This window comes from Canis lupus, chromosome 16 (genome assembly GCF_003254725.2).
Source record: "Canis lupus dingo isolate Sandy chromosome 16, ASM325472v2, whole genome shotgun sequence".
NCBI lineage: Eukaryota > Metazoa > Chordata > Mammalia > Carnivora > Canidae > Canis > Canis lupus.
Window position 1 is genome coordinate 39,237,692 of NC_064258.1, and position 129,889 is coordinate 39,367,580.

Sequence of the window (129,889 nt, forward strand, 5' to 3'; positions counted from 1 at the left end):
CTTAAAAAAATAAACTAATATTCATGATACCTATAACCAGGGGTAAATAATAGCAACACTGGGATAAGGACAATTTATTAATGATAAAGTATCATTAATTAATGCTTCTTCGAAAGGATAATTTAGGAAAAATTATACATTAGTTTGAACTTTGTAAAATTGGTGTGCTTTTTAAATTATTTATTTATTTTTAGATAAAACCAGACAAATAGGAACTATTATAAAGGAAAATATCTGGTTTGTTTCTTGCTGCTCTACCCTGTTTCTGAGGTTAGGCCTAAAAAAATGGGTTATTCAATTTTTAACTTCTCTTTGATGAGCTGGCAGGAATAACTCACAACTAGACAATATATTTATTTACTATGGCAACTTAAATTATTTTTACCTAAGTTTCTGCAGTTGGTACTCAAGATTTTCATGTTTAGAAAGATAGATAAGGGCCTTATTTTAAAAATAAGGAGAAAAAATGTTTATTTATTCAACAAATATTTACCTATTGGCCATTGTATAATAGGCACTGACTGAGGTCATGGCAAAGTCTCCATGAGGCCACATTCTATGAAGGAACATGTTAAACCAAAAAGCATATGAATGGGCAAGTCATACATTTTTATCAAGGTTCACAGAGCCTAATTCAAACTGTTAGCAAATGTATACACAAATCAAGAACACAAAGTTTCTGATATTCTGTAGAATTTTATAATTACACTTACAGGAGACCAATAAGTAGTTATTTAATTTCAGACTACATTGTTTCATGGCCACCAAATTTTTTTCTTCCTGGTTAATCTTCTCTTCCTAATTATTTTGTAAGATCCTGATGACATGGGTCACAAATGTCATTATTTCTGTCAGCACCTGTGACAACGCTTAGCATAAAACAGGGACTGTAGGGACATGATCAATTTTTCCAAAATTATTAAGGAGAGGTTTGAAAATCACTTGTACTAAGTTGATTAAGTTTCTCATCTTGTTTATAGTATTAATACATTCAGTTCATTATTTTACCTTACTTCCAGCCTACTCCTTCTGTCAATTACTATAATTTTCAATTAGCAGAGCCCAAATTAAAGGTGGCTTGTTATATATATCTACCTGTCCCAAAATCATTATTTGCTACTTTCTGAAGCTAAGAATTGACTGAATATACTCATATGCTCCCCCAAATAAATCGCTTTTAAAAATATTTAAACTGAGTATTCCATGTTTTCATGTTGTAATTTCTTTTTTCTATTGAGTAGAAACTTGTCTTTATTCAAATTTTGCTTCCTCTTTCAAAATCTGAAGGAGTTACCTTAACTTCTTCACATCTGGCTTCTCCATGCTAAACATTCACAAATCTTAGATTTATGTAATATTATTTTTCAATAAACTTTGTAAATCGTTAGGCTTTTAAAATTTGTCACATAAATATTTAAATTTGAGTAATTTTCTGTTGTATAACAGGACAAATTTTGAATTGAGAGAATATGATTCTAATTAAAAGGCATGGTTTTAACTATTGAGCACCTGATCATCGTCTTCTAAGTACTTTGTCCATCTAGTGCTCACAAACATCACTAAATTCTGCCATTTAAAATCAACAATTCTCTTTAAAAACTATTTTATTTATCTACTCATGAGAGACATACACACACACACACACAGAGAGAGAGAGAGGGGGGCAGAGGGAGAAGCAGGCTCCACGCAAGGAGCCCAATGTGGGACTCGATCCCAGGACCCCAGGATCAGGCCCTGGGCTGAAGGCAGGCGCTAAACCGCTGAGCCACCCAGGCTGCCCTAGTATCAACAATTCTCCAAGCATTCTTTGCATATATAGTCTTCTTTGTATAGATATGTAACTTTAAGCAGTAACTTTAAAATAGACGTAGTAACAAATATATTCAGTAATCTACACCAGAACAATTATCCCAAAAGTTCCAACAAACAGATCACTAAATTGTTCATAAGTAATAAAATAATCTTAATTTCATTATGATGCCTCATATTAGATGATGCTTCTGCGTGTGTGTTTTGTTTTGAGGAGTGATGGGATAGAGATCATTTTTCCTGTGTTCATCAAACTAGAAGCATTCTGAATTCTCTTGACACATTTCAGGTTTATTTCCACTTTCTGAAAGGTGACACACTGAGCAGAAAATAGCTGTGGGCAATGGGAATAATTCAAATTGCCAATGGTCACCCTAGTGTACAGATCTGGTTACTTAGATCCTAATGGCTCACATTTCTAATCAACCACAATCTACTACATTCGAACAAAATCAGCAGATCCTAACTGATTTACTGCCTCCCATATCCCACTGGAATAAGTGTCACCATTGCCCCTATTCCTCCGAAAAGACAGAATCAAATCAAATCCTGGACACGAAGTTATCTATGGAATAAAGTGTAGCTCTAGAATAAAGAGAACATTTGGTAAACAAGAAAAAAACAGCATGTTTTCAGTCATATAATTTCTGGCAGTTAAACCTGAACTGTCAATCCTTTGTTGATTTAAGAATCAGATATAATATGGGATCCCTGGGTGGCGCAGCGGTTTAGCGCCTGCCTTTGGCCCAGCGCGTGATCCTGGAGACCCAGGATCGAATCCCACATCGGGCTCCCAGGGCATGGAGCCTGCTTCTCCCTCTGCCTATGTCTCTGCCATTCTCTCTCTCTCTCTCTCTGTGACTATCATAAATAAATTAAAAAATTCAGAAAAAAAAAGAATCAGATATAATAATTTTGATATAAATAAAATTTCTGAAATAATGAATACTTCTGTGGAGAAATTTAACTTCAGCTCTCCTAACAAAACCTTATTGCAGAAGTGCTTTACTGGTTTCAGAAGTAGTCTGTTACAGTGAAAATACATTTTGAAATATATACACAGGACCATAAAATACTAATGTTTGATGTATTTTATGCGTGTATAAATATTACTTTTACCTTCATCTTTCAACCTCTTTTATTTATTTCCTTAGAATTAATTAGGTTTAGAAACTGAGCATACCTTATATACTACATGGAAACTTGAATAAAACTTCAAAAGATAATAATATAATATGCAGTAGCATTTTATCTATATATTGAAATGATAAAAGGATTCTTGAGAGGTCAAAGGATTTTATAATAATGATGTTATTCTAATAAACTACCACTTAAGATTTTTGTGTTTCTTCATTCCCATAAAAAGGGTAAAAAGTAGCTGCATTAATGTTACATATGCATCTATTTTATGTACATCTATTTCTTTCCGGCTTATAGATATTTAGGTAAAATAAATAATAAAAAGGATAAAATGCTGGTTTAAATAATAACAAAGTTAAATAGCAAACAAGAGATAAAATAGGAGACATTTCTTTACAAAGTCCTTCTCTGAAGATTATACATATTAGACCCACTTTGCTACTGCTCCACTTAATGACTTAAAAGCAAAGTTACAGTTTGTAGATTTTTTAATGCATAGAAGATACCAAAAATGGCATAAGGCCCCAAAGAGCAAAGATGTCTTCTAGATGGACAAAATCCATAAAATGTCCTTTGGAAGAAAATAAAATCCATCTTACTTCAGCATAGGAATATTTATTACTATATATTTTAGGTTTAGCATAGGAATATTTATTACTATATATTTTAGGTTTAGAACTATATATTTAGGATATACATTCTTTTTAATGTTTCATTTTGATAAAATATTTTAAGTAACTGAACACCTTAAATGAGGACAAAATAATGTAGAATATAGTAATGATGTTTCCAAGTTGTCATGGTTACTTGCTTGTCAAATGTTTCAAACTCATACACCATGTCTAACAGCAATAGAACAGCACAGCAAAACTCTCAAAGTCACCACTCACCTGAGAAGGCCAAAATAAAAATGTCAAAAATGATGGCATATATACAGATCTTGGCTGCAATTTGAAATACTGCTCTTTTGCCAAAACCCAGAAGCTTCCAGAATTAATGAAAAATGAAATTTTGAGTTGAATGTGATCTCAACAGGAATGAAATACATCTTTCTATCTCTTTGGAGGACTACCAACAGTGTCTCCTTGCATCAGATCTGCTTCCAATTCTTAATTGGGTTCCAAAAAGGAAAAAGACTAACACTGCATAGTGAGAGAATAAATTGTATAGCTACCCACTTAATCATTCTTGTTTGGTTTAGACTGATGATTTATTTGTTCTACTTAATAAAATATTATGATAAATTTTAATAATCCACAGTATCACAAATATGTCTCATGTGATAGAGTGAATAAATAACATAAGAATGTATATATATTGGCCAAAATCTTTATAACTCATTTGCATTTAATTAAAAAGAGAAATCACATCCTAATTGCTCAATATATTTTAAAAAAATGGGATCTTGGTATTAACAAATGTATTTGTATGACTTTAAAAAACAAAATGTAATTATTTAATACATGCAGGTAATGTGTAGAAAAATAAGTATTAATGCATCTTATTATAATTCTAAATATCCAGACCAATATTACCTAAAATATGGAAAATATGGTCTTTGAAAACAGGGCCCTGAAATATATAAATCTGGGAAAACTACATTCATGAAGATTCACAATTTATCTTTGCAAGTTAAAGGTCTTGGAATGTTTGAGCAAAATATAACAATACTAGTTTACCTTTATTTTTTATTATCTTTTTTCAAAATAAATGTTCATCATATAGGCTTAAAAAGTTTAATGTTTCCCTAAAAGACTATACTAAGAAGTCTCTGCAACAAAAGGTTTAAGTAAGTCTGTCCTTCAGATAGACTTTCCCCCACCTTAGTGCTACACATTTATTTACTTAATTTTGTCAAGAAACTTAAGTTAAATCTGTTTATGAATCAATTATGGTAAATTTTATATGTAACATATTTAATAAATAACAGCACAACACTAATTTTAAAATATTTGCATATAATAACAGGTCTTAGAAAAATATCAGTCAGAAATCACTGTGGGAAAATGGCAGCAGGCTGGAAAGGCAACAAAGTTTCTTTAGTAATAGGTTTTCCAAATTAAGTTGCTTAAAAGAAAAATCAATGCAACTCTCTGGTCATTAGAATGATAAAATTAAAGCTATCTTATTTCACAGCAGTCCTAAGAACAGCTGATTTTCATAAATTGGAGAAGAAAAAAGAATCAGGTTTGCAGAAGAATAAACAAAAATGTTCTAGCTTAAAGCATAATCATAAAATTCACATTTTCCTCAGATTTATAGAGGTATAATAGACAATTTAAAAATTGTCTACATTTAAGGCATATCACTTAGTGATTTGGGATGTGTTTACATTGTGAAATAATATCCACAATCAAGCTAATTAACATACCCATCACCTTACATAGTAACTATTTTCTTTTTCTCATTTTTAATAAAGAATATATAAAACAGAAAAATATGTGGATGCTTGCTAGTGCGTTTACAACAACGTATTTTTTAAAGGGTATGAGAGAATATTCAGAAATAAACATTTCTTTTTTTTAAGATTTTATTTATTTATTCATGAGAGACACAGATTGAGAGAGAGAGGCAGAGACACAGGCAGAGGGAGAAGCAGGTGCCATGCAGGGAGTCCGATGTGGGATTCGATCTCGGGTCCCCAGGATCACGCCTGGGGCCAAAGGAGGCACCAAACCACTAAGCCACCATGGCTGCCCAGAAATAAACATTTTTAAAGGGCAAAATGCATTTCGAGAAATTGTGTAATCTACAATCATACATACATATATCCAAACATATATATGTAATGTGTACACACATATACACGCTGTGAGTACCTATATCTGAAATGTAAATGTACTGGTGTCACAGACAAGCAAAATAAGGGAATATGATAGGCATGAATATATTTCCTTTTTTAATATTTTATTGTATTTATTCATGAGAGACAGAGACAGAGAGACAGAGAGAAAGAGAGAGAGAGGCAGAGATACAGACAAAGGAAGAAGTAGGCTCCCTGCAAGGAGCCCGGTGTGGGACTTGATCCTGGATTCTGGGATCACGCCCTGAGTCCAAGGCAGATGCTCAATCGGCAAGACACCCAGGCCTCCCTAGGCATGAATATCTTAAGTCCCACCTCTGTATCCATGCTAGCCTCTGGATCCCTCAGTTTTACTCCTAATTCTTTTTTAGACTGGCAATTGTAGTTCTTCTACACATCATTTATCCATGCTCCTGGTTATATCTGAAAGTTCTTTAGGTCAGGTAAGTTTTCTCTTTTTACCAGCATTTCTTGGCCAGCAAAGTAACCTACTTGGCAAAAGGCTGTTTGGAAACAGGTAAGGTACAATGAAAAATGCCTACAGTAGAGGTATACCAAGAGAGTTCCTTTAGTTACAGTACATAAATTACAAATATTAGTAATTCCTTTGCATACTTTAGAAAAACACATTATTCCTTTCAGCACACTAGCTATTTTGGGAAATGCTGTTGTTCTATTCACAATTCAGAAGGTCTTACACTATGGAAGTTGCTACTTAGCTGGGGGCCAGCCCAAAAACTACCACATCATTGCTATTAGACTGCTAACGCTGCAAAACTTTGCAAGCAAAAGGAGAACTGGCAGGTGGCTTCATTTGGAATTGAGCATGACATATACTTGCTACATCTTACTTGTGGGTCTTACTGCAGTAAAAACTGCAGTTTTTTTTTCAACCACCAAAAGCTCTTTCATATCTTTTTGTTGTTGTTGTTAAATATTTTATTTATTTATTCATGAGAGACACAGAGAAAGAGAGAGAGAGAGAGACAGGCAGAGGGAGGAGCAGGCTCCATGCAGGGAGCCCGATGTGGGACTCAATCCCAGGTCTCCAGGATCATGCCCTGGGCCCAAGGCAGGTGCTAAACCGCTGAGCCACCCAGGGATCCCCTCTTTCATATCTTATTGTTTTTTCCACCCTCTTTCCTAAAGATAGCTCAAAGATTTAAAAAATGGTTTTAAAAAATGGCTATCTTCCATAGTGTTATAGGCGTACAAAGTTTACCTGCATGTAGGTAAATGGCACCCTACAAAAATATCTGCAAATTCAATTACAAACCTTTGAGGGAAAAATCTGTTTGTGTATGTATATCAGTGTTTATGCAATTTAACTTGAGAGACTGGGTACTCAAGAAATAAAAGTTATCTATCCTTATATTTCTAATAAATGTTTGCCATTCTAACATGTTTTCCAGTAGATTTATAAAGAAACTGTTGGGATTCAAAAAGTAATTAGATTTTGTATTTAAAGTACAAACTAAACATACTATATATTAACATATTATACACATAGGTTGGTAAAATAATAGTGGTACTACCTATATTCTGTATAGAAAACATTTTTTTAAAAATGAGTTTTTAATTTTTTAAAAAGATTTTATTTATTTATTTATTTGTTTATTTATTTATTTATTTATTTATTTATTTATTTATGAGAGACACACAGAGAGAGAGAGAGAGAGAGAGAGAGAGGCAGAGACATAGGCAGAGGGAGAAGCATGCTCCATGCAGGGAGCCTGAACTGGGACTCGATCCCAGGTCTCCAGGATCACACCCTGGGCTGAAGGCAGCACTAAACCGCTGAGCACCGGGGTTGTCCCAAAAATGAGTTTTTTAAAAAGTACATTCCTTGAGCAAATAATAAAGTTATGGATCAGATTTCTACTAAAGGTCTTTGATTTCTTATCTACTGCTTTAAAGTTATAAAATACTTATGGCAATAATCATGCTGTTTAGATAATATAGGTATAACAAAGAAATCAAACAAGATTCAAAATTCAAGAAGGCCAAAATTTTTTTACACTTCAAATAGAAAATGAAAACTTATAGTAAAAGATGTAAGAAACAAAGGCAAAAGAAAAATTATTAAATTTACGATTAAATTTTAAAAACAATTTAATTTAAAATTATTTAGCAATTTAATTATTAAAGTACTACTTACAGCCCATTGGCAAGTCCATGTCATTCAAACAGGCAGAGTGACATTCCTCTAGGGCCTCATCTGCCTGGACTTTAATACTTTACTAAAGACAAGAGGCAATCTTAGCCTGACTCCCAGGACTCTCTAAGTCTACTTTAACATTTAAAAATGCCTTTGGAAAAAAAAAAAAAAAAAAAAAATGCCTTTGGAAAATTCATCTCTACTCTGCAAAATACATGTGTTAGCAATCATCCCCCAAGCATATGACTCACTGAAATCATATGAAGGGTCTTATGACTAAGGTTTTATTAGACAGTAATAAATGACCATTTTCCCAACAATAGTTAACCCCCTCAAGGTCCTGGAAACTTTGCTTGAAAATTCCTTAGAGACTAGGCTAATCCCAACTTCTTCCCAACTTGAAATATATAATGGGCCACTCCTCGTGAGCCCAGTGCAGCTCTTCCTGTCCATGGGCCCTCACTCCGTGCTTTAATAAAATCACCCTTTTGCACCAAAAACATCTTCTTAGGCTTTCCTGGCCATCAGCTTTGAACCCTAACATCTTCCCTATGTCAGTCAATCTTTGATATGGGATAGTTTGGTTCTTGCCTCACAGTGTCTAAGAATGGATCTAGCAGGCAACAGGGAGTGAGCAAAGCGATAGAAGTTAATTAAGCAGAGATACGGAGAAAGCTCTCAGAAATCAAAGGGATCCTGATAAGGTTGCCTCGGAGGGCTTCTGTGGTCTGTCTCTTATAGGAAACTGACCAGGGAGCTTGGTAAATTTCTTGTCAATATCAGGGTGGATTTGTAAATATCATGTCTATATTTAGAGCAAGCATGGTGGACTTGTAACTATTAAACTGACAAACAAGATATGTTTGTAAATATCACGAGCCCAAACAACGTGTTCCCTTCTCTCTGGTTATATCTCCTCCATATTTCTCTACATCTGGGATTTCAGGTAGCCCATGGCCTTGAGATTCTTGTGCCATCTTGGTTTGAGCAGGGACTATGGATAACATATTTCCGTGATGACTTAGTAGCCATTAAAGGGGGATACTCCCTAACATTTTATAGCTAGCGAGCCAAGTTTTTCTGTTTTTACTGTCTTATCTCTGTTTTCTTGGGATGGGTAGGAGCCTGACTGGGGTCTTTCCCTTATCTTTCCCTACCTAGGCCCGTCAGTCCATAACTTGTTCCTACATCATTACCAGGATATAGATACCATGGAAGAAAAGAGGGAAGTAGCTCAAGAATAAAGTGAAAAAGTAAAGTAATAATGATACTTTTCTCAACCCAGTGTTTGCAGAAATGTGTAATGTTACTGTGCCAGTCTATTTTTTTGAAGTATGCCCCAAACTTACAAGTGACCTTACCACACTGTGAACCATATTTAGTATAAGACAGTACTTGCTTATGGAAGATCATATTCTGTAATCTGTATATAATATTTAACTAATCTTCCTTTAAAGGGAAAAAAAAGGGGGTGGGAGTGAATGGGTGATGGGCACTGGGTGTTATTCTGTATGTTAGTAAATTGAACACCAATAAAAAATAAAAAATAAAAAAAAAAAAAAAAAAAAAAAAAAGGGAAAAAAAAATTTGACTTCATATATTGTGGTTTTATAACTAAGATCCCATTCGTGAGATGGCACTTTTTCTTGATTTTACTTTGCCCACCTACACATGAGCAGAGTTTCTCTTTTTGTACAAAAAGAAGAAAAAGAAAGAAAGAAGAAAGAAAGGAAAGAAAGAAAGAAAGAAAGAAAGAAAGAAAGAAAGAAAGAAAAGATCATTATGCATAACTAGTCCTGTATAAGTAAGTGGCATTAATCTGTACTTATAACCATGTAGGCACACCAGAGAGTCTAATCTAGTAGTGCATGTAAGAGTGGAAGCATAACTATTTTCAAAAGAACAACATCTAGTCTTTTGGTTACTTATGAACTTTTTGTTTTCTTAACTATACCTACTGCAGATCTATGCATGATACCCTTATTTGTTATCAGAAAAAACAGTCATACTCAAGGCATAATAGGAGTACAACTTTCCATTAAGCAATATAATTTTGGAGGTATTCACATCTTTTCAAATGGACAGTTTGACTACACATCAGATTCTTCATATAAAATATGTCCTGGTGTACTTAGCAGGTACAGCTATTAGCTAATCAAAATATACATTGCCAAATAAATTTCTCTCTGCCTGAATTATCTGTCATAATTTATAGCTTCACTGCAATCTTATCATTATAATTAATCTTATTTAATGCTTTATTGACAAAAATAATTTAAAAGAAGTAAAATGTTGAAAATTCCAATAACAAGGTAGCCAATTTAAGTATGAGATTTTCTTTTTAGCTGAATTATGATTATTATTCTTCTTCCATTATAACTTTAACCAAGCAGAAGGAAAATTTATTGAAGGGATCCTGAATACCAAGTTCATTCCTAACTCAAAGGTCCTTACAAAGTTTAATCAATAAAACTACTGAGCAAGAAAGACTGTCCAAATCATTTCTAGTAATATAACACTAAGATTAGATTCTTTATTTGAATCTTCAATTCTTCCATTGGTTTAGACATATCATGGTAATCTATTGACCCATTGCAAATAATTCTTATTATAAATTGGCCAACCAAATGCATACTCTGTCAGTTCTAAACTGTGTGTTAATAGATGACTAACTTTGCATCCTATTCCACATAATAAGGTTCTAGAACACTTAACAATGGTGCTGAACTGAAAGAAAAGTCAAGGAGAGATTACATATTTGTAATTGTGTATTCCTCTTTATGTGCATTCATTCTGACTGCATTTGAAAAGAGCTAAATGATTTTTTTGCCTTTTCTAATTTTGTGCCATCTGTACTTTCCTCGCATCATTAGAGTAAATAAGAGGTGAGTGTGTAAAATATGGAACCATAATGCAACATATTTGTTTGGCTTTTAACATTTCAGGATGCTTTCAGTTCCATTATCTCATGTATCTCTTACTATGTTTCTACAGGATATTAGGGCAGTTATTATTATACCTGTTATCATTTCATTTAAATAGGAAATAATATATCTATAAAAGGAAACCAAAATGTTTTGTCCTCTTTGAAAGTGATAATGGATAGTAGCAAAGACAAGGATTCTATTAGAAGTAATTATCTAATTTTGAATTTGACATTCAAGAAGATAGTATGCAGTCTTCATAAGGGAGAGAATAGGTGAACATCCTTTCCTCGGCTTCTTCCCAATTTTCTTTACGTTTCCTTATAAGGGAGAATTTAAGTGAGTGAAAGGTTGCATCTGAAGTAAGTGTAGCAGCACAGTATCTATCACCATAGTTATGCCTATCAGCTTCATCCCACTAGTCCTCAGAACTAAGTTCACAGTTTCTGGTTAGTGTAAATTAAGGACACTTTTCATTCATGAAGGATTAAACACACTTCTCTGGATCATACTCTTGGAGTTTCTTACACCACCATTTTTAAGTAAAGCTTATCATTGCTCTTTAAAACAAATTTATGTATCTTTTCTCTAAACTCAAGAATCCTCTAATAATGAGGATATTCCTACACCATAGAGATTTGTAATACTCATTTGAAGTCTAGAGATATTTGCATGTAAACAAATGATAATAAAGCAACCCATCAATTAAATGGAATTTCATTAAATTCGTTAAAATGGAAGCAACACTATTTTATAGTCTCACAGAACTTTCTATAACAGATTTTTATCTGATTACACCACCAATAATTTTGGTTTTTAATATATTGAGGAAAACTTTATTACTGTTCTGGGGAGAGCATGCAGTCAGAACACATTAGATGGAGTTTCTGAACCATTCATTGTTTTGTGTGGAGGCATAAGGATGTCCAGTTATCTCAGAGTCTTCTTCACTGTAACAACTGTAACACTGACCAGCATACATTACAGAATTCCTGCCAAGAGTCAGCTAATGAATTTTTTAGAAACTATTTTGAAAGCTACTAAATTGGTACAAAAATATGATTAATCCACCTGGAGGCAGCATATGTTTTGGTTAGTGGCATGGACTTTGAATGTCTCAAAAGCTCTCCTGTAGTATCTAGCTCCATGACCTTGCATAAGATTTTCATTTTTCTATATGTCAGTAAATAATCAGCTTTTATACTTTTTGATTCAATGAATTAATATTTAAAATTTATTTAGAATAGAAGTTTTGTTGATAGTATTTGTTAACATAGGCAATATGCCATATAAAATATAAAAATATGCCAGATGTCAATTTTATACATATTGCTCTTCATACTCATTTCAGAGAACACATAAATAGAACTAGAAAGATGATAAAAATTAAAATATAGACCCTGTTTGAACAATTAAAACCAATTAGCATTAATATTATCCCATGATAATTTTTAATAGTAGCAATGTTTACAATTTATTGCACTTCTACTAAATAATAGTTTGGAGTGTATGCTAGCTTATGAGTTTTTGTGTAGGGTTGTGATTGCTGCCTATGCAACCACCAGACAGCCAGACTCTCAGGAGTAGAGCTTCATGAGGTTAATAATAACCCAAACTGAAATGGTGCTATAATAAGACTTGAAAGTGGTGCTTAATGATTCCTGGATCATATGTCAGCAAATCTGTCACTCTAGATATCACTGTCTGCATTACAAGAAAAGCTGGACAACCTTGTTCACATGTAAATTTTTATCAAGAAGTTCTGAACCATTTATGAATATTGTATTTAAAGAAGGAAATATTCAGTGGAGGTAGGACAACGAATAAATCAGAGTCAACTAAACATACCTCCAATTCTAAAAAAAAAAATAATAATTCCAAGAGGAATAGCAAACATTCTACTTTGGATAATGGGCCAAAGACTCTTGGGGAGGAACAATGATAATGAATTAAGAAGATATCTCCTAAATAAGCAACTCCAACTAGTCACTGGTATGCTTAAAGTTGAACTCCAATGGCCAGAATTTGCTTCCAGAGGAATTTCACAAGTCTCTGACATCATTTTATAGATCAAAGATTTGCAACAATCAACAAATTGAACAACTGCTATAATGATGACTTTGTGTTCCCCTTTCCATACATTTGTTATAATTTAAGAAAAGATTCCTTTTTGGAGGAGTCCAAATATTTTTAACCAATGAGAGGCCTTTAGAACTATAAAGAACAGGCTGATAAACAGAAACCCCAGATTAGAAAATAAAACTGAAAATGGAATGAAGCAATTTGCATCATTTTTTACCTACCAAGCAATAGTAATCCATGAAAACACATGTTATGCAATACTATGGTATAATGAAATGGTTCTGGTGGTTTCAGAGAGTTTAAATCACCTGTCATTTATCTGAATACACTTGATTTTATTTTCTTTACCACTAAGATATTGATAGAACTTGAAGTCATGCCAAATCATGCTCATTCCAGCTTTGGCTACTTTATTTCAAATATCCCTTGGTCAGCTTCAGACTGTGAGAAACCATATGAGTAACAAAAGAAACAGGATCAGCTAGAGAAATACCACAAAAGACATGAAAAGACTGCTTACAATTAACTATCCTTTGTAATGACATTATTACTTGATAGGCAATTAGTTTTGTGCCCAACATGCCTTAAAAAAATATATTTGATATAGAAAGATTGAATATAGTCTTTAAGGAATAAAGCTTTCATTTAACTTATTCCATCATTTGTTTTCAGAACAAAAATTATTTTTTGCTAAAGTAGTATTATTTGAAAAAGTGATTCAAGTGGATATAGGTTATGTAATTCTGACTGATATTCTCCAATTTCCAAAATAAGATGCTTGCAACTTCATCTTCAGAATCATGAATACAAAAATATTTATACATGGAATAGTTTTAAATACTCCATTGACACTAGGAACATAAAATATAAGATATGATTCTCATCTTCTGAGGCATAAAGTATTTTGCATATATTTAAGACAAAATAACAATTCAAGGCAACATGTATGTATTAAATGTGTGGAAAAAGAAACAAAGATACTCCAAGAGGAAACAAACTAAAAACCTAATTGCCAAAATCTGAATGGGGGATGATGTCAAGAAAGATTCTTCCAAGTTGTTTTACATAGACTTACATATTCTAAACTCAACCACAGAGGAAGAACTGAAATTTCCACCACCAATTTCAAACACTGAATTTTACCATTGCAGTGTTAACTTCTACACATTGTTATATTTTTGTCTTTCACATGGATTTGAAGTATTTTTACAAATGAAATAATATAGCTTTTTTTCTGAACTAGAATTTAAAAATCTGTTTGTGTTTGAAAGGTCATTTACTGTCAGGAAACTATAACCGCAAGCCAAACTGTGCTGTAAACTTCAGAGCAGTGGTTTAGGTAAAGTCAGCTTTCACAGGCAACTCAGTGTTGGTTTCCAGAAGAATCTGACTACTCTAGCTATTTTTAAATTCTATATTGACTTGATGGAAGGGTTGCTATTATCTACTGTGATATTTCTAATAAAAAACTTAAAATATTTCAATACAGTATATTTTTACTAAAAATGTGTAAATGTAGCTTCCTTAATTTTCAGAGAAAAAGAGATGAACCTCTCTGGATGTGTGCCCAGAAGTACAGAGATAACAGAATTGGATATGCAGAGACAGAAAATAAATATGGTAGCAGTTAAAAAGATTAAAATCATTCCCATAGTATTTGCTCTTCCTATGGAGTTTTTCTAAAGCTACAAGTTAGCAAGTTATAAGCTGGGTAAAAGAAATTAACTCTTTTAGGATACTGTGCAAAATTCCCAGGAGGCCATTTATTACTTGTGCCCTATCTGTTCCATTTATTTAAAAATCATTTCAAGATCCCCTTTCTTTTCTTTTTTTTTAAGATTTTATCTATTTCACTATATGTGGGATGGAATTCAAAGGCAATGCACAATTCTGTATCCATTGGAAATAGAACTTTGCATGGTAAATTATGTCACCAGAACAACTGCTGCTGATTAAGCAAAAACTCAATCTCTACCATAAGCTTCTAGGCTATTGTAAGAGGGTTTTTTTTTGTCTTTAAATTCATGTTTTCATATTTTATAATAATAAAAGACATTAGGGCATCTGCCACTATAAAGAAACCCTTGTGAAATAATAAAAGTATTATTCATGAGCATCTTAGAGGCCAATGTGACAAAATGGGTGGGCACAGGTGGACAAGGTGATGTAGGAACAAGTTAGGGGCAGATGGGGCTAAGCAGGGAAAGATAAGGGAAAGACCCAGAGTCAGGCTCCCATAAATCTGTGGGTTCCCACAGATCCCAAGGACACTGAGAGGCCCCAAGTCAGGTTCCTACCCATCCCAAGGAAACAGAGATAAGACAGCAAAAACAGAGAAAAAAATAAATAAATCTGGCTCCCTAGCTCCAAAATATTAGGGAGTATCTCCCTTTAATGGCTACCAAGTAATCACAGAAACTCACCAGACTACAAAGAAGTCAGTCATTAAAAATATTATCAAAAGTCCTTGCTCAGACTACACAAGAATCTGAAGGCCATGGGCTCCCTGGCTAGGTTCTCAATAAAAGGCTAACCAAGAAGCCTTCAGTGGCAATCCTGTCAGGACTCCTCTCACTTCTGAGAGCTTTTTCTATATGTTTGCTTAATAAACTTTTATCGCTTTACCTACTCTCCATTGTCCACAAGATTCATTCTTTGACTCCATGAGACAAGAACCTAGCTCTCCCGTGTCTAAGGGAAAACTGATTGCTAGGGAACTCACCACTTTGTTACTTGATATAGATAAAATGTGTTGGGAAATATTAGCTTAATGAAAAGCTGAGGAAATTTTCAATGTTGCATGTTTGTGGGTCTGCTTCTGGGATCCCAAGGTAGCTCTACTTTAGCAATTACCAAGGTCAAAAATGTCTGGACAAAACCTCAAACCATGCATGGGCTCTATTTCTACCCCTAGCACACATCCTACCTCTGGTTTGTTTTTAAAATAAATAAATAAATAATAAAAATAAAAATTCCAAAGATAAGAAAAAAAAACCCTCATTTATACCCATAAGATTAAAGTCATACAGTCTTGCATATACTAAAAATGTAAGATAAAGTCTGTAACTACTTTCTGGAATGTCCTTCATCATGATGATTTGTAACTCTTTATGTAAAAAAACATATATAGCCCTGCACCAAATGTTCCTTCCCTAGAGCACTCTCTTTCTTGTGAAGATTGTGTATCCTGGGCAACAGTCCTAACTTGGGCTCAAATAAAACTCTTTTCTGTTCCCTTTAAATTTCTTTTTAAATAAGGTTTGCTCATCTTTGACAAAGCAAAAAATCTATCAAAAATATATGAGTTCCATACATTTTGGTATTCTTTATCTAAGGAAGATAGTTCAAATAATCAAGACAAGGTACACACACACATCCATACACAAAAGCACACCTTCCAATTTACATTAAATGGGTACCCATATAATTCTAAATTCATTTTTTTCTAAGTTCTTTAAAGAAGAAAAAATAGTGGTCTGAGAGGGGTTATATTAGTGATAATATTTAGTATTTTGTAAAAGATTTACTTATTGATGGGGGCAGGGACAGAAAGAGAGAATCTCCAAGAAGACTCCCCACTGAGCGCTGAGCCTGACTCTGGGCTCCATCCTAAAATCCATGAAATTACGACCTGAGCTAAAACCAAGAGTCAGATGCTCAACCTCAACTGACTGAGCCACCCAAGTGTCCCTATTTAGTATTTTTTAATATAAATAAACTTCAGAAAGAACAATCAAATGAATACATTTCTCAAGTCTTTTTCCATATAGTAAATTGAATTTGAAGCTAAAATTACTAATATGCTAAAACTTTAATTTGTTAAAGTTTTAAAAATTATTATTATTGTATTATTTTTATTTCAAGTATATTCTCATATCTTTACCGAGGAATTTAAGACATTTTTCTTTACTCAGCAGTTAAATTTATAATTTGATTTTCTTATTTAGCATTTACATATACTCACACAATATTAACATGGTCTTTACTTTATTATCAAAGACAAAATTTTCTCTTGACAGAACATCAATCTAATTCACATGGCATTTCTTTTTCTTTTAATTTCTTAACATCAGTAATTTACTACACTCATAGTATGAAAATTCCAGCTTAAAAAAAAAAGAGAGAGAACATTGCATATTAAGAGTTTTGTCCTTTACTTTCATGTACCAGGAACCAAAATGTTTTAAGAATTGACACAGCAGGAAGGGGCGGTGGGCAGGGGGTGGGGGTGACTAGGTGATGGGCACTGAGGTGGGCACTTGAGGGGATGAACACTGAGTGTTATTCTATATGTGGGCAAATCGAACACCAATAAAAAATAAATGTATATATATAAAAAAAGAATTGACCCAGCAGGGCAGCCCCGGTGGCTCAGCGGTTTAGCACCACCTTCAGCCCAAGGTGTGATCCTGGAGACCTGGGATGGAGTCCCACGTCAGGCTCCCTGCATGGAGCCTGCTTCTCCCTCTGTCTGTGTCTCTGCCTCTCTCTCTCTCTGTGTCTCTCATGAATAAATAAATAAAATTAAAAAAAAAGAATTGACCCAGCAGATAGGTCAATTTATAAAAAGGTTAACTGAGGTTAACTCTTTCATCTCAAGGAAATGCATGCCTGTAAGTATATGGGCAGGATGGATGAGACTGACCCCCTAGGTTGCTTGAGAAGCAAGCAATTCCCAAGAACGCTGGTAATCCTGGTGTAAGAGGCAGCATTACTGGTGCATGCACAGCAAAGCTGCAGTTTTTCCAGATTTGGTTTGGCTTCATTTTTCCATTGCTGTCCCAGATGGACAGAAAAAGTACAAACCAATGAATACCATGGTAGTTGTTTCCTGGGAGCACCTGAGAAGGGACAGGAAATCCAATTATAGAGATGCCTTATGAAATTAGAAAAAATTACACATAAAGGGAAGTGTACTTATTGTGAACAGGATAATTACAACAGAGCAGAAATGGCTTTTTTTAACTGTCGAATGCAAGGATATGATTTGCAAGTGGATGGCTGAAGTGCAAATGATCTCAGTGGGTCTAAAGTTAATTATATGAAAAAGGAAAATGAATTTACGAAAGAGAAAATATAAATCATGATTAATGTATGGAGCAAACACTAAGAATACTGGTCATTAAATTCAAACTATAATTTCAATGAAAATACTTTATATTTCAGCAACACAGATTTTAAATTTTAATAGCGATTACATGCTCCTTTACTAATTTGTAAGTCAAAGTTCAGTCAATTTTGTAGAAAATTAGTACATTAGATAATAAATGGTTATAAGGAAGCATTTTGTCATCATTTTTCACCTATAAAAATTATAGCTAGTCCAGGTTTTAAAAATAAATTATATTGATAAGGTAAATATATACAGAACAATTAATGTTAAAAATTTTCTTCTTTGACTTTGCTAAATTTTGGAGGACCATCCCTTCCTGGGGCATGCACATTTATCATCTAAGTATCTCAAATGCACTTTTGGAGAACGACATGGGGGAAGTTCCAGTTTTGCTGTGATATAATTGACAACGTTGTATATATTTAAGATGCCTAATATGATATTTTGATATATATTTATATATACACTTTATATACACACATTGTGAAAATTATTATTACAGTGAAACCAACATATTTTTAAATTTGAGTGCAGTAGACACACGACATTACATTAGTTTCTTTTTTTTTTAAGATTTTATTTATTTATTCATGAGAGACACAGAGAGAGGGGGAGGCAGAGACACAGGCAGAGGGAGAAGCAGGATCCATGCAGGGAGCCTGATGTAGGACTTGATCCCAGGAACCCAGGATCATGCCCTGAGCTGAAGGCAGGCACCAAACTACTGGGCCACCCAGGTGTCCCACATTAGTTTCATATGTACAACTTAGTTCTTAATTCTAAACAAATGTTGGAATGCTATTGCATTTTGTTGTCCTAGTTTGGTAAGGACTGCTGGGTGAACACAGTTGATGTTTTGATTTGGAAAGAGAACTGAGGCTCAAAGGGATTTTCTTAAATTTCCAAAATGTCACAGTCCAATGAACACACCATATACATAGTGCCTCAGTATCAATTACATTTTTATAGCAAATTTAAATTTAACATATGCTTTAAGTATTGGATTTTTAAACTAAAAAGGATATAAATAAAATCCACCTTTGGAGTTGTTTAGTAATTAATGTAAAAGAGAAAGCAAGAATAAAGAAAGGAGAGGCATAACAAGAAGAAAGAAGGCAACATAGAAGAAAGACTAAGAAGGGAGAGATGTATAAGGAGGAAGGAGGCAGAGCATTGGAAGAAAAAGACACAAATATTTATTTGAGGAAACTATTGAAACACTTCTACTAGGGTGTTTATATTTTCAATAATTACTATTTAAGAAAAGGAAAAACTCTAAGATTTAAAACGTAAAAATTAAATAACATGGTCTCGCTTCATTAAAGGATTAAATTCCATTCTGACTCCATGTTCCTTGTTAATAATTAATACAAATAATGCCAGGATTTTCCCACACCAAATAGGGAGAAATAACTGCCATAGATTTCAGTCATCCTCATTAGTACACATTTGATGACTTCAGAATATCCCAAGATCCTGGACGTTGCTGACTAATGTCCCATCATAGTCAAGTCCTTCTGGCCTCAGCTGACCTTCAGAGACTTGACTGCTTGTTTGACATCTGCCAGACATTTCTGCCTTCGTATGGTTTCAGGTCCTGGTCTCTAGTGACTAGCTTGTCACACTACTATCCAGGTCATGTGAAAATATTTTAAGAAAGCTAAGAAGTTTCAGATAAATTCATCTCTTGGCCAGATTCTTCCAAGGAATAAAAAAAATCAATATCAGTGACACCATTCAAGGTTGAAGATACATCAAATATTTAAAACTGAATATTGGCATATGACTTGTAGTTATTATGGCATGTCTTGGAATTTCTAATTCTCAAAGTCAAATATTCTGGCCTATTAGTCCTTTAAATATATCTATGCTCAATGAGAAAAATGTGCTAACTCTTCTTATATCCTATATCACTCTAAACTGATTGATGACATGAAGGTGAAAAGTAAAATGAAACAAAGGGGGACAAAAATAAAACAAAACAGAAACTATCTGAAGGGAATAGAAGAAATACATAGTACCAGACATAGAAGATTTGCAAATTATTATAATTTTATCTCTGACTTTGGCTAATCAAGGTCAAAAATGAAAACTAATTGGTTTATACAGTTTTTACTAAATTTTTGTGAAATCATGTTGTTTGGTCCTCACTGGCAGAAAAATATTTCACTGTAGCTTTGTTAAAAACAAAATTGTCATTCATTCAAACTGACACTTTAAAATAAAGAATTACTATAAATGCTAAAGGTATAACAACCCTGAGGATATTTCTAGGCGTAGGACTTGTGATAACATACACTATATATTTTTCTTCCTGTATATATAATTTAATATAGAGACCAAATGTGTAATTTTAATATAGAGGAATGGATGGCTAACACATCCATTTCTCAAATATCAAATTTCTTTTTTTAAAGATTTTATTTATTTATTCCTGAGAGAGAGAGAGGCAGAAAGAGAGGCAGAGACATAGGCAGAGAGAGAAGCAGGTTCCCCTTGGGGAGCCTGATGCGGGACTCAATTCCAGGACCTCAGGATCATGACCTGAGCCAAAGGCAGATAGATGCTCAACCACTAAGCCACTCAGGGGCCCCTCAAATATTAAATTTCTTTAAAATCAATGGTATTTCTTTAATGGCGGCCTCATTATATTTAATTTTTGACTGCATTCTTAAAAATGCCCCTAATGTAGAAACTATGCTACTGTATCAAGTGAGAGCCATATGCTCTAGATACGAAAGGGCAACTGATTTGTTATTATGCTATGAAAGTGGCTCAGCAGTTTAGCACCACCTTCAGCCCAGGGTGTGATCCTGGAGACCTGGGATCAAGTCCCACGTCAGGCTCCCTGCATAGAACCTGCTTCTCCCTCTGCCTGTCTCTCTGCCTGTCTCTGTGTATCTCTCATAAATAAATAAATAAATAAATAAATAAATAAATAAATAAATAAATAAATAAAATCTTAAAAAAAAAAGAAAGCTTAAGTGCCAAGCTAATATTCTGACTCTGACATACTGTTATGGAAATGCCTTACATGATGTTGCAAAATAAATGCTCTATAAATGTTAGTGGAATCTCAGTCTGAGGCAGTCCAACACACTGATCATTGGCCTCTGGGCCTCAGAGGGTCTGAGTTTGATAAATCTAAAGGAAATAATTTTCTTAACCTGTTCTTAGTCTTCCAAAGAGTGAAAACACACGCAGAAGCCCCTCATTAGTCTCTGAATCTACATTTTGGGATCACCTATTATAAGGTTTGTTGGTATATTAGAAATAAACCATGGATGAAATCCAAGGCAGACACTGAAGATTTGAATTCAGGTTTTCATGGTTAATTAATGTCTTCATTGCCCAGTAACAGATAGTGCTTTAACATTATGAGGATATGGAATTTGGCAGAAGAAACTCCTCATTATTTCAACAGAATAACAAGTGCAGGCTAGGACTTAAAGTTGATGACTATCATTCACCAAATAATTATGGCCAGCACCCTAATTACTGAATTTTTCAATAATAGCTTTTACACTATTCTTAAACTTAGGTTTGTAGTACTATTGCACTGCGTTGGGAAAAACCTGGCATTTCTGCACCTGAGATTAGTTTGTTTTTAGACTCCTAGTAGATAGAGAACTTAAAGTTGTTTTTTATTAACTCAAGACTGGTTTATGAATTATATCAGATTTTGAATTAAATATGATTTGTTTGAATGAATCTTTTTCCTTACTTTTTTCAAATATTTTGCATTCTTTTAGGTCCAAACTCTATTATAGGGTTTTTAGATATCTGTGTCAGATGTAATATTGGCTGCATTAGTTTTTTCACCATTTCACATAAATTTCTCATTAATTTCTTTGATGGAGTCTTTATTTTTAAAAGACTTTATTTATAATAGTTTTAGGTTCATCACACAATTGAGAGGACTGTTCAGGGATTCTCCATATATTCCCAGCCCCTACAAATGCATAGCCTTCCTCATTTTCAACATCACTAACCAGAATGATACATTTTTTTAAACAAGGGTGAGTGTACACTGATGAAACATATCACCTAAATCCTATAGTTTACATCAGGGATCACTCTTGGTGTTGTACATTCTATGAATTTGTAAAAAACTATGATAATTTATGTCCATCATTAGATCATACAGACTATTTTCATGGCCCTAAAAATCCTCCGTGCTTTGCTGACAACCCCTGACAACCACAACCACTGACTTTTTTTTTTTAAGTTTTATTTATTGTTTTAAAGATTTTATTTATTTATTTGACAGAAAGAGAGCACACAAGCAGGGAGAGTGGCAGGGAGAGGGAGAAGCAGGTTCCCCATTGAGCAGAGAGCCTGATGTGGGGCTTGATCCCAGGACCCTGGGATCATGACCTGAGCTAAAGGCAGATGAGCCTTCAGCTGACCAACTGAGTCATCCAGTCACCCCATCCCCTTTAATTTATTTGATCTTTTTGTTGTCTAGATAGTTTTGCCTTTTCCATAGGCCATATTGTTGGGATCAAATAGTATGTATCCTTTTCACGTTAATTTCTTTTTCTTAGCAACATACATTTAAGGTAGTTCCATGTCTTCTTATGGCTTGATAGCTCATTTCCTTCCAGTGCTGAATAATATTTAATTTTCTGGATATACCACAATTCATCCATTTATCTACTGAAGAACATCATGGTTGCTTCCAAAGTTGAGAAATTCTAAATAAAGCTGCTATAGATAACCATATGAAAGTTTTTGTGGTGATGTAAGTTTTCATATACTTTGGGTAAATAACAAGCAGTGTGATTGCTAGATCCATAATAAAAACATGTTTAGTCTCATAAGAAATCATCAAACTGTCTTACAAAGTACTGGTACCATTTTACAGTGCCACCAATGATAAATGAGAGTTTTTATTGTTCTACATCCTTACATTTGGTATTGTTAGCATTCCAGATTCTGGCCATTCTAATATGTGTGTAATGGTATCTCATTGTTGCTTTGAGTAGCATTTTCCTACTGACATATAAGGAGGAGTGTCTTTTCATATGCTTATTTGCCATCTGTATATCTTCTCTATGAGGTGTCTATTAAGGTCATTGGCCTACTCTATAATTGGATTGTTATCTTGTTTTAGATGTTTTTTGTATATATTGGATTATAGTCTTTGGTTAGATGTATCTCTTGCAAATACATTCTCCCAATCTGTGTCTTATCTTCTCATTTTTTTTGACATTATCTTTTGTAGAGTAGTAGTTTATAATTTTAATGAGATCGGCTTTTCAATTATTTCTTTTATGGATCACATCTTGGGCGTTGATTCTAAAAAAATGCCTTATTATGCCCAGTGTCATCTAGATTTTCTCTTATGTTATCTTCTAGGAATTTTGTTATTTTGCATTTCATATTTAGAACTTTCATTCATTTTGTTTTTTTTTCTTTTGAAGCATATAAGATCTGTGTTTAAGTTCACTTTTTTTACATGTGGATGTTCAATTGTTCCAGCACTACTTGAAGAGACTATCTGCTCCATTGTATTGTCTTTTACTCTTTGTCAAAGGTCAGTTAACTATATATCTATGTGGGTCAAATTCTAGGTTTTCTATTTTATTCCACTATTATTTCTCTATTCTTTTACCAATACTACCTTGCCTTGATAACTGAAGCTTTATTGTAAGTTTTGAAGTTGAGAAGTGTCAGTCCTCCAATTTTTTGCTTCTCTTTCAGTACTGTATTGGTTACTCTGGATCTTCTGTCTCTCCATGTGAACTTTATAATCAGTTTGTTGATATCTACAAAATAACAGCTTTGGATTTGCTTGAGATTGCATTGAAGCTATCCATCAAGCTGGGAAATTTGACATTTGACACTAGAGTTTTTCTATTCATGATCATGGAATATTTCTTCAATTATTTAGTTCTTTATTGATTTCACTTATCAGACTTGGTTTTCCTCATATAAAGCTCGTACATATTATATTAAATTTATACCTTATTCACTTTGGGGATACCAATGTAAATGGTATTGTGTTTTTCTTTCAAATTCCACTGTCCATTGTTGATTTTTGGACAGCAATCTACTTTTATATATTAACTTTTTATCCTGACACTTGCTGTAATCACTTATTAATGCTAAGAGATTTTTTTGTAAGTTAGTTTAGATTTTCTACATAGTGTATAACTTTTATTTCCTTTTCTTGTGTTATTACATTAGTTAGAACTTCTAGTGTGATGTTGAAAAGGAGTAGTAAGAGGGAAAATCTTTGCCTTGTACTAGATCTTAGTGGAAAATTTCAAGTTCTCACTATTATGTATGATGTTAGCTGCAGAGTTTTTGTATATCTTCTTTATCAAATTGTGGATATTAACTTCTATTTCTAGTTTATTTTTAGTTTTTATCATGAATGGGTATTGGATTTTATTAATTGTCTTTCCTATATATATTGATACAATTCTGTGATTTTTTTTGATCTGTAGATAGATTACATAAATTGATTTCTAAATGTTGAAACCAGGCTTGCTTGTGATAAATCCACTGGAATATGGTTTATAATTCTTTTTAGCCTCTTGGGGTTCAATTTTTAAAATATTTTATTGGAGATTTTCACCTCTACATTCACGAGAGATATTGGTCCATAGTTTTCTTTTCATGTAACGTCTTTGTCTGGTTTTACTATTTGAACAATGCTGGATTTATAGAATGAATTAGGGAGTATTCCTTCTGCAACTATCCTCAGAAGGAGATTAAAGAGAATCAGTATAATAATTTCTTCTTTATCTGTTTGGTAGAATTTCTCCAGGGAATCTATTTAGGTCTGACACTTTCTATTTTGGAGGGTTATTAATTGTTGATTCAATTTCTCTAATACAGTCCTTTATAAAGTGTCTCTTCTTGTGCAAATTCTGGAAGACTACATCTTTCAAGAAATGGTTGTATTTTTTCTAGGTGAACAAATTGGGACCTTAATGGATTCTTGGTCATGTATATGCTATGCCTTTTTAATCTAAATTACACTACACACACAAAAAAGTAATTCTATTTACTTAGTGTTTGTTGCTTTTCTAATGATATAAATTTCTATTTATTCTACAACATATTTTGATCAATTTTCAAATATTTTCATCTAATTTAATGGCTTCTACTTTACTTATATCTGTCTTAATAGTAAATAATTGATGAAATGCAATATTCCAGAAAGATATGTATATTGTATCTTGAGCATATTTACTAATGTTTCTAGAAACTTACCTGCATATTTTTATAATTCCTGATTAGTGTCACTGATAAAGGGCAATAAAACAATAAAATAGATTGCCACATGATCCTAATATTTTTAGCAACCCAGTTTTTGTTTGTAAGAAATCTAATGATGATTTCATCTTTGAAGGTGAGCTGTAAAGCTATTGAGGTAGTTTTCATATTATTACACTGAAAATACTAATTAAGTTTCCATTACAACCGTAAATTATAAAGATTATAAAATTAATACAACAGCTCAGACATTTTCTTCTTTTTTTTTGAAGATTTTATTTATTTATTTGACAGAGAAGGGAGAGGGAGAAAGAGGGAGCACAAGTAGGGGGAGCAGCAGAGTGAGAGGGAGAAGCTGATTTGGGGCTTGCTCCCATGACCCTGAGATCATGACTTGAGCCTAAGGCAGATGCTTAGCTGACTGAGCCACACAGACACCCTTCAGATGTTCTTTGTGATATTAAGGCTTGTCCTTAAAGATAGCTTTGTCCATGAAATGAACCCATAATGGGAATATTGGGGTAAGCGATTCCCAACAACACTGTCACTTTTCTCAGTAAGCTCTTTGTTTTCTTGTTTGGTTTTTATTCACTGTTGTCTTTACCTTGACACTCCTGTGACCCCTATTTGAAACATTATCTTAATAAATCACTGATTAGATGTTTTTAAGTGTGCTTCTTCATGGAGACAGCTTGTACAATATTAAAGGTGGACCCCAATATCATATTGTTCATATTTTAGTATACATGTTATTTATATAAACTACATTAGTTATTTCATGAATATTTGTAGTTGAGATTATATCATCATTATTACCATACTGCTGGAAATAGAATCTGACCTCTTTGAATTCTGTTTTTTGAAATTTGTTTCAGAAGAAAAGGAAGGAAAATTATATAGTACACATTTCCTTTGTGATAATTAAAAATTATGACTGCCCTAATAAAAGTAAACCCATACCAACAAATTATAAAAGTTAAAATGGCTAGATTTTTAAAGTTTCAAAATAACATAAAACCACTAGTTATAAAAATTCTCAATTTGTTCCTAACTGGTTTCTGGCAGACTCTAAGAGCAATTTTGTTTATTCATCTCAAAAGATGGTGGTTATTTGCCCTTCTAAAATAACTGATGAATTGCAAAATGTCTGTTCCATCATGAGGCAAAGATGAAATAAAACTGAATCTTAATTTATGCTCTATAGAGTAAAATTGGTACATTCATTCTGTCTAAAGAATTTGGCTTTCCAAATTTTCACTTACTTAATTTGAAGAGAGAAAGAAGAGAAGGGCAATTACAGATTCAATATTTCACCCTAGCTATTGAAATAATGCCATATTTTACCCAAAGAACAATGATCCTTAGAATAAATACCAGCTAAGTTTGGCAAAACAGAAAGAAATAAGCATAAAGAGCTAATAATGTAGAATTGTGTATTCAAAAGAATATCCACATTACATTCAAACATGCATGTATTTTTTTAAATTAGCAACCTAAACAAACTTCCTACTCCAAAACAACTAAAATTTCTGTATTTTTAGAAAAAAAATTCTAAATACCTTAAGATAAAGCAGGTAAAATGGTAAAGGCTAAAAAGGTTAATTAAAAAGTGTACATCTAATGGTAAGAAAGCATCCAATATTGAATTCACTACAAGGGCATCTAACAAAATCTAATAACTTTGAGCCTTCTTTTGAAGATTGCACTGGACACAAAAAGAGGACTCAGAGCCTAGGGGTCCTTCTAAAAAGGGGTGTCTGAGAGATCTCTGTGAAAAATGGAACACCAGAGGATTTCACCATTATCATTGTTTTTCTAAAATCTAATAACCAGTAGTAATTCATATTAAATGTCCCCAAGTTACTAGTACTTCCAAAAACACTTCCATTTTTGAGGAACATACTTTCAAATTATTCCTGTTTAAGATTTTATTTATTTATTCATGAGAGACACAGAGAGAGAGCAGAAGAGACATAGGCAGAGGAAGATGCAGGCTCCATGCAGGGGCCCGTTTCAGGACTCAATCCTGGGACTCCAGGGTCATGCCCTGAGTCAAAGGCACTCAACTGCTGAACCACCCAGGCATCCCTCAAATTATTCCTAATGATAAAATTCTAATGAACATGTATTCACAATCAAAACACAAAATAAGAAATGGCTAACAAACATATTAAAAGATACTCAACATCACACATCATCAGTGAGATAAAGCAAAACTACAAAGAGATAATCACCTTGCACCTGTCAGAATGGTTAAAATTAACAACATAGGAAACAACAGATGGTTGGCAAGGATGCCAAGAAAGGGAACCCTCTTACACCATTGGGAATGCATACTGGTGCAGCCATACTTTAAAACAGTATGGAGGTTCCTCAAATAATTAAAAATATAACTATCCTACGACCCAGCAACTGTACTACTAGGTATTTATCCAAATAACACAAAAATACTGATTTGAAGGGACACATACACCCGATGTTTATAGTGGCATTAACAACAATAGCCAAATTATGGAAAGAGCCTAAGTATATATCAATTGATGAATGGATAAAGAAGTATATATTTATATAATGTATATAAAATGAAATATCTGCCATCAAAAAGAATGAAATCTTGCCATTTGCAATGACTTGGTGTGGCCAGAGTGTATTAAGGGAAATAAGTAAGTCAGAGAATGACAAATACTATAAGATTTCACTCATATGTGGAATTTAAGAAACAAAATAGATGAATATAGGGGACAATATGTGAGAGAGAAGCAAACCGTAAAACCATCGCTTAACTATAGAGAACAAACTGAAAGTTGTTGGAGGGGAGGTGGGCAGGGGCATGGGTTAAATGAGTGATGGGTATTAGGGAAGACACTTGTGATGAGCACTGAGTGTTATATATAAGTGATAAATCACTAAATTCTAAATTTTACTCCTGTAACTAAAATAAAAATAAATAAATATAAATTAAAAATTTAGAAAGATTAAATTAAATTAAAAAGATAAAGTAAGGAATGCTTTTAAAAAAAGAAGAAAGAAAGAAATGGAACAAGGCACCATTGCATTGAGGCCATAAGAAACAATAGCAGAATCAAGTTTTTATAAATATTAAATATTGGGATTATCATATATGAAACATATATAATTAACTATATATTTTGATTGAAAATAATACATTTAACTATCAATTATTCTATGGATTTACAGATAGATAATATATTTAATTATAGATTAATTAATAATTAAAGATATACACATTATGTATCTTTAAAGATATATGTAATGTGTGAGGCTTGAACATGTGAATAGGAATGAGAGACTATAAAATGACCAAGATTATTTAAAAAAGAACCAAGGGAACTTGTAGTAATTAAAATGTAAAGTAATTGAATGTCATAATTGAATGGACAGTTTGAACATCAGTTTAGCCATAGATGAAAGAATTCATACATTAAAAAAGAAAGCTGATAGAAGTACAGGTATCCCTTTCTTTTTGCAAATTCACATTATACCACTTAGCTTTTACAAAATATTTACTTAAATTAGTAGTTTTTTGCACCAACTGAAAGAAATCCAAAGAGGATTTTCACTTTTACAAAAAAGGTGAAAAGTGAAAATAGCATTTAGCACTTGTCTTGTAGCAAGCCTCTATACTCTATAAAAGGTGGCACATACTCCAAGCAGCAAGAGTGACACCACCAAGCTTCTTCCCCAGTAGCTATACTCAGCATCCCAATATCTAAGCCACCATACTTTTCAACTGTGAACATCTGAGCTTTATCTCAGTTTATTTTTTCCATCCTTTAGCAAGATGTTCCTTAAGTATCCGAAAAACTTAGAAGATGTTACATTTTATGTCTGGGAACACTTCCAGAAAGTTCTTTATAAATTAAGCATAACTGTGTCTTCACTTTACACCATTTGGCTTATAAAAGACTTAATAGGAATGCTCTACTTTACGTTATCAGGGAAGATTATACCCACACTGCATCTCGGAGAGTTAATGAATTAAGAAATATGAAAGAGAGGTTAAAATATATGAGAGTAGACTGAGAATTTCCTACATATTTTGAAACAAAATAAATACAGAATAAAACAGAAACAGTATGTTAAGAAATAATGCTAAAAGTGATTTTTTTGAAGTGATGAAAGATATAAATCTTCAAATTTAAGATGCCTAAAGAAACCCCATATCCAGACATAGCAAAGTGCAACTGAGAACACAAAAGACAAAGAAAATATCCAAATGCATCCAAGAAAAACTGTAAATCAATCTACAAAAAAACAACGGCTAAACTGACAGGTGAATAATAACCTCATTGTGCTAAAGGGACAAAAAAGACTTTTAATCTAGGATTATCAAAAAAAATGGTTTTTAAATTAGACAATAAAAGGAAAAGGACAATTTTATAAAAACAAAATGGTGATCATTTCTAAAGGTCATATTCCAAATCCAGAAAATTACAATGAAAATAATTGAAAAACGTGCAAAGTGTCAGAAGAAGAAATGATCATATAAAATATTCTAATTTTGTTTTTTAAGTAGATATTAATGTCTTATTTAAAAACAGAGTGATAGAATTAGATAACAATCATTAATACCGAATAGTAAATAAAATATTCTAAGATCTTTGAACCATTTGGTATAAGAGCAAAAGCAGTGATTAAATTTAGACATGTTAACTGTACAAGTAAAATTCAAGGGTAATCTATAGCAAATGGAAAAATATATAAAAGTAAAACCAAAATCTAATCAATTTAAAATATGTGACAAAAAAAAAAAAAACAAGAAGAAATTAACAAAAATAGATTAGTAAGCCCAGTAATTGTAAATGAACTAAACTTTCTGGTTTAAAGACAAAGACTGTGAAAGGGTATAAAAGCTAAAACCAGCAAAATGCATATATAGGAAACACTCCTAAACCATGAAAACATGAATTATAGATAAAAAAAGATGGAAACCAAAAAAGAAAAAAAAATCATCTGAAGAAGCTGATTAGCTTTATTATTTTTTAAAAGATTTTATTTATTTATTCATGAGAGACAGAGAGAGACAGAGAGAGGCACAGACACAGGCAGAGGGAGAAGCAGGCTCCATGCAGGGAGCCTGATGCGGGACTCCATCCTGGGTCTCCAGGATCACGCCTGGGCTGAAGGCAGTGCTAAACTGCTGAGCCACCTAGGCTGCACTGATTAGCTTTATTAATATCCAGCCCCAAAACTCTTGAAAGCAAAAACAAATTACTAGAACAAAGAAAATCATGTTCATATAATTGAAGGATTTATTCATTAGGCGTATATAATAATCCCAAATTTTAATAAATCCAGACTTATTAAGACTTATTAAGGAAAAACTGCCATAACTATTAGGAAAAATGGACAAATTCCTCCATCATAGTTCATGATTTTTTACATGTGACTCAGTACATGGTAAATCAGGCAGAAAAATATCCAGTAAATCTATGGAAGTAGTATAAGTATTACATCTGTAAGTTTAACATCGGTATACAATATGAGTGTAAATGATCTAATGGACATGTACAGAATGCTGAACCCACTAACTAGAGAATACCATCCTTTCCTTTTTCTTTCTGTTTAGATTTTATTCATTTATTCATGAGAGACAGAGAGAGAGGCAGAGACACAGGCAGAGGGAGAAGCCGGCTCCTCAGGGAGCCTGATGTGGACTCAATCCTGGAACTTCCAGATCACTCCCTGGGCCTAAGACCAAGGCTCAACCACTGAACCACCCAGGCAATCCTACACATCATTTTCTAATCTACATGGATAGGGATCGATCACAAATAATGATCAAATAAATTTCCAAAATTATATCATGCAGATCATATTGTTTGTCCTTAAAACAAATAAATAAAACTTATTGACAAAACCACTTTTAAAAAATGAATATCTCTAGATTCAAAAGGTAAGCCAAGATGAAAATAAAACATCCAAAATGAACTTTAATGAAAATATATATTAAAACTTGTGGGATACACGTTTAACTCTCTATAAAATTTATTATCCTAAAATCTTATATTAAAGAAATCCTGAAAACAAAAATCTAAACTTCAAATTAGATAGCTAAAAAAAAAAAATTAACCAAAGAATGTTTAAAGACTTTAGCAGCAGAGATTAGTGAAACAGAAAACAACATAAAATAAAAAATTAAATTAGCCAAAAGTTTATTAAGTAATAAAAAATAATAAAAATAAATAAAATAATATTAATAAAAATAAAAAATAATTAATAAATATTCAAGCAAAGAGAAGAAACAGCAAATGTTAGCAATATTAATTTAAAAACAAGTTTAAAAATATGGATATTAGAGATTTAAAAGATAACTTGATATTTTTAAAACAGCCATTCTATTAAATTTGACAAATTAAGATTAAAAATGCCACAGAAAATAAAAATTATTGAGTAATGAAGAAATGAGAAAATGAAATAATCTTGTAAACATTGGCAATATTGAATCTGTAGTTAAATATCTTCCTGCTAAGAAAAACAGGCCCAGATGGTTCTTTAGGTCATCTCTGGTGAACATTTAAAATACAAATAACATTTTCAACTTTAAACCATTTTTCATCCATAAGAAATAGAAATTGTTAAAGTGTTCAAGAACTCTACCACTTATTTATACACTTATAACTTTGATACATAAACCAGAGATGAGTATAAGAGGAAAAGAAAAACTAAATCTACTCATGAGTAAGTGTGTATATATATATTTGCTTTATATCCATATAAAACAAAGGTAGACTTTCATATTTATTCTAGACATCATTTTTACCACAAAATAAATAACACTGAATTGTATAAATATCTTAGAGTAAGAACTTTATTACTTTATTTTACATATCCTATTTCTAAAAAAAAAAATGACATTTCTCCTCAAATGTCATTTGAATTTGTCAGTCTTATTTTTAAATGTCATACAACAAATCTATAAATCATCTCACAAATAAATGCAGAATATAATGAATAAAAACATATACTAAATAATCAGCTATGTTATAGAGCATAAAATCAGAGACTTTTAAAAAGTTCATGATAGGTCAGCGCGGTGGCTCAGCGCTTTAGCATCACCTTCAGCCCAGGGCCTGATCCTGGAGACCCAGGATCGAGTCCACATCAGGCTCCTTGCATGGAGCCTGTTTCTCCCTCTGCCTGTGTCTCTGCCTGCCTCTCTCTCTCTCTCTCTCTGAGTCTCTCATGAATAAATAAATAAAATCTTTTAAAAATTTTTTTAAAAGTTTATGATAATAATATTAGTAAAACAATACATTTGACTAGTATTCTAGGGGAAGGTCAAGATTGAGCTCAGAACTTTTTTTCATTTGCCAAAGTCAACTAAAATATACTTGAAAATATACTTTTTTTTGAAAATATACTTGATAAGACATTGGAAATTCATCTTTGTAACTGACACTTTTAGGAAAAATATATATACTAACACATATATACATAACAATGTGTATTTGCTTACAAAATGTTTCTTTGGTGGTGTTCTCTGTTTTACATTAGCTTATAGAGATTCTGCATGTTAAAAAATAATGTAGAATGATTCAATTCTATAGTAGAGCTATAATCGGAAACAACTTTAGATAGATAAAGCCAGAAATACAAATTAGCAGAGGATATGATGAGTCCAATAGTACACGCATTTGTAAGCCACTATATATTCAATATTCAATACCTATGTATATGGTCAGTATTTTAAAGAACAACTTGTTAGGTGACTTGAATATATTTTAGCATTTATATACAATTTGCCACATATAATTACTATCTTTTCATTGTAAATGTTCTCATTTATCTCATATTTACCATGCTGCTAAATATTTCCTTATACTGGTTACTTTAGAAAATGAACTGAAACAGGAATGACAAATATCTGAATATTTCACCACAATTTCTCCCAGCTGTACCAAGGTAGATATAACTCATCAAGTATTCACTTTAAAGCTTTATCAATAATAAATAGATCTTTGAGTATATATATTTTTAAAACAGTGACACAGCAGAAACTGCTAGTTCTTTTCTGATTTCAAATGGCTAATTAAAATTTGATTTTATTGTTTTTATTACAGAAGTGTGATTAAAAACTAATACAATTATGAAAATTAAACTAATTTTTGAGAACTAAATTAGGATTTAAAACTTTTTGAAGCTTACAATTTATGTTGCTTATTTTTTTTTAAGATTTTTATTTATTTATTCATGAGGGACCCAGAGAGAGAGAAGTAGAGAGATAGAAGGAGAAGCAGGCTCCTTAGAAGGAGCCTGACACAGGACTCCATCTGCAGACCCAAGATCACGATCTGAGCTGGAGGCAGACACTCAACCGCTGAGCCACCCAGGCATCCCCAATTTCTGTTGCTTCTAAACACATACAATCCTACAAATACAATTTCATTAATTCTTAAAAACTGAAATATGTGACTAAATTGTTACTAAACTTTCAGCTAAAAACAGATTTGAATATTTTCTACACTTGTTACTTTTATGTTTCTTTCAATTTGCCACATATAATTACTATCTTTTTATTGTAAATGTTCTCATTTAACTCATATTTACCATGCTGCTAAATATTTCCTTATACTGGTTATTTTAGAAAATGAACTGAAACAGGAATGACAAATATCTGAATATTTCACCACAATTTCTCCCAGCTGTACCAAGGTAGATATAACTAATCGAGTACTGCATTCTTTCCCACTGAGCCTGACACTTCTGCAATGCCTCTGTCTGTGCTTTAGTTCTCACAAACTTGGACCAAAGCAATGGAGACCATCAGGATCAGAGCCAGCATCCCACAAAGAGAGTATGTTAAATAATCCAGGGTCTTTCTTTGTACTTCATTCCAGAATTACTGATTCCTACCTCAAGCTTGGAAGCTCTTTGCCAGTCAGGATCCTATTCCAGTGAATAGAAAGGATTGGAGACTTTAGACCTGTCCCAGAGCTAACACCTTTGGCAGAGTAACTACCAGCTGGAATCTTGCACCTAAAGCTACCCTTGTCTCAATTTATACTCTTAGGATCACCAAAGCAAACCTGAGCCTAATATGTAGGTAAGTAAAAAATTTAAACTAGCTAGAACTGTTAAGTACCTACCTTATAGTCAATATCTTCTTCAAAACATGGTTAGGATTAATATCTTAGAATATAATGCTTTCTGAAACAGTGCTTTCTAAATATTTGAACCTCACACACTAAAACACACACACCCCAAAATAAATTTAATGAGAGAGTAAAATAGAGCAGACAACTTTTTGTCTTGTAAGGATAGTTAAACAAAATGAAATAAAACTATTAAACTAACAAAAAATGATGACCATACCTTCATAAAATAAATACTTCAACACACAAAGAGGAAAAAAGGAATTTACATCATCTCAGAATAGTGGACAGCTGGCAGATTAGTACTGACCTATATAAATGTTCATTTTGCTAAGAGCTGGTGAAAATTAATCACCTGTTTACAGATATAGTTGACATGAAAACAAAAGAACTCTCAAGTAAGATTAATCCAAGTAGTATTTACTCAAGGAAGCAGCTTTTCGGACTTCAAGGTTTCCACACACTACTCTCTGGATGCCCATCCACTCTAGCTCCCATCCCACTTTGTCACAATTCAAAGAACTAAAACCACATTAGTTTCAATCCAACTATTCAATACTTTCAACTCTACCTAGTTGAATAAAATAATTATAAATGGGTAATCCTCTCACTGAATCATCTATCAATGCTTAGGGAATCAGCACAATATACAATAAAAGGAATCAATTCAATTAGTCAACTAACTCTTTGCAAGTTTTATTTATGCTTACAAAAGGATAGAATATGTTCTTAATGTCCATTCTTAAATCATGGGAAATATCTTCCCTTTGAACCTATTAATTCTATTTTTGGATATTAGTGATAATGACAAAGTCAAAATAGCATAGTAACCCAGGATTCTGAGATTAATATTACACAATCCAAAGACTGGTGACAACCTGAGATTTCATAAACCAGAAAGCTGTAGTATCTGCACACCACTATAGGGATAATAGCTGCCTTCTAACAATACTTAGCATCTTAATGTATTATTCATCATACAAAGTCTCTACAAAATGTTCTCAAATTAGAAGATGAATAGTTTAAATAGACCTAAACATGTTTAATTCTTGATTAGATGCTTTATTTATGTTCTCAAAACTATACTAAAAAGAACCAAGGAATGTACATCTTTTTCTTTTTAAAAAAGATTTATTTATCCATTCTAGAGGAGAGGGGAGGAGTGGGGCAGAGGGAGAGGGAAAGAGAGAATCCCAGGGAGACTCCCTGCTGAGTGCAGGCCCAATATAGAACTCTATCCCAGGACCTCTATCCCAGGATCTCTATCCCAAGATCATGACCTGAGTGGAAACCAACAAGTGAATGCCCAATCAGCTGAGCCACCCAGGCCACTGCAAGCATACACATCTTAATATCAGTAGTAATGCTCTGACTTTCCCTAAGTATAATATATGTGCTTGAAAAAAACAAACTTGGAATCCTAAGACAAAGCAGATATAAGTTAAATTATGGATGGGCTGAATATTAAACATGTAAAGAAAAAGGATCAAATAGTACAAGAAATTAATAAAAATATTAATAAGTTGGGAGTCAGGAGGTCTTTTTAATAAGGCAGAAATCCTGGAAGTCAAAAAGAACAGACAAGCTTATTTGATGACGTATGAATACACTGTATGTATTTATAGATAACCAAAGACATTATAAGTGAAATCAGAAGAGAAAACATAGCATGGGGGGAAATTACGCAACACGTATGAACAAAAAAGGAACTACAGTGTTACAATGTCAAAAGCTCCCACAAATTAATAAGAAAAGACATTGTAAGAGAAAAAAAAGCATGTGAACAATCTACAGAAAAGAATGCAAATCTCCAATAAACATATAAATACATGTACAACCTCTAATGTTCAGTGAAATGTTCATTAAGATGACAACAAAATACCATTTTTGCACACTATATAAGTTAACTTCACAAAAGTTAGTATCAAGTGTTGGTGAAGAAGCTTTGAAATGGCATCTTAATACATTACTTGTAGAAGTGTGAAATACTATGGTCATTTAGAAAATCACCCAAAATAACTTTCAAAAAAATTTTAAATGCAAATTTTAACATAGTACCACCATTTTTCAGAAACTATCCTACAAATATAAAATAACAGTGTGAAGTCATCTATATTTAAGGATATTTATTACATCTTTATTTATAGTGGCAAAAATAGAAAACCATCTGAATGTTTATCAAGAGAGAACCAAATGAATACATTAATGGTACAAGCATGCTATGAAATAGTATACAGATATTTTAAAATGCTTTTAAAATTTTTATTTGTATAGAGGGTGGCTCAGTTGGTTAAGCATTTGACTTCAGCTCAGGTCATGATCTCAGGGTCCTAGGATGGAGTTTTAAGTAAGGGCTCAGCATTCAGCAGGGAGTCTGTCCTCCTGCCCCCTCCTGACTCATGTGTGTGTGTGCCCTCTCTCTCAAATAAATAAAATCTTTAAAAAGATAAATAAAAATTTTATTTGCATAATGGGAAAATAGATACAAGTTGCAAAGGTTTATATGTATATGTATATGTTTATACATTTGCAATAACTAATAAAACTAATAAAACTTCAACACAAAATGTAGGTCATTATGGGGCAGAAAATAAAAATTATATATATCAACTATAATAATCATATAAGTTCCAACATTGAAAAGGTTGAAATATAAAATTTAAAATACAGGAGCCCAATGTAATAATTAAATAATTTTCTATATATATTATCATGCTATATGGGAACTTTGCTTTAGAAGAATTGGTTGAAACTTTTGCAATGAATCCAGGGCATCATTAGGGACTCCCAGCATGAGACATGTCTTAGAGGTAGGCTGTTTCCATAGAAGCCTCTTAGACTGGTGAGTATCCACCGGGTGTGGGGTCTGGCCCTCTACTCTGAATGTATGTTACTACTGTCCTTGTGAAAATAAGGACTTTTGTCTCATGGGAGAGCTCATGTTCAACCAAGAGAGACATATAAAATCAGAATGCTAATGCACTCTTTTATTATATTTATTTTATTTTATAGCAAGAGCAAGGGCAGAGGGAAAGGGAAAAGCAGCAGATTCCCCTGCTGAGCAGAGAGCCTGATGTGAGGCTTGACCCAAGACCCTGAGATTATGACCTGAGCCAAAGGCACACGCTTCACTGAGTGAAGCGTTCACTAGTTCACTAAGCCAACTAGGTGCCCCTAATGCACTCATTTGAAACATAATTTTAATCAGAATGAAATCAAAATTCTAATGCATGTATTTATCATGACAAATGACAGTAACACTGGACTAGGGAAACTGAAGTTCATAGGTTTCTTGTAAGAAGACATAAATGATGGGAAGTCAAAGCATAATCAAAAAATTGCTTGATGTTGAAATAACCAGATACTTAAATGTATCAAGGTGAAACTGTTCATTGGTGAAAGTGCCTTCTGTTTCGCAGCATTTGAATGAGGTAGCTTTTCCCTTTGTAATATTCATTTCTGGGTGTTTTCATGGCTGATGAACTCTTGTTCACAACTACACTTTCCCCTTTTGGATATGCTAATGCATTCAATCAAGTAATAGCTCCAGTGTTTCTATGGTAGGAACAATTCTGCCTCTTTTAGGTGATTTCATATCTACACGCTGATTCATTAGGCATTTATCTTGCAGTTTAACTCTTTAAAAAAAAAGCCACATATCCTTCATTTTACCATTCTTAAAGGCATTTTATTGCAGTTCTCCACATACTGACAATAGGCTATATTATCACTCTTCAGAGAGTATTGCTTAACATATGCACCCATAGTTTTAGATTGATTGCTGAATCATGCCAGTCTTACTCAGACACATTCAGCTCTTATATCTTCTAACTGTAAAAAATAAAATATTATTACAATGAAGAAGTGTTATAATGCAGCAATATTTCACTAGTATTCACAGAATATACAAAAGGTGATTCACAACATAGCATTCAAAATACTTGTACTGTTCCCTTGACTCACTAAATCTAGACTATTTAAGTGTCAGCAAAGGATCCATTTTCAAAGATATAAAACAGAGGCTCTGAATGAAGAAGCAAACAACATTTTTAAAATGTGGCTATATGCTTTGAAGAAGTAAAAAAAAAATATTCTTCCACTTTAAATATGTAACAGAATTTTGAGTGAAACATTTTCTGTTCCAAAACTGTCAAACAAGTTCAAAAAACTACTTCACATTCTAAGTCAAGCCACTAACATTTGGAACAAACAAAATATTGGGTCGTTGTATGCATGTTGACTTTCTATGTGGTTTGCTGGGTCCAAGTGGGAGATGACCATTCTGTTCAAAATAGTCAACTCAGGGCATCATTGGTGATCAGATTTTCCAAACAATAACAATATTAATATTAATATTAATTAAATGGTGCCATGAGTAGGGTTATGATTTTGATAACAGTGGATCAAAATATTTGAATTAGAAGTGTATTAGAAAATTTAATGCTGTGTTATGAATTAATTACCTTGAAAATAAACTTAAGGTAATTATGTCACATTAACTTAATAAAAGGAGAATACTATGTAAGAAATGCAGATAAAATACCACAGAACCTAGTTTACAAACAAGACCAATAGGTGATACAAGTTAATAAGGATAGGCAATTGATTAAATTTTGTGTAAATATAAATATATCCTTATATTTACATATATATACACTTCTATATATCCATGTTATAATATTTTTAGATATGAGAATCCAGTTACATGAGCTGTAATACTCCATGTTCCTGGTAGGCAGCATATAATGCATGCCACCATCAATAAAAGGCTTAGCCATTGGTCTTTTGAATCACACGAGCCTGATATTTATTTCTAATTGAATGAAAACTGGTGCTAGAGAGAGGCACCTTCTCAAGTAAGGTAGGAACAAGGAAACATCAAGAGAACAAAGCAGTTATGATGAGACTTGACACTATAATTTGCATTGTAGAGAGAGGCCAGAGAACTTATTATGATACACTTACAACCTAAATTTGTGGAGAAGCACAAAGTATAAATAAAGCAAACAATCTGCATTACAGTTTCCCGATTTCCTTCAGAACTTCTACTACAAAGTAGACTTCCCTAATTACCTCTCTCATATCCTGTGCAAGACTCAGAGTCAGCATTTGATGATGACTTAGATTGTTTACATTCTATTGCTCTAAGGCCTCTGTGTTTGGCAGTCTTTCTAGGTAACATAACAAAGGATTGGTTGGATTTCAGAGACTGGCAAGAAAGACAATTCAGTTTTGGTTGAAGGCTACTTTGATGTTGCTTTGCTCCTGAATCAAGAGCAAATAGAGTGGAAGTTATCACTCTCACTCTCACAGTGGGTATACACAAATTCTTGAAGACTTTCTAATTCCTCACAGTAGTCAGTATCCTCCAGAGGGAGAACAGAACATGAGTTGGAGAAATGAAGAAACTGTAGGCTCACTGTCTCATATGCTGGTAATCTAGGGCTGACCACATCCACTCATCACCCAACACGTCATGAATATTGCTGGGCAGTTATACTTTGCGTTCCATTTCTAGCTGCACCATAGCCAATCTCAGCAGAGTATTTTCTGTGCGCATTTAGGATGTTCTTTCTGAATCTGCCTCAGGTATTTCTGATGGAGTAAGCAGTTAGTGAGACATGAGCTGGAGGCCGGAGCAACAATAAATAGGTTATGCATTAGAAGCTTGGGAGTACAACATCCTGACCATGTGGCTCCAAGACCCCCAGGGCTAACAGAGCAGGAGCCACAGGTGCAGAAATGAGCTCTCCCCTTCCAACTCTGCCCTAGGGTAACCCCTAGACTCATAATGCATTTGCATTGTGGTTTTAGCCTCCACACCCATGGGGGAAGGCTACCATGATGGTTCCAGTAAGAACCTTGCAGGGTCCAAAACTCGCCCTCCAGACTGGTAAGAAGAGTCTTTTAGATGATTGGAAACAATCTCTGTCAGAGACTGTCCTTACTGTGACCCATAAGTATGGGTCTTATCCTAGGAAAAGAAAAGACACCTCTGACTTGGTGTAGCCACCTCTGAGCCTGCCCACTCTCTGCCCTTGAGAGTGTCCTTTTGCTCCTTCAAAGAAGCTTTGTTGCTTCACTACCTCTGTCCTTCACTGAATTCTTTCCTTCAAGAAGACAAGAACCAAGGACCCAGTGGAGCTTGGTGACATTTCCACTTGAGTAGTTGGATTCCCCCTCTGAGTTGTAAAGTGCCATGCAGGGATCAAATCTTTATCTTTTGCGCACTGCTGAGTGTCTAGCACAGTGCAGTGTTCAGTATGTTATTAAAGAGCAGGGTAGACTACATTTCACGGTCAAATCAGAGGATTCGTTAGAAATATGTTTTCGCCTCCTGTATTAAAAGTTTAAAAACATAAAGTGAACATAGAAAATGAAACAAAACAAAAAACCTCACTATGGTCTTAACCCTTCCCCTTCTCCCCTTAAAAAAAAAAAAAAAAGCAATCCAGCTACATCGATAGAGTTGAATCTAGCTTTGAGTAAAAACACTCCCATCTATGAAAAGAAGTGTGAGGTGTGAGTGTTTGGAAAAAGATAAGTTGATCCTACTATGAGAAAAAGTAATGAGAAATGAGAACAGAGACAAAAGCAAAGTATCCTGGAAGCAATCCAAGTTCCTTAATGGACCATTAGCAAGCACTCAGTGAGGAAGCACTCCAGATTTGGGTGGATGGCGTTGTTTTGATCAGTGGCTGAATCAACAATGAGATCAATTCAGGCTTTGCAGTTCCCTGGAGCAAGCTGACCGGGCCTTTTTTACTTATTTGTTCATATGTAAGTAAGTGCCTCTCTGTCCTGATGTGTATAGCTTCTAAAAGATTTGAAAATTTCCAGATCTCTGATTCTTTCTTAAAAATATTTTTTCTATTGGAAAATGGTGTGGGGATGGTGATACTAGGGAGAATGGCATTAACAGTCTACATTGCTCTGTAACTAGACTATACGTAAAATTGTTCTGCTTATATTAGTAAAGGCATAGTGCCTCTTCAATGCAAATAATCAGTTTTGCAAGGTGAGCAAGAGCAAATATCATTAAGTATTTTATTCACTGTGCTTAATCCATTATGGATGACACTTAGAAGAAAAGCATTAAATATGTTGCCACCTCATAAAGATTCTGTAATTTTAATGTATAAGACATTAGGGCATCACATTCAGCAGAGCTTTGACTACAAGCACAACATTTATGTTTTAATAAGCCATTTGATTTGTCTTATATGCAGCTACATAGGAATGAAATTTCTTTATAAAATTTATCAGATCGCATTTTAAAATCTGATGATGTAAGTTGATTCAATTATTTTTTCTACCTTTTGCCACCAAAGCTGTATCTAACAAAATGAAAGGCTTTTTTTTTTTTTTTAAGATTTATTTATTCATGAAAGACACAGAGAGAGGCAGAGACACAGGCAGAGGGAGAAGCAGGCTCCCTACAGGGAGCCCAATGCGGAACTTGATCCCAGGACCCCAGGATCATAACCTGAGCCAGAGGCAGCTGCTCAACCGCTGAGCCACCCAGGCATCCAAATGACAGACTTTTTAAAAGGCATTTCTGCATTGTTTGAAAAAAAAAAAAGAATAGAAAGCATCTGAGATTGCTCCATTGTGGAGAAGGGAAAGAGAGAAGGAGCCACAGAAGGCTGCAGGTTTGTCAAGGGACAGCACTGACATTGTTTTTGTTTTTTTTTTTTTGTTGTTTTGTTTTTTACACAGAATCATTAGACTTTTTTGTTGTTTGCTTATTTGTGTTTTGTTTTCTTTTGTTTTTAATTTTATTTAAATTCAATTAGTCAACATATAGTATAGCATCCATTTCAGATGTAGTGTTCAATAATTTATCAGTGGCCCAGTGTTCATCACATCATGTGCCCTTCTTAATGGCTATCACCTAATTATCCCATCCCCTCAGCCCCTGCCCCTCCAGGAATGGTTAGACTTATCCTCTCTGTAAGAATAATCCTAGGACTGATCAAGATTTAAATTACTGGGCAGCCCCGATGGTCCAGTGGTTTGGTGCTGCCTTTATCCCAGGGTATGATCCTGGAGACTCGGGATGGAGTCCCGCCTCAGGCTCCCTGCATGGAGCCTGCTTCTCCCTCTGCCTGTGTCTCTGTCTCTCTCTCTCTCTTGTCTGTCATGAATAAATAAATAAAATCTTTAAAAAAAAGATTTAAATTACTGAATGAATAAGATGCATGAAAAAAATGTCATATTGATATTTCCTTGTTGGTTGAGATAAAAACTGCAAAAGGACTTTGAATTATAATAAAATGAGGACAACTGATTATTCTTCCCTACTAATACACTGGATCCATAACTAGCACTAAGAAAGAAATAAGAGTATAAACTCTGTTTTTAATGGAAAGATATTTTGGAAAGATTAACCTTAAGTTCATCTATCATGACCATCATCATCATTATCATCATCATCATCAAAAGAGCTATTACCTAGCTCTAGCTATTATGACTCTTCTTCCCTTCATAGTCAAGCTTTTTAAAAGCAGTACTTATACAGGTAGTCTTGACTTTCGCTCATGATGTTTACTCCTAATCTACTCCATATAATTTTAATTTCTTCTTCTTAATGTAACTGCTCCCACCAAAGTCACTCACAATTTCCTGTTTTGCAAACTCTGTGAATGCATTCAATTCTATCATTCCCTTCATCATCTGCAACAATTCCCATAGTTAATCCCTCTTTAATACCTAAACTCCATCTTCCTCATCAAGGTGCACTTACTGGCTTTTTGTTTTTACTTCTCTCTTGCACTTTCATTCTCTGACTCAGTTTTTTAATCTTCCTTTCTCCATCCTACCTCTCAAAGCTGAAATTTCTCAGCTTTTGTCCTCATTTGTGTCTCTTGTTCTTTTTTTCTTCCTCATTTTGCCTGGGTGATCTCCTGTACAGAAATATCTACAAAGATTTTCCACAAATCCTCCAACTCACCACAGCCAATATACATGCAGCTGCTTCTTCTAAACCACGTTCTGGCCCAGAATTTGGTCTCTCAAGTTCTCAACCAGAAACCCAAGAATCAACCTGAAAAGATAGTTTTTAAAGTAGTATATATACTAACACTTTAGCATTGAAACTCTGTTTTCACATAACCGTTTTAAACTCTGAGAGGAATGGTGGTCCACATAATTAATACTTTAGATGAAGATTAATTATAGCAGTGAGATACTTTTTACCTTATAAGGAAGAAAATATTGATCAGATTCTACTAAGAAAAGTAATGACTAGAGTGCCTGGGTGGCTCAGTCAGTTAAAGCATCTGCCTTCAGCTCAGGTCATGATCCCAGCCAGGGTCCTGGGATTGAGCCCCTCATGAGACTCCCCACTGAGCAAAAGTCAGCGTCTCCCTCTGGCTCTCCGCTTGCTCATGCACTCACTTGCTCTCTCTCTCTCACACACACACAAATAAATAAAAATTGTTTAAAAATTAATGACGAGAAGTACTGTTTTGCTTTTGACCTTATACTATTGTATATAAATTAAATAAGGATGAACAGAGGGTTAGGGTTGAAATAGGGCACATATTCCTTTAAAAAAAAAAAAAAAGCCTTCATACATAGACCAAAAAGTTACTGTGTAAAAAGATGATTGATTTTACTACACATGACTGATTTGTCTAGAGTATGAAGATTTATTATCATAAGAAGTTATTATTTCAGGAAACTGAAGATAAAATCAATACTTTGGAGATCATTAAATCCTGGCATGAATTGAGCACTGAAGGCAGGATATTTTATTGGGGCATTGGGGCATTTATGTTTTGGGAACTCTGGAGGTCATTTTGCTAACATTCTTCATTTCATTTCAGTCTAAACAAAGGAAAACAAATTATCTTTTTGGATTATCTCTGCTGAATGTTTTAACAATGTGTGCTACTCAACATTTGATTACAAAGTTTTGTTTTGTTCTATAACTGTGATCAATAAAACCAAGGCAGATGAGAAATGAAGTAATAAAGGTTTATAGTCAATGTAATAATTCTAGAACAAAAACATTTCAGCCACAGAAAGTATAAAAGAGTTTGGCAAAAGATGGCAAGTTAAAGTAATTTGTATTTAAAACTATTGTTTTTAATGTAAATAAAACTAAGCTATTTTATCCTTCAGTGTAACAGTATATGAAAACAGCTTATTTCTTAGATTTTGTCTTTCTCAAAAATCTGGCTGGCTGTACCTGGCTCCCTGTGAAAGGCTTTCAAAATAGATTTCAATAAACCAAGTGCCTCTAAACCACTCCTGAAACACTGAAACTATACTCTCCTCAAGGGTAGTCTATTCTTTTTTGCGAGATGGATTTCATCTTCTAGAATAGTCAGTAAATGAATGGCCACTCTAAGAAGTTTGCAGAGAAGATGAAAAATGGGCCAGAAGATCTTTATGGGAAATAACAAGTTCAAACAGACCAAATGAAAAAGTTCCATATCGCCAAGTATATGTGTGACTTCCTTCCTTCTTCTCTTTTCTCATTCCTCACTTCTTTCCTCTTCCTTTTTCTCTTCTCCCTTCTCTTCTTTCCTTTATCTCCTCTTTTTAGAAGTATCAAGGCTGAGATAAATATCTTTAATTTGTAACAGTAACTATTAATACATCTACAAGCAGTCATCTTTGATGAAAACAACATGCCTAAGTAGCTCTGTGTTTTCAACTTAATAGTAGAAATAGTAGAAACATTTTATAATTTATTTATTTATTTATTAAAAGATCTATTTATGTCAGAAAGGACATTATTTAAACAAATGGTCCTAACATAATCTTAAAGAGTACATCTATCACAGAAGTAGAGTTAAAGAGTTTAATAATTATACCTCAATCCTATGTGTTATGCTAAATTAAAACACAATTACTGGGGATCCCTGGGTGGTGCAGTGGTTTAGCGCCTGCCTTTGGCCCAGGGCGTGATCCTGGAGACCCGGGATCGAATCCCACATCGGGCTCCCGGTGCATGGAGCCTGCTTCTCCCTCTGCCTATGTCTGTGCCTCTCTCTCTCTCCCTCTCTCTGTGACTATCATAAATAAAAAAATAAAATAAAATAAAACACAATTACTAATTTTATGTAAAAACCTCATGCAAAATTAGTTTAAGAAATAAACTATAAAAATTCAGCATTATATTTTAAGGAACGTTTTTAGAAAAACATTGTCTTGTGCTCTTCATATCACATTAACTTAAGACTTTCAGGGAATGAATTTAAATACCTACAGTCTATGTTAGATTTATTGTCTTTCGAAAAAGAAAGAAAGGAGGAGAATATTTTTATATGGTCTTAAATACTGCTAAGACATTATATCGTGAGGTATTAGATATATTTACCACAAAATAATTCTTAAATGTGCCTAAAACATGTTATCTAATTAACAGTGAATTTATAGAAGTTTAAATATTGTTAAGCTGGTACAACATAAAAAAATACAATTAATCAGTGTAAACACTGATTAAGTGATATGATACAATTCGGATTGGTTAAATGATTAAAGTCATAGTCACATGCTCTAAAAAACAGCAACACCTCCAAATTCTCTGGTCATTTCAAGAACATGGGACTTCAATTTCTGTATACCTATGTATAATAAAACTTCTCAGTTAAGTTATCTGCATGTTGTCAAACCCATAAATTGAACAGGTATAGTAAATGAAGAAAATTCACCTTCCTTTTTAAGATGAACATTTTCACATTAGTTCTAAAAAGACAGCTAATTTTATTGTGAATGAGCAACTATTGCTAGCCTAGTGGGCATTTCTTAAACTGATGGACCTGCCTGTCTTAACGGATAAATTCCTGTGATATGATATTTTTCAACTAACATTTTTATATTATTTTTTAGTTTTCAGGTTATATTCACTCTACATCTTGAGTAAAATATTGTTCTGAGTATTAGTATCTTATCTAAAATACTATTCTCAGAAAGAATTCTGAGATAATTATTTTCAAACCTACATAAACAGCCATATTTGAATATATTTTTCCTAAATACAAGTTCTTGTTAGGCATAATCTGAATTATTATTATTTTCTATCATTTTACCAAGATCATAGGAATTATAGGCACAGGTTGACTCATAGGATTAGGCCTCATCACTCTGCTTTTGTTCATTTTGAAAGCACTTTGAAGTTATGTCTATATTTGAATCTCTTAGCACTTTCAATTCTATGCAGGTGATGCTGAGTTAGTGAATTTTTTATGCTAGAGTTAAGCTCTGGATCCATCATCAGAAAGGTGAATATAAAAAAGTTGACCTTTGCTTGATAGTGTTGTTGAATTTGCTTTAATTTTTTTTTTTCATCTTCATCCTCTAGCAACTAGTAGAGTGATTTTGCTGTGATACTTGATGAATAGAACCTTGACAAGGATGAAGGGAATTTTATAGGCACATAGGAAATAATCTCCCTGATTTTGGCTTCATGAAAATGATATTCTAAACAAACACAAAAAAGTAAAAATTACTGATTTGCCTTGAACTCTAAATTTCCAAAATGCTTACTGTTACTCAGTGGATTAAAGACAAAGGTCTTTAGCAGATTGTGATTTTTCTAAGCAACACACTTTAGAGGGAAAATCTTCTCATACAAAATGTTCAGCACATCTTAATGCTCAAAACCTTCCTAAAGAAAAGATAGGTACTTGGATACAGCTATAATTGAAATCAGCATTGGAAAACTCTAGCCCAGGTCTCAGAGATAAATATGTCAATTTTTATATTTCATATATATGTCTTGTAAAAGATAGAGAAAAACTTTTATAACAGAATGCAACACTCTAGTATAAAACCCCATTTTTGATGATAAAGTTACAGGCAACTGGCTAATGTAAAAGCCATTATACAACTAAATTCATATTTCATTGATTTTTTTTTTTATTTTTGCTGTAAAATATTCCGGAATCTATACCCAAGTACTACGCCCAGTTTTATTTTGTTTTGTTTGTAGGTCATTAAGCTGTTAAGAGAATAATAATTTATTTTTACTATTCTCTCACTTTTTAGGAAAGGTAATGAATTTTAGCATTTGTCAGTTTTGGTGAATTGCCAGTCTTTTTTTTTAATTGAGAGCAAAATTTTCATCAGGCAAAAAGAAATTAGTTCTATGTACATACACACACTCACATATGCACATACACACACTCACACACACAGGGATGTATATATGTGCTTTATCATGAAGGAAAAAAACCCAGAATTTTATGTATATAATGTAAGGCAGACTATGCTAATTTTTATTATATTTCATGGTTAAATTAATTTGAAGGACTTGGAGAAAATTACTTCTTAGTCTCCAAAAAAAGCTATCTCCATATAAAATTGGACTTGATTACAATTATTATCATTAAATAAATTCTGTAAATATGTATAATTTTGTTTTATCATTCTTATGCAAATAACCATGTAAATATAGAAACAGATGGTGATATTGTTCAGTAGAATGAATATGTATTAACATATGCATCCAAATTTATTTGGCAAATATAAATTTTTATCTTCTTTTTAAATGTAATGGTTAATATAAACCTTTAGGTAAAGTAAATATATTTGGAATAGCTGTAGTAAATATGAAAAATTTATATGTTTACATTATTTGAATATATTTTTCATGGAAGCTGTGGTAAAATATATTAAGCTTTCCATTTCTAATCACTTGATTTTATTGCTGTTTTTTAAATTAGATTTATCCTGATACTGAAATATATTTTATATTTAATGTACATGTTCAGTTCCCTAATCTGACTTTTATAAACATCATTCACATAATTTGCAATGTGATAAATGCATAATTTGTGTGTTACTTACCATGTTTTACTTGATATAAACTGTTAAGCCTTCTTATATATGGTACCCAGATACATTTTTAAAATCTGTTTTGGAATTCATAGGGTTCCAAGTAATTATTTTAGTACCCTATTTTAATGATAATTCTATATATTGCAAATTCAATTTAGTATATCATGGATATATTTATGTATTGTGAATTCAAGTTATCTCCTTGTGTTGGATGCTATAGTAGGAAATACACATAAGACAAAAATGAGCAAATGGTAGCTATTGTCCTGAAAGCCTGTCTAATGTAATGCTCTTTCATTCATTTTAGTATTTGATATCAACAACATTTACAAAAAACACTTATGTGAGAATCTGAGAGTCTAAAATAAATATTTTTTTAGATGAAAGCAATTACATTTTAAACATTTAAAATTTTTAAGATGATTTTTATTTAAATGTTACTTCATTAACATACAGTGCAATATTGGTTTTCTGGAGTAGAATTCAATGATTCATCACTTACATACAACACCCAGTGCTCATCACAATAAGTCCCCTCCTCAAGCCCAATCATTCATCTAGTCCATCCTCCATCCATGCCTCCATCAACCCTCAGTTTGTTGTCTATCATTAAGAATCTCTCAAGGTTTGCTGTCTTCTCTTTTTTCTTCCCTTCCCATCTACTCATTTGCTTTCTTTCTTAAAGTCCACATATAAGTGAGATCATATTATATTTGTCTTTCTCTGACGGACTTATTTCACTTAGCATAATACACTTTGCTCCCTCCATGTCATTATAAATGGCAATATTTCATTCTTTTTTACAGTTGAGTAATATTCTACTGTATGTATATGTGTGTGTGTGTATATGTTCATATACACACCACTTCTTTATCCATTCATTAGTCGATGGACATTTGGACTGTCTCCATAGTTTGGCTATTCTTGATAATGCTGCTATAAACATCAGGGTGCATGTATCCTTTTGAATCTGTATTTTTGAATCCTTTGAGTAAATACCTAGAGTACAAATGCTGGATCATGGACTAACCCAAATATTAAAGTACTGACTGAATTATATAGTCTTTTAGGGAAATGTACAATAACACATTTAAAAGTCATAAATTGGGTTTAGTTTATCACATATTCAGGTATATTTTAGCATATTACTCATGAAAAAGTAATTTCATTTTATATCATGATGGATATAGGATTCTTTGTAGGATCTGTAGGATCCTTTTGAGCTGTTTTATTTAAAGTTTTTATGTTCTTTCCTTTTCTTATATTTTTGCAAGTAAAATAAATTAGTAATTTATTTCATTTAATCGGTAAGTAAAAATTGAAAAGGACCAAGAAATTCACTTCTAGGTTTTCACCCAAGAGAAATAAAAATATATATCTATAAAAAATTAGCTGTATGAGATTGTTAATAGTAGTTCTATACAAAACACCCCAAACTAGAAACAAATACAATGTTGTTGGTGAATGGACAAAAATCAGTGGTATGTTCATACAATGGTACTTAGCAATAAAAAGGCATACAATGCTGATAAATGAGAACATGAATAAACTCAAAAATATAATGTTGAATAAAGAACATTTACAAAAAGGAGTATGTTCTGTATGATGTCATTTGTATGAAGCTGTAGAACTGGCAAATTAATCCATAGTGGGGAAGAAGAAAGAAAAAAGAAAGAAAGAAAGAAAAGAAAGAAAATGAAAGAAAGAAAAGAAAAGAAAGAAAGAAAAAGAATGGCAGCTTCCTGGCGAGGTAGAAACTCTCTGGGTAGGGGTATGAGAGAACATTCTAGGTGGTTAGATCTATATTTTGATAGGGATTTGAGTTACACAGGTTTATACATTTGTATAAAATCAGAAAATTTACACTTGAGATGTGCATTTTATTGTATGCAAATTTTATCTCAAAAGCACAAAAACTAAACAATATTGAACTCTATAATGTATATGCTGAAATATTTAGCAAGAAGCATGCCAATATCTGTAACTTATTTTGAAATGTGTGAAAATTCCAATGTTGGAGAAGTAGAAAGTTGTGTAAATGGATCCTTAGGTGATAAGACAATGATTGCAAGATGTTAATTTCAGAATCTAGATGTTACATATACTGGTTTGCTGTAAAATTTCTTAATCTTTCCATTACTTTGAATATTTTCTAACATGTTTGAACATAATTAGCAGGATATTATAAACCTCTACTACATAGGTGCAGCAAACATTTTCTTCTTCATTATGATATGCAAACATACTATACACTTTAAGTAAACACTACTCTCAACTATATACATTAACCAGTAGATTGCAATGCCTTTTCTTCTAAATAATACAATCAAAATATGAAAACACAAAGTCTTAAATGTTTCAGATGTTTAATAGATATCAGTTGTTCACCTAGGGACACATGGACATGATATTTCATTGGAAAATCAGTTCTATAGTGACACAATGGAGGTGCAATTGAATTTAGACTACATATTCATGACTCCTTTATAACTGGTGATAATATTGTTTTCTTTGTTTGTTGTCCAGCATATTAATTTTGGTTCTGTAGGAGTGAGACAAAAAGACTCAAAAATAACAGGCTCTAAATTTTCCAAAGATATCTGTAAGTTTTTAAGGTTATATGAAGTAACCCTCAAATTAATAAGTCTAATATTGCTTACAATATGTGTGACATAATCTTTTCTTAGTAATATAAATGAATTTATTTTTAAAATTTAATTTTATTTAAATTCAATTTGCCAACATATAGTATAACACCTAGTGCTCATCTCATCATGTGCTCTCCTTAATGCCCATCACCCAGTTACCCTATTCCCCCATGTACGTCCCCTTCTGCAACACTTTGTTTCCCAGATTTAGAAGTCTCTCATGTTTTGTCTTCCTCTCTAATTTTTTGCCATTCACTTCCCCATCCCTTCCCTTATGGGCCCTTTCACTATTTCTTATATTCTACATATGAGTTAAGCCATATGACAATTATCTTTCTCTGATTGACTTATTTCACTCAGCATAATACCCTCAAGTTTATTTTAAAAATACAGAAGAGTAGAATAAGTGATTTAACAGCAGCTATTGCAGGTGTCTATTTTTTTAAAAATCTGATATTTCCATATGGGCTTTTAATTTCTTCTGTTGAATATCTACTCACAGCAGCAAAAAGCAGTGTCATTTTTCCAGTAACACTTTTATCCGATTAGTGTCATTTACCTTTGATTACAGATGAGGAAATAAGGGAAATGATACTAATCGCATAAAAGTGTTATTGGAAAAGCTAAATGAGATCATGTGAAAACTATTAAACAAAAACAAAAAGCAATGTCATTGGACACTTCGGTTCATTACTATGCATCTATATTCTAGAGCAAAACATGAGTCAGAGCAAAACAGAATTCAGAACAAATTGTTCTTACATTACATTTTAAAGATTCATAATCTGTTAAAGACTACCAAATGTGGGTTTCACATGTTTATCTATTATATTTTTAATTTTAAAATTGAGTATTAAAATATATGTGTAAGAAACAGTCAATGGACCTGAAAAAAAGATTCTATATGATTATTCACTTTTTAATCTTACTGCTTGGTATATCATTATCTTTACCATCTACCTGGTTGTATTTGAAAGTAGTCTTTAAGGGTGCCTGGGTGGCTCAGTTGGTTATGCATCTGCTTTCAGCTCAGGTCATGATCCCAGGGTCCTGGGATCGAGTTCCACATCAGGCCTCTACTCAGCAGGGAGTCTGCTTCTCCCTCTTCCCCTCCCCCTGCTCATGCTCCCTCTCTCTCACTTGCTCTCTGTCAAAATAAATGCATAAAACCTTTAAAAAAGAGTAGTCTTTAAGAAAGAAGAGCCACTGCCTTGTTTTTAAAAAAGAAGAGTAGAAGCAAAATGCAGGAAGCAGGTAATTAGCTTTCCCTGGTCTTATATTACACCCTGAAGGAAATGCCAGTTTTAACTGAACACCGTAGAACTTAGCAACCAATCAAAGTTTTCTAACTGCTCTTTATTACAGAGCTCATGCTGCCATTTCAATAACCTTTACTTTTACTTTGCTACCAGATCAGTCACATAACACCAAGAAGCAAAAAGATTGTTCAGATTGTAAAAATAATGACATACATGTGTAACATGTATTTCACATGTAATGTGTGATATTTTGTAATAATGTTGGGTAATATTCCATGTGTCTTTCACGTGGAATATTTTATGTATATTATGAAATACATATGTGTACATTTGGTAAAAATTTTTCCATAAAGCTTTTTTAGGATATTAACTTATATATCCATAAATAACATTTTTTACCAGAGTTTTTTGAAAGAGGACATAGTATTTTTTTTTCTGTAAAAGGTACTAAAATATATACTTTTAATTACTATGACATATGTATCAGTGGCCATTACAATAAAATGCCATGATTTGCTTGGCTGGATCATTTTATTTTGAACCAGGGATTAAGATACCATATAACACAAGTTGTTTCCCCCAGTTTTCTTTAATGGCCTTAGGAACTGTACTAAAGGAGCACTGCTGAGAGCAGAAACTAACATCTACCACGCAATGGTTCTAAGAAAATGTGAGCAGTCAGATTTAAATATACTAGAAGTTCCAAAAGTAGGACTCTCTGTTTCACTCTACCACGAGCAACTGAAGAATGCAATCTTCATTTTACATCTTGAACAGCTTCATTTTTCTCTTGAACAGCTCCAATAGTAACATTACTGGGCTAAGGATTCTGTGGTAGTTCCAGAAGTGTGAGGAAAATTAATCCGTCTCTGTCTTATGAGTTTGAACATTACTAAGACACCAATGTGAAATAGTCAAGTCTTAATGCAATACATTATGTGATGGGTCAGTGACCATAAATACTGAACTACTTCTGAGCTGTGAAAGAAATATCCAAAGAAGCCTATTTATACAGCATCATTCTGTAGTTGTCGTTGTGTACCATATCAATTACAGAAATTAATAATGAGAATTACACACCCTGCGGTTGGTTCAGTGCTATGTACACAGAACTACGTAGCTGCTGAAAGTACAATTGCATCCACTCAGAGGAGAATGGGGAATTTTGTCTTCCAACCACAAGGAAATGGTGAACATACATATACACACAGACAAATCCAAGTGGAAATTGCAAAGCCAATTTTAGATTTTACTAAAGAAGAGACTGCATTATTGCATATCTAAGGATGTCCTTTTACGTGCTCACCATTTTAACTGTAAGTTCTAGCAGCAGAGTCTGGATCAATGCTTCAATGGTGCCTGAAGTGCACTGAATTATGCCTTTTAATCTGTGGGTACTTTTCGTCGGCTAATGAGTTTAAACAATCTGCTGACCTTTCCTGCTCCATCATTTTCCTTTTCTCAATATTTTTATCAGTTGGTAAATTTCTTTCAATCCTAAGAACTAGCACAGATTCAAATGGACCACCTACTGACTGGTTGTCGACTGTAGGAACAGTGAACTTCTCTCAAATGTTTTGGAAAATATGTCAGCTTCCACATTCAAACAAGGAAACCACAGAGTGACTTCAGAGGAATAGAATGTATATTAGTCTGTTATCACAAAAGGAGCAAGAGCAGAGAGAAAATAATTTCACAAGTAAAAGTGGGTGGGTGGTATAAGACTGTACCATGCAGAACATGGCAGCTGGCCCTCAGTGTGCATGGCAGTAAGGCCCAAACCATACTCGGAAAGGAGTAAGCCAATCTATTTCATAATTTATTTGTATTTCTAAATGCTTTTCTTACCCATTCTTGTAGAGCATTTATTACATCATCCTTTACTTAATTTATTGTATATTTCTCTCTCCAATTAGTCTGCAAATTCTCAAGACCAGCTAACAAGCATTCTCTAACTATAGGACAGCAGGAAGGACAAGAAAAAGGGGAGAAGAAAAAGATGGTTTGTTTCATTACTTCCTTCCCTAAATTCTTTATAAATTATTATGTCTATCAGCTTCTGATTTGTTTTCCTCAGTCTCTCTTCCCCTCAAGGAATGACGGTTTCTTATATAGACAATAGCTTATATATTTTTATTTTTAACGTATTTTAACATATTGATCCAGAAAAGACATATTGTCTCAAGTGTAATGGCCATTACCCATCCTACCAAGGAATACTAAAACAAAAAATCAGATCAAGGTCCATTACATACATATCTATACAATTAATGATCTGTCATTCACTCAACAAAAATAAATTAGCATTCTACTTTTATGTACAGATAAAAAAAATATTGTAGAAAAGTTTCCCAAATTCTAATTTAAAAAATACACAGTGTTATCCAGTTTGAGCATTTATTGGTTTCTCTGTACTTTAGTGGTAAAATATGAAAGTATTTTCAATTTGAAGATATGGAAAATTCATTTTGGTATATTTGACATAGTACCTGAATAAAAATAGCAACACAATCATTAGTCACTTAAGTAAATGCCAGATCAATTGGATTTTATGTGAAAGGTTGGCACAAAGATAATTGTTTAAACAGTATGTTTAAACATAATAGAGGTACCATGCCACAAATGATGTTTGCACTTGGGCAAGTGTCCCACATAGAGAAATTTGTCAGATATGAGATATGCAGAACAAAAGAGCTTGAATAATTTCTGCCATATACTGTGAGAATGGTTTGTTCTCTTCTGTTGCAGCCATGAAAAAAAGAAAATCCATACAAAATGTCACTGGCAATAGGGGATTAGCCCTGTTCTAGTAAAACGTAGGTTTCCTCAGGGCTTGCTCTAGGTGACATCGTGAAAGAGGAGGTAACAAGGTAACAAAGGGGAAAAATTCTTGGACTGAAAGTCTTGATTTATGCATTTCATTCCATTTCTGAACTAAATGGCATCATTTGGGTTTTCCAAGCATCTTCATTTATCTGTATCTCAGTTTGATTATCCATAAAATAAATATCTCTGAATCCTCTTCTAATTACAAAAATCCTACGATTATGATTATAAGTCTGTCTCTTTTGACTTCCATCATCCCACATAGCCCTTTATCCTTTGCTAACTTCTGGTTACCAGGTTCTAGAGTCTTTGGCTGCCTAGTGGCTGCTCAGAATCACTTGCAGTAACATGTAATACATAATTCCAGGGATATTCACTCTGTGGCATGGTTTTGAAAACATTTTTCCTTATATTCCTTCACTAAGACCAAAGTGCACACATTTATTTAATTTAAATTATAATTAATGCTGCTAGGGAAGAAGCACATTAAGTAGGAAGGCTTACCACAGTGGAAGGCAAATACTGGGTCCTCAGTAAATATGCATTGAATGAATAAATGAATGAATATATATGCCAAAATGGAAGTAAACTGGTAACTTAGTAACAATTCCAAAAAGTGGGAGCTATCCAATAAGGTAAAAATTCATTTTTAAGTTTTCAAATAGTATTCTTTTGAAATTCAAGCTAATTTCAGGAAATTAATTGCTAATCATTAAATTTTAAGGAAATGTAGGGAAAATACTTGCAGGCAGTTTTTTCTTTGTAGCCTTTCTCAAAGTCCACTATTTTAAGATAATGCTTACTCCTCTCTCACAGAGATCACTCATTGCAGTTCCAAACTTTCCATCAAATGTATTAATTTCTTCCTAGTGCATTCTAAAACCAAAATTTTCACCTAACCAATTCTTTTTATCCCAGATTTAAAAAAAAAATATTTGTCCAAGTTGTTCAAAGTCCCTAAAACAATAGCACATGGATCCTATAAGGGTACAAGAGTAAGTAAAACTCTTCGTTAAGTCCTATGGAAAATTATAGGAATAAATAAATTTATCTTTTAAGTCTGAATTAAAGAAATAGAATAAGCCATACATATCTGTAAATTGAAAGGCTTGGTTTAAATGAAACCTCTTTCTGCCCACTTTTTCATTTTGTGATGCGGTCACCACAGTGACTGCTTGGTCATCAAATCCAATCTTTCCACCCTGGCTTAGCCTGATGGCACGAGATTGCATTACCAAACAGATTAATGTAGAGACACATATAAGACATGGAACCAAGATAGTGGCTTGACATACAACTTTGTTGTTCATTTCTTACTCCCCATAGAGAAGGCTCACTTATGGAGAGGAAAACTTTCTCATCATGAGAAATCAGACAGATGCCCTGCCTAGACCTTTTTAAGCTTCATATTTCTGTGGAGATGATTTTGCTAACAAGATCCCTGAAAAACAGACTCTGATCTAGAGATTTGCATGTGGGAATCACACTGTGGCAAACTCTGAGGCAAATTCTTACAAGGAGTACAAAAGGCAAGACTGGGCAGAGGGAAAATTCTAACTCAGCCAATCCCACCGGAAGCTCTGGATATGGGATGGCTCCAAAACACTGTCCGGAACTGAAGCAAAGAGAACAGTTTTTATGACCTTACTTTCAGTGGTAGCTACCCCCAGGAAGAGTAGTTCCCTTCAGTTCAGAACAATTCTCAGAAAAGAATTCAGCAAGAGTTGTTCTTCCCAAACTTTAATATACCTTCATATCATCTAGATATCTTAAGATGCAGGCCTCCTGTGATATTTGATTGAAAATTCCTTGGCAACATCACTGGTACACTGACCACAGTTTGAGGGGAAAGTTATAGAGTCTCTCTCTTCTATCTGCTGAATATATGCACACAGATTCTCATTTTACATTACTTTTTTTTTTATTTCCATCTTCATCTTATCTCACTCATTCTTTATTTTCTTCTTGGATGAGCTCATCCACACCTCTGTCTTATCACTTAAATAAAGAACACTCATAACTCTTTCTAACTTTCCTTTGAGCTCCAGACTTCCATATCCAGTCGTTGACATCAATTTTTAATCCAAAAAGGCATCTCAAACTCAATACATCTAAAGAGGAATGCACCATCCTCTTCCACCTCACATCACTCAGACAACATTGGCCATTTTGAGCATTTCACATCTCAGTGAATTATAAAGCATCATTTATCTAGTTGTACAAATCCAAAATTTTGTAAACCCCCATCTTATTCAATTCACTCTTCATTGCACTTGAACTCTTACATTTATTTCCAATCTATTCATTCTCTCCCCCTCTACTACCACCAGGCTGGCTCGAAATTCAATCATCTCTCATCTGGTTGATGACAATGGCTTTACAACTGACTGTGCTTCCACTTCATCCCACCCAATCTATTCTCCATTCTTCAACAACACTAAAAGGCTGGCCTTGTTTTGCAATAAAAAGAAAGCCTTATTCATTTATTTCTCAGGGGTTCCTTCTACTACATTTCTACAGATGTGTTGGCCTTCGTTTGGTCATCCTTACTACAGGGCTTCCTCCCCACACACCTGCAAGCCTTCTGTTTCCTTTGCCTGGAGTAATGTCTTTCCTCTTTTCCTAGTTAATTTCTATTTCTGTTCTTCCAATCTCAGCTTAATTATCACTTTTTCAGAGAAGCCTTTCCTAACTTCCCTGTATAGTTCAAATGCCTCAATCATGGGCTCCTCTAGTAGGCTTACCTCTTGTTTAAGGCACTTGTCACAACTGAACTTTCTCCCCTGGTTTATATTATTGATTGATATCTGTAAACTCCATAAAGAAAAGAATAGCGCTTGGTTTCATTTGCCATTTATTTCCAAGAACTAGAACAGAATTTTCACAAAGTAAATACTCAAGAAATACTTGGAATAAAATGTTGATGAAAAATGATCTGTGCCTAAATCTGCATGTTTATAGCCAGATAACTGAGCAACCCCTGCAGCCCCACTCCAAAGCCAGTCACTCCAATTATACAGCTCTCCACTGGGAAATTATTTTCAAATAAAAAGTGTCCAGTAAGCATTTGTTTGAATTAAATGAACAGGCAATGCAATGTGCCCATCTTGTACAGAATTTAATCCAAGTAGAATTTATTGAGCCCGATCTGGGCATGGCTGTATAATAAGCACGAGAATAAAATGTACCAATTTTGGTGTCTTATCAGATTGGTTAGAATGAATGTGTCGCTCTAATTTAGTGATTGAATTACTATCAGAATCTACACTCCATATGGCTCTTTCATTTGATTTATTCAAGCAATTTGTAGTACCTCATCTTGATACTATCAAACATATAGTATACGACATAATTGTAGTTCCTATTATGATTTTTGCAACAGATTGATTAAAATCACTTGAATAGATCAGCTGGGAACATTTAGAACCCCAGCATTTTATGTAAGCTTAATAACATAGATTTACAGAGTAGACACTAGGAAAAGATGGATATAGAAAAAAAGGATTTGTCAGGATTTTCTGTAAACCAGGGATATACTCCCTAAACTGATCAATTTACTTAACATTTTATCAAACATCATATAGTAGATCCTAGATTAGGATGATGTGAAGATATCACATTACATTCTCTTAGGGTATTAAAAGTAAAATGGGTAAGATAGACCAGTCAATGGATAATTAAAATGGAGGGGCTCAGAGCTATGGAATATGTTTGTGCAGACGATTGCACAAACACAGAAAAGTGGAACATAAACAGTTATGGAATATAACATTGTCATTAGGGAGTAGGTTTAATTATGGCTGCCTTGAGAGTATGATTTCTAATATAAGTATTCAAAAGCTAGAAAAAATACCTGGTTAGTTTTGGTATTTGAGAAGGCAATCTGAACAGAAGAAATATTTTATGACTTCACTTGTACATAAATTATCCGTAATAATTAATGGCTAAGGTTTTCAAATTTTATGAAGTTCTGAATCAATTCTTTTAATGACCTGGATTACTTTTCATTTGGGCTAGTTCCCACAATAATATTTTCCTGTGTAAATAAAAGATGGAATTGTGAATTGCAGAAATAAATGAATATTTCCCCCCATTATAACATCTATATCGGCTTTATGCGAAAATTTAAATCATTGTGCTATTAACACTATTGTGTTTTTTGGCAAGTATGACAGGCTGAGAAAGATGTAAAGCCATTGAGAACTATGACCCAATTAATTCAAATCCAGTAAAATTAGATTTCTTGCCCTTTTCCAAATAAAAACAATGGAATGTATTGTGTTTTAAAATCCAATGTTTTTTTTTCCACAATTTGCAATGTATGTTGTTATTAAGAAATACTATTAAATTTGGATGTCTATGAGATATTAAATTTCTGGGAAATTGTGCAATAATTGTGTTGTGACACCCTACTGTATCTGGATCCCACAACTGCACACTCAAACATTTACTCTCTCATTTTTTAAAAGCTTTATTGAGTTGTAATTGACACAAATAGCACATATTTAAAGTGGATAATTTGATAAGTTTTGACATTTTTATACAACTATAATACTATCATTGCAATCTAAATAATGAATGTATCCATCACCTCAAAATATTTTTTCTTGACCCTTTGTAATGCCTTTCTCTTTTTACCAATCCCCAACCATTGTCTCGAGGCAACTTTTTACCCTACTTTATGATGATCATAGGTTAGTTTGCCTTTTTTATTTGTTTCATATAAATGGAATCATACAGAACGTACTTTAAAAAAGTCTTGGGCACCTGGGTGGCTCACTAGGTTAAGCCTCTACCTTTGGCTCAGGTCATGATCCTGGGGTCCTGGGATGGAGCCCCATATTGGGCTTCCTGCTCAGTGGGGAGTCTGCTTCTGCCTCTGTCCTGCTTGGATGCTCTCTCTCTCTCATTAATAAATAAAACCTTTAAAAAAATCTCACTTCTGATTTGGTTGTTGCTCAGTGGTTTAGCACTGCCTTTAGTCCAGGGCATGATTCTGGAGACTCGGGATCGAGTCCCACATCAGGCACCCTGCATGGAGCCTGCTTCTGCCTCTGCCTGTGTCTCTACCTCTCCCTCTCTCTCTCTCTGTGTCTCTCATGAATAAATAAATAAAATCTTTAAAAAAATAAATAAATAAAAAATTTAAAAATCTCACTTATTTCACCTAGCATGATTATATTTAATTCATCCATGTTGCAGCCTCCATGACTTGTGTATTCTTTTGTTGTTGTTGTTGCTAAGTAGTATTCCATTGTATGATGTAGCACATTTGTTTTTCTTTTAATCCATTACACAATGATGGACATTTGGATTATTTTCAGTTTGGGGCTGTCATAAATAAGATGACATGGACATTCACATACAAGTCTCTGTATGGATAGAAGTTTTTCATATATATTGGTTAAATATGTAAGACCAAAATGATAGATGTATATTTCAACTTTAAGAAACTGTCAAACTATATTCTGCAGTGGTTTTATCCTTTTTCATTCTCTTCCACACTCACTGCAAAACTTGGTAAGATCATTTTAATTTTAGTCATTCTAATAGATGTATAATGATATCTCATTACTGGTTTAATTCATATTTTCTTAATAACTAATGATGTTGAGCATCTTTTCCTGAGTTTGCTTCTCATCCCTATATCTTATTTGGTGAAATGACTATTCAAATAATTTGCTCATTTTTAATTAGGTTGTTTCTTTTGTCATTATTGATTTCTAAGAATTATTTACATAATCTGATAATCTGATACAAGTGCTTTAATTTATATATGATTTCTAAATTATTTTCACCTACTCTGGCTTCTTTTTTAATCCTCTTTAACACTATCTTTGGAAGAGCAGAAATGTTTCAGACTTGATGAAATCCAGTATATTAACTTGCTTTTTGATAGGATTGTGCTTTTGGTGTTAAAAAAACAACTTTGCTGAAAGGCTTGGTTTCTTCCCCCCTACGGTTTCCTTTAGAAGTTTTTTATAGTTTTAGACTTCACAGGTGGTCTATGATAAAGGCAGAGGTGGAAGAAGAGGGAGAGAATTTCAAGCAGACTCCTCACATAGGACAGAGCCCCACACAGGCTCCAACTCACAACCCTGAGATCATGACCTGAGCTGAAACCAAGTGCCAATGCTTAATTAACTGGGCCACCCAAGCACCCCAAAAAGTACTTTTGATTTTGTATGTTGATTTTTTTTTTTATCTTGAAACCTTGTGATTGTTAGTTCTGATCGCCGTTTTAAAGACTCCATTTAATTATCCACTTGGACGGTCACGTCATCTTTAATGTCAATTTAATGTCCTTTTTCAGAGAATGCCTTTTTGATTTTTTTCCTGCTTTATTTTACTGGCTAATACCTCTGGTATAGTAGTGAAAGAATATTTTGTAGCCAGAACAAATATCTTTGTTTTATGACTCATTTTAAGGGAAGAGCATTAAGTCTTCCAACGTTAACCATGATAATAGCTGATAGTTTTCATAAGCATTCCCTATCATTTTAAAAAGTTCACTTCTATTCCTAGTTTGCTGAGAGTTTTATCAGAAATAAATGTTGAATTTTGTCAAATGCTCTTTCTGATATATTACACTATTTTGGCAGTGTAGTAAATTACATTGATTTACAAATGTTAACCCAGTCTCTTGCATTCCTGAGATAAATCCTACTGGCTCATGAAACCTTATCATTTTTATATGTTGTTGGGTGCTATTTGCTGTTTAGAGTTTCTGTATCTATTTCCATGATGTATATGCTTTGTAGCTTCCTCTTCCCAAAGCACCTTTATCTGTGTTTGAATTCAGGTTATTATGGACCTCATAGAATGAATTGTAAAGTGGAACTCTAAGCTCTACTTCTTTTTTTTCCAGGGAATAGAAGGGGTCCTTTAAATTGCACTGCCAGCTTTATGGCCTGGGCACTCTCTCAAGGAACATAGTTGAGCTCATCATAAAGCATACTTCTTTGGCTTCACATCTCCCAGAATCATTGTCATTGCTTGCTGCACAGTGACTTGAAAACTGTTGTTTTATATATTTGTCCATTATTCTTGTTGCTTCAAGTAACATGATAAATTTGGTTCATTTTACTCCATTTTGGCCATCAGCTGAAGATGGAGTCAATTGTCAGTTGAAGATAGAGTCAAGATTGTCAATTTTATAGACTTATTTTTTATGCTGGGTACAAGAGTATCATGTCTAACAGATGTTAAAATGACTGATGTATCAAGTAGAAATTTATTTAACATGCACATGCTTTGGTGTCTCTGTCACTATCTTGGTTAAAATCACATGTGTGAAACAAGAATCTAAAACTTTAGAGTAGTGTGGACTATGTATTTCTCATCTTTGCAGCTCTCATATGATTTTACAGAGAACCTTGCTTACATCTGGCACTAAAGAATGAATGTTCTGAGGCACTTACACAGCTGCTTTGTGTACATAATGTTTCCTTGGTATATGGCTTTGTGTAACTACATCAGATCTTCCTGCCACCCTTTCCTGAACTCTCCTTTTATATGTGTAACATTTTTTGAATCATTTTATCAATGTGCTTCCACTAAAAATTGATTTCAAGATACCCAAGGGTTTCAATCTAACTTTACTTTTTTCATAGTTTTTCTTTAAGTACAAACATAAATTGCTATTTTCATTTAAATGGACTATCAGTGCCACAGCTTCCAAAATAGTCACAAGATCATTTAATTTGTTATTCAAATTCTAAGCAATTGTGTATGACAAACCTTAATTTTTAAAATATTTATTTCCTAAATCAGCATTGTCCAATATAAATAGAATATGAGCCACATATGGAATTTTTAATTTTATAGTAGGAAGATTAAAAATGCAAAAAGAAATTGGCAAAATTAATTTTAATGTTATAATTAATTTGCCTCACTATATCCAAAACATTATCATTTTAACATTGATTCAATAAAAAAGAAACATTAATAATATATTTTATATTCTTTGTTTCATACTAAGTCTTCAAATTCCAGTACCTATAAAATATTTACAGCATATTTCAATCAGACCAGTTACTTTTTAAATGCTCAGTAGCAACATATGGCTAGTGACTACCATATTGGATAAATGAGATCTAGATAATACTTTTGAGGTCATTTTCAGCAACTGTGGCAACCTAATGCTAGGATTCAATTTGCCTGGCATGCTAATAAGCCATATTTTACTCAGATACCAGCGACAGTAAATGCCTAAAATTACCAACAGTATCTTTGGCTACTGTGAGAACTTCTAGTTAGTGGGTTTGGAGTGGCCATCAGTGCTTCTGCCTCTGCCATTTATCAATTTTGAGACTTACTAAGATTGTTAATATCCTTGTGCCTCAATACTCTAACCTACCAAATAAGTACTATTTTTCTTCCTGCAAATTCATAATTTGATGTGAAAATCAAATAAAATAGAGGTAAATAGAGTTAAAAATACAAAATGTCACCTAGAATGAAAATGGGAATTTTTTTTCTGAACAAAATGTCTTCAACTTTTGTCTTGGCTTGACTAAACTTCAGACAGTCTTCTTCCTTACTCTGGTTCTTGATCTGCCTTTTCTTAGAACATTTACTCTTAGAAAATTTGTAATTGGGGATCCCTGGGTGGCGCAGCGGTTTAGTGCCTGCCTTTGGCCCAGGGCGCGATCCTGGAGACCTGGGATCGAGTCCCGCGTCGAGCTCCCGGTGCATGGAGCCTGCTTCTCCCTCTGCCTGTGTCTCTGCCATTCTCTCTCTCTCTCTCTCTCTCTCTGTGTGACTATCATAAATAAATAAAAATTTAAAAAAATAATTAAAAAAAAAAAGAAAATTTGTAATTGCCCATTGTATTTCAGCAGGAGTAACAAATATATTTTATTCAAGAGTCAAGGTAATGGAAAGATGTTAGATCTTAAATGTATAATTCAGCCTCTTTTTCTTTTTTTATTCAGCCTCTTTTTTAAAAAAGTTTTAATTTATTTTAATTAATTAACTAATTATGTTACCTTCTGTCCATTCTTTCTTTGTCCTTTTGAGGTTTAAATCTTTTAAAATGTTCTTTGCCAGTTATACAATCCAGGGATATCTTTCTCAAAGATCTAGGAGTCACTACTTTGAAAGGAAACATCAAGAAAGACAGTACCCTTTTCTAGTCTCTGTGGGAGAGTAGGTGCCTAACTGGTGGGAACTTTCTGGAGTTGCAGAACTACCAGAGAACATTTACTTTTCTTTTGAGCAGGGCCCAGAAGCAAACACACATGGCTTGTGTTCTTCTCAGCCAACACACACAGACGCACCCACCATTCACACCTACCCTCTACCCTCAGTTTCAGCAGAATTGAGCTCAGACTTAGTTCTCTTCTTTCTCCTCTTTGCAGTTGCTTTGAATAAAGTTTCTGTTGCCTGTTTAACCTTGTCAGGGCAAGTTTTGCTTTGACACCATCTTAATGAGCTCACTTTCTTCTCTATTTAAAGGAATCTCGATTTGAACTATATTAAGCTTTGGCATCCCATGCAGCTCATTTTCCAGGAAGTCAGCATCATATAATCAAAAGAGTTTAATGGTTTGGAAGATGGAAGAAATGAACTTTGTATTCTCCTACTAGATCTTCGTATGACCCTGGAAAAGTTGCAGATACCTGTGATAAAGGGATTCCTCCTCCACAGATTGAGAGGATTTGGGTAAGAAGACTTCTTAAAATTGCCTTTGAATTTGAACCCCTTTGAATCTATTCTTGCTTGAGCCCCATAGATTATTTAGGGTAAACCAGTGCATTCATGTTCTTAATCAGTTAATTCTCATCAACTTTATGTTCATGGCAAGAGACTATGCTTTTTTTAATCTAATGAACATTTTCACATTTACAACAGGAAATGAGTTAAACACGTAGATTCCCTGAGGGTGAAAATGAGCTACAGTTGTCTCCACCTAGAAAGCAGCTGCTATATCACTGTTTGCTGACTTGCAAATCATGACTGAATGCCTCAGCACATCTTTTAACATGTTGACATTGTGCAAAGTCAGCTCTTGAACTGCCCATAATTGCTGGACTCATGATTTGCTTTTTTTTTTTTTTTTTTTTTTACTCCCATGGAGAAAAAGATATGATTAGTAGTGTACATTGCACAATACATTTTTATGGTACTTTGAAAAAAAATGTATGCTGTAATTTAAGTTTTCACCTTAAACAAAAATACAAAACTGTCATTTTATATGGCATCTGCTGTAACATTGAATACACATCTGGGAAATTAAAATTAGCCTGTGATGCCTACAGTACCACAGCCTTCATCAAAGTATACCAGTAGGAAGAGGTAACCTGAGGGACATTTACTAGGTGCTAGGTCAGTGATTCCCATATTCCTGTGCACTTAAGAATTACTTAGAGACCTTTCTAAACTTCCAAAGCCCAGGCCACACCCCAAACTAATTAAATCATCATCTCTGTAAGTGAAATGCAGCCTCAGTCTTTTTCAAAACTCCTTGAGTATTCCAAAGTGCAGACAAACATGGGAATTCCTGTGCTGGACTCTGTACTGGTTCTCTGCATATATGATTTTACCGTCATTTTCACAACCATGCTATGAAGTGCACATCTTATTCCAAGTAGTCCTAATACTACAATTAACAAAATACTTAGAAGCAAAATTACTTTGAGAAAATTCAGTTGGGTGAAAAAGCAAGATACGTGAGGAGAGAAGTGATATGGCATCACTTTTGCTCTCCTGGTGGCCCTGTGTCAGGACATTTGAAATTCCCAGTACTCTGAAGTGGGGAAAGGACTTCAGGCTATCTCTCTGCTCTTTCTCCAAGATTTAGGTCATGGCCATATTCAAAAAGAGACAGACCCAGAGAATCTCAGCTTTGTCTAAAGGGGGATTCTATACCGATGGTCCACCAAATCATATTGAAAAAATCAAGGTCTAGTTCTTATAAAAAGTCTGGATACATTTAAAAAAAAAATCACAATGATCTGAATCATATATAGGCTTCCATGCTAGTGAATCTAGATTTTTCCCTCTATAAGAAGAGCTAGACTCCTTACACACAGTTTACTTGACTCTGTAGGATTTTCACTGAATTACATATACATATATTTGTATTGACACTGACTTGTATTTTAACATGGAACTTTCAGCTTCTTTTGAAAGAAACTATAACAAATATTTGTATATCTTTATTGTCTGATAATAGAACTCATTGAATGTTCAGGGATAAGCCACAGGAGCTACTTTTCCTCATTTCTGGGGCCAGGAAGTGTGCTTTCCCATAAGAAGTGGTATTTAACTTTATCAACTATATATATATATATATTATTTGGTAACTCCACTTCTTCCATATGTGTTTTGACCATGAAGCATGGACCCAAATTCATGTCCCTGTTTCATAACCCACAAATCCAGGTATATAAAATTTTGCATACCAATATTCCGTCTGAAATAATATTCCCACTTTAATTACTATTAGCATCTTTGGCATCTCTGGTTTCTTATTTTTAACTTATTATATGTGTTTCATAATCCACCTCTTATAACTATATTTATAGGTATTTATTCTTATAACCTTTGTAACATGTCTACTTCTAGCTGACAACAATACATAAGGTCAAACCACATGTTCACTGATAGCATTGTGACTTTCTATTTAGCAGAGTACTAGCAGCATTCAATGAAGAATTAAAATGTATATATAATGCAAAAATATGACAAAATAATGAAAAACTTTTACCATCCCATGCCAGTGTCAGTCTTGAGATACTGTTAATCTCACCAGAGAAATCATGAATTATAGAACATCCGCAGTGCTTCCATTTGTATCAACCTCTGATTGCTAAGAATCAAGAATGTATAAATAGGCCAAATTTATCATCTGACCTACCATATGTAGCATTTTAAGTTCTGAAAAAGCATTTGCTTAAAATTGGGGTGAAGTATACTGTTGAACTTACAATTGCACTTACCTAAAGTTATTTGTAGTTGTTACTTCTCTGAGTAATGCATTTCAAAGACATTATGGCATACAGAGAACACCTGAGTCTACCAAAGTATCTGCCCTCAAAGAAATTTATGACTTTTGTGTTGTTGTTGTAATCCCTTTTCATGGCTAGCATTCATTCACTTGAAAATAATTTCCCTGATATATCAGAATATATATATTCTGTATACCCTGATACAGAACCAGAGGTAAGAGAATTCTGCTAGACGTCTCATCGAGGGCATGTGTTATGTATTCACAGTTGAACCTCCACCCCACCTGGTTGTGAATCTCCTTAAATAATGAGGACTCCCCTGCTCTATTAGCAGCACCAGTGCCTAGCAGAAAGGAGGCCCTAAATGAACATTTGCTGAATGAATAATGAGGGAATGTCTTCATCCAGTGCTGAACAGCTACTTAATATGTACTTAATACACTGATGAACATTTGTTTTATCACCAGGTCTAAGCAGTAGTGCTTTATCATTTTCCACAACTACTCTATTGTTCTTTCTTTTTTCCCTTATCATCATGAGAGCTTATTATATGCCAGGCACATTGTAAGATACTTTATATGTCAGTTCACTTACAACTAATGATATTATCATTTGTTTTTCAAACACTGGAAAATCAAGACTTTGAGATTAAAAAAATAAAAACAAAACACAACAAATTTGCCTGAAGTATACAGGCAGCACAAGGGGAAAAGCCCAAATATGAACCAGGGTCACCCTAAGACTTAAACCTTTCTCCTTACACTCATAAAACGAAAAACCTCCCTCATGATTAAGATGTATATTTTATAGGAATATTACACATATCATCAACTAATTACCAGCCTTCAAAATAAGGAAAAAATTAATAAACAAATATTTGTTCAAAACCATAAATTTCCTTACTTATCTTTCCTTTGAAACTTGGGGATGATTTCATGCCACCAGCTTTTTCAAAACCCTGATGTGCTGACATACTCTTTACAGTCCTGAAGCTTCTCATTATCAGTTATTGTTAGACAAGTTCAGCCAGCTTCTTATAGGCCATCTCAACTCTTTGTTTCTTTAAAATTTTACTATGTTTATAAATTTACTGTTTATAAATTATGTCTACTTGCCTTTGATGTCTTTTACTATCAACTCCTGTCACTGTGGCTTTTGTTTAATTTTATATTCCAGCTTTTATCAATGTTTAGCCTTAATGGGGTTTTGTTCCCTATATCTTGACTTCCAATAGATCTGAAGCATGTCTTCAGATATCAGTTTTCTATGCATTCTATACTATTAAATACTTTAAAAATAAAGGAAGGCTTTATGGAGCACCTCTTATTTTCTTGACACAAAGAGAAACCAATGACTTGATTATTTCCTGCCATCAAAGAGATTACTATTTTCCTACAGAGACAAGAGATGAATTAAAAATAAATAAAAACATTCACCTTGAATATAATCAAATGTGTTGTCCCAGGTAACTGCAAAGATAATTTTGTTTTGCAAAGATGATTTTTAATGATGCCTTATTCTTGTCAAAAAATAAGTAAATTGGTTGACCATACAACACACACACACACAATACAAACACACACATTAGTAAGTCCAATAGATAAATATTTTGGAATTGCTAAATTTTATTTTCAGAATATATTTAATTACCTGAATCTATAATTCAAATACCAAGATGCAAAAAATTTGTAGCCATTAAAAATTAAATGATCTACAAAGATGGGAAAAGCACATAAAATGCTTACATAATCCTTTTTGGAATTTCAAATGGATATGCCTTTTTTATGTCCTTTCTGCTACAGTTGTTCAGTGTTGCTTTTTAATGTTAACTGCTACTGCATTATCTCCCCTGAGAAAGCTTTACTTAAAGAAGTGAATGAGGCAAACCTGGGGCAGAGACTGCATTTTACAGGATGTTTGCAAAGTACACTTGAATCAAAGGCACTCAATATTATTAATACCACTCCCTAAAATTCAAAGCCACACCTTTTAAAACAACTAATATCCTGCATTGAAGAATTTTTTTCACTTACTTTTTCTTAAACATGTTAGACTGATTCTTAGGAAATGAATGGGTAGTGATAGCTTCGGGTAGCTGATAATAAATTATCCTTAAAATTTAAAAAAGTGATCAAAAGGCAGTTTTGCTTTTTCCTGGTTTCCACTAATTTATATTTTGCTTTATATTTTGTTTCTCTCACTGTGTGTTAAAACATCAGTAATAATATATTTGTACATTTCAAAATTTTAATAATCATCTTTAAAATAATTATCTCAGGGTTGCCTGGGTGGCTCAGTTGGTTAGGCATCTCTTTCAGTTTAGGTCATGATCTCCTGAGTCCTGGGATCAAGCCTTGCATACTCTTAGGGGAGTCAGCCTTGAGATTCGCATCTTCTGCCCCTCCCCCCACTCGCATTTGTGCTCTCTTCCCCAAAATAAATAAAAATAAAATAATAAAATAAAATAAAATAAATAAAATAAAATAAAATAAAATAATCTTAAATATTCCTTATGACAAACTTAGGAAATATATAAACACCGATTCACCAATAGAGATATCAAGGTTTAGAGAAGCAAAATGGTAGTGATCATCTAAGTGCAAAGATGCCAAAGCTTGGGCTTCCTGGCAGCCAGGCATGGCCATGTGACAGCATTTGGACTTATGGATTGATGTAGATATGTTGAGGGACATTGCTTCACTGACTAAAAAGGAAATTTCTTGACCTGGCCACGCTCCCCTCAGACCCCTCACCAAGGAGAGAAAGTAGACACAATCAGACACAGAAAATAAAGGAAAGGAAGGCAGAGTGGGAAGTAGTAAGGAAACTACTTCTCATTAGTCAAGAGAGCCTGGCAAGCCCACCATACTCACATAAAACCAAAAATGTTCTCCTACTTGTTTTAAACCACTATATTTTAAGGGTTTAATTTTTTACGATATCTTTATGTTTGCCTTAATTAATATAAAACTATGTATGGGGATCCCTGGGTGGCGCAGCGGTTTGGCGCCTGCCTTTGGCCCAGGGCGCGATCCTGGAGACCCGGGATCGAATCCCACGTCGGGCTCCCGGTGCATGGAGCCTGCTTCTCCCTCTGCCTGTGTCTCTGCCTCTCTCTCTCTCTCTCTGTGACTATCATAAATAAAAAAATAAAAAATAAAAAAAATAAAACTATGTATGTGTGTATGTATTTACCTGTCATCATCCATTCATGAATTCTCTATCCCTCTTCATCCTTAGTCTATTTTCCTTCTCCATTCCATTGCCTACTCCACACCATACCTCATCCCTTGACATCCGGATGGCTACAATAGCATTTCCTTTGCTCATAAACTCTCCTTGACACAACTCACTAAACGTAAGACTGCCATACTAAATCTTACTTAAATATGACTTGTATAAAATTGTTTCTCTTGCTCAGAAGTCTACTATCCATTTTTATTTGCTTTGGAATAAAGCACATTCTCTTCACCCTACACTGAACACTCTTCCAATTTGATCTCACCATATCTCCTGCAGTGAAATTACCCCCATATCCACTCAGTTCAAATCCCATTTCTTCTATCAAATCTTGCCCAACTAAATTGGCTCCAAATTAATCGGTTACTTAATCTTCCATCCTTCTTATTATCATCAGAATATATTTTATAATTTTATATTTATCTTTCCACCTGTACTAAAATGCTGCCAAAGTGAAGGGAACACAATTTAGATTTCTTTTAAGGACTACACCTATGATTCAGAGGGAGGAAGCACCTGGTAAAAGTTTGATGTCTACCAAAATAAACTGCATTAATTCTGCAGGCTTCCTATGTGAAAAAGCTAGAAGAAGGGTAAATATATTTCTTCATGGGAATAATCCTCAGGATTAAATTGCTTTAAATATCCAAACAATGCACTGAAAACTAGAATTGAATAATGTCCCCCTATACTTCTTCCATTCCAGCTCAAATCCTGGTGAGTTTTTGTTCCTATGGTCCCCAAACTTGAAGGTTCCAATTTACTACAGACAAGGTACATGATCTATGAGTAGCATATGCATAAGTATATAAGAAAAGCAAGCATGACAATGAATAAGCTGTACCATAAGCCTTAGTGAATAAGATCTACCACATATTTTAATCAGAAAGCATTTTCCACTTGGAAATGTAACAGCCAGATCAAATGTATTCCTTATTCAAGAAATAATATTTCAAAAAGGAATGACATTGTATGAAAATACAGATAAGATTATCATTTTTTTTGCTGGACACAAGGGTTGGTGGTTATTGTCTCAAGTGACTGAATGCAAAGAAAATGCCAATATTTGATATAATGCCAAATACATGGAGTTTGAAAACAGGTGATGCTGGGTTTAAATACCTGCTTCATAATTTATAGGTTGTGTGATTCTGAGCAAATTATTTAATTTAATTGAGCCTCAGTTTCATAATAGAGAAAAATAATAGCACCCTTTTCTCAGAAGATTGTAATGAGAGAATACTATAATATTATTGTTAAAACTTTTAGTACAATGGGTGCAAATTAATTGCTAGCCTCTCATACCTTCTTGAGATACTTCAATAATAAAATTATCAAAATGGCCTTTGGCATCAATGCCACCACATTTCACATATAAAGAGTTTCCATTGTTTACAAGCCACATGATATACAGCAAGTTAGTCACCATATTCTAACCTCACCTTCCTCATCTGTTCAATAGGGGCAGTATTTTTTATATTATTGGCTATTATAATAGCCAATAATAGCCATAGACTAAGTTAATAGACACAGTGTTAAGTACAGTCATTGTTAAATTGTAAATGCTTAATCTGTTTGCTATAGAGAAACTAAATTACAGAATATTTATTTATTTTTCAGATTTATTTATTTATTTGAGAGAGAGGGAGGGAGAAGGGGGAAGGGCAGAGAAAGAGAGAAATTTAAGCAGACTCTCTGCTGAGCACAGAGCCTGACTGGGGGATCCATTTCACGACCCATAAGATCAGGACCTGAGCCAAAACCAAGAGTTGGTTACTTAACCGACTGAGCCACCCAGGAGCCCCCAAAACAGTTTTGTCTTAATTTTTCAAATATGAGATATGATTTTGGGGGGTGACACTAATGAACACACAAATCAGCTTCTTTGATGTTTTAGCACTAAAAGCAACAAATCTACTTAGCGTTAAACATTTATTAAGTATCTATGATGTGTCATTTTGCTATCTGTCATAGATCTGGTTAAAGAGCACAGATTCTGAAGACAAGATGGCATAGTTTGTATCCCAACTCAGCCACCTTGTTGTTTGTCCTTGAAGGATTCACTTAATCCCTGCTCCCTCATCCGTAATGCCTGACAATACAAATACTTACCTCACAGGGTTGTTTGAGGATTAAATGAGTTACTATGTCAATAACATATTTAGAACACCATATTATGGAAGTACCAGGGCTTATTTTATTGTACTAGGTGTTTTCACAAATTATTAAATGTCTGCAATACTCCTTTGAGGGAAATACACTTTCTATTTTACAGGGAGGAAATTGAGGCTCAGAAGGTTCAGTGGCTTTCCTAACAAGATAGGCAGCAAATGAGTGCATCAGACCCTGGTTTTTCTATTTCCTAAGCTCATTTACATTTTACCGTATCATAATAAAGCCCTAACTATACTGCATATCTATTATACCTTTATATTCTTCTGCTTCTTTATATATTCAACTACATAAAATTATATTTTATTATACATGCACCACAAACTCTTTATTATCTCAGGTTCTTTCAACTAATATTCTCTTTTAATTCAGATTTATATCAGATCAGTTCCTAACATAAAGATGTACTAGAGAAGAGTGATACTTAGCCTAATGACATGCTATTCTCATAAAAATTACCTTCAAGAACTTCTTTATCCTGTTTATTATGGAAAAGTCAATCATATACATAAATATAAAAAATAGTGGGATACCTGGATTGCTCAGTGGTTGAGTATCTATCTGCCTTTGGCTCAGGTCGTGATCCCGGGATCCTGGGACTGAGTCCCATATCAGGCTCCCTGCTTCTCCCTCTGCCTATGTATCTGCCTCTTTCTGTGTCTCTCATGAATAAATAAATCTTTAAAAAAATAGTATAATGGACCCCCATGTATAATTATCAACTCATGGACAATATTATTTCACCATACCTCCAATCCTCTGGAATTATTTTGAAGTAATTTCCAGATGGCCTAACATTTAGTCTGCAAATATTTTAGTATAAAATAGCGGCTCTGGGGATCCCTGGGTGGCGCAGCGGTTTGGCGCCTGCCTTTGGCCCAGGGCGCGATCCTGGAGACCCGGGATCGAATCCCACGTCGGGCTCCCGGTGCATGGAGCCTGCTTCTCCCTCTGCCTGTGTCTCTGCCTCTCTCTCTCTCTCTGTGACTATCACAAATAAATAAAAAAAATTAAAAAAAAAAAATAGCGGCTCTGACAAAACATAACTACAATCCCATTATCATTCATAAAACAGTAAAAAATGCACTATATAAGCAAATCACAATCCTGTATCTATGTTTCCCTAATTGTCTTGTGATTTTTTTTAAAAATTGTTTATTTTTGCCAAATGTAAGTAGAGACCACATCTAGAGATTATTTTTTATGTCTCTAAATTCTCCTTTAATCTAAAGACTTTTTCTCTCCCATTTCTTTTTATCTGGCATTTAAAAAACAAAAACAAAAACAGGCTTTTTTATTATATAGAGTGTTCTTTAATCTGGATTTTGTTTACACAACCCCATGGTGTCACTTAACTTGTTTTTGATCACTGTGTATCCTAAAAGTTGAACATTTGCTCTAGATGCTTGATCATATTCAGATTTGTATTTTTGGGCAATAAATATCTTTTCAATAATGTAGTATTATAAAGTTGGTCGTTCTTGGTTATTTTTCTAATGCCCTTCCAGGGCACCTTGGTACCTTTGAACAAAAACTAAATTCCTTTTCGCAGGCTACATTTACATTTTCAAACCTCTGCTCAGTGTAGTTTACCATTCTGGATGTAGGGTAGTTTTCAACAGCATTATTGTTATTTTCATTAACTTAACACAGAAGCTTTGATATTCTGTACACTTGTGTCACATTCATGATCTGTGGATTTTTCTGTGTATAGTATGCATGGATTTCAGCAAGATCACTATTAACCTCCTTTTCCTTTCAAAATGTCAGTATCCTTTATTAAACCGATAATCATTTCCCTTTCTTTAGTCCAGGGCTGTTTATTTGAGGTCAAATATGAAAAAAAGAAAGATAAAATTCTTGAAAGATTTGAAATCAAACGAATACATTTGGATTCTTAATTTTGCCTCTCTCCCTTACTAGCCAGTCAGGAATTCTAAAATTGAAGAAAACTACATAAGGTGTCTTTTCTTTCTATTTTCCCTTGGAATGGAGAGAACAAAGTGCCAGAAATCATGACATTTCTCTGAGCTGGCTACAGCATTGGCTGGCTCTCAGGTCCTGCTGGATGTGTTAGAGGGCATATTGTCATGCCTCTCTGAGGCAAAGAAAGAGGAGAGCATTGTTCCTTTCCCTATACCCAAATCACAAACAGGAATTCACCTTCTCTCAGGCCATTTTCTGTCCTAAGACAGAGAAAACAGCTAAAAATTTATGGGAAAAGTAGAGGCTGAAATATCCCAAGATTTAGAGCCTGACCTCAATGCCTTGAATTACAATTCAAAGTAAACAGAAAGCAGTTCAGAATGCAGGATGTGTGCTTAATGTATTCTATTCAGTTCACTGCCAGAAATGAATTGTTGCATTGTGTGCAAGTCAAAGCAACTAGGAGTGGCTTAAGGATGGGCTCAAGCGGAGGACATCGCAGTTGTCCACTTAGGGCACCAGAAAAACAACACGGGCTATATCTGAGAGGACAGATCCTGCAAACACCCACAAAACACCAGTGAGAGCTGAAACATACTTGTTGAATATTTAAACTGATTTTAGGACTAGGATGTTATGGAACAGTAAAGCTCTCTAAGCCAAAGAGCAAACAACTTCTTTTCAAAGGAAATAAATGAAAACCCTCAGATGCTTTGGTCTTTGGTGGGGGCCCCCATTGTTGCTACAGTTAATGAATTAGAAAATATTCATGTTAAATATAAACAATAATACAGAATTATGGAACATTTATTAACATCCTATGTTGTAAATTACAAAGTCAGTAAATATTATTGATGGAGTAAGTAGACAAGTATTAAAGTATTGTTGATGTTCTTATGGCAAATTGCAGAAAGGATATTTTACTATCATAAACATAAAATACCTCTAAAAACAATTATTAAATGGGGGCCATCTAGTGATACGCATGGCACTGTCAAACATGGACTGTGATAAAGTAAATTACTTTGAGACTTTTGGTTATCATGTTCAAATTTGCAGCAGTAATTGAACAAATCTGAAGTGATTTACTCTTGATGAAGTACTCAATCTTAGGTAAATTATATTTTCCTGCTGAATATGTAGAAATGTGGAATAGTATTTTACTCATTAAATTTATATATTTGCCAATTATACAAAAAGGCTAAGTGCTATATCATTCAGTATTTCTCAATTTTACGTAATTTTTTTTTAGAGACTGCTAGCTTGAAAAATAGTTGGAAAAAAGGCGTTAAATGCAAGATAACTCTGTCTGACTTATTCTTCTCATGTAAGATTGGCCTGCAGAAGCCCAAGGCAAACTTTCATGACTTGTCAATTTAATAATAAAACTTTAAGTAGTCTATTTGAGTTTTTCATAAATTACCACATAACTCTGTATGCAGGATCAGGGGTTCAAAGTATCACTGTTCAGTTCAAGGTGAAGTGTAAGAGGTGTGGAAAATGTCAAAGCAGAGTATAAATGGTCAATTTATAAACTGGAATTGATGATTCAACATGAAATAATTTTCCTAACATGAGTTTAAACGTTTTTAAAATTAATACTACATGTCTTGATGCCTGCAGGTCAAACTTAAGTCTTTTGGTCCCACGTAGACAATATACTGAAGAACAATTATTGAAAGTGACTGTGATTACAAAGCTGAGAATTACAGTGTTTCCATGATTTGTTGTTATCCCTGTAAGGTATTTAAAGATTATTAGCTATGTAGCAAGACACTGTTCTTTATAGATAAAAAATATAATATATTTTTGAAAGAAGAGATATCATGGCATTAGCTCAAAAACACTGGGAAAATTTTAAAACTAAACTTCCCCAGGGGAAAAAAATAATCAAAGGAGAAATGAAAGAATTTCAAATACAAAAACACTTCTCTTACAGACAGAAAAATAATACATGTCCCTTTTTACACACCCTACTTACTGTGTGTGATATATTTTATATATTCATTTTTTTCAGTATTTCTACCAATAATTGATATCCACAGGATAATTTGATAATCTTCCTGCTACTAAATTGTGTTCTCATTGTTGTAAGCAAATACTCTAATGGCTGTTAATTTTAAAATTCTAGGACTCCCACTGGTAACTTTTCTTATTAATACTCTTCCACCTTTCACTTATATAGCCAGTCATCCCTTTCCAAAATATAGCAAAAATATCCTAAGAACCTTTTGGGAAAACATTCTTTGATCATAGGTATTTTAAGTGGAAGAAACTTACCTACATTATTAATGATCACAATGTAATTAAATCAAAACCATTTACACTTTTAATTTGAAGTTATATTGCTTCATAATTAACCCAAATGGAGGATAAAGTAATTAATTTTTCAGGAAACAATTTCACTGCATAAAGTTAAATATCAATTAATATGTGTATTAAATTGCCAGTAGTGTTTTGAAAAATTAATTTGCTCCCAAACTTTCAGAATGGCAGAAATTTCATCAGTGTCGTCTCAATGTCAAGTAATTCACAAGTAAAACACAGAATAGATTTAATTACAATAATCATTAAGGATATAATTATGGTTCTATTTAACTTTTCCTATTTGAGCCTACCATCCTATTTTTTATGGTGTAATCTGATAGACTCTCTTTATACAACTAATTTTTCTAGCTATGAAATAGTGCTTTTAAATGTATTATTTTAGGAGATACATGAAAACATCTTTTTCTTTAGAAAAATATATAATCTGTGATATCTGAAGAATATAACTAGTTTATCTAGTAATACCAATAAGAATCAACTATACATAAGTTTTAAGGTAAACAAATACACCATTCTCTATCAAAGTCCTAAGAATAAAGGACAAACTTCCTAACAAAGTCACCCACATTTCCCATGATATAAGATATAATATACTTTCTAGAGTACACAATGATCACAATTGACAATTTCTATGGCTCTTCCTTAAGAGTTTCTGTGGAAACTTATTTGTACTAGCTACTAGCTTGATTTTCCCTATATTATAAGGTTAATTTTTAGCCTAAATATGGGTCAAGAATAGTGTTCTTCTTTTTGCTATGAGGTAGAAATGATTACATTTAAAATCATACAATTTTTATGTAGCTGATGAATCAATTTTTTAAAAAATATTTTTAGTACAGCATAACAATCATCATATGGTTTCACTTATATGGTGAATATAAGAAAGAGTGAAAGGCATTATAAGGGAAAACTGAGTGGACAAAATTAGAGAGGGAGACAAACCGTGAGAGACTTCTAACTCTGGGAAACAAAGGGTTGTGGAAGGGGAGGCAGGTGGGGAGATGGGGTAACTGGGTGATGAGCATTGAGGAGGGCACGTGATGAGATGAGCACTGGGTGTTATACTATATGTTGGAAAATTTAATTTAAGTAAAAAAAATAGGGCATGACAAAATCAAACCAAAACAAAAAGCTGTTATTCTAATAACTAACCATAGAATTTTGCAGAAATACTATATGTCAAAATACATCTTAATAGAAATGTTTCACTGTGAAAACAGACTCTGGGCTAAGGGGGGAAGATATCATTTTTTTTTCCTTAAGAAATGTAGAAAAAATATGTTCAGAATATTAACAAGTACATTTTTAATGTTTATTTATTCCTGGGTATGAAAAGTTGCCACATAGTCTCCACTAACTGAATTAATGACATTGGCAGGGTGGGCGGTCAGGGACAATGTATGAAGACTAGAAAAGTTAATTGCTTGGTTTAGGGTTTCAAAAATGATTTTGTTATTTCACGGGCTCTTAAGAAAGAAATACTCTTTCATGGGACTTTAAAAGCATGATATTCATTGAGAGCTCAGGGCACAGAATTTGTGTTCTAAACACTAGATAGGAGAGTGAAACTTTGCTGGGTTTATTCCCAGTGCAATAGAAATCCCAGTTAGGTTTAGTGGAGCCCCAGTGCAGATGGGTCTGTAGCCATATTTCAGAATGGTAACTTAAGTTACAAAACTAGTAGGAAATACATATCCAAAATGGTAGTTTGCGTGGTGACTTCAATAATAATCGAGGAAGCTATATTAGGAGGATAGTCCAAGGGTGCCTATGAAAGTGTTCTGTGCTCCTCAGTAAGGTATAATGAAGAAGATGGGAGTTTCTGGTGCCCCAACAGGAGGATGAAGGTGAGTAAGCAGAGTCCACCGAGCAGAAGGGGCCTTGGGGATTCTGCTGTTTAAGGAAGCATACATCATATGAAAATCTTGAATTGATCGAGGAAAATCCTAAACCGCTCATGTCTCAATCCAGAAATAACCTACCCTCAGTTGTCAAGGTTACTTTTCTGTCCTCTGCAGAAGTAACTGCTCTCTCATTAAGCATAAATGCAGACCATGAGAAACACAGAGTTTCAAATTTTTCTTATGCTGTGTTTTTTAGAAAATCATTCATGCCCATTACAGAAATAAGTAATAAGCTGGTATTCTGGATGAACAACTAAAAAGAGAGTTGGAGGCAGAATAGTGCAGGATTAGTGAAGCTCCATGGTGGGCAGTAGCTTCCTTTTCAGTGTAGGGATGGCTGGTGGGAAGCTCTGGGAGCCAGCAATGACTAAGGCTCTATTAATAAAACAGTTGTCTATCCTTTAAATCCAAGCTGTTTCATTTGTTGTTTGCTGCTGACCAACGCCTTCCCCTCCCAGTTCTAAAATGTCAGTTGAATGTTGCCCGACACACAGTCACGTCTTTTTGTACTTTTTTGAGTGGTAATAGCGTTAACTCACCACAAAAACAGAACATCATGCTTACTGTGAAAAATCAGTCCTATAAACTGAAATATTAGTGGGATTTGGAGCAAGAGTTAACCTAAAGCAATGAACTGCACCTCCCACTCCAGAAGAGTCTCTTAAGACACAGGATTAGGGGTGCGATCCAAATTTATTTAAGTTTCAAAAGACCTTGTAACTTCTACCCCAACCCAGTCTATGATTTTGGTGCATCCAGGCAACTAAAAGTAGCTTACATTTCAAACAATTTTTTTGCTATAACATTGCTTACACAGGATCATTTTTTTTTTAAATTGGAAACTACAGAAGACCATTAAAATATTTTAATGAATTTAAACCACTTACAATGATACCACTTCAAAATATTAACATTTTAGCAAGCAGTAGGTTATTATTCATTGTTTTAATTGCCTTACATCCTTTATGTATATATATATTATGTATGTATATATGTATATATATATGTATGTATGTATATATCCTGTATGTATATGTGTGTGTGTGTGTGTGTATATATATATATATATATATATATAGGCACTTAAGATGAGTATTGCTTCTGCTGGAAGACTTTACTCTCATCTTATTCAGAAACTAAGCAGGCTACACAGTAACAGGCACTTTGTTGGTCAAAATATGATACAAAGACCAGCAACATAAGAACCCCAGGAGTGAGCTGAAATTCAGAATATCAGACTCACAACTGATCTCTTTCAGCAGAATCTGCACTATAGCAAAATCTCCAAGTGCTTTAAATGAGCATTAAAGTATGAGAGGCCCTGGATTAGAAAACTGTTTGTGCCTAAATTATCTGGCTTCAAGTGACTCATAAATATCTATGTTCAGCCCAGTTCCAGACCCTGTGTCAGTTGGCCACTTGATGCTTCCTTTGCATGCCATCTAAGCACTCAGACCCAGTATGTCCACAACTAACTCAGGAGTTTCTGTTCCCAAAATCTGGCCTTCTAGAGCTTCTTACATTAGTGCAAGAAAACCAGTGTTGCCCTTGAAATCTACCTCTTGCCCATTGTCCACATCCAATCTACCTTTAGATCTTGTAAAACACCTCTTGAATCTATCTGCTTCTTTCTCACTCAAAGAGTACTATTGTCTCACTCAAAGTCCTATTTATGACCCCCTGATATGCTCAGAGGAAAGAGTGAGGTGCAAAAAGGTGATTATATCATACATCCCACTTAAACATTCAAGGTCTTTCTGCTGTGCTTAGGTTAAACATCAGTATTATTAGATTCTTCTTGATCTGATTTGTACTCACCATACTGGCCTCATCTTTTTACGTAATTCACAATAACCTGATTCCCATTGCTCTTATGTGCTAGGTTTCTTCTTTCACAGGTCCTTTGCATGTGTTTTCTTACCTTTGCCTAAGTTCTCCTTCTTTTGCCCTTCTGCTCATATACTCAACAAATATTTATTAAGCATCTACTATGTGCCACTGGAGAGCTTTGCATAGAACATGACATGGTCTGGCTTAGGTATTAATGGGATCGCTCTGCCTCGTGTCATAGGATATGACAGTCACCCAGCTGAGCATATGCTAGGGCTTGGACAAAAACAGTAGCTGTGGAGGTAGTGAGAAGTGACTAGATGCTGGGTATATTTTAAATGTAAAGCTGGCAAAAGTTATCTTTACTTCATTCAGATTTATTTTTTTTCTTTAGATAAATCTCTGCTTAATTTTATTTCCTTAGGAAAGTACCCTCTGACCTCCTCACAGCAAATCCCTTATTATGGACTGTTCCAGAATTATATGCCTCCTCACATGCATTTCAGTCACACTGCAACTTTACATTTATTTCTGTGATTATTTGTTTTAAGATCCACAAGGGAAGGGACTGGTCATAGTTGTGTGTGTTTGTGTGTGTGTGTGTGTGTGTGTGTGTGTGTTAACTCCCCTATACCCACAACACCTGGAATGATGCTTAGCCTACCCATATTGGACACTTAATGAGTATTTGTTTAATGAATGGATTTAGAAGTATTTATTCCTAGTAAAAAAATCAGATAAGGTCCTTCATGTTTTACTTATCTTCCCAGTTTTATTTCTTGAATACTGTTCACATTTTCCTTAAAACATTAGGGAAATACGTTTTCCCCTCTTTGAAATGTTCTCCACTACTGTCTTCTGGAAATTTCCTAAACACTTTCCATATCTATCTGCTTAGAAAACATTTTATACAGAAAATTTCCCCAAATCTGATGTGTTCTTTTTCTGGGGAAAAATAACAAGAAAGAAAAGGCATTCAGTGTGCTCAGAACCATGTGAGGTCTAATATCACTAGGATTACTGCTTGAGGTGGTAGAAATGGCTGCAGAGGTCAATAAAGAGAGGCCCATGGGAGGCTTTGGGGCCATGATGAGGTAGTGTCTGGTCAGGGAGACCCTGAAATGTGTTAGTCAGGGGGATGATTTGGTCAGTTGTATGCAGAAAGATCATCCTGACATCTTTATGAAGGGTAGATTACAAATGTGAGAGACACAAGACAAAGAGTAATCAACTTGGGGACCAGGGTAGCAGAGCAGAAGCTGCGTGATGACCACCTGATCAAAGCTGGTGACAGGACAGGAAAAAAGAAAGCAAGAATATGAGAAATAATTAAGTCGTTGGGAGGTGATTAATAAAGGATACAGACAGAGAAAAAAGAATTTCCTAAGATGATTCCAGATTTCTGATTTGAGTGTTCAAAAGGATGCCCATACCATTAACTGTGACAAAGTACCATGAAATGAGGAGAATATCTGGAGAGCAAGTTTGAGAGATCCATTTCCAGCAGGTTAATTTTGGGATATATCCAAGTGGGGAAGTCCTTCTATCTATGTCATGAAGCACCGGGAACTGCTAAGGAGGACAGCTCTCGCTAATGGTAATACTGTGAAGAAATAAGAGTGTTCTTGGAGAATGCTGACCTCAGGCAGATCCTTGGCCTCTGTGAAATTCACCCTCATAGGTAAAATGGCACAGCAATAACTCTATTATGGGAAAATGACATTATATACCTCACAGTTTATTGTGAAGATCAAATAAGATAGATCTAAAAATTTTATAAATTGTAACATGACACAAAATATCAAGTGCTGGACTCCAACATATCTAATATGCATAGTAATATCAATAGAAAACATTTTAAGGGTCAGAGTTACATTGTGTTACTATTCTTTCATTGTGTCCATTTTTAAAATTTCTTAAGAAGACAGGAACATTTAGTTACTGTTATGTGAGTGGTCATTTCTGAGAAGTACTAATCTATATAAAAAATTCAAGTTTCTGATTAATACAAATGATCAAAAAGCATCACTCCTCTGACATGCATTTGGATAATTGGCACAATCATGTGAACTGTGGTGATAGGAAGGAAGGTTCTTGATGATGACAGTTCCCACATGGGTATTACAGAAAGTTAGATGAAGGAAACAAGAATTGGTAATGAAAGGCTGTCTATCTATCTGGCATTTTCTCAAAGATATAGCTATGTTTAGGAAAGCACATCAGAGGAACTCCAGAAATCTTCTGAATCTCCTCTCAAGGTTCTGGACACCCATGGCCACAATGTGACGCTCAGGCTTAGAGATGGTCCTTGCACAGGAACTACTCCCTGTACACAATAAATATTCAAAACTTAGGTCTTTGGAAAGCTTGACAGGAAGTGAAACTTCAGCCCTAACTTCTAAAATGTACTTATTATATAGGGCACCTCCAATTATACAGGATGATGTTTGGGTAATGGACAGCCCACCATTAATATTCTAAGTCCTATTTGCCTTTAATAAAAATACTCATAATCTAATCAATATTGCTATCAGTCCAGAGGTGGTAAGGAGGGTACTGCTTTGTGTTAAATTAAAAAAAATGAATATGATGTTGGGATATTTCTTTCCTTAAGGGTGCGGTATATTTATTAGCTTTCTTTTTAGAATTGGATCTATCTCATTAAATTTCTGATATTTGAAGCTAAGCACTTATTTCATAATCATGTATTTCCTTGTTTTCTTTTCCTTCTCCACATACACACAGCCATCCAGTTTCTTCTTATGATTAAATTTACTTATTTAGTAGACTAGAGATAGTCAATTCTAGGAGATTCCTTTAAAATTATTAGGATTTTAATCAATGGTAATATATTATTTTTCTAGTATAAAACATACATATTCTTTTGTGGATTATTCCAGCAAATGCCCCAACATATCATCTGTCATATGCTTTTATGACAAAGCACACATTATCCCATCTGAAAAAAAAAATCTTACTTGGGCAGTCAGGAAAATCCTATTGTTACAGTCTCTGTAAATAAGTAGTGTATTGCTATAAGTGAGTTAATTGCTAATAAAGATTAAAGCAAAAATATGTTAGCACACAGGTTCTTTTTATCACAGTAAAATTTATTCATAGATCCTATAATCCAGCTGCAATGCTTCAATTGAAAGTTAATTAGCTGTTATTAATATGTGATGATATTAATCAGGAGCATCGGCCTTCCATTATCTTCTGTACCACTAAAATGTAAGGCATCATTATACTCAAAATTTGTGCTATTAGAAATAGTACCAGTCATGCCACTGCTTTCAATATATGAAGTAAAGAAATGTAACTTCCCAATTGTACTGCTCTGTTTTGTCAGAAACATTAAGGAGATTCAGCTAAGGAATAAAACATGCACTACCTTACTGTGCCTTTTCAAACACAACAGAAAAACACTGTAGCTATTGCAAAATCATAATACTTGAAGGCCCAGAAGCACTAACCTAAAAGGAGAAGAAGAAGCAAACAACTGGACATAAACATGTTTTTCCTAGCTACTCAGCAAAAACAATGAAAAAAATTGTCTAGAACTCCATCTCAGACTAAGGCATCTTTCTCATGAAAAATACATACACTCCTTGGTAAAAAGTAACCTCTGAATAAACTTCTGGGTTATAGCTGTAAGTTTTCTAGTCATAAAATGATATGATCTAGTTTATGTATTGAATACTCAGTGCCTAAGTGGTATGGTTTTAATAGTAAAAATGATGATAGATAGATTGACATCACTAATGACATATTTAATGCTTTGGAGGATAAATTCCAATTAAATCCACTAAAAAGTTAACTTTTTCATTAAGGATCAATCTTATGTATTAATCAGAGTGGAAGACTGACCTGGACTTCTCTCCCATAACTTTAAAGCAGCTTTAATTTCCCATTACAAGTGTCAATGGTAACAGCCAGGAATTTTACTAGGTGTAAATCTCTATCTGAAGGCAATTATTAATATCTGAGTCTTGTCATATGCAGGTTTCAGTTTTTATATAAAATCAGGATATGGATGCAGCACCACGAATATGTTTTTATGCTCAGATTCAACATAGACCTATATATAACTATTGACTTTTGAAAATTATGCAGAAAGCTATTCTTTTAAATTTTTATTAGTTAACATACAGTGCAATATTGGTTTCTAGAGTAGAATTCAGTGATTCCTCACTTACATACAACACCCAGTACTCAGCGCAACAAATGCACTCCTCAATGTCAATCCCCCATCCACCCCTCCATCAACCCTCAGTTTGTTCTCTATCATTAACAGTCACTTATGGCTTGCTTTTGTCTCTCTTTTTTTCTTTTCCTCCTTCCCATATGTTCATCTGTTTTCCTTCTTAAATTCCACATATGAGTGAGATCATATGGTATTTCTCTTTCTCTGACTTTTTTTTAAAAGATTGTACTTATTTAAGAGAGGGAGAGCATGAGCAGGGCGAGGGGCAGAGGGAGAAGCAGACTCCCTTGCTGAGCAGAGAGCTTGGTGTAGAGCTTGACCATGGGACACTGGGATCATGACCTGAGCGGAAGGCAGGGGCTTAATCATCTGAGCTGCCCAGGCACTCCTCTGACTGACTCATTCCACTTAGCATGATACTCTCTAGCTCCATCCACATCATTATAAATGGTATGATTTCATTTTTTTGATGGTAGGATAATATTCGAATATATATATATATATATATATATATATATATATATATACCACCTCTTATTTATCCATCCATAATCAGTCAATGGACATTTGGGCTCTCTCCATAGTTTGGCTACTGTTGTTAATGCTGCTATAAACACCAGGCAGAAAAGAACCTCCAGTAGATGAAAGACAGTCTCTTCAACAAATGCTATTGGGAAAACTGGACAGCAACATGCAGAAAAATGAAACTGGACCACTTTCTCACACAAAAATATATTTAAAATGCATAAAGACCTGAATGTGAGACAGGAAATCATAAAAATCCTAGAGAAGAAAACAGCCAGCAACTTCATTGACCTCGGCCATGGCAACTTCTTATTAGACATGTCAGCGGAGGCAAGGGAAACAAAAGCAAAAATGAACTACTGGTACTTCATCAAGATAAAAAGCTTCTGCACAGCAAAGGAAGCAATCAACAAAACTAAAAGGCAGCAAAAAACTATTCTAAATCTTTCCATTTCATCTAGCTCTTGATATTGGTTGTCGAACAAAGAGATTTGTTATAGAACTCAATTTATTGAATTTATACTCTATTTCAGGATTAATAGCAAGAATTTAGCTACTTTTATAATTTGAGTACACATAGATTTAGTGTCAAGTGAATGGTCTCATCTATACCTGGGGATGTTTTTGCCTGGTTGATGGTTGGTAGAAGCATTTGGGTGGAGGACAGTACTTTTAGATTATCTCTTCACTGATTCGGACTGGTTACCTCTGACTTATTCTGATTGGTTCTTTGTTATATTAAACAGCAGTGTGAATGTTATTATATAAACACCCACATGTGAGAAACAGTTCAAGTCAGTCACCTACTGAAAGCATGGATTTTCTGTTATATGTAAAAAATTTTGCTTGAGCAAAATAAAGTCAAGCCATTTTTATGGGTACAGATCAATGACCCAGCAGTTGTAACACATGCTAATACTTGCTGAGAAGATGCTAATTCCTGCACATGGAAGAGGCCACAGTAGGAAAAAAGAAAACTCCTTGGAAAAGGGGAAGTGTGTACTGAAGTTTGAAAGTAAGGTGTTAGCTAGGCAAAGAAAAAGGAAGAGGAGGAAAAAGAAAAAGGAATAACATTTGCTAAGGGAAGGAAAAGCAAGAGACAAAGCCATACAGAGAAGATGCTCAATTCTTAGGGTCAGAGAAAAGAGGAAGTGTTGAGAAAGAGTTGGAGTCTCAGGTAGAGGCCAGGTAAGGGTTAACAAGTTTGCTATATACAGCATGCAACACGGCACAGCCCGGCTTCCTGCCACCTTGTGCTAGTCTGTTTGGGCTGCTCTAACAAAAATACCGTAGACTGGGTAGCTTCAGTTAAAAACATTTAGTCTCTGACAGTTCCACAGGCTGGGAAGTCCAAGATCAAGGCACCTGCAGTTTTAATATCTGGTGAAGAACACTTCCTGGTTCATCGAAGTCTGTCTTCTCTGTTTCTTCACATGGAGGAAGGGGCAAGGGAGCTCTCTGGTGTCTCTTTTATAAAAGCACTAATCCTGTTCATGTGGGTTCCATCCCTAAGATCTAAGCACCTCCCAAAAGTTCCACTTCCAATACCCTCCCACTGGGGTTTAGGCTTCAACATATGGATTCTGCAGTGATACAAACAGTCAGGTGGTAGCAGGACCATTTCTCATGAGCTTCTTCACAGTCTAATAATCATTCTCAGTACAATCATCAATTAATTTATCAAATGAGACTACTAGGGAAGGTCATATATGCTATACAAAGTAACGTGGATTTATCTGGAAGACAAAAGAGCAACAGTTCAGGTTCAAATCAGATGTTTAAGAAGAACTGTCCCTTGTTTGCTAAAGATTATTGGGATGGAAGTGTGAACAAGGTATTAAAAGGGTGTTACGGGCTAAATACCTTCCCCCAACCCAGATTTTGGTTCTTGAAGCTCTAACCCTAGAAAAAGTCCCCACCCTCCCCCCCGGTGGGTTAAGCGACTCAGTCTGTAACATTTTGTTGAAGGCAGCCCTAGCAAACTAACATAAAAGGGTAAACCATTTGGGAATGGATGAACTCAGAGGTTGTTCTAGGATCACAGGTGAGAAGAAATGAAGACCAACGCTGAGGCTCTGGCAAGAGGGACTAAAAGAAAGAGTCACGATGTAGGTGCAGCTCCATGACAGACAGGAGGGCAACTCATTACTTGAGTTCAATGTCACTACCGAAGATTGGGGGAATGAAATGGCTCTCTGGGTTTCAAGATGAAATCGGGTCAGGAATCACTCAATACAATTTGACGACACACCGCTGCTCATGTAAGGATGAACTCCATCATCACATTTCTGAGGTATGATTCCAGAGATTTGGGAAGTACCAAGCCTCATCCCCCAAACTCATTTTGCTGTCTCTGGTTGATTAATCAAACGTTGATTTTGTTCGGGTGAGTGTGTTCTGTTTTGCAGAAAGGTTGTGCAAATTTACCAGGCTACTGATCACATTAGCTGAATCAGTCATGTACATTTTAGTATGAATGAAGGAATTGAGGGTAATAATGATAATTAATATGTATCAAGCATTTCTATGGTTTAGATACTATTATTATCTTCATTTTGTATAAGTGAAAATTAAAGCACTAGAAGAGGTCAAATCCTGTTCTTCATTGCACAAGCAGTTAGGCTGGGATTCCAAGCTAGCCAGTTTGGTTCCTAAGTACATCACTTCTGGAAAGTCCTAAAAGACTGAAGGGAGCTTGAGAACACTGAATGCTTCAGGAGGACACACAGCAAAGAGAGAGAGAGAAAAAAAATAAAAGTTTCATCTTTCTCAAAAACTATTCCATAGTTCCCCTGCAAATGGTAATCAAATGTGCTTAGAAATGAATAGCAAGACACCTGAAGATATAAATCAAAGAATAATGGAATGACCACAAGCATAACTTAAAATGTACAAGTTAGCTTAAAAAGTCACCAGTATTCAGTCAATACAAAAAGTCAGTGTCCTGATACTTGATTTTATAAAAAGAAAACTGGAAAGTAATTCCTTTAACTTCATTCCTTTAAAGTAGTAAGCTCTGGGATCCCTGTGTGGCGCAGCAGTTTAGCGCCTGCCTTTGGCCCAGGGTGCGATTCTGGAGACCTGGGATCGAATCCCACGTTGGGCTCCCTGAATGGAGCCTGCTTCTCCCTCTGCCTGTCTCTCTCTCTCTCTCTCTCTCTGACTATCATGAATAAATAAATAAAATCTCTAATAAAAAAATAAAGTAGTAAGCTCCACATTGGTGCTATGCGGTCAGGTTGAGAACTGCTGTTCTATGTGTGCTTTTCTTTTGAGATGGCTTCAGATGATGCACTGGATGGCACAGACTTCTGAGGGGAAGGGGGCAACATACTCTTAAGTTGCTCACAATGGGACCATTTACACTATTTTCATAAAAAGCAGTAAAGTTCCTGATTTTTTTAATGATTTATTTTATATAGAGAGTAAGTGCAGGGGGGAAGGGCAGAGGGAGAGAGAAACTCAAGCAGAGTCTATGCTGTGTACAAACCCTAGAGTGGGGCTGGATCTCAAGACCCTGAGATTAGGACCAAAGCCAAAACCAAGAGCCAATGCTTAACCACTCAGGTTCCCCTAAAGTTACTGATTTTGATAGGCATAGTCTTTCTCCAAATGGTGACACCATTATCATAATGACAGTTCCAAAAATCAAGTAACTTCTACTGTTTTTAATAGTGAATTGAACCTATTCACTCATTTTCCTAAATAAAAGGGAGAACCCATGTTCTAATTCCATAACCTTCTGACTTTGTCTAAATCCACATCATCACAAACCATAAGAATCTCTGAATACATTTATTTCCTAAAGCCCTGAGGTATCACCTTGTGAGTTATAGTACAACCACTAAATTCTGATTAATATGTGTAATTTATTTTTTCTACGATCAAGGACCTGGCCATGCATGGTATAGAGCTGCCAGGTACAATTTACAACTGGTGAAAGGCGGGAAACTTGGGTAAGACCAGGAGAACGCTAAAAAAAAAAAAAAAAAAAAAAAAAAAAAAAAAAAAAAAAAAAAAAAAAAATACAATGTTTCCCAGAACATTTCATAAGTTTGCAGGATGATAGCAGTAACAGGCAGTAAAGAGTTTCACTCAAATAGGGACCCAGTTATGAAGAGCTGCACATGAATAACTGGAGGCTTTTAAGGACAATAACAACCATTACTATACTGTTCTGGGGACTGAAGTGTTCTTATCATATGTTTAATGTTATTTTTAGAGTGCTTTGCCATATTGTGGAATTTCTAAAAAGACACTAAAAGTAGTTTCATCTGTATTCCCCCCGACTTTTTCCCACAACACATAAATTGAAAATCTGAAAATAGAATAATGGGTAGGATGCTATCACTCTGGAATCACCCTAAATGGTGCTGACATAGAAAATGGGAGAATCATCAATGACCAAATAACTAGAAAAGAACCAAATGTATACAACTCCAAGTCTCATGATCAAAGTATCTGATAGTTTGAGTTCTATGGAAGAGGAATTTCCCATTCCATTGTATGTTCTATGTGACAATTAAAAGAAAATAGAATAGCAATTATTCCCAAGAATGTGAAATGTCATACATATTACAATGAAACATTCAAACCTTATAAGGTCAGAACTAGTTTATTTTAGGAGACTGGTGTCAGCATAATAAGGATTAGTTAAGACTTTTGATAATAAGGTTAAATTTCAGCTAAGGTTCAGTTTGCTTCCTATGAAGTTTTGAAATTAATAATGCAGAAAATGAAGTCACGTTCTCAGGCTGAGTCATTTGGAGAGGCTTCAATGAAAAATCTGAGCTCTGTGGGGTTTTAAGCCTGGTTTCTCTACTTACTACTTGTGTGACCTTGAGTAAGCAACTTAACCTCACCACGTATGGTTGTAGAGAGAACTACAAAAGATAAAAAATTGAGAACATTGCGTGGCATGTAAGAGCTCAATATTAAATGTTGGCATTGCTGTTGTTATTAATCCTGGCCAGAATCTGGCAATACTGACAAAAACTTATTGGTGTTGAAACAGAACAAAAAAATAGCGAGAACTCTGTTATCCAGTGGTAAAATTTAGAGAAAGGTAAATAATGATTTGACATCTAACATTAAAGAACACTAAGAAATTTAGAAAACACAATTTGGTTTCAAAAATTATGAGTCCATGGATATTAAGGGTAAAGCCCAATGATTAGCCCTTGTTTGCCCCACAAAGAAAAAATAGTAAATAATCAATTTTTATGCTGTTGTGAAAGTTCCTCCAAAAGCCAAAAGTTAGTGAATTTATATTCAAGAATATAGGAAATCATAGCACTCCTGCTGGAATTTGTACTTCTAGCGATCCAGCTATGGTGGGATGTGTCAAAAGATTAACTAGATGCTTAAAAAAAAATCTGTGATGGGATATTTTAACTGAATAGATAAATTGCAAAAATCTAACTTGACAATTTCAATCTGCATTTCATAAGACTGTTAACACTGGAAATTATACCATCAGGGGATTTTAAATGTGCCTGTTTAGACGTTTGTGTAGTGCAAAGAAAGCTAGCAAAAATGTTGACTTTTGCATATTAAAATATAAAGGAGCAAAGTGCTGTGTCATGCATTTGAAGGAACAAATTATTAGTTATTTTTCAAAGAAAGTAAATAATAACTCTTGAAAATAACTAAAGAGGTAGTATGCTAAGTTAGCACTTTGGCTGGTACATTTAATTGTTTGCAGCAACATTAATACCAAAATTCAGGGGCTGGGTGAAAACATTTCTGCCCTCCACAGACAAGCAATTAGCTTTTCCAAGGGGGGAAAAAATGTATATATATATATATTCTATTTTCTTTTTATTTTTTGTCCTTTTTGCTGATATATATATATATATACATATATACATATATATATGAAAATTGAAACAATCCATTTGAGAATCACATCAAATGCTCTTACCATGAGCATTTCTAACCTCAAATGCAAAAATGTATTTTGATACAGAAATCAACTTTTGGAGCTCCTGGGTGGCTCAGTCATTGGGTGTCTGCCTTTGGCTCAGGTTGTGATCCTGGGATCCTGGGATCAAGTCCCACATCGGGCTCCCCACAGGGAGCCGCTTCTCCCTCTGCCTATGTCTCTGCCTCTCTCTGTGTTTCTCATGAATAAATAAATAAAATCTTTAAAAAAAATCAACTTTCTCCACTTTTGTGTGCCAGATTTTGCTATTCTGTTACAAAAAGACTCTAGAGAATATAGTGTTATAATGAAACATTTAAATATAGCTTTTGAAAAATTCTGTTTTGATTAAAGAAGTTTTGATTAAAAACTATCTTGCAAAGTTTATCTTAAATTCTTAAATTCAGCACTCAAGTTCTACTTTTCTTTTAAATTTACATCTTTTTGTGGATACAAGGCAGTAAGAATCCTGTAAAGATAGAAATTTTGCTTGAAGGTTTAGAAATTTTTTTTTTCATTTCTCCTTATGTATTCAAAGTAATTAAACTGTGATGACAATATTTTTGCAATTGAATTTTGGACAGGGGTTATTGAAGTACATCCAGACTCCTCCAAGTACCGTAAGCCAGGTAACCATACTCTTTGTCTTTTTGAACTTGAAAGGAAACAACTGGTCACACCAGAAACCATTGAGAAGTGTCCTCATAGCTTTGGTTTTGTATCTTTGTGGACTTGAAAACCAAGTATTGCTTTTTGAACTATTCCAATGCAAAATCCTAATAAAACAGTTAAATTTGGCTTTCTCCAATGATTCTATGTGTATTTTAATAGAAACTAAGAAATCTAAAATTATTTCAAATAAATATTTCACATGACTTCAGTTGTGAGAGCACATGGAGGACAACCAACCAACTGTAAGATAATTTTCATGATAATAGCTGAAATTCTATATAGTAGACTTTAAAACATAAATTCCAAGCTGTCTTAATTTTGAATGAATTCTTCTATCCTGCTTTCTAATTGGTAATAAATATTTTTTTCCAGAGAATTGTATTGTTGTCAAACTCTGTGCCCTCTACTCTGCTAAAAGTAAAATGATGCCCCAGTTTATTTATTTGTTTAAGATTTTATTTATTTGTGAGAAGCACACAGAGAGAGAGAGAGGCAGAGTCATAGGCAGAGGGAGAAGCAGGCTCCTCACAGGGATCCCATGAGGGAATCGATCCTGGGACCCCAGGATCATGCCCTGAGCTGAAGGCGGGCACTCAACTGCTGAACCACCCAGGCGTCCCAATGCCTCAGTTTAAATATATAATTGTACTTCTCCAAAATATTTATTGTTGCATGAAATGATCACCATTAAAAACTGTAAGTGGAAAGCAATAACATTAATTATATTGATGTTGATAAAGAAAAACCACAAAATTATGAGTGCATCTATACTCTAAATTCATTCTTTTCTCATTTCACTATAGTGATTAACAGTAGAAATATATTAATTAGCTCTTGGTATAATTTACCAAGCAATTATATTAATTAAAACAAGGATATCTCAATTAGTAGGTCATGTTTGCATCTAGTTTTGAACCTACACATAGAGTTCTCTGTGTATCTATACTATTGCATTAAAGAAGCTATTAAAATATGTCCTTATCCATATTAATATATTAATAGAATAAGCAGAGATGTTTAAAGTTATAGCCTGCATGCACATTAGATTTCCTGCTGCTTATTAATAGAACAGGTGATAGTATAAATTAAAACTTCCTGTTCAGCATTTACTTTTCAGTGATTTTTTTTTTTTTCTGTTCACTTTTAAGGTCAGAAAATGGTATTTGGTTTTCTTTTTTGTTTTCTCATGAGCTGGTAAGTGACCAAGCCACATTTAAAATGTTAGGAGTTATCTTGCGATTAGGTTTATATTTTTAAAAGCTATTCTGCAGAAATGGTTTCTGGTGCCAACTTCTTAATGGTAAATAAGTGGATTTTTAAGGAATGGAGCTCTGGTAACATTTTAAAAATGATATCTCGTATGCATTAGAGAAAAATGCATGCATCACGTGAGGACTCATTAAGTGATAAGTACACTTATCTCCTTTATTTGATTATTTGATGCACAGATACATATATCTTTTCTGAAATGAAATCTAGATGGATTGGGTTGTCTCAATACATTTCTCTTTGGTCGTACTGAAATATAAAACTCTTAGCTATGAACCCTTATGAACAAGCCAGCAGATTGAAAATAAAATGATCTGAATAATGGAATCATAAAGTTGTTATGGATGGTAAGAGCTTCGTTGAGCATGTATTTTATTCCCACGAATTGAAGTGCAGTGTATTTAATCTTTCCCTTGCCATCTATAATACAAAGGAATATGTTCCTCCAGGAGTATTTGAAATCACTTAAGTAATGCCTACTTCCTTTTCTTAAATGAGCTCCTCCCTTCCTCATTCCTGCCTTCTCTCCTTCTTTTCTTCCTTCCACCCATCCACCCATCTTTGGTTCCTTCCTGATCCTTTGATTCGTCTACCGTAATCTTTTGAGGTAATTTGTGCCTAGGAAGGAGAAATGAGCTAAGTATGAGAGGCAGCAAGAACTGCAGGAATGAGTCAGAATTGGACCAGGCAAACTGGATTTCAAATGTTCATTCTAGCATTTGCCAGCTCTATGCACTTAGGCCAACTACTTAATCTTTATGATTTTCAGTTTTCCTCACTGCAGGGTTGTTTTGAAGTTAAGAGGTAGTGTGCAAAAAGCATCTGTCCCATATTATATACTTAGTAAATAGTGATTATGATTAAGGAGAAACATATGCACATTTTCAAAGGTTAAATTGACCAATCACGGAGAAAACAGCAAGTAAGGCAAGTCTGTGGGCTCTATGAAGAAACCACCTGCTTCTGTTGAGCATAGACAGTTATGGTGCACACTTTCTCAGTTAAATACTATTTATGTTACTTTTGTTTTTATCCGCAGTTAGGATGGGATGACCAAGAAACCTAAAATGTAGCCACATTTGGGAGCTGGATCCAGGACAGGTTAAAATCTACTCAATTTCTCAGGACTAGTGGGACTAATAAAAAGTATTTGTTTGCTCAAACATCTTCCTTCTGAAATGAGATGGTAAACAGGACAATGGTGAGTGGTCCCAAGAAACACTCTGAGGCTATACTAAGAACAAGTCTGAGGCACCTCAGCATGTATGTTGACAGCTGGGAAACCACTATAGACAAGACCTGCCTGCTTGCTGATGTCAGTAAAGACATGGTCCAATCATTATCCGAGCAAACCAATTCTAGGCAGGCCAGAGGATGTGCTGGGCATGGGGTCAGATCCCCAAGGCTCTGACAAAGGATGTTGTGCATGGACACAGCTGCAGGTCCACAGTGATTTTATCCACTTTCTCCAGGAATGGTGCCTTCATTTTGTATGTTTCTTTGTGGGTGGAAGGCTGCTTATTCATTTCTTCACTAAGTACTTATAGAATAGTTGCTTTATGAGTATCCTTATTCCTGAGAAAGTTTCGATGCAGCTGTTCTGATTGACCTTAAGCCCCAACAAGTTTCTACTCAAGAAATATTAGACTCTGGACACCAGCCACCTGGACCTATGGTCAGGTGTCTGTAGCATTTGATCACTCGGCACAGACATGTGATTCTCTTCCCTAAAACACCAACGAGCTCAATATGGTTAGCACACTTCAGTTCCACTAATCACTAAATCCAGAGGAGGTTATAGGACCACTAGCCCATCTTGACTTTTACAAAATGATTGATTCCTTTAAAGTAGGTGTGAGTGTTGTGACAGACTCACAATTCTGTTGGGACATTTCTGGCTCTGCACAAGTGAGCAGTTCACGATTACTCAGTTATTGCCAGAGGGCTAGTATTTCTAGGCATAAATAAGACAGTCCAAGCAGCCTTCTTTAAGGACCAGTCTGTTCATTATGGACCTTAAAATTCTGAAAGAGCTGATAGAGTCTACCAGGATAAAATGTTTACAGTAAAACTTAAAAACTTCCTTTAAATTAATTGATAAACATAGATGAACTATTTGAGAATATCTGAATGAATGCTATAAAATAAGACTGAATACAATTTGCTTTATTGCTTCCTGGAAATAAGTATATGGAACAAGCAATAAATAAGAAATAATGTGGTTCTTTCTAATACCAGTTTCCAATCCCTCCTGTCTTAATCTGTCTGGGTTGCTATTTTTTAACAAAATACCACAGACTGGATGGCTTATAAGCAGAAGAAATTTATTCACAGTTCTGGAGGCCAGAAGTCTGAGATGAGGATGCCGGCAGTCAGAAGAGGGCCCTCTTCCAGGTGGCAAACATCTTGTTGTATCCTTACAACCTGGAAGGAGCTAGGGAGCTCGGTGGGGTCTCTTTCATAAGGACACTAATTATTTTGTGAGGGCTCCATCCTCATCACCTAATCACCTCCTAATGGCCTTAGCTTCTGACACCGTGACATTGGGCATTTGGATCCCAACATGCGAATTTTCGGGGCCATAAACATTCAGGCCATAGCACCTCCTGTCTAGCAATGGATGACAATTTCTGGTTATTTGACACAGATTGATCTCTTTTCTGATGGTCTCCTCATTATTTTCTCCTGTTTTTGTATCTCCCTTTTCTTCTTATTTCCATTTTTTTTCTGGTATATGAGGACTAATATTATTGACAAAAATTCCTTTTTTTGAGAGAGAGAGAGAGATAGAAAGTGAGAGTACACACACAAGCAAAGGAGGAGGGGCAAAAGGAGAGGGAGAGAGAATTTAAGCAGACTCCACACCCAGTGCAGAGCCTGACTCGGGGCCCAATTTCAGGACCCTGAGATCATGACCTGATCCAAAATCAAGAGTTGGATTCTCAGCTGACTGAGCCACCCATGCACCCTGGCAAAAATCCTTATTCTCTATATCTCCAGTTGCTAGGAGTTTTTATTCACTTCACAGCCTTTACTGGTTAAAAAAAAAAAAAAAATCACTGCCTCCATTATATTTGCAAATTAATCATAAAAAGTAAAATTTATGGGTTTCATTATCCCCAGCAGTTAATTCAGGGACTCTACCCCTCTGCAAAATTTCCCCCAAATATTTCTGTGATTTCCATAGTATAATGACTTACAGGGCACATATACCACTGATACTAGGTTCCCTGCTTGTCCACAGCTCCTACACTCAGAGCAGCTCCTGCTTGTAAAAGCCAAGTATGTAGATGATGAACCACATGCCCAACAGCTTCACTAGGGAAATTACATGGTGGAGGTGGTGGTGGTGGGTGGGTTGAGAGGTGCTGGGAAATGGCTTTCTCCATCTTTGTATTGCACTCTGCTGGTAAGATCACAAAGTAGTGTGTCTTGAGTGAAAGAGGAAGAGATAGGGAGAGGGAGAGAGAATAAGGTGATTTCTTCCATGGGGTAAGACTGACCAAGAATCCACTATTACAATAGATACTCAGAATCCCCCAGGGCTTTGTGTGGATTAAAAACAAAACAACACAAAACAAAAACAAAACAAAACAAAACAAAAAAACAATAACCTAATAAGCTACCTCACAGAATTTTTCCCAGTACCTTTGACAATTATCTGGAGAAATAATATTTTAAAAATCAATTTTTGGATTCAAGCCTGGATTTGAATCCTGGCATAGAAATATTAGTTATGCAACAAATTTTTTAATCTCTCCAAGACCCTGTTGCCTCACCAGTAGGTTGTAATAATAATTATTCCTACGGCAGAGGAGTTTTGTATAAGATTCACTAAGACAATAGGTACAGAGATCTTAGCAGGATCCTAAGCACATAGTCAAGAAAAGGCGTGGGCTCTATTGTCACTATTACATACCACTTCCCTAAAGTGAAAAGCGTATAGTCATGCCTGGTCAGCATTAGATGCAGGTTGAGCTTTTTCTGAGCATGCCTCTCGGCTCCATGTAAATTTCGTAAAGACCTATTGCTCTGGTCCACGGGCAGACCCAAATTTCAGAGGCTAACACAATGCACATTCAAACTGATATTCACACCTTGCTTAAATTTCATCTCTGTCTAGAAGCACTGCACAGCTGCTTGCTCTATACTAACTTATCTAGAAGCCAAACTTATTTTTCATAAATGCTGTCACCACTATAAAACTCAAAACTTTATGTAAAAGAATTCTAGTTCAGAGATAGATACTGAAATGCTATTAGATACTAAGCACAAGTCAATCATATCAATTTTCTCCTCACATCCAAGGCCCCAGCACAAAGCCTGCATCTGTCAGAGGTATTTTATCCTATAAACACACACTTACTCATTCAACACACATTATTCAAATTTCATTATATCAGAGACACTGTTGTAGGTTCAGAGATATCCTTAATATGATAAATAAATAAGAATGCATGTTTTAAGATAAGAAGACAGAAAATAAGCAATGAATGGATGGATGGAAACAAAGAATGAAACCGAATGAAAAATACCAGGGAGAAATAAGTATTACAGTGATTAGAAATAACCACACAGCCATTCTAAGTTGGATAGTCAGGAAATGCCTCTTTAAGGAGGTAAACTGAGACCTGAATACAAAAAAGAATCTGTTACAGAGACATCTAGGGCAAAAGAGGTCTAGGCAGAGAGGAAAGCTGGTGCAAAGGCCAAGTGTTTTTGCTGCACTTGAAAAATTAAAAGAAGGGCAACCCGGTGGCTCAGCAGTTTAGCACTGCCTTCAGCCCGGGGTGTGATCCTGGAGACCCGGGATCGAGTCCCACGAGTCTCAAGCCTGCTTCTCCCTCTGCCTGTGTCTCTGCCTCTCTCTGTGTCTCTCATGAATAAATAAATAAAATATTAAGAAAAGAAAGAAAAATTAAAAGAAGACTAATGTGCTGGAATTCAGTGAGGGAGAGGTTGTAGGTATGAGACGAAGATGTGGTGGGGGGGGGGGCGGATTTATAGAGGTTCCTGAGTCATCCTAGGGACTTGAAAAGCCAATGGAGCCAATGGAGAGTTTTAAACAGGAATATGATTTGATACAAGGAACAGTGCTGAGAATGGATAACAGAGGCAAAAGAATGGTAGTTGGGGTGGGGGGGTCAGTCTGAGGCTACTGCAGTTTTCCAGGTGCAGAGAAGTGGAAGAATATAGGATATGCTTTGAAGAAAAAGCGAACAGAACATGGTTTGGGCAGATGGGAAATAAAAGAGAAATCAAAAACACTGTTGATTTGTAGCATATGCTCCAGAGCTGTGTAGAGCCACTCACTATGATAGGGTATGTTGGAGGGACTTGCTTTCTCATGGACTCACATTTCCATATTAAGGGCCCTCCACTAAAGCAGGCCTTTGCCCTTAGTTCTAGCACTCCTCTTTTGGGCATGTCCCTGACCTGGCTTGGTCACTAATAAGCATGGCGTTTGTCACTCCCAATTATATGACTCAAGCATCTCTCTATCAATTGCTTGAGATCTCAGGATTCGCTGAGGAAATACTGGGAGAGTAACAGATTTGGGGGAATCAGGAAGCAAGACTTCTGCTTGGGATACATTAGAGTTAAGGACAGATAGCTGAATATTTCAAGTAGACTCATGCTGATGAGCTGGGAATTTGGTGGTGAGGTCAGAGGTGGGAATGAAGACTTTAGAGTCATTGAGTATGTAATATAAAACCAAATATATGACTTCTGTGGCAAGTCATTATTACATAAACAAATATATTTTATGAGTGCGTACCAGAAGCCAAAATAGATTATAGTGGCAGTCATCAATATCTTTGTACTTTTTAGAAGTGATCAGACTCCTCAAATCAGATCGGATGTTGTCAGACCAACTGTCTGAGAAGATCATCTCTGCTGAGTCATGCTACCCCAGAAGGCCTTCCAAAGTCTATGTCTTATAGATCTGCCATCAGCAATTTATCCTTGGCTTGCTCAGTGCAAATAATTTGATGCAAATAAAATTCAATTAAAAATCCCACACATTTCACCTCTGACTCATCCAAGGTGCACATTGCCATAGTAATTGGAGACATCTGTCCTACTGAACAATACAGGAATAGGCTCGTGCAGCTGAATCTCCCACGCTGATTAAGTGACTACCTCATGTGGAACTGAGATGGGGATCAAAGCTGGGACAGAGGTGTGTGTGTGTGTGTGTGTGTGTGTGTGTGTGTGTGTGTGTCTAGTTGTTCTCATGTACACTCTCAGTTTTTCTGGCTGTCATTATTATTCTTAATTAAAATATATCCATTGTCAGTTCAACACCAGAAAATATTATCTCTAACTTTTGAAGTCACCTCTCTCAAATACACAATTCTACTACAGTGCACAAAAGGACGATATTAAACGTGATTGGCATTAGCTGTAATCAACAGAATCTATTACACTTTATCTGAACTACAAAATATTTCTTTTCATTATCATCAGTATTCCACCTGTAAATTCCTAGCTAATATATCTTCATAAACAATGAGAAGTAGTTAACATAACAATGGTTATTTAAAATACTCATACTTAAAGGGCGCCTGGGTGGCTCTATCAGTTAAGCATCTGCTTTCAGCTCTGGTCAGGATCCCGGGGTCCTAGGATCCAGCATTGGTCTCCCTGCTCAGCGGGGAGTCTGCTTCTCCCTTTCTCCCTGCCCTCCCTCCTCCACCTGCTCGTGCTCTCTCTCTCAAATAAATAACAAAATCTTTTTAAAAAATTCATATTTAAATACTTGTTTTCTCTTTCCATAAATTTAGGCTTTTTCTCAGATAGTAGTCTTACTAAAGGTAAAGAAGACCTCATTATTTATATCATTTTGGGGGTAAAATTTAAGAATTCAGTTTAAAGTGATAAATATAGTGGATTTGGGGAAAACTAATCTACATTTTTTAAGTGCTTGGTTTCTTGAGGGCTTGGGTGGCTCAGTTGGTTAAGCGTTTGACTCTTGATTTTGTCTCAGTTCATAGTCTCAGGGTTGTGATCTCAGGTTCAAAATGGGTATGGAACCTACTTATAAGAGTCTCTCTTCCTCTCCCTCTACCCCTCCCCTGCCTCCCTTTCTCTACAAAACAAAAAAGCAAGCCAGCTTGGTTTCTGGAAATCAAATAATAACTTAAAAATTCAGAATTATGCTTTTTTCTTTGCAAAAAGATTTTTTAATGTTTAAATTCATTAATATTTCAGGCTAAAGAATTATTATATATGCATGAATCTTCGATAGTTCTTCAGCCCAGCAAGTTCATCTGTCTAAAGTGCTTTGGATTCAAATGCTAGTAGAATTAATAAAATAGTCCCATATTAGAAGCTATTTTCTTTCAAAAATTAGCCATATTTAAAGTGGTATCAAGTTAAAATATTGCTCTGCTTGTAATTCTGATAGATTCAGAATTGATATCAACTCCATAAGCTGTGGAATACAGCAAAAGAACTGCAATTCATGTTTTGCTGCAAATTAGTTTGATAGTATCTGAAGAGGATGATGAATTCAGACCTCTTGGTATTATCTACAACAGGATAAAATATTGCCTTGAATCTCCTACAAGCTTGTAGATGTGTGGGAAAAGACCTGTTCAGACTTGTGTTCAAGAACCTCAATCACTGCACATAGATCAGAATCTCCTGGCTTATCTGAGGTTATGCACCCTTCTGACTTCCAATTTCTAAGTCAAAAAATGAATTAACAAGGCTTACTCATTTTAGAGCAACTGGCTAGAAATTGAGATCTCCTAACCAACCTACTGAAAAACTCTTATATAGGGACTTAAGAGGAGAAAGAAACAAATGGTGGATTATAGAGAATACAACCCATTCTTCATGTGATATGAATTGTTAATCTGTGCTTGGTTTCCTACCATGCGACTCACACTTTGCCACTGTTTTCCACTGATGTGGAATTTTAAGAAACAAAATAGATGAAAGGGAAGGAAAAATAAAATAAGATAAAAACAGAGAGAGAGGTAAACTTTAAGAGACTCTTATAGAGAACAAACAAGGTTGCTCAAGGGGAGGTGGGTGATGGGATGCACTAAATGGGTGATGAGCATTAAAGAGGGAACTTGTTGAGATGAGCACTGGATGTTATATGTAAGTGATGAGTCACTAAATTCTACTCCTCAAATGAATGCTACACTATAGGCTAACTAGCTTGAATATAAATTTAAAAAAAAGGTTTGTCTTCATGCCCTTCTTTCACTGCTGAATCTTAATTTCTTCTAGTCAAATGATCTATATTTTGTTGTTGTTTCTAGAGTTTGTAAATGAGAATTACCAGCTCTGATCCATTACCCAGACCCTGACTGCTAACTAGAAAACCCTCTATGTGCTGAAAGCACTCTCTGTGGTGACGGAAATGTTATTCTCTTTCTTCTAGACTCATTTCATATTATTATTTATTTATTCATGAGAGACAGAGAGAGAGAGAGAGAGAGAGAGAGAGAGAGATGCAGAGACACAGACAGAGGGAGAAGCAGGCTCCATGCAGGGAGCCTGACGTGGGACTTGATCCTGGGTCTCCAGGATCACACCCTGGGCTGAAGGCAGAGCTAAACCACTGAGCCACCTGGGCTGCCCTCATTTCATATTATAATCCTTCCAAGAAACATCCTGATAACCCCATTATATAGAAATTAGGTAATAAAATAGAAATGTAATCTTGCATGTAAATGGCCTTCAATATTTTGGTCTTTGCAATACCATGAACTGGCCATGACAGTACTATATAGTAATTCACAATGGGGCAGGCTCAAAAAATGTTAAGGTGAACATTGGCAACTCCGAATTCTACCATCTATCACCATCAAAGAATGATGCATTCCATTTAAGTGATTTCCTAGAATTATTTTTCATTTTGTTAAAAGAACATACATAATACAAAAATTATTAGATATTTTATTAAATAAGTGAATGCTTCAGTTAATAAAATATACTGCTTTAAGAATGACATGTTCAGAAATTTGGATTGAACTTTTTTCTTAAAAATTTTATTTATTTGTTTGAGAGAGACAGAGAGAGAGAGAATGAGCACAAGCAGGGCAGGGGAGGAGGCAGAGGGAGCTCCCTCACGGAGCTCCCTCACTGAGCTCCCTCACTGAGCAGGGAGCCCAAAGTGCGCCTGGACCCCTGGACCCTGGGATCCTGACCTGAGCTGAAGGCAGATGTCCGACTGAGCCACCCAGGTGCTCATAGGTTGAACTACTTTTATAATGAATTAAGTAATATCTCAAAAAGAACAAGATTTAACTTATCTTGATGATACAGGAGCAATATACTAAAAACACAACTTTACTAGGCTGAAATATAAAAAAAATTACAATTATTATAATGGTCATTGATATAGTTATTTTAGCAATTGCAACATACTTTGGTATATATTGACATTCAAACAGTCTTGAAAAATATTTTTCACATTTCATAGATGACGGTGATGCGTGCAGAGTTCAAATAACAGGAGGTTCACAGTAAGCACGCAGGAGAGCCACATGTTAGAACATAAAGCCATGGACAGGTGGATAGGAACTGTCAGCCATCCACTAAATGGCCCTAGACTACGTGTGCATTATCTTCATCCTTTTGTCTGATTATTCAGTCAGTTATCAACTATTCCAGTTGCCAGAGAACAGTAACAGTTATTTCTTCCTGGTGCCAGCTGTCATCATCTGTTTCCAGTCTATGAGCTGGAAAACCAGATAATCAAGCTTGCTGAAAATTAGACATGAAACAGATTAAAAAGCATCTGAGGGAGAGCTCCTTCTATGGAGTCAATCAAGTTCATGGCTTTGGTGTACAAGTCCCAGACAGATTATCATGGTGGTTCACAAGCTTTCTCCAGTAGCCTCTTGGTTTGTGACTGAGTTTTAGAAGGGACAGTGTAGGGGGATCCCTGGGTGGCTCAGCAGTTGAGCACCTGCCTTCAGCCCAGGGCGTGATCCTGGAGTCCTGGGATCTAGTCCCACATCGGGCTCCCTGCATGGAGCCTGCTTCTCTCTCTGCCTGTGTCTCTGCCTCTCTCTCTCTCTCTCTCTCTCTCTCTCTCTTTCTCTCTGGGTGTGTCTCTCATGAATAAATAAATAAAATCTTAAAAAAAAATAGAAAGGAGAGTGTACTGTTAAGTCTGTTCCTTGGACCTGTGAAATGTGAGTATATTTACATTTTGCACCCAAATTGGGGAAAATAACATGCCAACAGGTGTGCCTTCTCATCTTCACACTAAACTCTTCTGCCTGGCTCTCTGTTCTAGTGTTTTAAGATGGACAAATAATGGACACATGGATTATTACTCAGTGTGTGGCTGCCCATGACACTCACGGTGTGGACCTCTATCCGGTGCTAATATCTGAACTGATTGTTACCACTCAACTAAGTAAGTACAAAAATTAAGAATAAGCACTTAGAGATGCCTATGAAAATTCAACACTGACGCAACATTTCAAATTTTTTTATAGCACTGGTATGTAACAGGCTGGATTTTTTTTCCCCCAGTGGTTCCTTGCCACAGAGAATTTGGGAAGCAAATTGGTGTGTCCATACCTAGAGAACTACACAGTAGACAAAGCTATGTGATACTCCCATCTGGCCTGTGTGCCTGCCAGAAGAGGAAACACTAACTTGTTTACCCTTTTTCCAAATGCTGACCTGACTTTTCTTCTTTCCTTCCTCTAGGTCTAGTTCTCTGGCATTAGGAAAGTCTCCCCAATCTGCTCCATTCATGAGGCGTTGACCTTCAAGTTAAATGGAGGCTTACAGAGTCTGGAATACAGGAACCAGGCTAAATCATATTTAAGTTCTTACATAAGAATACCAGAAAGAGAACAATTAAAATAGTAACTTGAATATCACGCTCAAACTTCTAGGGCTTTTACATGTCCAAAGCAGTTGGACTTGTAATTCACTGACAGTTTTTATTTGTATATTCCTATATCTTGGATATATGCAACAATGATTTCAACTATGGACTTTGCAGATAACCAGGTACCATAAACAAACAGCTATTCAGTAAATTCTGCTTTTGGTGGTTTGGTGGTAAATACTATGGTAAAGTAAAATCAAGGCCTTCTTTGGTTTACAAAAACTGGAAAAGGAAATAACTATGGCAGATGTTTAAAGAGACATGAGTTTGATGAGAAATTTTTGAGATAGAGATTTTCATTCCACCAATATTTAGTGGGTGCTCTGCCTGGCATTTTTTTTAAACACTTGAGATAAATGCGTGAATAAGATCAGCAAAACTCCACACTCTGTGGAGTTTACTCCATAGCAAGGGGAGAGATGGAAATAAGAAATGAGACATATTGGGGCACCTGGGTGCTCAGTGGTTGAGCATCTGCCTTTGGCTCAGGTCATGATCATGGGGTCCTGGGATCGAGTCCCACGTCAGGCTCCCTAGAGGGAGCCTGCTTCTCCCTCTGCCTATGTCTCTACCTTTCTCTCTGTCTCTCATGAACAAATAAATAAAATCTTTAAAAACAGAGACATATTAAATAAGTGATTTTTATAGTCACTTATTTTTATAGTCAGAAGGCGCTAGATGCTGCAGATAAAAGACAAAGAAAGAGCAGAGTAACCAGAACTACAAGAATAATGACACAATAATAACAGTGTAATAAGGGCAGTTCTCTGGAATGTGATTTTCCAGCGAAGTCTTGAGCAAAGATTTGAGCAAAAAGTTGGTACTAGGCAGTGGCCAGTACTAATACTATCTAGATTTAATGGAATACTTCCCAAAGAGAGACTCAATTTAATGTCTATATTTAGCATAATCTTATTCAACCTGACTAAATATATTAAACGAAATGGAATTCATAGTCTACTCTAAGAAGTGTGAGTTTCCAAGCCAAGGTGACTCTGTTTAACTTCAACAAAATTATGTGAACTTTATGTGTGGACAGAGCTGAGAGGCTCAATCCCATCTGCTCCTGTTTTCTCTCCAACCTTTAAGAGAGAAATGCATTATTTTTTTTTTTTTCAAATTAAGACAAGGGAGACACATGAGTTTCAGGCTGTCATTTTGAAGACACATAATTGGATCTTATCCTCTTTTCTTCTTTCTGCTATCATATTAAAGGGCAGAAAAACCTAGAAAATAAAGCCTTTTCCCCTCCAGCAGTTTTCTTGGGTAGCTGAGAAGTGGAGAGGCTGAAAAGATGATCAAAGAGTGCTAAGAAACCATAGGTTGGGGAAAAAAAAGCAGAGACTGGTCAAAGACTTTCTAGTTTGAAATTCCAATCTTCTGAGGAGCCACCAGAGATGGGATGACAACCCAACACTGGGAATTCCAGAGCCACTAATAGGCCACATAGGACCTCATATTTGAGTATTTAGATTTTAATTTTAATTTTCTTTTGTTTTATTTTTATGTATTTATTTGAGGGGTAGGAAGGGAGAGAATCTCCTGCAGACTCCGTGCTGAGTGCTGAGCCTGACTTGGGGCTCGATCTCATGACCCTGAGATCCTGACCTGAGCATTTTCCAAGTTTTTCACTTCCACTACTGAATACAGTAGTGCTCATATAGAGAATTTGAATTTTTATTGTTTATATATTTATTATTATTATTATTTTGATTTTTATTGTTTATATTAAAGCCTGATATGAATGACCAAACTTCTTTTTTGGTTCTTCTAAAAGGAAGAATTCTCACACTGCCTAGGTTTTCCTTTCAATATTGGAAAAACATATTTGACCTCTTTTCTGAAAGAAAATACTAAGATAGTAGAAAGAATGTGATTTCTGTATGTTCTACAATTTTCTCCTTCTTCTTCTTCTTCTTCTTCTTCTTCTTCTTCTTCTTCTTCTTCTTCTTCTTTTTTCTTTTTCCTCTACAATTTTCTACTTGTTTTCAAGTACTAACATTTTCTGGGTGGAGGAAAAATTTTAAATTTTTAATAATCATCAAAGGATTTTGTCATGACTGCATGGCAGATTTTTACAGAAAAAAAAAGGAAAACAAATCACAGATTAAGATAAAAAAGACAAGTTTGCTATTGTACTTCAAAGTAAAACATGAAGAAGTTCAAACAAAAGTGCAGTAATTCCCATTTATATATATTGTCAGATCCCAGCTGTGCTCAGATACCACTGGAGCTTGGTGCACAGCTGTGACATTATAAAAGGGACTCGATTGCCAATCAGAGTTTGGCTTGAGAGATTCATTGTCCAAGCTATTCGCTAATAAAGCTTCTGGAACTCTGTGTCTGCTTCACTTAATGTCTGCATGAACAACTTTGTATTGTGCAACTATAGACATTGCAGAATTTCTCTATTATACTTTGTTATTTGCCATAAGAAACTCTAGCTTTGAAATAAAGTTCAACAGTGAGTTTCTCTGATCACTGTACAATTTTATTTTTGAGGAGACACATGTATATCAGATAACCAAAATGTTAAGTACTTATGTTTACTCTGGCTTATTGATGGTTAATATTCTTTTAACCCCTTTGAAGATGGCTTCGGGATAAAGATTGCACCACACATAGAATCACAGAGGAGAATAACTGTTGTTATTACTTTTGCACCTGAAATGAAGTCTCCAGTTGCCCAAGTATGTACTGTCAATATGGCACAAAATGGCAGCTTTTCCAAACCATTGTGTCTCTGTGAAACCCTAACTTCATGAGATGTTTTTGTTTTATGCCTTCCCACCTCCCCCAGCAACATCTTTGGTCAAATAAGTTTTTGATCCTCCTCATACAGAATAACAATGCATACAGACTTTTTAAAGATTCCAAGATATCCTGGAATAAAAAAAGAAAAATTACGCATCTCTGCTTAATATCAGATTATATCTCTATAGAACACTTCTCTATATAATATTAATCAATATCCCAGTGCTTTATATAACACAAATGGGCAAGTTATTTTAGGAGTTGTTAATTTTAAAAGAATGCTTTGTTATAATCAAAATTTGTCTTTGATTACATAAGAAAAATAATAATTTTTTAGGAACTACTGTATATGTGACATTTTGATACTGAGAGATTTTGATGCTTTTATGGCATAAGTTGTATTGAACTTGACACATTCTGAATAAAATTCTGCCTTTCTAGAATACCTGCAAGTAAATATCCTAATTGTATATAATAGTATTTACACCTAAAGATGCAAAGAACTTATATAATAGAAAGCAAAATTCCATTAAATTAACAAATCTGAAGATATTGTGAAAGACAAAGTTGGTCACTTCAGATAAATGGTTAATATCAGATGATGTCTTCAAAGTTCGAAAATATGTTAAATTCCTTGTCCTTATAAATCAGCATCACTTGTCTTATATATTATTTTTAATTTGTGACTGTAAGTCTTAAAGAAAGAGAAGGGCAGCAATCCTTCCTCATAATTTATGTTTAAAATGTCAAATCTACTTATTGTATACATTTATTTATTTTATCCTATGCCTGGCACTGTTCTAAGCATGTAATATATATTAACACATTTATTCCTCATAACAAACCTACAAGGTATGGATTCTTATTGCCTCCATATTAAGTATCTTGAACAAAGACACAGGGTTAGTAAAAAAACGTAGTAAACCACTGATATTCCTAATAATTATGGAATGTTGCCTAACAGTTTTGCTCTATTTTATAGATGATAAATTTTTTCTTCAACTGTCCCTTAACTTTTAAATAAAATGAATTTGGATCATAATTATAGACTTATCAGAAAAATTTAATTCTGTCAGAATTTAGAATGAAATTGCCCTAAATAAAGAATTCGCTCCTCATCTTTTGGACTATAGCAATTCTATAATTTGTATGAAGATGAAAAGGTCATGTGTACTCTTTGTTTTCCTCTGAAATCTTTATTAGTAGTTCCATAAAAAATACGTTTTCTAAATAAACTTGGTGTTGCTTCTGAGGTCCCTTCAGTCATGTTGATTCAAGTGGATAAAATATAAACCATCAAATGATACTATAAATGCTAAATATTCTGATCCCAGGGGTAACTTTTACAAATAGCTTCAATTATTCCTTTTCTAGATGCAAGGATTAGGTACTTTTATTAATGAGATTAGATCTGCATATCTAACCCAAAGACTGTATCATTCATCTTCATATATTACTGAAACAAAATCATATATTTTCATGGCATTTAAAGGTCTGTAAATCCTCCAAATTCTATTCATTTAAAATAAATTCAAGAAAATTTAAAGGCCATGTTGCAAACATGTTCATAATTCAAGTATTCCGGATGATTGTAAATGTGCAAACAGAAGAACATTCTCCTGCATTTTGATGAAGTTACCATCTACATGAAATCTAATTACCTATTACTACACCAATGCTTAACCGGAGATAATTGGGAGACAATGGCTAGCATTTCAAATTTGAAATTATTATGGAACGAACTTTGATTTGTAGTCTATATATAATATACATACTAACAAAACCAAACAATAAACAGAAGGAAAAATTCAACATGCTTTTGGTATCCTATTTTAATAATTTTGAAAATCCTGATAACCTTGCCTTGGAAAATTGGAGTTTAAGCATTTCAAAATTAGCATTTGAAAAATGGAATTTTATTTATAGAAACAAAACTTATGCCCATATGTGCATGTATTTAGGACAATATTACATAATATTGTATTTAGGCCATATTCCAAATAAACGTAATTTTTTCTGTGAAGCTTTTGCTGGATATCCTCTGTGTGTGTGCATGTGTGTGTGTCTGTGCACACCCATGCACATACATTTATGTGAGAGCTTAAAAATTAGACTGGTTCTTATAATCAAATCAAAGAACCTTAGTATGACAACTGCAATTTTGAAACAATTCTCTAGTGAATAGTTTAAAAGAATATATATATTTTTTTTTTCTCTTACTCATGAGAGGAAAATGTTATTTGAGGATTTAAAGACCAATCCAGAAATCCCTTATCCATTGTAGAATAAGAAAAAATACTGAATCCCATTTTTGTTTCTCTACAAGTTTATCAATTTTTGATTATGCTTTGAGTAGCAGGGTTTTAAGCCAAAGCCTTTATAAATCTATTTCAACACAGCAAAGCTATCATCATGCCTTCTGAAAATAATGGCTTCCATGAGATGGTTATAATAGATCATCCTGAATTAGAAATCCTTTATGTACTTTCATTCAAAGCAAGCAAGTGTTCTGAAATGGAATGTGTGCCTCTTTATTCCATTCACTTTGCCACACATTTTCAATTCAACAAAAGTTTCCGAGTACCTACTCTGTGCCAGGCACTGTTCTTAGTTTAAGAAACAAAAAGATGAAAGCTGTCTTCACAGAGCTCACATTTTTTTTATTAAAGATTTTATTTATTCATGAGAGAAAGAAAGAGGGAGAGAGGCAGAGACACAGGCAGAGAGATAAGCAGGCTCCATGCAGGGAGCTCAACATGGGACTCAATCCCGGGTTCCCAGGATCACACCCCGGGCTGAAGGCAGGGCTAAACCATCGAGCCACCCAGGCTGCCCAAGCTCACACTTTTGTTAAGGAGATAACATGAAAAAGAATTGCATCCACACAAAAACCTGAACATGAATGTTTATAGAAGCTTTATTCATAATTATCAAAACCTGGAAACATCCAAGATGTCCTCCAGTAGATAAATGGATAAACTGTGGTATCTCCACACAATGGAATATTATTCAGTGCTAAAAAAAAATATTAACTATAAAGCCATGAAAAGACACAGAAGTACTTTAAATACCTATTACTAAGGGAAAGAAGACAATCTGAAAAGGCTACATAACGTATTATTCTGACTATATGGCATTCTGGAAAATCCAAAACTGTGGAGACAGTAAAAAGATTAAGGACAGCCAGGGTCTGGGAGGAGGCAGGAATGAATAGTTGAAGCATAGAGGATTTTCAGTAGTAAAACTACTCTGTATAATACTAAAATAGTGGATATATGTCGTTATACACTTGTCCAGACCCATAATATACAATACTAAGAGTGAGCCCTAATGTAAATATGGACTTCAGGTGATAATGATGTGTCAATGTAGATTTATTGATTTTAAGAAATGTATCATTGTGGTGGGGATGTCAGTAATAGGGAGGCTAGGGGGAGAGGCATATGAGAAGTCTCTGTATGTTTTGCCCAATTTTACTTTGAACCTAAAATTCTCCAAAGAGTAAAATAATAAAAATAATAATTACAGATACAAGAGTACATGCAAAAAGAGCAATGGGTACAACACTTGGAAGTAGCAAAGAAAATGGAAAGAATCCCCAATAGAATGAGCAAACAAGAAACGGTACCTAAAATGATATCTAAGATGATCTGTGAAGGCTGAATAAGAGTTCTCTTAATACTAAAGTTCTTGTTCTTCCTGTAATTATGATTTAATTTCCACCTGCAGATAATAACACAGTGAAAATATTTCTATCCTAGAATGGGAGCAAGAATAAGGTTTAATTTATAGTTATAATATTCTTAGAGTAATAAAGATTTTTAACAATGATGTGATACTGCTAACCTCATGGTAAGGATCTCATAATTTCAGTGTAATGGCTGATAGAGTTTTAGGGATACATTTGTGTCTAAAGCAGTAGATGTTAGCTATCCAAAGCATTTGAAGGAGCTGGAAAAATAATGAGAAGGGATGTAGTGTCAGAGCAAAAATGTGAAGGATCCATATCATCTGACTTAGGTAAAGTCATCAGAACTTCATTAAGTAAAATGCTCACTGAATATACACTACACAGAAGGGACCATTCTAGGCTCCTAGAATTTAGAGACAGAAGCAATTTTCTTTCATTAGAATCCACAATATGGCTAGAGAGAAATTTTACCAAGTGATGATAATGTGGTTAAAGACTACAGCAGAGGTATCCACAAAACCATGTGGAGATACTCTAGCAAAGAAATGACTCAAGAAAGAGTTGGCCACTTGGAAAAACAAACAACTGAGAAGTACAGTTAGAATAAAGGAAACAGAATCTACCAATTCTGCAATCCAGGAGATCAAATCAATTGTAATTTTAGAGAACATGATATATGGAGACAAATTTCCTAACAGATCATTCAGAAAAGAAATTCTTACTTCATTTTAGATAAATATATTTCATTTCTTCATGTGGAAATTATCTCATTGAAAACAAACTGTTAGAAAGGTCTATCATAAATCTGTATTGAAGTAGTTTTATTCTAGCTAGGGGGCTCTGGCTCTTATTCTTAATGTATGAAGTTATTCATTTTAAAAAAAAGGTCTTATTGCCCAGTATGGCAAGTAAGTTCATTATTACATGCCAAACCTAATTATTTCTTAGATGTTTGGTTGAAGTATTTAGTGTAAGGCTTTGTCTAGGCCATGAGGTAAAGAGTGCCATGCTTGATTAGTGGTGTCTGTCATTCATCAGGAAGTAGGGAGTGTTAAATTGCAAACTAATTTCTTAAGAAGCTATTTATTCTGCATTAGGCTAAGATCCCTGGAAACAAAATCCATAATATCAGTGATGGCTAACATTTATTCAGTACTTACGAAGGATTTCCCCCATTGAAGGACTTTTTACATCTATTAATTTATTTAATCCCCACAAGAAACTTGAAAGATGGAAACTAAGCCACAAGAAAGTCAAAGAATGTGTACAAAGTTGGCAGCTAGTGAGGCTTCCAACTCCAGTACTAGACTCCAGAGGAAGTGCTCTTGCCAGCTATACAATTCTGAGGGGGAAAATTTTTTCTCTGTCTTTTAAGTTTCTTCTGGCTGGTCTAAGAATTAAATTGACATGAGACAGATTAATAGGAGAAAACTAAAATAATTATGTACCTTCAGGAAATCCACATAAACATGAAAGATTCCAAAGATCATCAGACAAAATGAATTATTTTGTCATTCTGGACTAAGGAGAAGAGGGAAAAGGTTTAGCACGACAAAGAGAAAAGAGGCAATTTACTGCAAGAATGGAAAGAGTAAATGTTTGGTAAACAAGTGTTTTTGAGGCCATTCAGAAACAATGAAGGCATAAAGACTTTGATGAAATAGGCCTTGCTAAATTCCTCCCCGTCTACCATACATTGTTCATATTATACTATAGTTAGCTATGGTGAGAGATCACTTCCTGGAGCAGATACTCTTTCTAAATTCTTTTAGGTAATTAAGTGGGAGGCAAAAAGAAAACAAATATACAAACAAACTTGTGTTCTTAAAATAATAAGCCCAAAATAATCCCTCTGCAAAGAGATACATTTTGGGGTGGCAAATTTCACTCCCCTACACGATAGAGCCTCTCTGTCAACCATCCATGCTAAATTATTTATAGGACAATGTCAGCTCTATTAGTGATGCCCCAAAGACTATATATTCAAATACTATTCAAATAAACATCCAACAGGATTCATGCAGACATAGCAACCTGTCTCAGCACCTTCACTCTGGAGCCAGAGTTTTCACTGTGCAGTCCTCTGAGTTCCATTTTAGTATACACCAAATGTGGGACAGGGAAAAGAGTGTGGCTTGGCAGTTTCACAGACTCAAATCCCAATGTATGCAATTGCACAAATAACTTGTCTGAGCCTCAGGATCCTCATGTCTAAAGTCGGAATATATAAAATAACATATGTTTGCCTAAGCAAAGTAAAAAGTAGTGACACACTGTATGTAAATGTCTGACTTTAAGTTTTTTATTGTGAGTGTCTAACACTGAGCTTTTGATCCATTTTAAAGATGTCTACCTTGAGTAACTGGGTGGCTCAGTTGGTTAAGCAACTGCTCTGGGCTCAGGTCATATATAATCCCATGGTCCTGGAATGGAGTCCAGCATTGGTCTCCCTACTCCACAGGGAGTATACATGAATAAATAAGTTAGGGTACTATTTTATTCTTTTAATTAATTAATTTACTTTAGAGAGACAGTAAGAGAGAGAACACATGAGCAGGAGGGAGAGGAAGAAGGAGAGGGAAACAAGCAGACTCCCCACTGGGGAAGGAGCCAAATGTGGGGCTCCATCTCAGGACCCTGAGATCATGACCTGAACTGAAATCAAGAGTCAGATACTTAACACATTCAGCCACCCAGGCACCCCTCAGGCATTATTTTAAATGTAAAATTTCTATTTTTAATTATTTAAATATAAAAAAGAGGATTTCATCGGTGACTATTATTTCTATCTTCAATTTATTTTCAATTTCCATTTTCAATTTCCATTTCCATTTTCAACTTATTCTTTTGGCATTCTATTTTGCAAGAAACACATAGTTTGGATGAACAGGGATAAGAAAAGATATGTGTGGTATTTTCAGAAGAGGGCCATATGAATCCTACAGTTCTATAATGTTGTCTTTGAGGTTATGATGGATTTATTTATTTGTTTGTTTATTTATTTATAAAGATTTTTATTTATTTATTCATAAGAGACACAGAGAGAGAGGCAGAGACATAGACAGAAGGAGAAGCAGGCTCTGTGCAGGAAGCCCGATGTGGGACTCGATCCAGGGACCCTGGGATCACACCCTGAGCTAAAGGCAGACGCTCACCTGCTTGAGCCATCCAGGCATCCTGAGGTTATGATGTATTTAAATATGCTAGATCTTTTCCATTTCTTAATGTGTATCTGTGTATTTGTCAATACTAAATTACTCAATATTGTGCTGACATGTTTGGGAGAAAAATAGCATTCATTTAAATATTCTTGAATGGTACTTTTTAAAAAGATTTACTTATTTGAGAGAGGGAGAGAGAGAGAGAGAGAGAAAGAGAGAGAGGAGAGAACATGAGATGTGGAGAGGCAAGGGAAGAAGGAAAGAGTCTCAAGCAGACTTCCCACTGAGCGCAAAGCCCAGCACAGGCTCAATCATGATCTAGGCTGAAATTAAGTCAGATGCTTAACCAACTGAGCCACCCAGGCACTCCCTTTCTAAAATAATTTTTTAAACCATGTAAGAAACTTTTATAAAATATACATAAATTTTTGAAGCTTTTTAAAAGAATGATAAAGACATTTGTTGAAATAGTTTATAAGAATCATTTATGAAGGTAAATTATTCACACAAAAATATTTAACATGACTCTGTTTAATGAAATTATGGCTCATTCCTGTGAATAAAATTTGTGGAGAATCATCAGAGCAAAAGACCTTCTCTTTCCTTAGAAACTCTCATGATGATTATAGCTTTGCATTCTGCATAAATCCTTGACTTATTAAGTACTACTAAGATTTAGGCCATTCACTAAGATGTGTTTATTTAAAACCATTTCTATAAAAAAATATTGATTAATTGATATAGCTTTCTTGTGTAATTTCATTTTAGCATGCTTCTGGATTATAGAAATTATCTTAAGATATTAGATTTGTATTTATTATATGACTTAAAAATCACTATCATCATGAATTATGTTCACGAACATTAGTTTCTTCATCTACGGCAAGTAATCAAGAGCATAAGTGGGCTTTGAAATCAGACAGTTTGTATTCTGAGGTAGCATACTAGCTATGTGATTTATCAGTCCTTTACTCTGAAAGTCAGAGGGTTTTATGCTATTTATCAGGAAATATTTCAGCAAAAGAAATAACCATTATATATTCTTCAAAGCATGATTTGCAATGGCTTCATAGATCTTTTTTAACATTTGTACGCACTTTTTTTATTTTTTTATTTATTTTATTTGTTTTATTATTTTTTTTAAAGATTTTATTTATTTATTAATGAGAGACACAGAGAGAGAGAGAGGCAGAGACACAGGAAGAGGGAGAAGCAGGCTCCATGCAGGGAATCCGACATGGAACTCAATCTGGAAACTCCAGGATCACACTCTGAGCTGAAGGTACTCAACCTCTGAGCTACCCAGGCGTCCCTGTACACACTTTTTAAATAAAAGGCCAATTAAAGACATTTTTTTTCTCAATCTTCCTACATATATCAATAATTTATATATTTTACATGAATCTTTATTTCCTCATACATTATTCACATTGGAAATTTTCCTCCAATGTCTATAACATTTTTGAGAATGTTGATATATCTTATCCCACACTTGACACACACAAAAAGTGCAGCAACACATGCTCTCACCTGCACATATTAGTGAGACGTACATGAGAGAGAGAGAGGTCCTCTTCCCTAAAGTCTCACTAACATGGGAGCCTACCGACCATTTTAGGTTAGCAACTTTATAGAGAAAATGATATCTTTTTTAAAGTTTATATTTCTTTCAGTATCAGGAATTTGAATACTATTTATATGCTTATACTCATTTTCCATATATATGTGTATTGCATGTCACAGTTAGATTTAATGGCTAAAGTGCCTCTTACTGGGGCACCTGAGTGGCTCAGTCAGTTAAGCCTCTGCCTTCGGCTCAGTTTATGACCCCAGGGGTCCTGGGATTGAGCCTAATGTGAGGGTCCCCAGTCAGTGAGGAGTCTGCTTCTCCCTCTCCCTCAGAATCTCCCCACTGTTTGTGCTTTCACTCTCTCTTTCTGAACTGAATAGATTTAAAAAAAAATCTTAAAAAAATAGAGTGCCACTTTTTGTTCACACTACAGTTCCAAAAGCTTTAATTCTATTTGGCACACTATTATTATTATTATTATTATTATTATTATTATTATTAAAGACTTTATTTATTTATTTATTTATTATTTATTTATTTATTTATTTATTTTTCCCTTTTAACCAAAACACAGAAACTTTAATTGGGTCATAATAACACCTGTCAAGGACCTGGGCAGTTCACTTTTCTTTATAGCACCAATTCCTTCTGAGGGAGGATTTCACAAGCCATCTGGTAAGTGCTCTGGTTATACACCAGACTGGCGCTAGTAATGTCCTAAGCATGGAAGACTTTATTTATTCATGAGAGACACAGAGAAAGAGAGGCAAAGAGACACGGGCAGAGAGAAAAAGACTCCACACAGGGAGCCCGACGTGGAACTCGATCCGGGGTCCCCAGGATCAGGCTCTGGGCTGAAGGCGGCGCTAAACCCCTGAACCACCCAGGCTGCCCAGGCACACTATTTACTTAAAGTAGCAGGCTATTTCTCCATTATAACTTAAACTCCATATACTTGATATATTTAATTTGCAATAGGAAGTAAATAACCAGCAAGCACTCTGAAAATTCAAATTCAATATCAAATAAAGAGATTCTTTTATTTCAGCTCATATAGGAGTTATTATACAAAACCATGATAGCAAACCCCTTACTGAAGTAGCTACATGGATAGATCCAACTGTAGTCAACAGATATTCAAATACAAATAGTTCTAGGGACGCCTGGGTGACTCAGTGGTTGAGCTTCTGCCGTGGGTCAGGGCGTGATCCTGGAGTCCTGGGATTGAGTCCTACATTGGGCTTCTCTCACGGAGTCTGCTTCTCCCTCTGCCTCTCTCTCTGTCTCTGTATCTCTCATGAATAAATAAAATATTTAAAAATACATACATACATACATACTAATGGTTCTAAGAAAACAACAGTTTTAGCTCCCCCCACTAACATTCCTCCTCTTTCCCTTTTCCTCCATGCTAATGACCATAGTAGAGGTATATTATACATGCTAATGAAGTAGCTATCAGTCTCCTATTGTCTTTTTTTTTTTTTTTTTAGTTATTTTGTTTCCAGGTAAAAGAGCATGATTATATTTAGTTGACTATGATGCTGTATTTTAAATGAATTGCTTCTTTGTGGTAAATGCTTTCTAACAGAAAGAGGTATGTTTCTGCCCAGTTTCAGGAAACATCAACAACTAGGATGAGCTGTGACTTACATCAAGCATATGAAAAAATAACTTCTTTGTGTGTTTCTGTTTCTATGCCTACTAAAGTCAGGAGAAATTGGTAAGCTTGCAGACTCGTGAAATTTGATTGCAAAGCTGTACTATGTGGATTTAAGTATATTGTTGGAAAAAAAGTTTATGAAGAACACATTTTGTGCCAAATTTCATTTGTCTCCAAAATTGAAATAAATGAAATGATAAAAATTACTAACAAATGAAAATGTATTTTCTAAATATATGGGTATGAAATATATCAAATATATGCTTTGACTGCTGTTTAGAGTAATGAGGCAGCTTACATTATTCAAACCTTAGAAACCATATTTATTTTTTTCTGAAGAATTCAGTCAAATAAGTACATACTAAATAGATATTTCACCATAATCTAGTACCACAAAAAAATAAATCTTTAAATGTGCAGAATTATTTTAAGCTTTTTAGATAAGATCAGTATATTTATGAATGGATATCTTTTTTTTAAGATTTTATTTATTTAATAATGAGAGACACAGAGAGAAAGAGAGAGAGAGATGCAGAGACACAGGCAGAGGGAGAAGCAGGCTCCATGCAAGGAGACCAATATGGAACTCAACCTAGGGACTCCAGGATCACACCCTGAGCTGAAGGCAGATGCTTAACCACTGAGCAGCCCAGGTGTCCCAATATCATTATTTTTAAAGTAAGTTTTAAATCATGGCTATAATTATGTTGGTTATATATTTCAAATATAACAGGCAATTATATAATTATTATACAATATTTTATATATACTACATATAATACTATATATTGTATAATATTATACAATTATATATAATAATTATATAACCTATATAATTATTTTGGTTTTCTTATCACCATATAAGAAGGGCTAGGTCTCTAAAAAAGATTAATATATGATCCATAATAATAATTATATGATTTATATAATTTTCATTGGCTATATATATACATGAAGTACATATGCAATGACTTAATCAAACAATTTTCAAAAGTAATGCCTAGTCAAAGTCAGAATAAGTATCTGCATGGAAATTCTTAAATCGATTTTAATACATTTAATAATTTTCTTTTATCAAATAGTAAAAAAGTAAAATAAAACTAGTTTATCATGGAACCTGGATGTGCACACAAACACACAAATAACTTTTCAGATGGGGAAGGACTCCTGATTCCTTAGGTGGGGAACAAAGGGATGTCAGTAATTTTACACCAATTAAATATATAAGACAGACATCTGAAATCCAAGAAGATAAAAGATATTACCTTACTACCCAAAAGATAACAAAACGTTAACTAATTTGTAATATATTCTGTTAATTTTTACATCTGGTCCCAATCTCTTCTATTTCCTTTTCAATCATGAAAGTAATTCTGAAATACAATGTAATGTCAAGCATAAGAACATGAAAAAGGCTGAAGAAAGAAAAGGAAAATAATTAGTATGTATGTTCTCCTAGTTGATTTTGGCTGCATTCTACCTTTATTGTTCTTGATGGGAAAAGTGCATTTTGTGGGAAAAGTCATTTGTGTTCCTAATAAGATGATACAGATGCTGTCTTGGCCAACATGTTCTGGCCCTGAGTTAAAATGATGAGAAACTTTTTAGAGCTAACCTAAATTTATCTACAGGAAAGCCACACATATTTAAATCAATCTCTGGTTCACTAATCGACCCCACCAGTGTATCAGAGGAAAGCCTTAGTCCAGTTGATGGTTAGTTCCCTTTCGTGCGGAAGCCTCTTTGCTGGGGGGTCCACAGCCCTCTTGCCAGGCCCCCACCTACCGTCTTTCACCGTCATGCTGCACGTTTCTCATAGAGTGAGCAAAGTTTTATCCAGACCACAGTTTGGGGAGCTGCAACATCAGCTGTGGCCCTACAAGGTAATACACCCCACTATGTCACAAAATAATTCATTTCTCATAGCTCATTGTATTTCCTCTAAAATAGTGAGATTTAAAGGTGACCTAAAACAAACAAATAAATCCTTTGGAAATAATATACCAAATCTACAACCAGATTATTTCCTGATGTGGGTTCACATATTGCCACTTTTAAACAGTTTTTTCCTTGATGAAAGTCTATACATTCCTCCTGCCCTCTAATAAAATTCTGATTTGGTATGAAACTGTTTGCAGACAAGCCTAAATATAAACTTATATTTAATAAACTCTTGAGAAATGCTACAAATAACATAATAAAATGCTTTTTGGTAAAATAGCACTCTCCCCTTCCTTACATTAAACAAGAATTCTGTTTTTTTCTAAGTCAAACCCAGGCCTCCCCTGTAAGGTGAAAGAGAGAAGTTCATTTTGTTTTACATCCGGGCAGACATTGCCTGTTTCATTAGTTCTTCAACTGCAGTGCCCTCTACTTCCATAATGAAAGTCGTTGGCAGTTTCTCAAAAGGCATATTAGAACTTCCTGACTAGAGGCTTTGTTATTTTTGCTCATTTCCTTAATCACTTAACCCTTCACCATACAGAACAGCTGGCATGGTAACATACTGTCTAGAAGAAGTGCATGGAATATTTTATCAGAACTTCTCCAAACACCAGTTGGAAGTCTTAGGAATCCGTCATATTAAAGAAGACAAAGATATTGCTTTTATTTTATTTTCTGGGAAAAAGGTCATTAAATAAACTAACCATTCATTTGTTTTCTCTTTCGGCAGAGCAGCATGAAAGCTGCCAAATGTATCTTAAAGAGATTAGAAAACTCAGTCACCGAAAGAAACAAAACCAAAAATGAACTACTGGGACTTCATCAAGATAAAAACCTTCTGCACAGTGAAGGAAAGAGTCAACAAAACTAAAAGGCAGCCTATGGAATGGGAGTAGAGTTTTGCAAATTACATATCTGATAAAGGGTTAGTATCCAAAATCTATAAAGAACTTATCAAACTCAACATTCAAAAAACAAATAAACCAGTTAAATGACCAGAAGACATGCATTAACACATTTTCAAAGAAGACATTCAGATGGCTAAAAGACACATGAAAAATGCTCAACATCACTCATCATCAAATCAATACCACAATGAGATACTGCCTCATATTGGTCAGAAAGACTAAAATTAATAACAGGAGAAACAACAGGTATTGGTGAGGGTGCTGAGAAAGGGGCACCCTCTTGCACTGTTGGTGGAATGCAAACTGGTCTAGCCATTCTGGAGAACAATTGGAGGATCCTCAAAAAGTTAAAAATAGAACTACTATTTACCCAAAGAATACAAAAAAAAAGCAAACAAACAAATTTGAAGGGATACATATACCCCAATGTTTATAGCAGCATTACCAACAATATCAACAATTATCAGCATTATCAACAACAGAGAAAACTCAAATGTCTGTTGACTGATGAATGGATAACAATGACAAATATATAATATTATACATTATAATATTATAATTATAATATACATTATATATAATATATATGTAATTTTATATTATATAAAATGATATGATATGTATATGTATATTCCATATATACATATATGGAATGATATGTATATATTACATATATAAAAATATATATTTATATTCCATATATTTGGAATATATATACATATCAGATCCATTATATATATATTACATAATATATATGGTATATATATACACATAATATATATGATATATATATATATATATATATATATACACAATGGAATATTATTCAGCCATCAACAAGACATCTTGTCACTTGCAATGATGTGGATGAAACTAGAGTGTACTATGGTAAGTATAATAGTCAGAGAAAGACAGATATATGATCTTACTCATATGTGGAATTTAAGAAAGAAAACAGAAGAACATATGGAAAAGGGGGAAAGGGAGAGAGAGAAACAAAGCATAAGAGACTCTTAACAATAAAGAACAAACAGGGTTGATGGAAGGAATGGCCAGGGGAATGGGTTAAGTGGGTGATGGGTATTAAGGAGGGCACCTATGATGAGCACTGGGTATTGTATGTAGGTGATGAATCATTGAATTCTACGCTAGTAACCAATATCACTATATACTAATTAAAAGGAAAAAAAAAAAAACTCTGTCAAAAAGTACACTTAATATTGACTAACTTTCTTGGTGGTTTTGACCCTAATATAATTTTAAATTATTTTATTATTAATTAAATTTATGTTTTTATGTTGTAAATTTATGCTGGTCCTTTTTTTTTTTTTAAGATTTTATTTATTCATGACAGACACAAAGAGAGAGAGAGGCAGAGACACAGGCAGAGGGAGAAGCGGGCTCCATGCAGGGAACCCGACCCAGGACTCGATCCCCGGCCTCCAGAATCACACCCCAGACTGAAGGCGGCGCTAAACCGCTAAGTCACTGGAGCTGCCTTGCTGGTCCATTTTAAATGGCTCATGATATAGGTAAATTGTATTAAACAATATAGCAGGGTTTTTTTGAATATATATTTGAATAAATGAGGCTTTTCTCAAAGGATTACTCTGTGGTAAATTAAATAGCATGTTAATTATCACAGGTGCCTGCATGGCTCAGTTGGTTAAGCACCTGCTTTCACCTCAGGTCATGATCCCAAGGTCCTAGGATAGAACCCTGTGTCAGGCTCTCTGCTCCGTGGGGAGCCTAATTCTCCCTCTTCCTCTGCCTGCTGTTTCCCCTGCTTGTGCACTCTCTGCCTCTGTCAAATAAATGAAATAAATAAAATCTTAAAAAAAATAAATAGCATGTTACTTGTTAAAAACAAGTAGGTGGAGAAGCAACATTTTTCTTAATATTTTCAAAAGTCATTGAAATAGTAAAAATGAAAATAAAATATATTTAAAAAGTATAATGAGTGAACTTTCCTATATTATAAAATAATTTGTTAGAAAAATAATTTCTTAAGCATGTAATACATAAAGATAAGGGAAATGTTATAATATGAGATTATATTTAATAGCAAAATAAGTTTGTGAGTCAAAAAGTTTAGAAAATGCTTATTTCAATAAACTGTGGCTCTCATTTGTGTTGTAAGTGGCAGGACTGTCTTGTGAAAGCCAAACACACTGTTTTGGTTTAATAAGTTGAAATGGGAAAATCAGTAGCTTTGCTCTGGGCTGTGCAACCCATCCCTACCTGCTCTCACAGGGTATTCTGTGGAAAACTATGTGAAAATCACTGGTAATCTTCGTCCCCTTCAATGCAGAAGATTCCAGATGAGCCTGTCTACCTACCAAGACACCCCACAAAATGAAGATGAACTGCCATTTCTGTACTTCATGTAATGTGGATGCTTATTTATCTATAGACAAAACTTTTATGTAAATAAGTAAATAAATCATGTCAATATATGTAAATAAATATTATATACATAATATGTACAGCGACCATGCCATATCGACTAAGCCAAAATATCATGGGCTCCAAAACCAAACACACAGCTTAAAATTATTATTTGCTTGCCACATGTTCATTTGGCAGGGGTGCACTGTTCAACCTGGTTCTCTGTCAATTAAACTCTTCTAGTTCTGCCCACACTTATTAAGTCAATTAGAAAAATTCACTTTACATTTGGGTTCATTAGCTTATTAAGTGCCCCACTGGGAAAGTTGAAACTCTTTGGCAGGCATATGCAGTTTTCTGCAATACTCTTGACAGAGTCTGCCTTTGCCTTTTGGTGAAAATATTTCACTTTGGAGTAGATGAAATTATTTTTTCCCAAAAAACACATCCAGAATCAGAGGTGGTTATTAAAAAATATGGTAAAATTTCAGAGATTTCTGAAAAATCTATGGTGGATTAAGACATTTTTATTAGGGTTGAGTTTAAGATAGATAAATACTCATAATTGTGTTTGATTTAAAAAGCGTACATTGTGAATTCATTGGATAGAATTATTTAGCTCATGGTTGTGAGAATTGCAAAAATGGGTAAGATTAGGATTAATTAGGAGTTAATTGGTCTTCAGGTATTCTGATGTATGATGGATAGAGTTAGGAAGACTGATTTCTTACCAAGAGCACAGCTAATATGGAGACCAGAGACGCTACAGGTAATTTTGTGAAGGTAATTTTACATTATTTTATTACAGTAACTAATAATGACTATGATAACGTGAATATAGAATGATATAATAGCATGTTAGAATGATTTTGGTTTTTTCCTTTATGTTCAGAACTACAGAAAGTAAAGCTCAACAAAATCTCCTGGTTCCTAGTTGCTAGATTTATTCAGAACATTGGGTATGCATTTTGGGTGCCAGACATAGATCTCAGTAATGGGAAATGTCATGAGCTTTTTATATTTCCTTATTGATATGATCACTAAACACAGTTTTTGGGTTAATAAGCATCACAAAATACCTAACCAGTGGAAGAAATACACGGAGAAAGAAATTCTTGCCATTCAAAGCTAAAGGCGTATTAAAACTTATTTTAGGGAGACAAACAATAGAAGAGACAGTATGATGTAGACAGTTTGGAGGATCAGATTCCTTTTGTAGACCTGAGTCAATTGAATTGGATCGCAAAATGATAGGAAGCGTAACAATGACTTTGACTTGTGTACCTGTCTTGTGGAAAGAAAAATAATGTTCTATAGATAAGCACAAGGGCAAATGTATATGGCTTCACAGTTCATTATATTTTTAGACCTGAATTAAAACATGTTTTATACATGTAGCTTAAATGCATAACATTCAACTCCTCTACCTTGGGACTGAACCAACAGTAGCTTGGGTTTCAGATGGAGGTTACTTTAGTAGGTCAGTGTTAAAGTAATTCTGAGATGTCATGTTTGCGCTTATCACTTATTATTAATTATTTATGCTTGCAAATCACATTTGTTTATGTTTATATCCCTGTCTTACACATGTGGAACAATGTGACTACACTGATCTGTATCCTGGTGCTCTGCTAGTCTGACAAAGCAGATGTTCTGATCAGAGTTGAAGGCTCCTTCCATCAGCCAAATTGATTGCAAGTGACATTTGACAAAGTGGCTAATCAGAGCAGTAGTCAGTTTCCTTCAGCGCAGACACTATCCAATCAGACAGACTCTCACTGGCCAAGCAGAGACCAAATTAAAAGAAAAGGACTAGGAACATTCTCCACTACACTGTTTAATGAGATGACCTAATGTCCGGAGACTGGCTAGAAGATTTTTCTGTTCAAATAAATGTCCTAACATGAATGCAGAAGACACCATAGTCTCTAACATCCATTTATACATTAATATTATATAGACTACATTCTATTAAATTATGTTGTTGGTACACTAATTTACATGCAATGATTTCTATTTTGGCTATGTGCTTTCATATTGGTTTTCATTCTATCTGAAGAATATTCTTAATACAATAGAGTGCACACTTAAAAAAAATAAACTAAAGCAGTGGAATTTTTACTGTCCTATCGAAGAACCTAACATCGTGCATGTCTAATACTTTTTACACATACCATTACAGATAGTGTAAATCCTGGAAAACAAGTATTTGAGATATTAGTGAAGTAAACACATTAGTTTAAAAAACAAATCAAATATCAAACTAATGCACATTCAGGTGAATTACCAAAATCATTGTGTTTCATTTATTTGCTTATTTACTTGTATCAATATCAGCTTATGGATGAATTTATTCAATGAGTTATAATCTATTATTAGTGTTATCTGTTTTGATGTTAAAATTGTCCCAGAGTTGACCAGTGAAGCTTCTTCAAGTTCATTGCATCTCTTTCTGTGATTACGTGCCATTTGTTACTTGTTGCAAAGTCAAGAAACATGATACATTTTAAAAATAATAACTCATTGAAATTCAGTTAAGAGGTTCTCAATTTTGGCGGTCTAATAGGTTTGATAGTCTTATAGATTATTCTATTATTAACAGTTGCTTTCTTCACCTTCAAACCCTTCTTAACCTCAGGGATTAAAAGATCTCTTTAGATGCATCCATCTAAAGAGAAAAGTGAATGACTTGCCAACTGGGTCAAAAGTGTCGAAAAAAGTGGCAGACTGGAGCAGAAATGGGGAAGGGTCATGGGAAGGAGGCCAATATATATATATTCATATATGCTTATTATATATATATATATATATTCTTTATAGGTTTGGTTTCTTTCACTCAATATAAGATCTTGAGATTTGGGGGTGAGAAGTGGGAGGCAAAAGGAAAGGAAGAAGCGGACTCCCATGGAGCAAGGAGCCTGACTGAAACTCAATCCCAGGACCCTGAGATCATGACCTGAGCCAAAGGCAGATGCTTAACTAATTGAGCCATCCAGGCACCCTTGAATACTACAATTTTGAATTAGCAATCTTTTAATTATAGGCATGTAGGTTATTTCAATTTGAGGCCTATTATGAATGACACTATGGGCATTCTTATATGCATTTTTGGTGGACATATACATTTATTCCTTTCTAGTACATACTCTAGTACATACTCATGATGAGTGTAAGGAATAGCTCATTTTGGTTTTAATTATTTTTTAAAAATTTTGTTGAGAGCAAGAGGGAGGAAGAGTATGATTGGGATGAGCAGAGAGAGAGGGAGAGAGAACCCCAATCAGACTCCTTAATGAGCATGGAACCTGACGCGGTGATTGATCTCACAACCCTGAGATCATGACCTGAGCTGAAATCAAGAGTCAGATGCCTAACCAACAGCCACCCAGGAGCCCCTCATTGTGGTTTTATTTTATCTTTTCTGGTGTTAATATTTTTCTTAAATGCTCCCTTGGTGACTATGAAGTGCATCCAGGTTTGAAACCAGTCTTAACCGCTGTAGCTTGGAACTGAAGAATTGCATCTGAGCATATAGTCAAGCCTGTGAACTGGAAGGATAGGAAGTATTAGAAAGCTGGAAGAAGGTAGCCTACTGTGAGCTTGGGGTGCCACAGTGGAAAACAGGAAGGGCTCATTAGAGATGAGGCGGTCAAGAAGCAGAAGCCAGGACCTTTTTGAATATAGAAGTCATTAATGTTAATGTAAAAATGTGGATGCTGAGAGATAGAATCTGAGCCATAATTTAGAGGTTCAAATTGAAGGAGGGACAGTTTAAGCTGGGTCATTTATCCCTACAAGTTCATTAAGATTTCATCATGAAGAAGGGAGAAAGATCAAGAGCAACAGGTTTTAACATTCAGAGCAGGGATATCTGCTCATTTTCCTTTACTTAGGAAAGAGAGGAGTTAATGAAAAATCATCCATATATCAGGGCTCCATGGAGAATGATTTCCTAAGTATACATCCAAGCTTCAGTGAATTTAAGACTATAAAAACAGGTGATAGGGGCATTTGCTAAAAGCAGGATAGAAATCCCACATGGCAGTGGGAAGCAAGTCAGAGGGATGGTGGGTGGACTGAGTCACAGACACAGAGAGGGTACACAGACAACAGAGATCTGGATGTCCTGACTGTGGAAGATTACAGGAGAGCTCCGTGCATCTAGTAGTTCAATGGTCACTGGTGGGATGCATTGTGTTCGGGGTCAGTCCTGAGGGTTTCCTTGAGAGTATCTGATTCCAGTTTTTTGTTCCCTGAGACATTCCTTTCTACCCCATGTGGAGGTGTGTGGAGCTGCTCCCTGAGTCTTGTGGGAGATATGACAGAGATTTGGGGCCAAGTTTCTTTGAGAAGAAAAAAAGATTTTCTGATCAAATAGATTTTGGAAATGATACATAACTACAAATTACATTATTACACAGTCTTTGAGAAGTCATGTGGTGAAAAACAATCCAATTTTAATTTTGCTTAACCCAGTGTTTTTCAAGATTTCTGATTACAAAGCATGTTAAGGGATGATATCCTCTGAACCGTGGGTGGACATTACCTCCAACATATTTATTCTCGGTGTTAAGAAATTACCTACCTGATACACTTCTCCACATCACTCTAACCCACACAGCTAAGTTTCCTTGGCCCTACTATAGGCTCAGTCCCTACAACTCCAGCAGAGAAAAGCTAAGGAACACTACTTCAAAATCCAATCTAACTTAGCAGTAACTAAACCTATATTCTAGCTCCGGTTCAGTAATGGAACTCCAACCTGGTGCTTGCGATTGTGTCTAATTCATAAAATTACAAATGTTCTCTCTTCCCTATTTAAGCCTTGTTTTGACAGCAGGTCTCCTATCCCAGCTCATCTAAGTCTAAACACCCTGTCATGCTCATGCCAGCCCTTCTTGGAACTGGAGTCACAAACTCCATAAGTGTGATAAGAATTTCATTTTTCTTATTCCCTCTCTAACAATTGTGAATTTCCTAAGTTGTTTTCTTTTCCTGACACTTAGTTACTTATCTTTTGCCTTATAGAGAATCTCCCTTTTCTTCTCATATCCCTTTCCACCTGGCTGGTTTTCCTCTCATCCTCTGCAGCTGATTTCACATGAGTACTTGCTTCCATCGTGTATCTGTGTGGTCTATATTATCATGTGATCATCTGCACCCTTGGTACTGAGCATCCAATTGACGGCTTACTGCCCATCTCCATCATTAGAGTCACAGATAACTAAGAGCAAGCCAAGAAGAGTATCTAAGGGGAAAAATGGTTTAATGTCATTTTGAGTTTAATGAAATTTAACCATGGAATAGAAAGTTGAAGTGGTAAGTTTGGTTTTACCTTTTTCAGTCTTTCTTTTTATCAATGAAGATATCAGAGAACTCATCTCTTAAGAGATGTTTGACTGTGACGTAGGTTTCTGTTCTCATTGATGTTTACCTGGATCATCTTCATTTGGTTTGGATATTTCTGAGCAGAGATTCTAAAGAAAGCATTTCTTACCATTTGTACATATGCTTATTATGAGTTTGACATAAACCAGCATGTCATGCTGCTCCATGAATGTCAGATTTCTGACACCCAGACCCAAAAGTTCCCATTCTTAAAATGTGACTGCCTTATCTTCCCTGACAAAATTGAAAGCAAGAAACAAATTTTGCATCTAAGGATTGAAATTAACATGACGTATTTGACCTTTGCAAAGTAGATGTGATGTGAGGAGGCTATGACTTAGCAATGCTTCAGAATCTAGTACCTTGACAAAAACTAAGCATAATGAGATTCCCTTCCAATTCTCCAGATATTTATAAGTAGCTATAAGTTAATATCTAACTCTTATTCTTAGTGAAAGTATATGCAAATACCAAATAATGGTAATCATTTATTTTAAAAATCATCTCAACATTAATCAAAATATTTTTTAAAATAGTCATACAACTTTTTATTTCTCCTAGCTCTCTGATGTTAATTCATATGGGTCAGTTCAGCTCAGCCCCACTCTTACTCCCTTGGTCCTTAATTTCCAGTTATTTCCCCTCCACACCTCTCTCTCTCTTTTAAATATTTATTTATTTAATTTGGAGGGAGACAGAGAAAAAGAGAGAGCATGAGCAGGGGGAGGAGCAGAAGAAGAGTGAGAGAGAGAGAATCACAAGCCAACTCTCTGCTCAGCATGAGGCCCAATGCGGGGCTCAATCCCATGATCCAGAGATCATGACCTAGCCAAAACCAAGAGTCTGACACTTTACTGACAGAGCCACCCAGGACCCCCTCAGTTTTCATTTAAATATGCACTGGCCTCCACCTCTCAGACAGCATGCAGTTCAGAAGCTATTGATAGCTTATATGGCAGTGTCCCTTCTGTTGTCTACTCCACATCTACAAGTAAAGTACCCAGAAATTACTAAATCCCGGAATGATGCAAAAAAAGACACTACCTTTCCCTCTGTGGAAAGATTGATTTGCCTATGCGCTTCCCTTGCCCCATGTCTTGGCTGGAAAGAGAATGTAAGGATAAAATAGTTTAAGCTGAGGGATCTATGTTCATACTTGGATGTATTAGCTCTGCTTTTTTCTAGGTGGGTAACATTTGCAAACTTATTTTAATTCTGTAAGACTCAATTTTGCTAAGGCTTCAAACTGAGTTTCTATATGATCGTACCACTTCTCAGTTTATAATCCTTGACTGGCTCCCTATTATCTGGAGGATTGAGTCCATTCCTTATGGTAGAGCATTCAAGACTCTTCATAATATGGTTCTCATTCTTAAAACCCACACTTATGCACTAGTTAGGCACTATCAATGACTTGTTGTGCAACCTTGGACCAATTCCTGACCTCTCCCTGCTCTATTCACCACTCCAAAAAAAAACAGATATTGTAGTAATACACACTTTATATGAACATTATAGAAAATATAAAGCCTGACTCATAAATTTTCAAGAAATGATAGTTATTCATATTATTGTTTTTATTAATTTGGCTACCCTTTCATATTTGTGGTAGGCCTTGTCCAAAACATGCCTCTAGATACATGAGTGGAAAATTTCAGTTACAACAATATAGACACAAGGAATGACTATACAGAAATTTCAGAAGAAACATGAAACTAGTTCTGGGAACTTGGCACAATGAGTGGCAGCATTATTGGTTTACATGGAAGTGTGCACCATGTCCAGGCAATGGCATGGCCCTTAGGAGATTGACAGGGTCAGGGTGTGGGAGGACCTTTACCCAAGGCCCCTTGAACCATGTAGATCTGTCACTTGTGCAGGGCTGCTGGCTGCCACTGCCAACCAAAGAGGGTCATGAGGAAGACCTTGAGAAGTGGTGCTTGCTCAGCAGGCCAACCTCAAGCACATCCTTGCGGTGCTCAATAAAGCTATGGAGCAGAACAGATCACTGTCCTTGAGCTGCATTTCCAGCCACAAACCCAGCCCGACACCTTGGAAATATTCCTTTAAGCCTTCATTGCTCCATCTGCCTGAAAGGCCTGTCTCCCTTGACCTGTCCTTTTCATTTAAATCCCTGTTCTCCTTGACTTTTTTAATAACTAAACATAATATTAAACTTCAGTGAAATATACCAAGGGTAAAACTGGATACAACTATTTAGTGGTATGATGCCCTCCTACCGTTCATTTTTAAACCTGTTTAGAAAATGTACATAAGCAGGTCTTTTACCCTGGATAATTCAATTCCTTTCTGAAGGCCTTGGTCCAGAATGCTTGTGTGTGTGTGTGTGTGTGTGTGTGTGTGTAAAACAGCCCCCACCTCTGCCCTTGTACCCCCTCCCTCAGATCAAGTATTGCTGTTTATAATGCTAATCTTAAGGAATCTTTACTTCCAGAACCTTGGATATAAGTATCCTTCAGAGCTTTCAGCTGTGGGCACATAGCTTACAAAGGATAATATGAACAGATCTGAGTAGAATGTGTTATTATTTTCCTATTCTATTGTGAATGTTAATTAGGAAGAAAAATATGTTTTTCCTTGTGCCTCCGATTATATTTTCTGTGACTTGAAAACAGGAACTCTACTTTGCCATCCAGACACAATGCCAGATCCATTGAACGATGAAGTCATTATTTA

The 129,889-nt window shown here is 34.6% G+C and overlaps 1 long non-coding RNA gene across 2 annotated transcripts; it reads left to right on the plus strand.

The window, feature by feature from the left end:
- The first annotated feature begins 10,619 nt into the window (after positions 1-10,619).
- LOC112676962 (uncharacterized) lies at positions 10,620-119,930 on the plus strand. 2 transcript variants are annotated; one of them, XR_004805868.2, is made up of 6 exons: positions 10,620-10,795; positions 34,121-34,326; positions 64,362-64,568; positions 103,117-103,239; positions 116,515-116,624; positions 119,239-119,930. It is a non-coding gene; the product is annotated as an uncharacterized LOC112676962 (long non-coding RNA). The 2 variants fall into 2 exon arrangements; XR_003146791.3 differs by lacking the exons at positions 116,515-116,624; positions 119,239-119,930 and adding an exon at positions 103,539-103,892.
- Positions 119,931-129,889: the final 9,959 nt, after the last annotated feature.